This window comes from Cryptomeria japonica, chromosome 4 (genome assembly GCF_030272615.1).
Source record: "Cryptomeria japonica chromosome 4, Sugi_1.0, whole genome shotgun sequence".
Taxonomy (NCBI): domain Eukaryota; kingdom Viridiplantae; phylum Streptophyta; class Pinopsida; order Cupressales; family Cupressaceae; genus Cryptomeria; species Cryptomeria japonica.
This window is the reverse complement of record NC_081408.1, coordinates 457397999-457542177: the sequence shown is the minus strand read 5'-3', so window position 1 is coordinate 457542177 and position 144179 is coordinate 457397999. Positions and strand designations below refer to the sequence as shown.

At 36.2% G+C, this 144179-nt stretch overlaps 1 pseudogene; it reads left to right on the top strand.

Moving 5' to 3' along the window:
* The first annotated feature begins 50087 nt into the window (after positions 1-50087).
* Positions 50088-143837, top strand: LOC131875165 (uncharacterized; annotated as a pseudogene).
* Positions 143838-144179: the final 342 nt, after the last annotated feature.

Genomic DNA, 144179 nt, shown 5'->3' with positions numbered 1-144179 from the left:
GGCTAGGGTTTTATTCTTTTCTTATTTCATTTTGCAGGGCGGAGGCTACCATGGGAAGCGACGACGTGAAGGGAAGGTGGCCGAGCTCGAAGTGGGGGAAGAGTGGTGGTGCAGGGTTTACCTGACCACCACTATGTGAACACACAACGGCGGCGGTGCCGGGTGCCGCCCACTATGTGTTCACATAGTGGTGGCTGGGAACGCCACTGTGTGCCCACACAATGGCAGCCGCGGGGCCGTCCACTGTGTGACCACACAGTGGCAGCTGTGGGGGCCGTCCACTGTGCGTCCACATAGTGGAGGCCACGGGCGCCACTGTGTGTCTGCACAGTGGTTCGGCCCCTTCGGCCCTCTCCCCCCTGAAATAGCATTTTACTTGGTATAATTTTTATATTTTTTTTTTAAAAAAGTAAGACTTATTAAATAGATTGATTAAAATAATTTGTTTAAATCAATGCATTTTCTTTTCCTAAAAATTTGAATACCAAAGATTAGAGGTAGTCTATTTATCTGTAGATTAATTTTCTACAATTAAGTAATTAACAGAGTTAAGCAACTGTATAAATATGTTAATATTAAATAAATTAGATAAATCATTTAATTTCATATTTTAACTTTTGCAACAAGTATAATGACAGAATTAAATAAACTTAAAAACAACAACTATGTTTAGAGTAGAAAGTAAGGAAGTAATTCTTAGGAATAGACATATTATTTTATTTTTTTGTAGATTTATTTTCTGCAAATAACAAAGAAGAAATGACAGAGTTGAACATCTTTAGCAATTTCATTAATTTAGAGTCATTTAGTTAATTCTTAGAGATATACACGAGGAAATAATAAGAGCTTTTATTTTCAGAATAAACATGCATGCAAGCATTAAAATTTTAAGAATAGTGTAAACTGATATTCAACAGAATCTTTTCATTTATACAAATATTAAATTAACAGAAATAATGCAATTATTTAAGGCATTTTTAGAATCCAATATAGACATTATTACAAGAGGGTGAAATACCCAAACTAGTCCCTCATTCCTATTGAATGAGGACTTCAATTAAATTAGATACATCTTCTTTCCTAAATGGGTACAACATATAGTTTCCTTTTACATTTGTGCACTTATAATATCAATTACTCTGTTTCAAAATCTTTTTCTGCAAACAATTAAAACAGTAACTTCTACTTGTCCTTTTCTTTCCTTTCAACAACCTACAAATAAATCAATGCTATGACCACAGAGTGCTCACCTCCCAGCCTAGGCTAACTAGTATCCACCCCTGAGCTTGGAGAACCAATCCCTAGACAGGTAACACACATGCAAACTCAAATAAACAGGGGAAAACAACCACAATCACATTCCCAACCCAGGCTATACTGCACCACACAATGTGATATCTTTTCAAGGGTGGTAGTGGACCAAGTACCCTGAGGAGACTGCAAGTATGGTAAAACATATAGCCACCTCATGGTAAACCAAAAGATATAGCTACCTCATGGCAAACCAAATACATCAAGTGTAACAACCCCACATTCCTTATGCCCCCCAAGGCATTCATGCCTTATTTTTCCTCCTTATGACCTCCAATGCATAAATAAGCCATGCAACAAGGGTCACATAAAATCCCTTGTGATCACTCTCATAACGAGAGCCTCTCACTTGAGGGCTATCACTTCTACCACCCACAAGCCCATCCTCTCTCCCAAGAGTAGGAGGTCTTGTTTACTCTCCAAACACATGCATTGCATAAGTACAAAACACTAAGTAAATTTCCAAGAAATATATACACGAAAACCAATCTTTCTCACAGGCATTTTTCTATAAAAAAACAACATACAATAAGAAAACATTACAAGAAAAGTAGAACCAACCTTAAATTGCCCAAAGGTATGCTAGTTTTGTTGAGGATGAGTAGCCCAATTCCACAAGACTTCTCTTTCTACCCTTCACTAGAATTCTAAATCCCGAATCTATCTTTTTTTTCTCTCAAAATTATTTTGTCTCCAAAAATGGAGAGTGGGTGATTACCCCCAAAATCTCTCTTTCTTTCTTAAGAAGACACTAGTGTGAGTTCTCTCAAGTTTCTAAAACTGAAAAGGAAAGTAAGGTAAAATGGAAAAGGGAACTCTCATTCGAAAAGGAAGGTTCATAACTTAGTTCAAGTCTTCAAATTTCAATTTTCGCACAACCTTGAAAAGTCACTTTTTAGGGTGTCTAAAAGGTCACATGGGAGTAGAAACTTGCCTAAAATTACCCCTAACCCTTAGGTATACCTTATGGGCTTTAGGAAACCCTATTAAACTACCCCTAGGTGTCCATTTAACCCTTTTTTAACCCCTCTGAAGTTTATTTTCGGGTCAAACCTATGTTGACCATCCCAAAGATTCTTTATCCAAGGCATTTATGGAATCTCATTACATTAATTGAAAAAGGTATAGTTAAACAATTCCCTCCAAGAGACAAATTTAAAAACTCAAACATAAATCAACACATGTGTCAAGTGACACAAAGAAAATACTTTTACAAAATTGCACATGAAATCTTGTCTCTTGTTGGATTTAAATAAATCAAATAAATAACATTTAACACACATGCATCATCTACTATTACAAATAAAATATGAGACAAACGGGGTGTTGTCTCTCCAAATAGACAAACCCTGGTTTTACGAACATACATAGGTCTAGGTTTGGTTCTCCATAAAATTTCCATGGTCACATGGATATCTTTTCCTGCACCACTCAAATACACATTAGTAATTTCTGATAACCTTGTATAATATTAAACACATGAATTAGAATACACATCAAACACTTCTCATACAATTTACATTTGAACAATTCAATATATCTCATATCCAAATAAATCCACATAAGCAATTATCATAATTCTCCAAATTTTGGTCCACACATAAAACATATATCTTAATTCTATCCTCATAATAAAGCCCTACAAATCTAATAATGACATACATCATCTCCAATTTATCCTATTCTAGAATCATATAGAGTTCTATATCATAAAGCATATAAATGAAGCATCAACATTCATCAATGTTATCCAATCATGGAATCATATAAGTTCTACATCCAGACATAGCTGACATATGTTAAATCAAGATTATCCAATCAATGGATCTTTTAGGATTTCAAATTCATAACACATAAAAATGTACACCACAAGGTGCAATAACTCTATAACTTGGTTCAATTACTTTTCTCACCAATCTATTTGTCTAACACTGTCCATTCTATTGAATTATGAAGCATTTATTAATAAGGTCAAACAAGGTCAACTAAGTTAATCAAAGCTTGGTTTGGGGAAGGCCTTACATCCTCGTCCCCTAGAGTTCGACTTACTCCTAGAAGTCACATGAGTAGAATTACGAAGTAGGGACATAACATTTCCCACCATTTCAATGAGTTACTCAGAATCTTAACTTACCTACTAGAATGATGAAATACCAAAATCAACTTATTATTGAAGTTAACTTACTGTCTTCACAAGGTTAAATTCTTAGTATTTTTATTACATTTCCCTTCGATTCTTAGGTAGGTGTTTTACAATGTTCTATCTTTCAACAATTTACACTAATGCGCCCTCCAAATCATATCAATAACACACATCAACTCCCACAATCAAAGTTACACATATTGAATTTTCTAGGAGTCCTACTTTGTTTAGGATTCATTTTAAAACATGTTTGTCCTACTGTATTCTCGTCCAAGCATGTTAGTTAAGAAAATTGACATCATACTTAGCCAAAACGAATCTACTTATCCTACATCAAGGCACCTCATTAGGGTGTTATTATAATATTCACAAAACCGTCCTAGGTGCATAATTTCTTCCAACTTTCTTAGGTAACAAGGCATAATCAAATTTAGTTTCCTCAAATTTGCCCCTATATAGGGTAGTTTCATGCCACTAGGGTTTATAATGCTTTTATTAGGCTCCAAGGTTAAATTTTCATAGGGTGCATTATTCGCAATTCCCATACATTAAGGTACACAACAATCCCATTCTAAGGAAGTGATGGAAATTATTAATGCTTATTTTAGATATCATCCACGCAATCATCTCCATACACATGCCAAATTTACCAGTCAACAATCATTACTTTCGCAATTCATTAGGTCTAGGTTACACTATTGTTATAAAAAAAAAATTCTCTTTCAGATTACCCGCAATTAATTTTACTTAGGAGGATTTTCCTTCCTTTATCTTAATTTGATAAAACACATTCTTTGTTAATTGTTGTGCCTAATTTCACTCCTTGTGGTATTCTCCCTTGACACACTATCAGTGGTTCAACGAACATGTAAGATATTACACAAATCACATCACTAGGGCTAGCTATATCAACCATCAAAATGACCACTTGACACTTTACAAAAATACAAGTTACTTCTACCAAGTCCAATAAAAAGAAGAAAAATGCCGGCAATTGAAAAATATTAAAACTAGAAACATGGCAAATGCCATAGTTCATATAAAAAGAAACATAAATTTAGTGATCCTCTCTTCATAAACAAAATAAATAAAAAGAAAGTTCTAGCCCCAGTGTCACAATATACTTTTCAAAGAAAATCAAAATTAATGTTGAATCAAACTCGAAACAAGATGACCATTCTAGCCATGCTATAGGGAGTAACCGTAGCACATCACTCAAGATCACATGTCTTGAGAGTGTTAGGAAGTGATTATTAGACTCTTAAGGTTCTTAGATTCTTTATAATATTGATTTATGAAATAAATTATTATACACAAGAGATTACAATCGGTTAATAGATCAAGTTCCATTTTAACCTTCACATGCTTACTATTACCAGCAACACTTTCTGATATAAACCGCTATCTTTTTAGGGTTATTAACATCCATAATAATATCTAACAGGTGATTGCACTAACTCTACCATTCTCTGTCCATTCTTCTTGAGCTTCCATTACTTATCTTAATATGCTAAACCTTGATTCAATGATATGTGGCAGCTCAAGTATCGACACTTTCATGTCTTACACACTTGGTTGATAGTTCGGTACAAAATTGACACTTGTTTACTTAGAACCATCTAGGGTTTGTATAATGTAATCATATAATTTTACTAGGGACATCATTTGTTTTCTTAGCACCTTATGCCAGCTCCTTATATTTTCACCTCTAACATTCATTTGCCTTCATTAGGTAGGAGCTTGTTGCCAAATTACTAACACTTATGGTTAAGGGCCATTTGGGGTGGAATTATTGTCAAGTAAGATCGATAACGGTTGACAACAATTTTCTATCCACACATTTCATGACATATTTCAGACAACTTGGAGAGTGGGCTTATCCTCTCCTACTTTACTTATGCAACTATGAAATCAAGGGGGTGTGCACTCGAAAGTGACCAACACCCCTCCTTTTTATTAAAATTTAGTAAAAAGGGAAGTTATCTCGTTCCTTATTACTTATTTATATTTACTTACTAGCCCATTTCTGGCCTACCACATCCTTCGATCTCTTTGATCTAAACAAACCATCTTACCATCCTAATATCCAGTTACCCTATTATGGTATAACATAAGGATGTTCAACAATTACCAATGTCTTAAGACTCCCATAATTTCCAAATTCTTAGCTAACCACATAATTCGGCTCCTTATCAATGTTCTCCTAAAATATTTTATACTGCCAACTAATTCTCATCAAAACTTTAGTATTATATTATTGTTATACAATCCTTCCTTAAGCCATTCCCATCCGCATGTGGCTTCATCCATACTTAATGTTCTCGCATACTTTCACACTTGAGTGCCAAAATTGGCAAAACTTCTTCGATTGTGCCTAGTAGTTAAATTGTGTTACATGTTGTCTTGTACCTAGTGACTAACCATGATTGGGATGCACTTTTCTCCTTAGTTTCTAAATGAATATTAGTTACTCATTCATAGTTTATAAGATCCTAATACCTTTACACTCCTTGCACTTCAATGGAGATATTTGTACGATTCCCACATCAACTCTACTCTCTCTTTCATTATTTAATTTCTCCAAGATTATCTTCCCATAAAAGAACTAGTTGAGGTTTTACTTGCTTGTTTCCCCAATTATATAACCATGGATGAACTTAGGGTTTATTGTAATTACGTGTTTTCACCCAAGTAGTTCATGCCTCCTTTCTCCATATTTTACTCACCTATAGTATCACTAGGGTTTTCTGATCAAGGGGATTGCCATACATCAGTTTAGTTCTTACCTTCAGGGTTATCTAACTCTAGCTTCATTGTATTGCTACAAACATTGTCTAACAAATGCTCTTACTAAGAAATCTAGCATAACCACATTCTTTAAGGTTCTTAGTCATTAGGATAAGTTAATACTTCTATCTGAGATAAGAGTTCCTTTTAACTATTCTTCATTTATATCTTCTAAGGCGGCCTTGATCTTTTTAACCATCATAATTCTCACATAGCTTAAAATTTTAATTTGATCTATCTCGATTCTTATTTATCTTGTTTATGGTGCCTTCATCTAAGGTCTAACTATTTTGCTTGATTTGCCATGTCAGGAACATATCTTGATGGATGGCATTCCTTTAGTTACCATCAGAGGTATTTTATTGAGAGATTAACTCCTCATACTTGATTTGATTAGGGCAATTATTGCATTTGGGTTCTAATTGAATGGTAACCTTATAAGTACAAAAGATCTAATTTTCGTTATTAAACACTGAAAATACTTCATAATAATTTAAAATTTCACAGCCCTTTGGGTTTTTATTATGTCGTAAACCTTATGACTAATAAGTTCAAATCTTAGGGCTTTTAGTGACCCTTGGAACCCCTTGAATTGGATATAGGTTGATCTATTGATTTACAAGAATTTTCACTTATGTTTCACTTTGTTATTTCACAAGTTTTCCACCTAGGTGTTATACTTCAAGCCATAGTTTGGTTCCAACTAAGTTATGAATGTAGCCCATGTTCACCAGTGTATGAACCTAGGGCTCTGATACCAAAATGTCATGCCCAAACTTTTGGGCAATACACAAACATTTTTTTTTTTTTTTTTTTTTTAAACACTAAAAGTACATGCAACCACTACCTAAATAGTTGTGACAACTTAACAAGTTGTTCCAAACGAATTCTTGATTGAAATTAATTACTAACATAACAATTACGATAATTTCAATTATCAAGTGGAATGAATAAATTTTATAAGGAAAATATTAAATTCCCTCAATAGTCCTTTTCATATTAGTTGCACTTATTAGCACTTATTTAGGTCCAATTCTACTAAATAGACATTAATATTACCTATTATTTGGGTAGATTCAATTAAGGTGTCAATCATTATTATGATAATTAAATTATCAGATAAGAGTATCCACTTGGGTTAACAAGTTTCGCAAGACTTAGCCCCTTAGTTTTTTTTTATAGATAAATTATATTGCGCCATTACAATATTCTCTTAAATTAATTATTTTACTATATTGAATCATTCCGTTTAATTATAAAAATAAAACCATTTAGATCTCTAAAATGTAATTATATAATTTAAATCAAGTTGTTATATATTACTTTTTCCAAACATCATCTATTTAATATTTCGTATTCAATATTTACATTTGCTTTAAATTCGATCAATTAAACTTCCCAATTATATTTACCCAATTATGGTAAAAATAATGTTCTAGAAAAATACATTATTATTATTATTATTATTATTATTACTTATTTAAATTCCAACTAGCTTATGGAAACCCAAAAAAAATAGCTGACCAGATCCATTAAAAAAAATTCTCTTATAAGATTAACTCTAAAGGATGTTCAAAATTTATAATATCTATCGTATTTTTACAACTCCATATGTTTATATAAACCATATTTAAATTTAAAACACCCAATAAAACATTAAACCTACATTTTACCCTACTCATTCATATTTTAACTCCATATATATATATATATATATATATATATATATATATATATATATATATATATATATATATATAACAATTATGTTCTCATATCATAAATTAACCAAGAAAAAGAAACCCTAACTAAAATATATAATATAATAAGTCTTTTTACATTTTATAATCTCTTTTGTTTTATACTACCCTAGCCCTACATGGCTAGGGTTTTATTCTTTTCTTATTTCATTTTGCAGGGTAGAGGCTACCATGGGAAGCGACGACGTAAAGGGAAGGCGGTCGAGCTCGAAGTGGGGGAAGAGTGGTGGTGCGGGGTTTCCCTGGCCACCACTGTGTGAACACACAATGGTGGCGGCACCGGGTGCCGCCCACTATGTGTTCACATAGTGGTGGCCACGAATGCCACTGTGTGCCCACACAGTGGCGGCCGCAGGGCCGTCCACTATGCATCCACATAGTGGAGGCCGTGGGCGCCACTGTGTGTCCGCACGGTGGTTTGGCCCCTTCGGCCCTCTCCCCCGCGAAATAGCATTTTACTTGGTATAATTTTTTTATTTTTTATTTTTTAAAAAGAAAAACTTATTGAACAAATTGATTAAAATAATCTATTTAAATCAATGCATTTTTTTTTCCTAAAAATTTGAATACCAAAGATCAGAGGTAGTCTATTTATCTGTAGATTAATTTTCTGCAATTAAGTAATTAACAGAGTTAAGCAACTGTATAAATATGTTAATATTAAACAAATTAGATAAATCATTTAATTTCAAATTTTAACTTTTGCAACAAGTATAATGACAGAATTAAATAAACTTAAAAACAGCAACTATATTTAGAATAGAAAGTAAGGAAGTAAATCTTAGGAATAGACATGTTATTATTATTATTTTTTGTAGATTTATTTTCTACAAATAACAAAGAAGAAATGACAGAGTTGAACACCTTTAGCAATTTCATTAATTTAGAATCATTTAGTTAATTCTTAGAGATATACACGAGGAAATAATTAGAGCTTTTATTTTCAGAATAAACATGCATGCAAGCATTAAAATTTTAAGAACAGTGTAAACTGATATTCAACATAATCTTTTCATTTATGCAATATTAAATTAATAGAAATAATGCAATTATTTAAGGCATTTTTAGAATCCAATATAGACATTATTACAAGAGGGTGAAATACCCAAACTAGTCCCTCATTCCTATTGAATGAGGACTTCAATTAAATTAGATACATCTTCCTTCCTAAATGGGTACAACATATAGTTTCCTTTTACATTTGTGCACTTATAATATCAATTACTCTGTTTCCAAATCTTTTTCTGCAAACAATTAAAACAACAACTTCTACTTGTCCTTTTCTTTCCTTTCAACAACCTACAAATAAATCAATGCTATAACCATGGAGTGCTCACCTACCAGCCTAGGCTAACTAGTAGCCACCCCTGAGCTCGAAGAACCAAGCCCTAGACAGGTAACACACATGCAAACTCAAATAAACAAGGGAAAATAACCACAATTACATTCCCAACCCAGGCTACACTGCACCACACAATGTGGTGTCTTTTCAAGGGTGGTAGTGGACCAAGTACCCTGAGGAGACTGCAAGTATGGTAAAATATATAGCCACCTCATGGCAAACCAAAACATATAGCCACCTCATGGCAAACCAAATACATCAAGTGTAACAACCCCACATTCCTTATGCCCCCCAAGTCATTCATGCCTTATTTTCCCTCCTTATGACCCCCAATGCATAAATAAGCCATGCAACAAGGGTCACATAAAATCCCTTGTGATCACTCTCATAACGAGAGCCTCTCACTCGAGGGTTGTCACTTCTACCACCCATAAGCCCATCCTCTCTCCCAAGAGTAGGAGGTCTTGTTTACTCCTCAAACACATGCATTGCATAAGCACAAAACACTAAGTAAATTTCCAAGAAATATATACACGAAAACCAGTCTTTCTCACAGGCATTTTTCTATAAAAACAACATACAATAAGAAGACATTACAAGAAAAGTAGAACCAACCTTAAACTGCCCAAAGGTATGCTAGTTTTGTTGAGGATGAGTAGCCCAATTCCACAACACTTCTCTTTCTACCCTTTGCCAAAATTCTAAATCCCGAATCTATCTCTTTTTTCTCTCAAAATTATTTTGTCTTCAAAAGTGGAGAGTGGGTGATTACCCCCAAAATCTCTCTTTCTTGCTTAAGAAGACACTAGTGTGAGTTCTCTCAAGTTTCTAAAACTGAAAAGGAAAGTAAGGTAAAATGGAAAAGGGAACTCTCATTCGAAAAGGAAGGTTCATAACTTAGTTCAAGTCTTCAAATTTCAATTTTCGCACAACCTAGAAAATTCACTTTTTAGGGTGTCTAAAAGGTCACATGGGAGTAGAAACTTGCCTAAAATTACCCCTAACCCTTAGGTATACCTTATGGGCTTTAGAAAACCCTATTAAACTACCCCTAGGTGTCCATTTAACCCTTTTTTAACCCCTCTGAAGTTTATTTTCGGGTCAAACCTATGTTGACCATCCCAAAGATTCTCTACCCAAGGCATTTATGGAATCTCATTACATTAACTGAAAAAGCTATAGTTAAACAATTCCCTCTAAGAGACAAATTTAAAAACTCAAACATAAATCAACACATGTGTCAAGTGACACAAAGAAAATACTTTTACAAAATTGCACATGAAATCTTGTCTCTTGTTGGATTTAAATAAATCAAATAAATAACATTTAACACACATGCATCATCTACTATTACAAATAAAATATGAGACAAACGGGGTGTTGTCTCTCCAAATAGACAAACCCTGGTTTTACGAACATACATAGGTCTAGGTTTGGTTCTCCATAATATTTCCATGGTCACATGGATATCTTTTCCTGCGCCACTCAAATACACATTAGTAATTTCTGATAACCTCGTATAATATTAAACACATGAATTAGAATACACATCAAACACTTCGCATACAATTTACATTTGAACAATTCAATATATCTCATATCCAAATAAATCCACATAAGCAATTATCATAATTCTCCAAATTTTGGTCCACACATAAAACATACATCTTAATTCTATCCTCATAATAAAGTCCTGCAAATCCAATAATGACATACATCATCTCCAATTTATCCTATTCTAGAATCATATAGAGTTCTATATCATAAAGCATATAAATGAAGCATCAACATTCATCAATGTTATCCAATCATGGAATCATATAAGTTCTACATCCAAACATAGCTGACATATGTTAAATCAAGATTATCCAATCAATGGATCTTTTAGGATTTCAAATTCATAACACATCAAAATGTACACCACAAGGTGCAATAACTCTATAACTTGGTTCAATTACTTTTCTCACCAATCTATTTGTCTAACACTGTCCATTCTATTGAATTATGAAGCATTTATTAATAAGGTCAAACAAGGTCAACTAAGTTAATCAAAGCTTGGTTTGGGGAAGGCCTTACATCGAAACAGAAAGTGATTGAGTAGCTTGTGTTGGCTTTACCGGATTTCAATAAGGTATTTCAAGTGGAACAACAATAGGAGAAGTTTTGAGTCAAGAAGGGAGAGTAGTAGAATATTTCAGTGAGAAATTGAATGATTCCTAAAAGAGATATTCAGTGTATGATCAGGAATTTTATGCCATAGTTCAAGCCTTGAAGAAATGGAGACATTACTTGTTTCATAAGGAGTTTGTGTTGTATACAGATCATCAAGCTTTGCAATATTTGAATAGTCAGAGTAATTTGAATCAGAGACATATGAGATGAGTGGAATTCTTAAAGAGTTACACCTTTGTGTTGAAGCATAGAAGTAAGAAATCTAACAAAGTTGCTGATGCATTGAGTAGGAGAAGGAACTTGCTGACAAAGATGAGAGTGACAGTATTAGGTTTTGAAGATTTGAAGACCTTGTATGATGAAGACCAGGATTTTGCAGAACCTTGGAAAGCATGTAGAGAATCGGTTATGGTTGATAGAAGAAAATGGTTGGATTATTTCATTTAGGATGGGATTTTATTCAAAGGAGTTCAGTTATGCATACCTAAGAGTTCCATGAGAAAGAACCTAATCAAAAAGAAACATAGTGGAGGTTTAGCTGGACATTTTGGCATTGATAAAATAGTTGCATTGGTGAGTGAACAATACTTTTGGCCCCAGATTCATAAGGATGTTAAGAGATATGTGGTCATGTGCAAAAAGATGGTGGTCAGAAAAGTGGACACCACCCAAAAAAAACTTGGAAAAATAGGCAGCACGTACGCGGTTTTAAAATTTCAAATTCCTGCATACACGCTTAGGTTTGTTCTTCCCGAGCCTAGAAAAGGTAGCGCATACACGCTGCATTTAGGAAACTGAGTGTGTATGTGCTATGGCTAGGAAAATTAGCACGTACGTGCTGCTTATAGGAAAATGAGCATGTACGCGCTAATAATCCTAGTAAAATGGCATACGCGATGCCTGATAAAAAAAGTTTTTTAAAAAAACTGGGTCCTCATTTACTCGAAAGCACATTTTTTAGTTTGTTTTTTCCCATTTTCTAACCTAAACCGCGAACGGGGTGCTAAATTTGTCCTCCGGGCTATGGATCAAGGTTAGTTTTTGTTCATTTTTGTCTTTCTTTCTGGTTTATGCAATTTGTTTTACATTTTGAATTTAATTTCATTAATTTTGATTAGGTTTTTTCATTTTTTGTTTCAAAAACCAAATTCTTCTAATCCAGAACAAGAACAACCAAATGCACCTCCTGAAAACCCACAAGAACGACCAAATGCACCTCCTGAAAACACACAAGAACAACCCCCAATTCCTCCTTTTGACCGTACAGCCAAAACACGGGAAGAATTAATTAATCAGTTAGGACAAAATACATCCAAAATCAATAGACTGATTGTAAAATTGAAAACTTTTGAACTTGACCATCATCAATCCCTTGCCACTAACCTAGAAACATTAGCTAGTGGTGCCATAGATGTTTCCACGTAAATTTCCAAATGGAGAAGCTTTAGGGATAGGTGTCATCAATTCTATACCAATGGGCTATCATGCGATGGAGTTAAAAACAAAAACATTTCTAAACAACAAATATGTGCCCTTTTTGTTGACCCCAAAACTGGTCAGTCATTACCTCCTAATTCAAAGAGGTTTCACATACATTGGTGTACCAATGTGCAGATGAAGAATCTTTTTTGGCAGAGGTGGTGGATGGTCTTTGACGATCCACCTTGTAATAATTATGAGGTGCCATTATATTTTTTGAGAAAAATATATTGTGAGTTTGTGCTCAATGTGTGCCCAAATTATTTTGACATGAGAGAGTTTCATGGTAGAGGTGGTGGCTTTGCCCAAGATAGACCTAGAGCCTGTAGGTGATTAGTCATGGAGAGTCACCGCCCCCTAGCACCCAAACCCAAGGTGCATCAGGCTGTCCCATTAGAGCTGAAAGAGTCAATGGAGCTACAAACTCTTTAGGCAGCCACATCATTGACTGGTGCCATCATCCAGCATGGGACATCATTAGCACACCCTATTGTATTGGATGATGAGCCGTTAGACGGTGATAGAGAGCCCATCGAGCATATGTGTGTCAGTTGCTCGGGGATATGCTCAGGGATAGATGATGCAGCCAGTGCAGATGGATACTCATATCATCTATGTAGGATTTGCGGTTGTAGATGTCAGGTTCACACGGTTGAGGATGTCACGCTGACAGATGAGTTGATGGACATGGTGTTTGCCCATGAGCCACAGACATAGGTGTGTTGATTTGAATTCATAATATTTTATTTATCAGTCTCTTTAATTTTGTAATTACATAAATGAATTTTCATTTATACATCAATTTAAATTGAGACAAATAATATGCATTTCAGGATGTAGCAGCGGTATCGCATACACCTCCCCCAGTTACCATAGCTGCAACTTCAACACCCGAGGTATAAATTTTGTAACATGTTAAAATAGAATAGTACACTTTGAATTCAAAAAAATACAAGATATACTAACTATTTTTAATGCTTGGTCCAATTTCTGATTTGTAAGTATTGACAGGGGACAAAATGTCCCAGATTGATGACATCACGCTCTCAGCAATCGATTTTGGCCTACAAGGTTATACGGTGTGATATTTTGTACAACTCTTTTTATGTATTGTTTTGATGGAATATGCAAGTAATTTCATTTTAGATTTTTAAAATTATGTTTAATTTATTATCTGTACTAATATCTCATGTTAATTTTGTGTTTTTAGGGTACCCCCTCCGCATCTAGGGCTCGTCCTAAGAAAAAGAATTCCTCGAAGATGCCAAAACCTGTGAAGAAGGTAATTGAACACATTTTTAGTTGTACAATTGTTTGAAAATGTTGAAATCAAGTATTAGTTGGGGTTTGTAGATTGATTAGTGTTTTTTGTCTATTTTACATGTACAACGACCATTGAGCTTTGTGGATATGTTGAATGCACCCGATTCACCTGCAGATCAAGAGAGGGCAGAGGTATGTATCTCTACTTTATTTTCTTGATTTCATGATTATATGCACGCATACATGTGAACTTGTGATATATTATAATCTTATAATTTTTTCATACACGAAATATCCATACCTATTTCGTCAATGGCGAACCCTCCTCCTTGCACTGGAGAAGCATCTCAGGATCCGGTACACTTTTGTTTGATATGTAAAATTAATTGTTTTCAACTTTCAATACTTATCATTATATTAATTGTATTTAATCTTTGTACATTTTTTGTATAGGTAATAGCGTCAGTTTCTACATCGATGGTGAGCCATCCTCAGTCCATTGGAGAAGCATCTCAGGCATAGGTACATCATTGTTCTCTATATTATAGCTTTTAAGTGTTTTTGATATATTTATGTTAGTACATTGTATTAATTGTACATTTAATCTACAATAGACTCCTTTGTGGTATGGCCATAACGTGGATCAATTTATGTCTTCAAGAAAACTCCTAAGAGTGACAAGGAGAGGAGAGCAAAGACATTAGCTCCTGGATCAGCTGATGAGGTAATCTACATTTCAATTGCAAAGGAATTAAAGTTAAATGCATAGTTATGATGCTAATTGTGAACTATTTTCTACAAAAGAATTCTAACTTGGCTTTTGAATTGTGGTTTTGTAGCCATCTACAGAGCCGTGTACTGCGCCGAAGAGGCTTGATTTTGATGATCCACCAAAAGTTTAGGATCATATAGTGTTATTTTTGGTCATAGAATGACCAATACATGTAGATATATTCTACATTTTTATTGTATATCGATTTGGACATGGCATATGCCACATTTTTGTAATACTTGTATTGCCTTAGCAGACATGCCTTTTTTAATATATATAAATATTGATATTCGATCCAATAAATGTGTAATGAGTTTATTATTTTGTATTCATTGTATTTTGTGGTTGTCATTTTATAAATTTAAATGAATATTTGCATATGTAATCAATAATATGAATATAAACAACAAAAATATATGATATAAATCATTCCAATCGTGGAATATGATTTGATAAAATTTCTAAAATGTTGAGTTAACCCTACAAAACTCCTTGTATTCAGTTCATTATTGTGTATTCACTATATTTGGTGGCTGCCCTTTTATAAATTTAAATGAATATTTGCATATGTAATTAACAATATGAATATAAACAACAAAAATCGACAATATGAATTTAAACAACAATGTGTTTGGTGCGAGAGCACCCTCACGCTCGCAATGGTCAAATTTTGTTCCTCGTGTGCACAAACTGACATCACGAGCACATCCGAGTGGGTAGGTTTACGCTAGGCATGGCCCTGTCATGCATCCCAAAGCACCAAAACGTTGAGAGTCATACCCTACCGATGCAATCTCTCAAGTGCCCTGAGTCCAAAAAATTGTCAAAATTTGACGGACTGTTTCTTCCAATCCACGACACATACGGTTGATCTGTTTGATCCCGTGGGGTTATGTGAGGCTCCTCTACAATGGCCTATCTCAGTTTTTGACGAATCGGAGCCATTTTCAATTAGTAGCATTTTTTCTCCTGCTCAAAAAACCGTCTGTTGCTTGCAAGGAAAAGTTGCAAGATTGGCTAGAATTGATTTTGTTCCTCGTGTGCACAAATAGACGTCCCAAGCACGTCTGGATGGGCATGTTTACGCTAAGCATGCCCCTGTCATGCATCCCAAAGCACCAGAACATTGAGAGTCATACCCTACAGGTGAGATCTCTCAAGTGCCCTAAGTCCAAAAAATTGTCAAAATTTGACGGACTATTTCTTCCAATCCATGACACATACGATTGATCTATTTGATCCCGTGGGGTTGCGTGAGGCTCCTCTACAATGGCCTATCTTAGTTTTCGATGACTAGGAGCCATTTTCAATTAGTCGCATTTTTTTGCCTGCTCAAAAAACCATCAGTTGCTTGCAAGGAAAAGTTGCAAGATTGGCTAGAATTGATTATGTTCCTCGTGTGCATAAACCAACATCATGAGCGCATCCAGGTGGGCATTTTTATGCTAGGAATTCCCTTATCATGCATCCCAAAGCACCAAAATGTCGAGAGTCATACCCTACCGGTGAGATCTCTCAAGTGCCCTGAGTCCAAAAAATTATCAAAATTTGATGAACTGTTTCTTCCATTCCATGACACATATAGTTGATTTGTTTGATCTCGTGGGGTTGCATGAGGTTCCTCTACAATGGCCTATCTTAGTTTTCGATGACTCAAAGCCATTTTCAATTAGTAGCATTTTTTTGCCTGCTCAAAAAATCGTTAGTTGCTTGCAAGGAAAAGTTGCAAGATTGGCTAGAATTGATTATGTTCCTCGTGTGCACAAACCGACATCGCAAGCATGTTCGAGTGGGCGTGTTTATGCTAGGCATTCCCTTATCATGCATCCCAAAGCACCAGAACGTCGAGAGTCATGCCCTACCGGTGAGATCTCTCAAGTGCCCTGAGTCCAAAAAATTATCAAAATTTGACGGACTATTTCTTCCAATCCATGACACATACAGTCGATCTGTTTGATCTCATGGGATCACATGAGGCTCCTCTACAATGGCCTATCTTGGTTTTTGATGACTCGAAGTCATTTTCAATTAGTAGCATTTTTTCGCCTACTCAAAAAATCGTCAGTTGCTTGCAAGGAAAAGTTGCAAGATTGGCTAGAATTGATTCTGTTCCTCATGTGCACAAACTGACACCGCAAGCGCATCTAGGTGGGCATGTTTATGTGAGGCATGCCCCTTTCATGCATCCCAAAGCACCAGAACATCGAGAGTTATACCCTACCGGTGAGATCTCTCAAGTGCCCTGAGTCCAAAAAATTGTCAAAATTTGACAAATTGTTTCTTCCAATCCATGACACATACGGTCGATCTGTTTGATCTTGTGGGGTTGCATGAGGCTCCTCTACAATGGCCTATCTTTGTTTTCAATGACTCGAAGCCATTTTCAATTAGTAGCATTTTTTCGCTTGCTCAAAAAACTGTCAGTTGCTTGCAAGGAAAAGTTGCAAGATTGGCTAGAATTGATTATGTTCCTTGTGTGCACAAACCGACATCATGAGTGCATCCGAGTGGGAATTTTTACACTAGGCATGCCCCTATCATGCATCCCAAAGCACCAGAACACTGAGAGTCATACCCTACCAATGAGATCTCTCAAGTGCCCTGAGTCCAAAAAATTGTCAAAATTTGACGAACTGTTTCTTCCAATCCATGACACATACGATCGATCTGTTTGATCTCATGGGGTCATGTGAGGCTCCTCTATAATATCCTATCTTGGTTTTCAATGACTCGAAGCCATTTTCAATTAGTAGCATTTTTCGCCTACTCAATCGTTAGTTGCTTGCAAGGAAAAGTTGCAAGATTGGCTAGAATTGATTTTGTTCCTCGTGTGCACAAACTGACATCACGAGCGCATCCGAGTGTACATCCCAAAGCACCAAAAAATTGAGAGTCATACCCTACCGACGCAATGTAGAAGTTGCTTGACAACTTTTTTGACAACAATAACAATTTGTCTCAATCTATCACCCCTATGACCCGATAATGACTCAAATAATTATCCATGATTATACAAGAATCAAGAATTCTCATGATTGACCAGGGACACATCACATATACTCAAAACATAGTCACAAAACATTGACACACAAAATAGTCACAAAACATTGTCACACATTATTCAAAAATTTGCCTATAAATATGGTCAAATCAGCTCTTGGCTATTTGATTATACAAAAAATTGTCTTACAAATAATCTCATGGGCATTTATACAAAATTTGGCATTACAATATATGCGATTCATCTCATCGCCATTTTAATATACAAATCATCTCATGGGCTTTTATACAAAATTTGGCATTACAATATGTGCAATTCAGCTCATCGCCATTTTAATATACAAAATTTGGCATGTACATATGTACAAAACAGCTCATTGCCACGTAAATATACAAAATTATGCCCCTAAACATGTAAAAATCAGCTCATAGGCATTTATATATACAAAAAATGAATATAGAACAATTCGTCGACGATTTATACAAAATTCTCAAAATCATTCTACTCTGAACCATAGAATCAATCAAGTGAGCCTTCAGGATCGGCTCTAACCCATATTGTGTCAAGTATTGCCTCGTGGTCAGATTCACAAACTTTCCATAAAATCTTGTTATGAGGTCTACCACGATACTTCATCAAATGAATATTTGTTGAACAACAAGGTTAGAGAAATGAAGAATATGTCTATGTGTTTCAAAGTCCTCGAACAACCAAACATCATAATTCTTGATAGGGTATCTCTGAAGCCATGTTCCTATCACGACAATAGACCCTATTGGGTACTCAATACCCTCTCCGTCAATAATTGTGGTTGTCAATTTTCTTTTAGGCTCAACACAACGACACAAATAGTAATTTGTTCCTTCTTCATTGTTCTCTTTTGAAACAACTGCATACACATGACCTGCATTTTATAAAGTGTTAATTAATACCAAAAATAAAGTATGATGTACAACAAAATGAACCAAAAAGAATACTTGCAAAAAAATTAACTCAAAAAATCATCTGAATCCACTAGGTCGGATACATGGTCAAAATCCAATCCACTGATGTCTCCATCTAGCTCAATTGTAGTGCTTTGGGAATTTGATATGAATCAATGGGAACCAACGGTCTACAAGACCATTTGTCAACCCACTCTTCTGATTCACATTCTTCCCACAAACAATACATGCATGAAGAGAAAAAACATACCATCTGTCTCGTATAAATTACCAGTGAACTTGAATTTGAACTCATAAATGAGTGCATGTCACTCGATCCTGCAACTGCACAATAATCTAGATAGTTTTCAATGTTAGATTCAGTAATCAACCAAAAAAATCTATGAACCAATGACATACCTGGATTACCTAGACCCATCATAGACTTACACCATCACACAATTGTTTCTGCATCTACCAACTTAGCACCACCTTTGCACTTCAATTCTTCCCTGGCTAGGGCTCTTTTCACACATGCTCCTGCACCATCGTGCTCTCCCTTAACATGTCCAGCCTCAATGAAATTCCAAAAATGTTGTACACTACTTGTCACATGCATCCTTTTCAGCCAATAAAACATCCTTGCATTCTTGAATTGTGCGGTGCAATTATCTAACCATATTAAGTGTCGGTTGTATCGTATGTTCCTTTCCCTTAAACTATCATAGAAAACTTTAAAGAATCCTTGTACAAACTCTGATGAATGGGTATGATCATCACTTATATAGAAGTGATACCCTCTTACAACCTTTCTATTCTCCTCCGTGCTATCATCTGCATGCATGAATGCTATGTGTACAAAAATAGAAAATTGTGTAGCGTGATAATACATGGATTGCACTTTATTTTGAGGTTGTACTGTACAATTTTCAGTGAAATCAATGATAGAGACAATGGTGCCAAGAGGAAATGTGTCCTTACACAACTTGAATTTCTCATCTAACCATCGAGCTCTATGTGTATGCATTATGTACTCATAAACTAGTTTCTCTTGAAACATTTTCATAAATTGAGCTACACATATATCATTTTTCACTAGCTCACATCTCTTCAAATCTTTTCCATCTTTAACTCCATATGTGATTGTCTTGTATTTTCCAAAAGAAACTAGTTTCATACCAATTTCATGTGTTCTCTCCAAATGTATGCATCTTGGTAAACATTGCAAACCACCACATATATCACAAGAACCTTACAAACAAGGCATCTTATAATAAATGCAACCATCATGTCTATTACATAACACACTTGAAATAAATTCTCTTGCTGACTTAGGAGGTGCTTGTATATTGCATTCCTGTAAAACATCGTTAGTGTGGAAAGTAGAACAAATATGACAAAAAATATCATAATGCATGGAAAATTCAATATGCATCCTACAACAACATGTGGTGCGTACATGATTAATCTTAATATAAAAAGGTTTTGCCATTTCAAAAAATCTTTGAGAAATTTTTATTTGAGAAATTTTTTGAAGGAATCTTTCATAAAATTTAGTTTGAGTCATATCCAAATAGTGTTTCGCATGTGGCTCATGATTTTTAGACCCAATTCGCCTTCTAAGAACATCTCTTTGGTTGGGCGATACTCTTGTGTTGTCATGCCAAAAATTTTCAATTAATGTTTTTAGTGCATCTACAACAACCTTGTCTTTGCATGGTAGTCTACCCGAGAATGCCCAAAGAGAATTATTGTTAGGTTCCTCTATTTGTTCTCGCCTCTTTAATGCTTTACTTAATGTTGTTCTACTAACGTTCAATGACTTACTTTTTTTGCTTATCAAATGATCTTTTTTAATTTTCTTGCTCATTATGGTTGATGTAATGACACATCAAGTAGCATTAGAATCTTTACTACATGATTTTGAACCAATAGATTGATATGCATCAAATAGATTTCTAACAATAGTTCTTTCACTGTTACTTTCAGATGATCTTAGGCCTAGAATTTTCATTGTCTCTCTAAAATTCAAATTTTTAATCATTTGAACAATTAATTGACATCTTGCAGTTTGATTTAAGTTTTTAAAATAGTTTTTCCATATTCTTTTAACCATTCTCCTACAAGTTCATTCATTCATTTTATTGGGCATTGACTTCAATATATTCTCATCAATGTCAATTAGATACTTTGGTTTCCTACGAATGATTCTAGGAGGTGTTAACATTGGTGCATTATGTACATTCAATTCATCAAGTAGAGAAGGTGTAATATGTTCATCATTTAATTGATTATTCAATGTGGTATCTTCTTCAATTGTATTAGGTTCAAACAGTAAATTATCAAATGTTTCTTCTTCAATTGCATTAGGTTCAAATGGTAAATTATCAAATGTTTCTTCTTCAATTGCATTAGGTGCATTATATTCGTTTGGTAAATCGAATTGAGATGTTGAGGTTGACAAACCTTCTTCTCCCATTGTTCTTATGTCACACAATTTCTTCATACATTGCCTTTGTCTTTCCTTTTGAGCCTCTCGTTGTTCCATCGTTCCTCGCTTGTTCTTTCCCATTGTTGAGATCGGTTGACCTAAATAGAATCATATTACATATATATATAAAGAAAAGTTCAAAAATAAATAAATAACCATAAGTATGCATCTTATCACTATTTTTTGGAATCAACCTATTAAACTATCACAATTTAATCATTTGAAACCATGCAAAAACAAAAAACTAATAAAAACAACAATTCAATCATTTGAAATCATGCAAAAAACAAAAAAAATCACTTACTTTTAAGTATACAACAGTGATAGAAGTGTAGACACAGTTCCAGTGGGGCCTTCAACGACCTCAAAAACTTCTTTTGAGACCGTTGAGGCTATTGGGAAACTAAAACTATGTCTATAAACTGCGTACACGCTGCTAGGCCATAAAATGTTGGCAAGCCCAATGGTATTCTCGGCTGATAAGTAGCGTGTATGCACTACTAAGCCTAAAAATGTTATCCTAGGGTATCAAATAATGGGAATAGTACCCCGTACGTGCTACTAAGTCTTTAAAAAGTTATGGAAGGGGTATGGAGGAAGGGAGAGGGAGAGAGGGAGAGAAGAGGGGGGGGAAGGGAGAGAGAGGGAGAGGAGAGGGGAGAGGGAGAGAGAGGGAGAGGAGAGGAGAGAGGGAGAGAGAGGGAGAGAAGAGGGTGGGAAGGGAGAGAGAGGGGGAGGAGAGGAGAGAGGGAGAGAGAGGGAGAGAGAGGGAGAGAGAGGGAGAAAGTGAGAGAACATGGGGGGAAGGGAGAGGTAGAGGGAGGGAGAGAGGGAGAGAAGAGGGGGGGGAAGGGAGAGAGAGGGAGAGAGAGAGAGAGAGAGAGAGAGAGAGAGAGAGAGAGAGAGAGAGAGAGAGAGAGAGGTAGAGGGAGAGAGAGGGAGAGAGGGATAGGAGAGGGGAGAGGGGAGAGGGGGGAGAGAGAGAGAGAGAGAGAGAGGAGGGGGGTGGGAGAGGGAGAGATAGGGAGAGGAGAGGGGAGAGGGAGAGAGAGAGAAGAGGGGGGGTGGGAGAGGGAGAGAGAGGGAGAGGAGAGGGGAGAGGGAGAGAGAGGGAGAGAGGGAGAGGAGAGGGGAGAGGGAGAGAGAGGGAGAGGAAGGGAGAGAGGGAGAGAGGGAGAGAAGAGGGGGGAGGGAAGGTAGAGAAAGGGGAGGGAGGGAAGGAGTGAGAGGGAGAGAGAGAGAGAGAGAGAGAGAGAGAGAGAGAGAGAGGGAGAGGGAGAGGGAGAGAGAGAGAAGGAGGAGGAGAGAGAGAGAGGAGAGAGAGAGAGAGCGAGAGAGGAGAGGAGAGGGAGAGAGGGAGAGAGGGAGAGAGGGAGAGGAGAGGGGAGAGGGAGAGAAAGGAGGGAGGGAAGGTAGAGAGAGGGGAGAGAGGGAAGGAGAGAGGGAGAGGGGAGAGAGAGAGAGAGAGAGAGAGAGAGAGAGAGAGAGAGAGAGAGAGGAGAGGGAGGGAGGGAGAGGGACGAGGGAGAGCAAGGGAGAGGGAGAGCGAGGGAGAGGAGAGGGGAGAGGGAGAGAGAGGGAGAGAGGGAGAGGAGAGGGGAGAGGTAGAGAGAGGGAGAGGGGAGGGGAGAGAGAGAGGGAGAGAGAGAGAGAGAACATTGGGGGAAGGGAGAGGTAGAGGGAGGGAGAGAGGAGAGAAGAGGGGGGAGGGAAGGTAGAGAGAGGGAGAGGGAAGGATGGAGAGAGAGAGAGAGAGAGAGAGAGAGAGGAGAGGGAGAGGAGAGGGAGAGGGAGAGAGAGAGACGAGAGAGAGGAGGAGGGAGGGAGGAGGGGAGAGAGAGAGAGAGAGGGAGAGGGAGAGAGAGGAGAGAGAGAGAGAGAGAGAGAGAAGAGAGAGAGGGAGGGGAGAGGGAGAGAGGGAGAGAAGAGGAGAGAACATGGGGGGAAGGGAGAGGTAGAGGGAGGGAGAGAAGGGGAGAAGAAGGGAGAGGGAAGGTAGAGAACATGGGGGGAAGGGAGAGGTTGAGAGAGAGAGAGGGGTGGGAGAGGGAGAGAGAGGGAGGGGAGAGGGGAGAGGGGGAGAGAGGGAGAGAGGGAGAGAACATGGGGGGAAGGGAGAGTAGAGGGAGGGGAGAATACATGATAAAAATCAAAGAGGAAGGTGCAGATAAGAAATAAATTCACTTACTTCTATAGAAGTGTAGACACAGTTGCAGTGGGGTATGGAGGGAGAGAGAAGAGAAAGAGGGATGGGGTATGGAGAGAGAGAGAGAGAGAGAGAGAGAGAGAGACCTTTGTATGCATTTGAGAGGGAGAGACGATACACTTACATGTGTATATATATGTTTAATATATTATATGTATATAAACATATTATATATAAAATGTCATATTATACACATATTATATATTACATATATTATATGAATATACACATATTATACATAGAATATCATATTATACAATAGCGCGTACGCGCTTCTTACACTATAAATACCCCATATGCTTTGTTTAAACCATAAGTACCCCATACGCTCTTTTGACTTTTTAGGCTTGGAAATAGGCCTGGATGACAAAGCTATGGATTGGAAGTTTGATTTCCCTCCATTTCTCTCATTTTTGATGTGTTTTATTTTATCAACTTGGTTTATCGACTTTGTCATCATCAGGTTTACACTTCATAAAGTGGGTATTTCTAAAATTTCCACCATATTTTCACCCATCTTTTGAGCTTTCTAACCATATAATTTTTTTTCAATTTGAACAATAATAACATATTATAATTGAATTTCTTTTACTAGTGTCTCCATAGTTCTCACAGACATAGGTGCACCATTTTTTGAATAACTTTTGATATACGTATCCAAATTTTAAAAACTTTATATATTATTGTAGTGCACTTTATTCTTTACAATTTTAAAAAAAAAAAAATTGTATTTTTGATTTGTTTAGTGCAACTTATGCTTCGCGCACAAATAGGTACCGAATTTTTAGGATGTGCTCGATTGGAAAAATCATAAAAAAATAAATACTCAACAAAAAATTACAAAAAAATACACATCTTCTAGCGCTCACTCTTAACTATCTTTCTGCCAAAGGATTTGTCAAAATACTAAATCTAACTATGACTTTTTTGATGCGCACGTTAGACACTATGTTATATTTTTCAGAAAAAAAATAGGGTCAGTTTTTCGTGCGTGAAGGATTTGACCCCCTTAATCTTATCCAATTTTGAAAAAGTTTAGTAGTTTGGAAACTAGATTCAGAGTAATACAATATTTGTTCTTTGATTATCTTCATATCTTGAGTGGATGACTTTCAAATTTTGCCTCTAAGTTCAGGTTCACCTGATTTCAGAAAAAAAGTGTCCACTTATACCCCCCTTTTTGACCACCATCTTTGTGCACTTACCCATGTGCAGAGTTGTAGAGTTTGTCAAGTTGCAAAAGGTAATAGTCAAAATGTGGGATTATATAAACCTTTGACAATACCGGTAAGACCTTGGGAGGATATAAGCATGGATTTTGTACTTGGATTGCCTAAGACACCGAGAGGGAATGATTCTATATTTGTGGTAGTGGATAGATTTTCAAAGATGGCTCATTTCATACCTTGCAAGAAGACATCAGATGCATTGCATGTAGCAGGCCTATTTTTCAAGGAAGTGGTAAGATTGTATGGATTACCTAAGAGCATAGTTTCAGACAGAAACACTAAGTTTGTTGGCTATTTTTGGAGAACACTTTAGAAGAAGATGAAGACAATGTTGGTATTTTGATAATGTTTAAGTTGTGATTGTCATTGATGGACACACACTTATTTTATGTATGAGTTATTCTCCACCAGTAATATGTGTTGTGTTGTTCACACCGGTATTATATGCCATTGAATGTATAGTCTTTGTTCATAGAAGACTATCGGTGTTTTGCAAAAGATGCTTACCAATCAAATAATGACTGAAGACCTCAAGCGGTATGAAGACCTCAAGCGAATCAAGGACCCCTAGCAGCAGTTAAACTTTTTTATCAGAACACTATGTTCTAGTTTGCCAATCTCTGTTTATCGGTAATCCGTATACTGTGCTAAACCGGTATAATTGTAAAGTGTGATGAGTTATAATCCATCGACACTTTAGCGGTGTTTCTATGTCATGTTACCAAATATGTCTAGATGCACTGTACCTAGGAAATTGTAGTCTAATCTTATTGGACCGACATGAAATCAGATTCCTATATGAGGACATCATGTCTAGGGTTTTGTAGATTTAATATGTGCGAGTATTGTAGAGCAGATTAGGTCTATATGAAAAGGGTATCTCCATATAGAGATTGTGAGTGCAATGGTTAGAAGACTGAAGTAATGCTGCAATGCATTAACAGAGAACTATCAAGGATCTAATCAAGCATTCTATGCTACTTTCTAGATCATTCACTTGTTGATTACTAATCTCTTCGACAAGTCTGAAACCCTTAATCGGGTAGGCCCAACCAAGCATATTGTAAATCCTCTAACAAGGTGGTTCACAATTGTGGATCTAAAATCCTTTAACAGGGTAGTCTTTAACAAGACTTATCTTCTAATAGAGATCTGGATTCCTAATAGGATCTGTTCTGGTGAAGAACATTGTAAGGCCTTAACCGGTTTGACCTTAACCGATCTGGTTACTATTCTACAGATAGTTGACTTGTGAGTTTTACTCACTGTGGTTTTTCCCATTTGGGTTTCCATGTCAAAATATCTTGTGTTATGGTGATTGTGCTTCTATGGGTGAATGCTCTATTTGCTATTTGGCTTGTTTATGTTTTAACCAGTTTGTTGCTTAAACTACTACACCGGTCTGCTAAAAAATTGTTTAAGTATTTGGTTAAGTTTTTAGGCATACTAATTCACCCCCTCCTCTTAGTATTCATCAATTGGTATCAGAGCCAACCTTTCTATAATTCTAACCACTTGGAAGGAGATATGGGGGAATACAACATGAGGGAACTCACTTACCATCTGACTGAGTCTGAGAGAGCCTATGATGAACTCAAGATCAAGTATAAGCCTCTTTAGCCAAGAGAAGATAACTTGCTGAGCAATTGATGGAATTTACTGAAAACAACTCTTATGATGAAGTAGACATGGAGGCCCTAGTCAAAGAAGTGGAGAAACTAAATGAATCCAAAACTAACATAAGGATGGAGTTGGAAGGACTGACTATCAAGATGAGTCAGGAGCTAGAAAATAGAAGAAAAGCTAAAGATTTAGTGAAGGACAAGGAGCATGAGATCTCTAAGTTGAAACAAGAGATTGGTACCATCACCACTCATCTACAAGAGGGTAATGAAGAGAAAGAAGAAATACAAGTAGACTTCAATTCTTCTATCTCTCATAATGAAACCTTGATGAAAAATAATGATTCTCTTTCCAACAAACTTGCTGAGTCAAAGGAGATACTTGCAAAGTTCAACCAAAGTATTGCTAAATTGGAACAGAAGCTAGAATTAGTGAAGCCACCAAAGGATACCACCGGACTTGGTTTCTCTACATATGAGGAAGGTGAAACCTCTAGAGCAGAGAGTAATGCACCAAAAGAGCAACCGGTACCTAAGAACAACAACAAAAGCAAAGGTAAGCCAAAGTTTAAACCTGTATGCTTCAACTTTCATAAGGAAAGACATACTGTCAATGTATGTAGGAGCAAGGCTTACAATAATTTTCCTTACATGCAAAACAATGTGGCTAGAACTGGTAGATTTAATGGTCACTGTTATGCATGCAACAAGTTTGGGCATAGAGCTTTTGAGTGTAGGTCAGTTATGAATAACTCTGGAAGTTATGCACCAAGATCTAAAGGAGTTGTCCCGGAACCTCATATGAACCGGAACCCAAACCGGTATAGAACCTATCACCACTGGTCAAATGGTTATGGAGTGGCAAACAGTTGGAGAGAAACCTATTTGATTTGTTGTGGTAGCAATCACACTGCTGCAACATGTAGAAGGAAGAATGGAAATGTGAACACGGGACCATGGAGAACACTTGGTATGGTATGTATCATTGCAACAAACCAGGACACATTGCCAGAGCATGCAGACTAAGAAAGAATCCATCGAGAGACATACCAGTCAACCCAAAAGGGAAGATTGATATTGAAATTGTTCAGGCGGATATGGATAAAACTTGGAAAAAGAAATTTGAAGAGAAGCCACAAGATGTACCAGCTTCCGCACCCAGTGTGGAGACCCTTGAACTGACAAACTGAGCTTCAAAAAGCTTAGGGGGAACATATCGGTAACAATGTTGTGAACCCCCAGAGTATATCGATAAAGTGCCTTTATTAGTATTGGTTACCTATCGACTGACATAAGAAACAAAGTGGTAAAAGGAAAAGTTAGGGTTTGTGCCCTAACAGTGATGCATTTATTATGGTAGGTAGGAGCATATTTAAAAGTGACCTTCATCGTCATTTTTACTTACCTATTTTCAAAGGAGAATTTTTCTAGCTTGAGTAGAGAAAAAAGAGCGATTCATCTTGCATTTGAAAGAATTCAGGAAGATATCTTGCACAAGATTTTGCAGTCATTCAGAGTGGAGGTTAGAGTGGTAAAACAAGCTTTTGGAGAAGTTTGTTGCATTTGACATTGGTGTACCCTAGTTCGAAATCGGCGAACCCTAGTTTGGAATAAAAAGGTATTTTTTGTCGAATCACTCTCATTATTTGGAATTATCTAGATATGGCTTCTACATCTAAAATCCCTTCTATTTCTACCGAACGTGAGGAATCATCTGAGTTTCTTAGGAAGAAGGTGAAATATAATGCCCTATCTCAAATTCCCGCTAGAGTCATTGTCGAAGGGGATATTTTAGGGTATATTGATTGCAAACTGGAAGACCTAGGGTCTCTAGTGATTCACTCCCAGCTGAGTCTATTATGTGGAGATGATAAGAAGATTAAACCTGAGTAAAGCATAATCGAGAAGAAGAAATTTCACAATGCAGTATATTTTCTTGAGGAATTTACAGAAGAATACATTAGGATTATTCTAAGTAGGGTTCATGGTGACAAGATGTACCTTGAGAGAGCCCGTGATATTACACTAGAGGCAATTCATGTCGTGACCGGTTTCTGTAATGTTGGGGAAGTCCTCGTTCTTCGCAAGATCACCAAAACCAAAGTGACAGATCTCACCGGTTCTGTGAGCGACTAGCAGGAAATGACTATAAACACCATAAAAGATGATTTGGTGAAATATGTGTGCATGATAATTGGGTATAGAGTATTCTATGCTAGCAAAATGAATTGTGTTCCTACAGCTGCGGTGCATACCACTTATAGGATGATCAAGGAGAATGCAGAATGTGACTTGTGTACCTGCATGCAAAAACAACTCATGGAGAACCTGAAGTCCATCAAAGTGGACAAAACACTGAGGTTTAAGTTTGGTCAACTGCTTGTTGGTTTATTTTTCTATTTTCAAGGATATTTTCTAGGAGTTGGTGATGTTCAATGGTCAAGTGACCTACCAGTTTCCAGACAAATAAAGGAGAGTCTGCAAGTAGTGGGATCTGCGTATCCGGAGACTCTGAACATGTATTTTGATGAGTTCAGACTAAAGATGAACCAGAGAATGAGAATATCTGGTGATCTAGTTAAAAAATATGAAGATGATATCTGTTTTACAATCAAAATAGATCATTGCATAATGCAAGCGGTTGAGCCCAAAGAAGATGAAGTTGAGCCTATGGGCTATGAAGTGGTAAATGATATAATCATAGGGTATGCCTCTACCCTACTTGCTTCACCACTGGATCCAAAGAAAAAGAGGATCAGTACTTACTCTGAGAGGATCAAATCTATTGAAGTACCGAAGCAAAAAAAGAGGAAAGCAGTGCCATCGACATTGGCACCAGTTAGATTTGTTGCCAGTCCTAAAGTGACCAAGAGGTCACCGGCCAAAAAGAAATCGGAGGCTATTCTGCCAAAGGTATTTGAAAGGAAGAGAAAAACCAAGAATAACTCACTGGATTCAGAAGACACTAAACCAGAAGTAGAAATGAAGAAGAAAAGGCAATCAAGCAAGAAGATGAAGTCAACTGGTAATGTACTAGCAACCTCTACACCGGTAAGTATACAGGTTGCTTCTTAGCAGCCGATGACACATTTTCAAAGAATTATGAAGAACGCTAAAAGGAAAGTACTTGATGATTTAAAACTATTTTGATGATTTTAGCGATAGTGAAAAGGAAGAAGTAGAGCTAGAGGTCATTAAATATTTGTGTAAAAATGATCGATCTCCAACCAATATTAAGACTATTATTTCTAGTTCTTTATATGATTCTTTGGACAACAAATGGCGCAGTGTCATAGAAAAAGAACAAGCAATTAGGGAAGAAATTTTTGCCAATTATTTTCTTGATGCCTCTAATTCAGAATTATTTGAGATTCTTAATCAGTACAAAGGTACCTTTTTCTTAATGAGAAGACTTCAATTACTTGGAGGCAAAACCTCTAAAGTAGAAAAGGACACCCATTTGCGAGCTAAAGAAGCTATCAAAATGGAACAGGTAGCCGAAGCAAATCAACAGACTGAGCAAGAGCCTAACCTATCCACAACCAAACCGGATGAAATCTGAAGAGGAGAGAGTGGAGAAGTAAAAATATGAGAAAGCGGCAAAAGAGAAACAGGAAAAAGAGAAACTAGAAAAAGAAAAAGCAAGGAAGAAGAAACTAGTAAAAGATAAAGCGGAGAAAGAAAAACAAGAGAAAGAGAAAGTGGAGAAAGAAAGACAAGAGAAAGAGAGAGGAGAGAAGGAAGAAGAGAAGAAGATGGAATATGAGAAGAAGAAGGAAGAAGAGAAGAAAAAGGAAGAAGAGAAAAAGAGGGAAGAAGAGCGAAAGAAAGAAGAAGAGAAGAATAGAGTGGAAGAGGAGAAACAGAAAGCCGCCAAGGTAGCCCAAGAGAAAGAAGAAGAGGAGAAGAAAAGACAAGATGAGGTCAAGGCAAAGGAAGGAGGGTAGACTCCTAAGGCAACCAGAGATAAAGCTAAGCAGGTTGATCCCACTGGTCCCACTGATTTGACTCTTGCTTGTCTCTCTCAATCGGTTGATGAAAGTGAGCTACTAAGGAGAATTCAACTAGCTCATGTTAGATTGGAAGAACTACGGAAAAAGAAAGAATAGGATATAATTCAATTTGTTTTTGACACTCTTTCCAATCTAATCCTTGGTACTAACCTTCCTAGTATGGATTCCTTGTTGGCCAAGTTAAAACTTCTTTGCAGAGTAGTAGATGATCAAGTGCAATCTTTAGAAGATGTTGCCCAGGTTTCTGTAGAGAAAAAGCATGAAAAAGCTCTGAAAGTTTCATTAGTAAAACAAATAGATGTAGATAGAGAAAAACTGATTAAGCAGAAGGATGATATAAGTTTAGCTATGGGTGAAGGTAACCTACTCTTGAGCAAAATCTGCCAACCTCACCTATTTTGTGATGATGCTCTGAAACAGAAGAGTCAACTCCAATCAGAGTTACAGAAGTATATCGACAACTTCAAATTGCCATATGATTCATTCATAGTGTATGGATAGATTGTTCACACTCACCAGCATCAGATTGCAAAGATTAAATTAGAGATCTGCAAGCAGACTCAAGATCTGTAGGAGCTCCAGTTGCTTCTATTACGAAAATTCCAGGTTCTTTAGAAGTGCTTCCTGAACTTGGAGGCTACTACTGTAACACACGAGATGAGAACTATCGATGCAATGGAAGAATTATCCTTCCCGAAGAAGATCGAGAGTGAAATTGATTCCTCACTTCTTGATTCATGGTCTTCAGACATGAAGAATTTTTTGAAAAACTTTAAATCTCTGTTTGAGAAGTTTTACTCTTTATTGTCATGAACATATACTCTGTTGTTATGTTATGCAATATAACTTTGGTAAATTTTGGTGAAAAAAAGGGAGTGTTTGCATTACTTTGTCGTTATTGGCAAAGGGGGAAAAGTATTGAAAATTTCATGCACATACTTGTAATGTCTACAAAGGGAGTAGTGTATATGCTTAGGGGGAGTAATTTTGATTATGGCATCTGTTTTTGTTTTGTAAGCACTTAGATGTCAAAATTTTCCCAAGTGTTGCCATCAATCTCAAAGGGGGAGATTGTTGGTATTTTGATAATGTTTAAATTGTGATTGTCATTTATGGACACACACTTATTTTATGTATAAGTTATTCTCCACCGGTAATATGTGTTGTGTTGTTCACACCAGTATTATATGCTATTGAATGTATAGTCTTTGTTTATAAAAGAGTATCGGTGTTTTGCAGAAGATGCTTACCGGTCAAAGCATGACCAAAGACCTCAAGCAGTATGAAGACATCAAGTGGTATGAAGACCTCAAGCAGATCAAGGACCCCTAGCAGCAGTTAATCTTTTTGATCGAAACAATATGTTCCAGTTTACTAGTCTTTGTTTATCGGTAATCGGTATATTGTGCTAAACTGGTATAATTGTAAAGAGTGATGAGTTATCATCCACCAACACTTTAGCAGTGTTTCTACATCGTGTTACCAAATATGTCTAGATGCACTGTACCTAAGAAATTATAGTCTAATCTTATTGGACCAACATGAAATCATATTCCTATATGAGGACATCATGTCTAGGGTTTTGTAGAGTTGATATGTGCACATATTGTAGAGCAGATTAGGTCTATGCAAAAAGGGTATCTCACTACAGAGATTGTGAGTGCAAAGGTTAGAAGACTGATGTAATGCTGCAATACATTAAAAGAGAACTGTCAAGGATCTAATCAAGCATTTTGTGCTACTTTCTAGATCATTAACTTGTTGATTACTAATCTCTTCGACAAGTCTAAAACCCTTAACTAGGTAGGCCCAGCCAAGCCTATTGTAAATCCTCTAACAAGGTGGTTCATAGTTGTGGATCTGAAATCCTTTAACAGGGTATTCTTTAACAGGACTTATCTCCTAATAGAGATCTGGATTCCTAATAGGATCTGTTCTGGTGAAGAACATTGTAAGGCCTTAATCGGTCTGGTTACTATTCTACAAATAGTTCAGTTGTGAGGTTTACTCGCCGTGGTTTTTCCCATTTGGGTTTCCATGTCAAAATATCTTGTGTTATGGTGATTGTGCTTCTATGGGTGAATTCTCTATTTGCTATTTGGCTTGTTTATGTTTTAACAAGTTTTTTGTTTAAACTACTACATCGGTCTGCTAAAAAATTGTTTAAGAATTTGGTTAAGTTTTTAGGCATACTAATTCACCCCCCCTCTTAGTATTCATCAAGATGGATTTAAAGTTTAGTTCTACTTTTCATCCACAAACTAATGGATAAACAGAAGTAGTTAACCGGAGTTTGGGAAACTTGTTGAGATGTTTAGTGGGAGATAAAACCGGAAGTTGGGATTTGATCCTTGCACTAGTAGAGTTTTCCTATAACAATTCAGTGAATAGAAGTACCAAAAAAACACCTTTTGAGATTGTTACCAGAGTGCATCCTAGAGGAATAGAAAAATTGAGATACAAAAGCAGTGAAGACCGAAAGAGTTCAAAAGCAAAAGAATTTGCAGATCACATGGCAGCATTGCATATTTAGGTTAAACAACATTTGGAAGACATGAATAACAAATATAAGGAGAAGGCAGATGAGAAGAGGAGACATAAGGAATTTGAAGTTGGCAATGAAGTGATGGTATACTTGAGAAAAGAGAGATTCCCGGTTGGAACTTATAATAAGTTGCAGATAAAGAAGTTTGGACCTTGTAAGATTTTGAGAAAGTTTAGTTCTGGAAATGCATATGAAGTGGAGCTACCAGATAATCTAAGTATTTCACCTATATTCAACATTGCAGATCTTCATGAGTACCATGAACCAGAATTAACAGATGACAGTGTTGCAGACTTGGAGAAACAATTGCCCTAGAAGGAACCAGATCATATTGAAGAGATTTTGGAAAATAGGATTGGGCTTAGTACCCTAAACAGTTAGTACAAATAATATCTTGTAAAGTGGAAGAGCAAACCAGTTGAAGATTCATCTTGGATTTCTCAGGAAGAGATAGACCGCCTTGGTTTCCCTCTAGCCCTAGCAAAGTGAGAGGCTCACTTTTTCATTAATCCCAGATGTCTAATGCAGGAGCATCCTTGATTCAAAATAATCTTGCATCAACCAAAAACATTTTATTTTTTGTTTTATTTTCTATTTGTAATTTTTGTTTTCCTTTCTGTGTGTCTCATTTTTGGCTCACCAGATCCTATGGAGTTGGATTCTACTTGAATACTTGATCATCTTTCTTGCTTTCAAACTGCATCTCATTTGGATCACTTTTCGGCAAGATAGTGCTACCAGTTTCCATGTTAGTTTCTTGTTACCGGTTGTTCCTTTGTTACCAATTTCCTGAGACCTATTTTGGTGATCTATCAAAACCCATTCTAAAGCTTACAGAGCCTTGGACATTGATCTCGATGTTTCTTGGCGTGTGGCCAACCTTCTACGTTTCATCCTTTGGATTTTCTAGAGGAATCTCTTGGTAGAGGCCGACCTTGTTCATTTTGTACATTAGGTCTTATTCTTTAGGTTTTGATCCTTTTTGGGTCGACCGAATCCTTTGGATCGATATATATATATATATAATCATACATTAGAATGTAATCAATCAGATCAATAGAAGATTAATTAGGATCAATCATAGATAGACTATGCCTAGAAGATAGATCTTTTGATTCAAGGTCCTGGTGTGACCTATTCTACCAAGCCTGTGTGCCGGTATGTTGTAACCCAATTGTTATCGATTGGATGTAATCAAATTTCATGCAATAAAACTATCTTTTCTACATTTCCTCCATCATATATGTGTGTTTTCATTGTGTTTACTCTTGCTGATTAGTTTGGACTAATCTCCTTGAGGTCCCTCCTCACTGGTGACTGCTTCAGAATCAAACATGGGAACTTCTTTCCATACCTACTAATAAGAATGTCATTGGAAAGTGGGCATTCCATAATAAACTAAATGAAAGAGGAGAAGTTACAAAGAACAAAGCTAGGTTGGTGTGTAAAGGGTATTGTCAAGTAGAAGGCATTGATTTTGAGGATACTTATTCTCTGGTGGTTAGAATGGAGGTAATCAGAATGTTTATTGCATTTGTATCTTACAAGGAATTTGAGGTATATTAGATGGATGTCAAGACACATAGTGCCCCTCTTTAATTCACCCTTTATGATAGGATGTGCTAGATACTTATGGGTTTGTTTGTGTTATTAATATTCCCTGTTTCTTGTTTTGCTTGGTATATTGATATTCTATTTGGCATTAGTGGATTCATTATGATTACTATGATGGCATTGGTTCTATACTCTAGATTAATAATTGAAGTTAAGTTTAGGATCAACTTCATGATTATTCACTATTTAGGAAATAAGGTCCTTGATTATTGCTTATGATGATTTATCTTGTGCTAACCCTAATTTGGTGACTACATTAGATATGAATGATGATGTAATTTATTATGTTATGTCTTTGTTATGATGTCTTATTGTTGTGAATGTGAAGGGGACAATGTCACATCACTCGTAGTTGAGAAGGGTTTGATGTTGCAATTCTCTTTCACTTGCATGTGTATCTTATGTTCACACACACACACACACACACACATATGTGTGTGTGTTGTGTATAGAGGTTTGGTGTTAATCAGGATGCAAGTACTAGGCATCGACTTCACCTAGTCCCACAGGTATAAGCATGCCTTTAATCCCAATCATAGTTGATCGGAGGTGACATAGGGTCTTACCACATGCTCAACCTAGTCGATGTCCTAAGTGAGCTCCATTATTTAATCCTTGTCATCTTGTTAGGTATTATGTGATCATTAGTTGATATATTTTATTTGTTGATTTGAGGTTGTGGTGGTTCCTAAATATATTATGGTGCATAGCCTTGTGTGTGAGTAAATAATTATGATAACTCAATGATGAATGAATAGTACCAAACTGATACTGAGAGGGGGGGGTGAATCAGTACAGACAAAAACACAATCTTAAACCGGTTTGTCAGCAGACACTGTGCATTGACTAACAAACAGTAACACTGGTCTTTAAACAAAGTACAACCGGCAAAACTCAGAATAACTGCGACAAGCATAAATCGATTGACACTTATCTTCTCATACAATCTAACACTTCATTTCCATTTCAACCTAGTGCATGAACAGGTAATCTACCATCATAGATATATATATATATATAAACAACTAGATCAACATGATTCATCGCTTGACAGAAAACAACATAGCATCACACGAAGAAGACATCACATATGACACACATATTTTTCACGTGCAAACCCAACTAGGAAAAACCACGGTGGGGATGAATACCCACAAGCTTGTTTTTGAACTCTTTAGAAGTCCACTCTGTTAGGAGCCTTGTCCGGTTAAAGACTAATACAATAGGTTCTGTTAGGAACCGATCCTGTTAGGGATCACCTGGTTAAGAGATGGCTAGAATACCCAGTTAAGGGTTAAACCCTGTTAAAGGTTACCTTGTTAGAGGATTTCAAGAACTCAATGGTTTTGAGTCACCCTGTTAAAGGATTTACAACAAGCCAGTTAAAGCTACCCTATTAAGGGATTTTCCAACTGTTGAGGTGGTTAGAGATCAACAAGTATTACAATGATCTGGTAACAACACTCAATGCCAATGCAGATCCGCTTGAGCTCCTCTTCACCTTCTGCACTTACTCTATGCAGGAATGACTTCTCTCCTCTGGTCTGGCAAGAATCACATATCTCTTCTCTTGGATACATACACACAACTTTTGCCAACAACCTCAGAAAGAAACACAACATCAACCTTATAGGAAAACAGATAGGTCGATAGCATAAACCCTAAACCCTAAACCTGTTAGGTTAATGAATTCAAATGGTTCAATCCTGACCATTGAGCACACTGCATTAAATGCAACAGTCTTGATCCAATCTCAAGACATTCTCTATCATTCATTTTCCACTAATTTCTTGGCGGCTGATAACCCATCACATGTTATCACCGTTTACAGACTTCACACATTCTCGAGGTAGATAGGAACAATCTCCTTCATGCAAGATCCTTCACGCACACAAGGCTTATGTGGCAACATGATCTATTCTTCGTTACCATGATAACTCATCACAGAAAGTCACCGGTTGAGCCACACAGGCTTGAAGCACTTCAACTGAAAACCCTGAAGTTGAGACTACCAACTGGTAGTCATACAATGCTTCCATGTGCTGGTTCCCATAACCATATGCCGGTTCACCTTGAACAAACACACCACTTCACTTTGACACAAATGTCGGTTCACAGTGTTATACCAGTTCTCTTCTCTTCATCATATTGACATCAATGACAACACACAATGTCATTATGTCCTCATACCAATTCACATACTGCCAACAATCTCCCCCTTTGGTATTGATGGCAATATACAAAGATATCTCTTCGCTTCACATCTTCTCCCCCAATTTCTGCAGATATCTTCTCCACTTCACATCTTCTTCACTTCACATCTTCTCCCCCTTTGACAACAATGCCAAAGTGGAGGCACAAGCTTCCATGTTCCATTATGTTGCTCCCCTGAGGAGTAGCATCCTTCAACACATCAATCCAAAAAAAATTAACTATGCAATACCTAACTGATGTGGAGCATGTGCCTTTAGTTTATCTCCTGAAGGGGAAACACCCCTAATTCACCTCTTAAGTACATAAATGTAGCCTTTGGGAGAGGCTTGGTGAATATGTCTACTAACTGCTCCTGACTGGAAACATGTTCTAGTGCAATCTCTTTGTTATGAACCTTTTCCCTTAAGAAATGATACTTAAGCTCAAAGTGCTTGGTTCTAGAATGTAAAACCAAATTCTTGGAGATGTTAATTGCACTAGTATTGTCATAAAATATACTTACTGGTTCAAATACAAGAACTTTGAAGCCACTTAATACATGCTTCATCCAAATTGTCTGAGTGCAGTTCATGAAAGCTACAACATACTCTGCTTCCACTGTAGATTGAGAGATACAACTCTTCTTCTTACTCATCCATGAAACCAGTCTACCACCGAGAAAGAATGCACCACCGGTTGTGCTTTTCCGATCATGTACATTACCTGCCCAATCGACATCTATGTATACTTCCAAGTTGAAATCCTTGCTATATGCATACCACAATCCATAATCAACAGTTCCCTTCAGATACCTAAGAATCCGCTTGACTGCAACCAAGTGGGATTCTCTTGGGATTTTCTGGAACCTTGTAGTAATGCCAACTACATGTGCAATATCTGCTCTGGTATGCACTACATAATGAAACTTACCAATCATTGATCGGTATTCCTTCTCATCAACTAATGTCGAGTCATCCTCTTTGGATAGTTTAGAACCAGTCACCATCGGTGTATCAATCGGTTTGCTATCTCCCATGCCAAAGGTTTTCAACACCTCTTTGACATACTTAGACTGAGTGATAAAGATTCCATCTTTCATCTACTGGATAATCTCCCCTATGAGTGACATCTCAAACTCTTTCTTCATCTCATTTGCAAACTCATGACTCATCTTGTCATCTCCACCAAAGATAATGTCATCAACAAATACCTCACAGATTAGGATTTGATCTCCTTCAGACTTAAAGTAGATATTTCTATCTTCACTTGTTCTCTCAAATCCAATCTTCACAAGATGGGAATGCAGGTGTTCATACCATGCTCTAGGTGCCTGCTTTAGACCATATAGGGCTTTATGTAGCCTACACACCATGTCACTATCTTCAAATAGAGCAAGCCCATCTGATTGCTCTATATACACCTCCTCTTCAAGTACACCATTTACAAATGTATATTTTACATCCATTTGATATACTTTGAATCCTTTAAAATTTGCATATGCAAGAAGCATACGAACTCCTTCCAATCTGGCTACAGGAGCAAAGGTTTCTCCATAGTCTTCTCCTTCTTCTTGGGCATATCCTTTGCACACCAGTCTGGCTTTGTTCCTAATCACTGTGCCATCCTCATTTAGCTTATTTTTGAAAACCCATTTGGTACCAATGACATTTTTATGCTCCGATCTGGGTACCAAAGACCATGTACCATTTTTCTCTATCTGGTCAAGTTCCTCTTCCATTGCCTTGATCCAGTCTTCATCTTTATGTGCCTCTTTGAATGATTTAGGCTCAAATTTAGAGATCATACATGAGTTTTCTCTTACCTTTCTTCTTGTAAGGATTCCTGCATCCTTATCTCCTATGATCTTCTTAGGATCATGATTCAGCTTGACATATCGAGGAATGGTCTTGATAGATTCCTCGTTCTTTTCTTCTTCATCCTCATCTCCATCAGTATCAACATCTACATCTACCAGTGTAGGAACACTGTTACTGGTACTCGATTGACTACCAATCGGTTCCCAGAAGGTTACAACTGGTTCATTTATCACTTGCTCACTATCTGTTTCCTCAGTTTTCTCAGATGTTTCATCAACTCTTACATTGATGCTTTCCATAATTCTTTGAGTCTTATTATTGAAACACTTGAGAGCTTTTCTCTTTGTGGAATACCCTAGGAATATTCCCTCATCACATTTCACATCAAATTTTCTCAGGTGTTCACTCCTCTTGATGTAACATTTGCTACCAAACACTCTAAAGTAGCTAACCACAAGTGTCTTACCGGTCCAATACTCATAAGGAGTTTTATCCTTACCTTTCTTGATGAGTACCTGGTTCATTGTGTAGACTGCAGTACTCACTGCTTCTCTCCAAAAGGTGTGGGATACCTTTCCTTGAATCAACATAGTTCTAGTTGCTTCAACCACAGTTTGGTTATTCCTCTTTGCTAGGCCATTCTGTTGTGGAGTCTGGGGGGCAGACAGTTGCCTCTTGATGCCATGTTCTTCACAGTACTTGTTGAATTCATTGGAAGTGAATTCCTCTCCTTGATCAGTTCTCAGGCACTTGATCCTTTTACCACTTTCCTTCTCCACTAATGCTCTAAAAGCTTTGAACTTTACAAAAGCTTCAAACTTATCTTTCAAGAATGTGACCCACATCATTCTTGAGCAGTCATCAGTGAGAATCATGAAGTACCTATCACCCTGCACACTCCTAGTTTTCATAGGACCACACAAATCAGTATGCACAAGATCAAGCAAATTGTTAGCAGTGAAAGATTTACCTTTAAAGGTTGAGGAAGACATTTTCCCCAATTGACACTCTCTGCACAAGGTATTATCCAGTTTACGTAGCACCGGCAACCCTCTAACTACCTTGATCTTACAAGCCTTCACAATGTTATCAAAGTTCACATGGCAAAGTCTCCTATGCCATATCCAGCTATCATCAAATTTAGCCATAAGAAATGTACTTATATTTGCATTTAGTTGAAATAGGCTACCTTTGGTCTACATGCCGGTGGCCACCAATTCACCATTCTTTCCTTTGATTCTGCACACTCCATTCTTGAATTCCAGAGTGAGACCACTGTCATTCAGCTAGGAAACACTTAGAAGGTTGTGTCTGAGACCATCAACCCAATACACATTGTCAGCACTACTCTTTCCATTCAGAGAGATGGACCCTCTGCCTTTGACCATGCATGGTGCATCATTACCAAAGAAAACCACACCACCATCATACTCTTCCAAGGATAGAAACTTGCTCCGGTCACCAATCATATGGTGAGAACAGCCACTCTCAATAATCCACTCATTATAATTATCAAACTAGGAGACAAGAGCCTTCTTGTCTGACACATCTTCCTTGACAGCAACAAAAACAATATCTTCATTTTCTTCATCTTCTGATTCTTCGTCTGTGACACCTTCATCAACTACCACAAAACAGTTTCTCTGGTTTCCTCCTTTGAATTTCTTGAACCTTTCTGGTTTGTCCTTGTTGTCACCATTAGGATAGTTTACAGCAATATGTCCTATTTGGTTACAAGAAAAGCATTTCAAAGGAAGCTTACCTCTATATTTGCTAGTTCCCCTAGGAAATTTCCTAGCAAGAAGAGCTTCAAATGCCATCAAACTCTCCTCATCATCCATTTCTCTGCTTTGTCTTGGTTCACCACTAGTGCTAGCTTCTTTTCCTTTTTTGGATGGTACAATAGAAGCTTTAAAAGCTGATTCAGTCTTTTGAATACTATCATCAAAACTATTTAGCTCATAGGCTGTCAACTTTACAATGATGGAGTCCAGGGATACCTTAGTCTTGTCTATTGATCTCAGCTCCTGAATAGCAGCAACCCTTATTGCATAGACCAGTAATAAGGATCTCAAGACTTTGCTTACCATAGTGGAATCTTCCATTTTACCACCTGCACTCTTGATATCTCCAACAACGGTTTTGATTCTTATTCCATACTATTGAATGGTCTCACCTTCAACCATTCGCATGTCTTCAAACTTCCCTCTGAGGCTTTCTTCCTTAGCTTGTTTTACATGCTCATCGCCACGATAGATATTTTCAAGAGTATCCCATACCTCTTTAGGATTTACCTTATCTTGGATATCAATAAACTCAATGTCAGATAAACTACTAATTAGGGCTTCCATGACTTGCTCATTCTCCTGCATTTCTCTCTTTTGGTCATCGGTGAGAGTACCGGTAGGGACAATATAGGCATTCTCAACATAGCTCCAGTGTTGAGCACCCATGCTTCTGATGTATATCTTCATTCTGTCTTTCCATATACTGAAGTTTTCTCTGTTGAACTTTGGACCTTCCCTCTTCATCATTAGACTGGGATCTTTACCTCAAGCAGTTAAGCTTATAACACAGAGGACCTGGAGGATTCTCTGATACCAATTGATAACTCAATGATGAATGAATAGTACCAAACTGGTACTGAGAGGGGGGGGTGAATCAGTACAGACAAAAACACAATCTTAAACTATTTTGTCACCAGACATTGTGCATTGACAAACAAACAGTAACACCGGTCTTTAAACAGAGTACATCCAACAAAACTCAGAATAACTACGACAAGCATAAACCGGTTGACACTTATCTTCTCATACAATCTAACACTTCATTTTCATTTCACCCTAGTGCATGAACAGGTAATCTACCATCAAAGATATATATATAAACAACTAGATCAACATGATTAACCGCTTGACAGAAAACAACATAGCATCACATGAAGAAGACATCACATATGACACACATTTTTTCACATGGAAACCCAACTGGGAAAAACCACAGTGGGGATGAATACCCACAAGCTTTTTTTTGAACTCTTTAGAAGTCCACTCTGTTAGGAGCCTTGTCCGGTTAAAGACTGATACAATAGGTTCAGTTAGGAACTGATCCTGTTAGGGATCACCCGGTTAAGGGATGGCTAGAATACCCGGTTAAGGGTTAAACCCTGTTAAAGGTTACCTTGTTAGAGGATTTCAAGAACTCAATGGTTTTGAGTCACCCTGTTAAAGGATTTATAGTAAGCCAGTTAAAGCTACCCTGTTAAGGTATTTTCCAACTATTGAGGTGGTTAGAGATCAACAGGTATTACAATGATCTGGTAACAACACTCAATGCCAATGCAGATCCACTTTAGCTCCTCTTCACCTTCTACACTTACACTATGCAGGTATCACTTCTCTCCTCTAGTCTGGCAAGAATCACATATCTCTTCTCTTGGATACACACACACAACTTTTGCCAACAACCTCAGAAAGAAACACAACATCGACCTTATAGGAAAACAGATAGGTCGGTAGCATAAACCCTAAACCCTAAACCTATTAGGTTAAGGAATTCAAACAATTCAATCCTGACCATTGAGCACACTGCATTAAATGCAACAGTCTTGATCCAATCTCAAGACATTCTCTATCATTCATTTTCCACCGATTTCATGGCGGCTGATAACCCATCACACGTTATCACCGTTTATAGACTTCACACATTCCCAAGGTAGATAGGAACAATCTCCTTCATGCAAGATCCTTCATGCACACAAGGCCTATGTGGCAACACGATCTGTTCTTTGTCACCATGCTAACTCATCACACAAAGTCATCAGTTGAGCCACACAGGCTTGAAGCACTTCAATCAGAAACCCTGAAGTTCAGACTACCAACTGGTAGTCATACAACATTTCCATGTACCAGTTCCCATTACCATATGCCGGTACACCTTGAACAAACACACCGCTTCACTTTGGCACAAATGTCAATTCACAGTGTTATACCAGTTCTCTTCTCTTCATCATATTGACATCAATAACAACACACAATGTCATTATGTCCTCATACCGGTTCACATACTGCCAACAAATTATTCATGTGGAATACAACAAGTCTTATATTTTTGTATTATTATTATTTTGTGGATTATAGTATTTGACATTTATAATTATGCCTAGAGATTTATTCATTTATTTATTATATTCTATACGTTTGTGGGAGATATTATTGGTGATTGAGTTTAAATTATATTATTTAAATATTTATGGTTATATGTGAATTTAATTATTATTTTATTGGTTATTTAGAGTTGTGGAAATTAATTAATTGTTATATATAGCTCAATCATCCAAATTATTAAATGATGATAGCTATGATATATGTAAATAAATATATAATTATTGTGAGATTATTATAAATTAATGATTATTTGGTGGAATTATATTGGTTGAGTATTTATGCTTATTTGTGTCTTTATATCTTTATTGTTTATCCATTTATTTATTTATTGTTTATATATTTATTATTTATTGTTTTGAGCATTTAATTATTTGTTTATTGGTTATTTATTTATTTATTGATTGATTTGTTTGTTAATTTATTTATTATTTATTTGTTTGTTTGTTTATTATTTGTTTACTTACCCTTTTTATGATTGGTCTTTTTGGAGTTGTGTTTGGAGGTTAATATTATTTAATTTATTTTATCTCAATATTTGTGAAGGCTTGTTAAAATTATTTTTATTTTTATTATTTTGATTTTTGGGGTGTGAGGAGGTATGATGATTACGACTTTTGAAAATAAAAAGTGGGAGAAATGGTTTTTCCGAAGAGTTTTTTATTTTTTGAGAGTTTTGGATTTTGATTTTGGATATGGAAAGGGGATTTATGTGTATGTTTTGAGGATTTGAGTTGTTTTCCATTTGCATTTTTTTTTTATTGTTTATGTGTGGGAGGAGTTGTTGGATTGTGGATTTGTTGGTGTTTCAAATTGGCTGTGCATTTTTCCTTCAAGTTTCATTGTCCATTCTTCAAATTTCTAGGTCGATGGTCATGATCTTATTTTATACATTTTTTTTTAAAGGAAAGATTGTATTCTTTGTACTTGAAAAGATGTGTTTGTGCATTCTTGAGATTTTTGTGTTTTTCCCTTCTATGCACCTGGGATTGGATGAAAGGGCTTTTTGTTTTCTTTCCTTTGAAGGATGTGGTTGTGTTTGATACTCTTTATTTTATCCTTCTTTGTATCTATTGTTTGGGAGGATTTTATTGTTATTACCTTTGGAGGTTATGTTTGTGTTTGCATTGCTATGTTTTAAATAGTTTGAGTTACCAGAACTAAGAATTTTGGGTTCTTTCTTGTTGGATGAATTTTGAGAATGGAACTTAGTATTTTTCGATCTCTATTTTTTGTTTGTTATTTTATATAGATGGTTGCTAAATGTTATTTTCGGTATTATCCCTTAGTCATGTTTTTATTGCATATTTTTCTGAGTTGTTGATAATTTATTCTTTGTTTTTGAGTTGATATTTGTTATTTGTCAGGTATGCACTAAATCAGTTATTTTAGTGCTATTTTATTTGTCATTTGCGCTATCTTATTGGTTGAAGGTGCTACTTTGTTTGGAATTTGTGTTAATCTGGTTAACAGGTGCATTGAACTATATTATGTAGCACGAGGTTGGTTAACAAACACACCATTCTGTGTTAGTAAAGCGCAACACTATGTAGTATATGTGTTATTTTATGTTAAATTAATATGATATTTTGAGCCAAAAAAGCGCCATAAGATTTTGTATAGGTACTAGAGAAATGAGTAAATGTGCCATTTAATTTTGTGAAAGCATTGTTCTATTGTTTTGTCTTTGCTAGTTGATTTTCTAAGTCTGTGTCGAACCAAAATCTTGATTTTACGATTTTTATGATTCCCTGTAATGTTTTCCAATTTTTTTTTATTTTAGTTATGAGGATTTTCATATATGTTATATTATTGGCTTTGAGAAAAATTGAAATGCCTTGCAACGTATTGTTAGAATCATATTTTGGATGCATTATGTTATTGATATTATTAGTCTCATGATTATAATGTTGCATAAGATTATTGGAATATGGCTTTATGGATTCATAAGTTATTATGGTTTAGATTAGATATGGAACCTTCATAATGATGTATGATGTGATTCTTTAAGGTTCATTGTATTTATGTTTTACCCTAGGTTTAGGAACATGATAGGGGGAGTGGCTTCCAAGTGGGTGCTAAGGTCTAGAGAGGGACTACTAGAGATTCTCATTGGAAGTTTTTCAATAAGAAAGTGATAATCTTAATTAATTGATTTAGGATTTTGGGTAGCTTTCTCATTTAAACAAGATAAAATATTTTGTGGTACCTCACTCATGGCCTAGAGTGCTAGTTCAGGCTTAGGATGAGTTGAGAAGACCTTGTTGGCATGACTAAAATCCCTTGTCCTCTCAAAGGTTGAGTTGGTTCTACATGGGTATCACTTGGGTGTCAAGGTATAGAGAGAGACTCCTAGGGAAACCCTATCGATGGGCGTCAAGGTCTAAGGCCAGCAGTTAAACCCTTGTTGATGGCATGTGATGACACTCTTCCTTATATGTGTCCTACTACCTTAGCCTTGTTTTGATGGTAGTCTCTGGTGGTTTTGTTCTTTTTGGTTGATCCTTGATTTGTGCATTTTGGTTGTGGCTTATGTTGCTAGTCTTTAGTTGTTATTACCTATGTTTTAAGTCCTTGGATGTTAGGTGTTAGCCTAGGTTTAGAATGTGTGGGGCCTTATGTCATTCTCTAGAGAATGAGGGGTGGACATTTTTGGTTCCATATGGTTGGGTGGTTTGATGCCTTCTTCCCTTGGGATTTTCCTCACTGGATGTTCATGTACATGATGGGTATTACTTCTTTCCTTTAGTTTCTAGTGCTATGGATTTATGATGTGAATGTAATCTTTGTTATATGTAAAGATTCATCTATGATCTTGTAATTGTATATCATTAATGTGATCATTGTATCATGACATTCTATTTGTAATGGATGACATATATCTATTATGTATTCTATGTCCAAGAGATATTATGTAATATAATGATGTTTTCATATGAAAATTTTATGTGGAATTTATTGGTATTATGGATGTGGTGCATTGGTTTTGTCATTGATTTCAACACTTATCCTTCTGGAGATCTTTGATTATGTTGAACTTGCACCTTATGTTCATCGGCAAGTTCAGTTACTTATGTACAGTCACTAGTATTTGGTTCACCGATAGGTTATATTGTTCACCGGCACTGAGGATGACTTTGTATCATCTGGAGATCACTTGGTTATTTTAAAGACATGGTTTGGACACTTGGTTTTGATATTTTGGTTATTGGTCTAATCGGGATGACATATTTGTTGTTACCGACAAATTGGTCTAGGTTATGGACCGACATGCATTATCTACTCTAGATCAGCTCAACACATTATGGAGATGATTTAATCAATTGGATATTGTTGTAATTGTATTGAGCCGGCATGATGCATCACATATTGACTTGTTCTAATTGATTTTATTGTAATATTCTTAATTAGCCGACCTACACATTTGGTTTTAGGTTTTGGTATATATGTAAGATCTCATTTGTGAGATGATGTAATAAGGAGAAGAAAGATATATAACAGAGAGATGGTATATGGTTATGGTATTGTAACATGGTATGTGCAAATATTGAAGATCATATGAGTAGACCATAGAGAAGGTGATTATCAAAGCTTAATCGGTCCTGAATCCAACATTGGAGATGCTACTTTGAGCAGTACATTACCATTGGATTTAATCATCCAATTGTAGTCAATGTGACTCCTATTTTGTGATTGAGCAGTGAGATCTAGGAGGTTGGCCTCTCTGCATGTGCATACCCCATTTGTACACAAATACTAACTATAGTAGTATCATCTTATTGTGAGTAAGGTTTTCCATCATGGTTTTTCCCCTTATAGGGTTTCCACGTACAAATCTCTATGTTATGTGTTGTGGATGTTGTTTCTCTTTTTGTTTCATGCATTAAGTTTTACCTGTATTGATATTAATTGTTAATCTGTTAACCGACATTAAGTTTGGTTTACCGGTATTATGTATCAAGTTTGATTAAGTTATATTTGGGTTGAAATTAATAGACAATTGATTCACCCCCTGCCCCCCCTCTTATTTGCCTCCGGGTCCTAACAATTGGTATCAAAGGTAAGTCCTCTTTTTGCAGAAGTTTAACAACTTGAGGAGATTCTATGGCAACTAAATTTTTTAGGAAGGACAGTCTAAAACTTGATGGAACTAACAATGGTATATGGAATATAGGAATGGAGACACATCTGAATTACATTGGAAAAGACATATGGGATGTTACAAAGAATGGCTATGTTGGTCCTACACCGAATCAACCTAATCCACCAACATTGTGTAAGGATCAAGAGAATGATTGCAAAGAAAGAGAGGCACTCTTGAGCGCCTTGTCAGATCAGCAAATCATGGGATTATCATATTGATCTACTGCTAAAGCTATTTGGGCTAAATTAGAGACATTAAATGAAGGAGATACCACTGTCAAAATTCCAAAACTGGAATGCTTCCGGTTCAGGTATGAAAATTTGAAAATAGAAGAAGACAAAAGAATTTTTGCTTTTATGGAAAGGGTTAATGAAATTGTTTTGGGAATACAATACTGTGGAGGTTCCTTAAGTGAAGATGAAATTGTTTCTAAAGTTTAGATAGCATTGCCACTGGCATACACAATGAAAGTAGCTACTATTAATGAGTTGAGAACAATGCCTGATACATCAGTATCTAGAGATACCTTGGTTGGAAAACTTTCAGCATTTGAGCTTGAGGAATTTGGTCATGTTGCTACAATTAAGACAAATTTAGCTTTCAAAGAATCATCATCATTATCATCTGATAAATCTGATTGGAAAATACTTTATGCAAGAGAACTTGAAGATATCCAGAGGGAGAATGAATAACTAGAAGAACTTGAAGCACTATTTGCAAGGAAAATGCCTAAAGGTCCTATTGGAAGTAAGTATAGGTAAAGCACCATTTAAATGTTTTAACTGCAATAAACTTGGTCATATGGCTTCTAGATGTCCTAATAGACATGCTAGATTAAGAGAAGAAGCTAAAAGAACATATAAGCCTAACCCTGGATATCAGAGATACAGATTTAAGAAGAATACAGACAAATCATGTTACTATGTTGATGAAGGAGTTACTGATGATTCTAATGAAGAACCGGCAGACAATGGATGGGCTTTTGTTGCAATAACAGAAGATTGACCGACAACTATTGTTCCACTGGTAGAGAAGGCCCTGGTAGCTAAAATTGAAGAAAAGGATGAATGTATTATAGATTCAAGATGTTCACATCATATGACTGGTGATAAAAGTAAATTCTTATCTTTTTAGGAATACAATGGAGGTCTAGTAAGATTTGGGGATGACAAAGCTTGTTTGATCAGAGGAAAAGGAACTATATCTTTTGATGGTAAGCACAATACTGACAACATTTATTATATTGAAGGTTTGAAGCATATTCTTTTGAGTGTTGGTCAATTAGTTGAAAAAGGATTTTAGTTACAATTCAAGAATGGTAAATGCAAAATATGAATAGAACTAGTTTGGAGATTGCAACCGGTAATCAAACTAGAGGTAATATATTTCATTTGAATAACAGTGAAAAGACATGCTTGATTGCACATATTGATGAAAGTTGGTTATGGCATAAAAGACTCTGTCATGTGAATATTTTGATTGCATTATAAAGATTAGTTCATCTAAGGCAGTAAGGGATTTACCTAAGATTGTAAAACCTCTTAATCTGGTATGTAGGGAATGTCAAATGGGAAAGCAAGTTAGAACAACTTTTAAGAGTATTTCTAAGAAATCCAATAATGTTCTTGATTTAATTCATACTTACTTGTGTGGTCCGACAAGAACAAGAAGTCTACATGGAGATAGATACTTTATGCTAATCATTGATGATCATTCTAGAATGTGTTGGGTTACTTTTCTCAGGGAGAAATCAGAAGCTTTTGAGAAATTCAAAATATTCAAGGCAATGGTAGAGAATTAAACCGGTAAGAAAATCAAATGTTTAAGATCAAATCAAGGAAGTGAATTTACATCTAAGGAGTTCAATACATTTTGTGAAGTGAATGGAATTAGAAGACAACTATCTACACCCCGGACACCTCAACAAAATGGAGTTGTGGAAAGGAAGATCAAAACTATTCTGGATGCAGCTAGAAGCATGATATTAGAAGCAAATCTACCTCATGTGTACTGGAGAGAAGCAGTGAATACAATAGTTTACACTTTCAACAGAGTTCACATCAAAGGTGAAACTGGTAAGACACCTTATGAATTATGGTTTGGTAATATTACTACTCTTAAATATTTCAGAATATTTGGAAGAAAATGTTACATTAGGAGAGATGAGTATATTGGCAAATTTGATCCTAGAAGTTGTCATGCCCAAAATTTTGGGCATGAACGGGATAATTTTTTTTTTTTTAAATCACAACTTAATAACATTAAATTTGCTAAAATGAAATGCACTAGCATGTTTGTCTTAACTATGTGTGAGTTAACTCTAACCACTAACTCAAGTAAGTGATAATAGTTTAAATCAAATGCAGAACATTAAAAGAATTATTTATTATCTCATTGATTTTAACCAATAAATTAATATAGCCAATTAATTGATGTAGATAAAATTAATCTCCAATAACTATTAATTGTCTTTAGGAACTAATTAAATTAGTCCTAGCACTTAGTTCATAATGTCTATATTTTATTTTAACAATAATGAAAATGTGTTTAAACTAAATCGACTAAAGGGTCAATTAAATTCATAATGAATTTTGTCCTATAAAGTTTAATCTCAATAAAATACTATGTTTAGGTAGACAAAGAAAAATGTTCCCTTTAGTCAAATAACTACCAACAGAATAAATTTCCTAAATGATTAACTCCAATATAATTTAAAATTTAAGACTTCATATTTAATTGTTTATTTAACATATATAAATTATGAATGTTAAATAAACCAATTAAATTAAAGTCAAATTTATACAACCATCAATTAAAACTATATATATATATATATATATATTAAACACCTATATGTTTATATGTGAGGTTAATCCCCTTTTTTTTTAAAACATACATTATTAATAAATACCCATTTAACCTAACTAAAATGTTATAAAAAAGATCCCCTCTCAAACTATATTTATCCTCCAAATATTATCTTGCCCTAACCCTATTTTCGGGTTAGGGCTTAACTATGATTTTATCCTTTTATTTTATTTTTTTTGAAGTGTGTGTGTGTGTGTGTGTGATTGTGCAGGTTCAAGAGGCGGCAGCCATGGCGGATACAGCGGAGGAATGGAGGAGCGGAGGCGGTTTAGAACGGCGTCAAGCGGGGGCCTTCCCAAGCGCCACTGTGTATCCCCAGAGTAGTGGTTGGGCACCACCCACTGTGGGAATATACAGTGGCGGCCGAGCCCTTCCACTACGGTTACCCGTAGTGGGAGGCCTCGACTTCAACTATGGTTTCCCACAGTGGTGGCCTCTGTGCTATCCATTGTGTGGAGCCACAGTGGCGGCCCGAGCCGTCGTCTGCCCACTGTGCTAACACACAGTGGGTTCGGCCCTTTTTTCCCCGAAACCCTAGGTTTAAAAACAATGCTTTCCTCTATTTTTTTTGTTTATTATTTTTTTTATATATAAAATATATATATATACATATATTTTAAATATAAATAAATAAATATATATATATATATTTATTTATTTATTTATATACATATATTTTGGATACTCATTAGATTTAGGGCTAAATTTTCTTTTAAGCAAATTTATATTATTTTTTTTTCTTTTCAAAAAAAACAAAGAACAGATTATTAATAATCCTCAGATTTAAATCAAGGTCTTTTTTTTTTTGAAACTTTTTAAATAGATTAATTAAAGTATTCTGATTTAAATCCATGTATATTTTTTTTTACATTAAATACCACAAAATAGAGATAGCCTATTTAACTGTAGATTTAATTTCTGCAATAAATAAATAACAGAGTTAAATAAATATGAACAACAACTATATAGAATGTTATTATTTAAATTAAATAGACCATTTAATTCTAGATTTTAATTTCTGCAAATAAGTAAACGATAGAATTAAATAAATCTAAACATCAACTTTATTTTTAGACTAGAAAGCATTGAAATAAAACTTAGAGATAGTCATATTAATATTTTTTATTTGTTTTCTGCGAATAAATTAAAGAGAAAAATGACAGAATATATTAACATATATTCAACAACTACATAAATCTAGATTTATTTTAATTAAACTTAGAGATATGCATAAAGAAATAAACTTGAACATTTCTTTTCAAAGTAACATGCATGCAATCATTAAAATTTCAAGAATATTTAAAATACATTATAGTCAACCTTACAAATGGATCTCGCATTTCTATTAAATGAGAACCTTAAAAATAATACATACATTTCCTTTCGAAAATAGATACAACAAAGTTTCCCTTTACATTGTTGCAACTTAAAAACATAAATATTCCATTCCCAAATTTTTTTCTGTAAACAAATAAGTCCAGCAACTTCTACTTGTCCTTTTCTTTTCTTTTAACATCCTGCAAATAAATCAAAATGCTTTGACCATGGAGTGCTCACCTCCCAGCCTAGGCTTACTAGCAGCCACCCCCGAGCTTGGAGAACCAAGCCCTAGATAGGTTACACACATGCAAACACAACAAGCAGGGGAAAACAATCACAACAACATATTCCCAACCAAGGCTACACTGCACCACAAAATGTGATGTCTATTCGAGGGTGGTAGTGGACCAAATACCCTAAGGAGACTGCAAGACTGGTAGAACACAAAGCCACCTCATGGCAACCAAAGATATATCATAAGTATAATAACCCCACATCCTTATGCCCCCCCAAGGCATTCATACCATATTTCCCTCCTTATGACCCCCAAATGTATAAACAGGCCATGCAACAAGGGTCACAAATATATCCCTTGAGATCACTCTCAGAATGAGAGCCTCTCACTCGAGGGTTGTCAAACTTCTACCACCCACAAGACCATCCTCTCTCCCAAGAGTAGGAGGCCTTGGTTACTCCCAAAGCACAAAAAAATGCATGTAAGAAGTACAATATAGAACACAAAATAATTTTCACAAGGGAAAAATACAAGAAACTAGCCTTTTCATACAAGCAAATCTTTTCAACATAATATGCAACATGAAAACAATACAAAGAGAAGTTAAACCAACCTTCAACTATCCAAAGGAATGCTAGATCTAGTTGAGGATGAGCAACCCAATTCCACAATTCCTTGCTTCTCTACCCTTAGCCAATTTGCTATTCCAAATCTATTCTTCTTTTCAAAATTGCCTTGTCTCCAAAAATGGAGAGTGGGTGATTGCCTGCAAAATCTCTCATTCTTGCCTAAGAAGACCTCAGTCAGAGTTCTCAAAGGTTTCTAAAATTGAAAAAGGAAAAAGTCAGGAAAGATCAAAAGGGATCTCTCATCAAAAATGAAAGTTAACTAACCTAGATGATAACTTCTAAATTCAATTTTCGCTCACCTTAGGAAACCCACTTTTTAGAGTGACTAAATAGCCACATGGGAGTTGTCACATGCCTAAAATTACTCCTAACCCTTAGGTATACCTTATGGGCTTTAGGAAACGCCTTTAAACTACCCCTAGGAGTCCATTTAACCCCTTTTAAACCCATCTAAAGTTAACTTTCGGGTCAAACCTAAGTTGACCACCCCAAAGATTCTCTACCCAAGGAAAATATAGAACCACATTAAATTATTTGAAAAAGCTATGGTTAAACAACTCCCTTCAAGAGACAAGTCAAAATTCAAGACATAAATTAACACATGTGTCAAGTAACACAATAAAATACATTACAAAATTACACATGGAAATTGTCTCTTGTTGGATTTAAATAAATCAATAATAAAATTTAACACACATGCATCATTCACTACTACAAATAAAATACGATACATACGGGGTGTTGTCTCTCCAAATAGACAACCCCTATCTTTACGAACGTACATAGGTCTAGGTTTGGTTCTCCATAATATTTCCATGATCACATGGATAATTTTCCTGGGCATCTCAATTACACATTAGTACTTCCAAATAACATGATATAACATTTAAACACATGAATAAGAATACATGTCAAACACTCTGCATACAATTGATATTAAACAAAAATCAATATGTCTTGTATCAAAATAAATCCACATAAGCAATTATCATAATCCTCATAATTTTGATCCATACATAAACATGCATCATATTTCTATCATCATAGTAAAGTCTTGCAATTCCAATAATGACATACATCATCACAAAGTAATCCTATTCTAGAATCATATAGAGTTCTATGTCTATAATGCATAGAAATGAAGCATCAATATATATCAATGTTATCCAAATCATGAAATCATATAAGTTCCAAATCCATAATGTATAAAAATAAAGCAACCATAATAGTCTCAACATGAAAAATACTTAAATGCTAGGATGAGTCAGGGTAGGGCCTCACACCCTCCCCCTCTAGGCATGAACTTCCTCCTAGAGTTCATCAAAAAGATGAGGGTACTGTGATCTCATACGTGTTGCGTCTTCCCATGAAACCATAACCTCATTATAGCAATCCCACTAGACCCTAACCTGGTCCAGCTCTCGACCTTGAAGGGCCAGCGTCCAGCATGCCAAAATACGAATGGGCTCCAAAGCTAGCCGCCCATCCGACTCCACCTGCAAGGTATCCCATTCTAAAATATGAGACTCATCATAGATATACTTCCTCACATGAAACACATCGTGGATGCGTGATAGGCTAGGTGGCAATGCTAAATGATAGGCAACTAGTCCTATCCTCTCAAGGATCTCAAATGGTCCTACAAAGTGAGGTGCGAACTTAGAACCCTTTCCATAATGGATTGGACTCTTATGTGGTCACACTCTCAAAAAGACTCTGTCTCCAACCAAGTAGCTACGATCTATCCTCTTCACATCTGCATACTTCTTCTGTCTATCTTGTGCCTTTCTAAGATGCTGCCTAATCAAATCCACCTGTTGTTCCATATCACAAACTATCTCAGGACCAATAGCAACTCTGTCCTCTATGCGGTCCCAACTCAACGGTGTCCTACAAGGCCTTTCGTATAATGCCTGATAGGGTGGCATCCCCAAAGAAGTGTGATGCCCATTTTTATAGGCAAACTCCACTAAGGGAAGGTACTCTTCCCATCTGGTCTGATGATCCATGACGTACATGCGAAGCATATCCTCTAACACCTGGTTAACCCTCTCTTTCTGACCATCCATTTCCGGATGATAGGTTGTACTGAAGTTGAGCTTAGTGCCCATAGCTGCCTGTAATGCCTTCCAAAAGGAAGAAGTGAAGAGGGAATCCCTATTAGAAATAATCTTGCATGGAACGCCATGAAGTCTGACAATGTCTCACAAGAACACTTGTGCTACTGCTGGTGCTGTGAAGGTAGTCTGAACTAGTGAAAAGTGGGCCACTTTGGTCAACTTGTCAACTATCACCAAGATGGCATCATGGCGACGAGATGACATAGGAAGACCAATGATGAAATCCATGGATATAGTATCCCACTTCCACTCTGGTATAGCGTGAGACTGGAGCAGCCCACCTAGATGGTGGTGCTCCACCTTGACTCTCTGACACTCGAGGCATTGGGCTACTAACTCAGCAATGAGCTGCCACATTCCTGGCAAATGATATAACTATCTCAAGTTAGCATGCATCTTCTTAACTCTAGGATGTGCTATATAAGGAGCTCTATGAGCCTCCATGACAATGAACTCTTGCAAACCCCCGGAAGAAGGTACATAGATGTGCCCTCTATGGCGTAATAGTCCATCGGACTCCAAGGAATAATCCACATATTTTCCTTCTAGATTTTCCTGAGATCGTATCACCTGACAAACCTCTAAATACCATCCATCCTCTAGCAACTACTGCAATATCCGATCTCTCAAATCTATGCCCATAGATATGGTGTATACCTCATGACACCTCCTACTCAAAGCATCTGCAACTATGTTTTCTTTCCCTTTGATGTAGTGAACGTCAAAATCATACTCGCACAAGAACTCCATCCATCTCCTCTGACGTGCATTAAGGTTCGACTGAGTGAATATGTACTGAAGACTCTGATGGTCTGAATGAAGCTCAAAATGATGACCCAAAAGGAAGTGCCTCCACCTCAAAAGTGCATGCACTACTACTGTAAGCTCAAGGTCATGAGTAGGGTAGTTAAGCTCATGAGTTTTAAGTTTTCTAGACTCAAAAGCTATAGCCCTACCATCCTACATAAGGACCGCTCCTAAACCCTCTAGGGAAGCATCTGTGCAAACCATGAAGTCAGCTGAGGGATCTGGTACTACAAGGATAGGTGCACTAGTAAGTGCCTTCTTGAGTTCCTAAAAGGCCCTCTCGCACTTCTTTGTCCACTCAAATTTCTTCCCTTTACGTTGAAGAGAAGTAATGGGATGTGCGACTCTAAAGAATCCCTCAACAAAGCATCGGTAATAACCTGCTAAGCCCATGAAGCTCCTGACCTCTGTCACACTGGTTGGCACTGGCCAATCCATAATAGCTCTGATCTTTGATCGGTCTACTAAGATCCCATCACCGAAAATAATGTGCCCAAGGTACTTGACCTCAGAACAAAAGAAAGCACACTTCGACAAACTTCCATACAACTGATTGTCCCTCAAACACTGCAAAACCTGTCTCAGGTGCTCCTCATGCTCCTCCTCATTCTGAGAATATATCAATATGTCATCGAGGAACACAATCACAAAACAGTCAAGTAATGTGTGGAATACCCCATTCATGAGGCTCATGAAAATAGCTGGAGCATTTGTAAGACCAAATGGAACCATGGTGAACTCATAGTGGCCATATCTAGTGCGAAATGTGGTCTTGTGGATATCAATTTCCACTATCCTCAACTGATGGTATCCTGACTTCAGATCAATTTTGGAAAATACTTTGGCACCTTGAAGTTGGTCGAATAAATCATCGATCCTAGGCAAGGGATATCAGTTCTTGATGGTTACTTTGTTCAACTGACGATAATCCATGCATAATCGAAGAGATCTATCCTTCTTCTTCATGAAGATGACTGGTGCACCCCACGGGGATATGCTAGGATGTATGTGACCATTCTCTAGGAGTTCCTCAAGCTGCATCTTGAGCTCATCAAGCTCATTTATGGTCATCCTATAAGGTGCTCTTGAAACAGGCTTAGCTCCTAGTACAAGGTCTATATGAAAGTCAATCTCTCTATGAGGTGGCATTCCAGGTAGCTCTGAGGGAAACACGTCTGAGTATCCCTTAAGGATATGATGGTCATTAATTGATGTTTCCTTTTCATCCTCTTCCACTCTATCATTGATGGTGATGGCAAATAACTAACATCCCTTTCACATGCTCTGCTTAAGCTGCATTGTGGAAATCATACGAAGAGACATGAGTCTCTGAATCCCTATGATTACTATGGGTGAACCTTGATCATCCTCACACTCCATTTCTTTCCGACGGAAATCCATCTTGGCTCTATGGGCATAAAGCCAATCCATGCCAAGTATGATGCCATATAATCCAAGTGGTGTAACTCTAAGGTCTACTAAGGTGGTGGTATTGCCAATCTGAAGCTCACATGCCCTAACCTCTGATTCCATTGACACTCTAGCCCCTAAAGCTAACTCCACTTCCCAACTGACACCTTGTCTAGTTGCCACTAGCCCGCAATGCTTCACAACCAATAAAGATATAAAGGAGTCAGTAGCTCCTAAATCAAATAATATAGATATTGTTAGGTCCCAGAGACAACTGAGAGGGGGGGGGGTGAATCAGTTGTCAACTAAATTCAAACCAAAAACAACTTAACCAACTTAATTCTTAATACCGATAAACTAGTTAAGTATGTTGTTAGACAGTTTTCACAGTTAATTGCTATACCAATAAAGATTAGTGCATGAAACATAAACACAAAGTCATCCACAACACATAACACCAATATTTGTACGTGGAAACCCTGTAAGGGGAAAAACCATCATGGAAAACCTTACCCACAATCAGATGATACTACTGCAGATAGTAAGTGTACATAAATGGGGTCTGCACATGCAGAAAAGCCAAGTGCCTAAAGCTCACTGCTCAATCACAAAATGGGAGTCACACTAACTACAATTGGATGGTTAAATCCAATAAGAATGTACTGCTCAAAATAGCATCTTCATATGCTGGATTCAGTACCAGTGTAATGTTGATATGCTTCCACAAAAACCTAGCTTCACCTTCAAATGATGTCTGCATGTATTGCACTGCTTAATCTCACATATACCTTCACACAATTCTTTTTCGCATTCCACACTTGATCTTACAAATAAGATCTTACATTTATACCATAAACCTAAGACCAATTTTAGTAGGTCGGCTCTACAAGATATTACAATAAAAACATTTTATAAACAATATAATATCCGATGCAATAACCAATTGAACATGTCAGCTTAATGCATTTACAACAATAATTAATCATCTCCATAGCATGCCATGCTGATCTGGAAAAGATAAACCTGTCGGTGTAACCCTGGATAACTCTGGACCTATTTGCCGATAAAAGAAAATATGCAAATATGAATATACAAATGATTAATTCATTAAGATAAGATGTCCACTCGATGTCTTCGATATTACCAAGTGTCTTCCATATCATTCTAAGTGTTGGTGATCATTATATCCTACTGATGAACCATATACCAGTAACTGTGCAATAGTTACTTGCTTGCCGGTGAATGTTGTTTGGTATTGGTGGCAACACAAGATGGAAAAACCATCAAAGTTCCAAAACAGAAATGCCAAATACCAAAAACCAACAATCTCCAAAAAGATCATAACCAGAAATCAAAATACATACAAAGAGTATGAGTCTCTCCCAAACAACAATCTCTCCCCCTGGGAGCAACATGTGTTATCCAAAGTTTTTCAATACCAATCTCTCCTCAAAAGATAATGTGTTTTTCCATAGATATCTCTCCCCCTTTGAAATCAAATGCCAAAGTTACAACAAAACTAAGTTCATATACAAAATACCAATCAATTCAATATACCAACTACTCCCCCTGAGAAGTAGCTTCCTCATCAAGGACCAGAATAAAAGATTTGTTTGTTAATTCTGTCGGTTGATGACAATCATCAACTTCCTAGGTCTCTACTAGTGGTGGTAGGACTCCAAGCTGATCTTTGATATATTCAAAAGTCTCCTTGGGAAAAGGTTTTGTAAAGATATCTCCAAGTTGTTCCTTAGTATTCACATAAACTAGTTTTATCTCCTTTTCTTCAACTTTTTCCCTTAGAAAATTCAGTTTGATAGAAACATATTTTGTTTTAGAATGTAGTACTAGATTCTTAGATATATCAATTGTTGTAGTGTTATCACAATATATAGTAATAGGTTCCTTGCATTTTACCTTTATGTCTTTCAACATTTGCTTAAGCCATAGTCCCTGTGTACAGTTGGTTGCTGCTGCAACATAATCTGATTCTGTTGTTGATAAAGATGTACAACTTTGTTTCTTACTCAACCAAGAAACTAATCTGTTTCCAAGAAAGAATGCTCCGCTGGTGGTGCTTTTCCTATCATCCACATCTCCTGCCCAATTTGTATCTGTGTATGCACATAGATCAAAATTTTCATCTCTATGATAACATAATCCAAGATTTATAGTCCCTTGTAAGTACCAGAAAATCCTTTTTACTGCTGATTCATGATTTTCTCTAGGATTACTTTGAAATCTTGAAACAATACAGACTACATTCATAATATCAGGTCTGGTTTGTGTCAAGTACAATAAACCTCCTATCATAGATTTGTATCTAGTTGGATTAACAGGTATAGATTCATCCCTTTGAGATAATTTGTCATTTGTAGTCATAGGTGTGCTTACCCATTTAGAGTTCTCCATCCCAAATTTCTTTAGTAACTCTTTTAGTAATATGGTTGCCCCCTACTATTTTGAGGGATTAGTGCCCCCTACTATTCTATGTATGGGCGATTGTTTCCCACCCTACATCCCGGCCGGGTGGGGGGGGAACTATCACCCTGTAGGGTGGGGGGTATAGGGTCCAGATATCATTCCATTGCTTGCTACCCATGCCCATACCATAGCCCCTCCTCTACTCCCCATGATGGTGGTGAGGATCAAGAATATACCTTTGTCAGTCTGTGAAATCTACAATCCTAAAAAGAATTTTATTTCTCCAATCATAGACATTTCAAATTCTTGTTGCATTTTAATAGAAAATTCCTTACATAATCCATCTTCTCCTCCAAAGATTATATCATCAACAAATACTTCTATAATCAAGATGTCATCATTAGTTATTTTGTAATATAAATTGTTGTCTGCATTTCCTTTAGTAAAAACAATCTTTAAAAGATACTTATCCAATCTTGCATACCAAGCTCTTGGAGCTTGTTTTAATCCATATAGAGCTTTTCTTAACCTACATACCATATCATTGTCATCTGTCAAAGAAAATCCATCAGGTTGTTCAATATAGACTTCCTCTTCAAGATCTCCATTCAAAAATGCACATTTAATATCCATTTGATAAACTTTGTAGTTCTTGTGTGTTGCAAAAACCAAAAATAATTTGACTACCTCAATTCTAGCTACCTGTGCAAAAGTTTCATTGTAATCAACTCCTTCTTTCTGAGAATATCCCTTACACACTAGTTTTGCTTTATTTCTGACAACCCTACCATCTTCATTAAGTTTGTTTCTGAATACTCATTTGGTTCCAATTACATTTTTATCTTTAGGCCGGGGAACTAATGTCCAAGTGTTATTTTTCTCAATTTGTTCTAATTCTTCTTCCATAGCTTTAATCCAAAATTTGTCTTCACATGCCTCATTAACACATGATGGTTCAATTTGAGAAATAAGACATACCTCTTCATTTTCCAATCTTCCTCTTGTCATAACTCCTTTAAATTTGTTTCCAATTATCTGATCTTCTGAATGATTCAGTCTTACATATTGGGGTGTCTTTGTTTGTTGTTATTCTTCAATTACTGTGGAATCCTCAAATGGTACTGGGGTAGCTGGATCTTCATTTTGTACCGGTGGATTCAGTGTAGGTTCATTTCTCAAAATTTATGTTGCCAGTTCAGAGTCTATATACCTTGAAGTTCCTCTGAATTGTTCATCAATCTTTACATTTGTACTCTCAACAATTTTCTGCAATCTTTTGTTAAAACATCTATATGCCTTTCTCTTAGATGAATAACCAAGAAATATTCCTTCATCACTTCTAGGATCAAATTTTCCAATATACTCATCTCTTTTGATATAACATTTGCTTCCAAAGATTCTGAAATACTTAAGAGTAGGAGTATTACCAAACCATAGTTCATGAGGGGTCTTACCGGTTTCACCTTTGATGTGAACTTTGTTGAATGTATAGACCGTTGTACTAACTGCTTCTCTCCAATATACATGTGGTAAATTTGCTTATGATAACATACGTCTTGCTGCATACAAGATAGTTTTATTTTTCCTTTCAACAACTCCATTCTATTGTGGTGTCCGAGGTACTGATAGTTGTCTTCTGATTCTATTCACTTCACAGAATGTATTAAATTCCTTAGATGTGAATTCTCCTCCTTGATCTGATCTTAAACATTTGATTTTCTTACCTGTTTCATTTACAACCATTGCTTTGAACAGTTTGAACTTTCCAAGTGCTTCTGATTTTTCTCTAAGAAAAGTAACCCAACACATTCTAGAATAGTCATCAATGATTAGCATAAAATATCTATCACCTTGTAAGCTTTTAGTTCTAGCTGGACCACATAAATCAGTGTGAATCAAATGAAGAGCATTATTGGATTTTTCTGGAATACTTTTGAAACTAGCTCTAACTTGTTTTCCAAATTGACATTCCTTACATATTGTATTTTGAGGTTTGACAATTTTAGGTAAATCTCTAACTGCCTTAGTAATGCTGATCTTTACCATGCAATCAAAGTTTACATGACAGAGTCTCTTATGCCATAACCAACTTTCATCTATATGTGCAATCAAGCATGTCTTTTCATTTTTATTCAAAAGAAAGATATTACCTCTAGTCTGATTACCGGTTGCAATTTTCAAACCAGTTCTATTCATGATTTTGCATTTTACATTCTTAAATTGTAACTGAAATCCTTTCTCAACTAATTTACAAACACTTAAAAGATTATGCTTTAATCCTTCAACATAGTAGACATTGTCAGTGTTATGCTTACCATCAAGAGATGTTGTACCCTTACCTTTGATTGAACAAGCTTTGTCATCTCCAAATCTCACTAAGCCTCTATTGTATTCTTGAAAGTTCAAGAATTTACCTTTGTCTCTTGTCATATGATGTGAGCATCCTAAGTCAATGATCCATTCATCCTTTACTTCAACTTTAGCTGCTAGGGCTTGTTCTACCGGTTGAGCAGTAGGTGTCGGTTGATCTTCTATTATAGAAACAAAAACCCATCCATTATCTATCAGATCCTCATCAAAATCATCAGTCACACTTTCATCAACAATGTAACAAGATTTGTCTTAATTCTTCTTAAATCTGTATCTCTGATATTCAAGGTTAGGCTCGTATGTTCTTCTATCTTCTTCTCTTAGTCTAGCATGTCTATTAGGGCATCTCAAAGCCATATGACCAATCTTATTGCAGTTAAAACATTTAAAGGGTGCTTTACCTTCATACTTACTTCCAACTAGACCTTTAGGCATTTTCCTTGCAAATAGTGCTTCAATTTTTTCAAGTTCTCTTGCATAAAAGGTTTTCCAAACAGATTTGTTAAATGATGGAGCAGATGATGTTGATGTTTTAAAGGCTAAATCTGTCTTAATAGTAGCAATAGGACCAAATTCCTCAATTTCAAAAGTTGAAAGTTTTCCAATCAGTGTATCCCTAGTTAATGATGTATTAGGCATTGTTCTCAACTCATTTATAGCAGTAACCTTCATTTTATATGCCGGTGGCAATCCTCTTAAAAATTTTGAAACAATTTCATCCTCACTTAAGGTTCCTCCAGAATATTTAATACCCAAAACAATTTCATTTACTCTTTCCATAAAAGATGAAATCCTTTCATCTTCTTCCATTTTCAAATGTTCATACCTGACCCGGAAGCTTTCAAGTTTTGCAATTTTGACTGTGGAATCTCCTTCATTCAGTGTTTCCAAATGATCCCAAATCGCTTTAGCAGTAGACCTATCTGATAGTCCCATGATTTGTTGATCTGATAATGCACTCAAAAGTGCTTCTCTTGCTTTGCAATCATTTTCTTCATCTTTAGTCAAGTTAGCTGGACTGCGCTGACCTGGTATAGTAGAAGTATAACCATTCTTTGTAACATCCCAGATGTCCTTTCCAATGCAATTTAGATGTGTCTCCATTCTGATCTTCCATATGCCATAGTTGGTTCCATCAAGTTTAGGACTGTCCTTCCTAAAATAGTTAGTAGACATTGGATCTCCTCAAGCTGTTAAACTTTTGCAAAAGAGGACTAAGCTCTGAAACCAATTGTTAGGTCCCAGAGACAACTGAGAGGTGGGGGGGGGGGGGTGAATCAGTTGTCAACTAAATTCAAACCAAAAATAACTTAACCAACTTAATGCTTAATATCAATAAACCAGTTAAGTATGTTGGTAGATAGTTTTAACAGTTAATTGTTATACCGGTAAAGATCAGTGCATGAAACATAAACACAAAGTCATCCACAACACATAACACCAATATTTGTATGTGGATACCCTGTAAGGGGAAAAACCACGGTGGGAAACCTTACCCACAATCAGATGATACTACTGCAGATAGTAAGTGTACATAAATGGGGTCTACACATGCAGAAAGGCCAAGCACCTAGAGCTCACTACTCAATCACAAAATGGGAGTCACACTGACTACAATTGGATGGTTAGATCCAATAAGAATGTACTACTCAAAATAGCATCTTCATATGCTAGATTCAGTACCAGTGTAATGCTGATATGCTTCCACAAAAACCTAGCTTCACCTTCAAATGATGTATGCATGTATTGCACTTCTTAATCTTGCATATACCTTCACACAATTCTTTTTCGCATTCCACACTTGATCTTACAAATAAGATCTTACATTTATACCATAACCTAAGACCAATTTTAGTAGGTCGACACTATAAGATATTACAATAAAAATATTTTACAAACAATATAATATCCGATGCAATAACCGATTGAACATGTCGACTTAATGCACTTACAACAATAATTAATCATGTCCATAGTGTGCCATGTTGATCTGGAAAAGATAAACCTACTAGTGTAACCCTTGATAACTCTAGACCTATTTGTCGGTAAAAGAAAATATGCAAATATGAATATACCAATGATTAATTCATTAAGGTAAGATGTCCACTCGATGTCTTCGATATTACCTAGTGTCCTCCATATCATTCCAAGTGTCGGTGATCATAATTTCATGCCAGTGAATCATATACCAGTAACTGTGCAATAGTTACTTGCTTGCCAGTGAATGCTACTAGTGTTGACATCAATGACAAAACCATACCAAAATACCAACAGATACATTGTTACCTCTGATCATACCTGCAGCCTCAATGACTGTGGCCTAGTGCTCTGCCTAGCGGTTGTCAACTGCTACAAAGACTCTATGGGACCTGCCCATATCTCCAACTGTAGGCTCTGATGCTGCCATCCTCTGATTCCCTGCCATCTGACCCTGAGGACACTCTCTCGCCATGTGCCCCATGGCTCCACATGTGAAACAAGCACCACGTGCCTGAAAATAGACGCCCTGAGGCCTAGAGAAAGATTGTCCCCTTTGTCCTGCTAGAACCACTCTACCCACCCCTGGAGGACTGTTGAGTCCTCACAGGAGGTGTGTAAGGAACCTGAGATCGCTGATCTCACCTCTGACCCTGAGACTGCCACTGCCTGGGCTTTGTGCCCTGCTAACTCTACGGAGGCCTTTGCCTCTGGTTCTGTTGTGACTGTTGTAGAGGAGGGGGTTTGGAGAACCCCTATGTGTTTCTGTTATTTCCCTTCTAATGGGGTTTCTGAAATCCATATGTCTCGGGTGTAGGGTTTCAATTTTGGAACCAATCCCTCGTATCCTATGGCCTAAACTGAATCTCCTCTGCTATCAAAGCCTTCTCCACAACAACCCGAAGGCTCTCTGGAGTGGACATCCTCACCGGTCCTACTATGCCAGCATTCAGCCCTTTGATAAAATGATTGACGAGAAGCTTCTCATCTTTTAGGTAGTCCACGTATGGCAAGAGCTCGAAGAACTTGCTCTTGTACTGGGTCATTAAGAGACCCTTCTGCTGGAGGTCAAGGAACTCATCTATCCTACACTGTCTGTAATGCTCTAACAAGTACCTCTCCTTGAACCTCTCTGTAAAAATCTCCCATGTGAGAGTATCAGCAACTAAACCACACTTGTATTCCTCCTGTCTCCACCATGTGGAGGTCATTGCTCTCAATAGGTAGACTGCTACATGTGCCTTTAGATTTCTCGCGTAAGAGCGCAATGCAAAGCACCTATCAAGGTTCAATAGCCAAGCCTCAACTTCTACCCCATCGGTAGATCCCCCAAAAGATGGTGGCTAGAGGCGCATAACCACTCTGATCAGATACCCTAGATCCCGACGTGATCTCTAATAATACACTGGCTCTACCACTAGAGGTTGTGTTGGTAGGTGAATAGACTCGGGCTCATGCCCAGCCTGACTCTCTATGGGATTAGGAGGTGGACTCCTACTCTATTCCCTATCTGCCAATCTATGGCTCCCTGAGTTCTAATTTTCAACATGATGATCCTCTGCGGGAAACCTATCCTGAACTATTCCTATCAGGTTTTGGAGTGCTTCTAAGATGTTTCAGTTTGGGTCAACTGGTTGTTCGGGAGGAGCCTCTAGGTTCACTTTCGGAACCGATTCCTCCCTATCTACCTCTTCGCGTGCTATGTGTACACGCCTAGGACCCCTTCCGTGCTTGTGAGCTTTTCGCGTAGTCGGAGGCGTCCTTATGAGAAAATAAAATAAAATAAATTAAATAACTAATTTTTAGGAAAAATATTTAATTAATTAAATTTAAATATCATAGAAAATTAATATAATTAAATTAATTAAATAATTAAAGCAAAACGTAATGGAGAAAGGTTCCTAGTGTGGGAAACCTTGCTCTGATACCAAAATGTCATGCCGAAACTTTTGGGCACGAACGGGATAATTTTTTTTTTTAAATCACAACTTAATAACATTAAATTTGCTAAAATGAAATGCACTAGCATGTTTGTCTTAACTATGTGTGAGTTAACTCTAACCACTAACTGAAGTAAGTGATAATAGTTTAAATCAAATGCAAAACATTAAAAGAATTATTTATTCTCATCGATTTTAATCAATAAATTAATTTAGCCAATTAATTGACGTAGATAAAATTAATCTTCAATAACTATTAATTGTCTTTAGGAACTAATTAAATTAGTCCTAGCACTTAGTTCATAATGTCTATATCTTATTTTAACAATAATGAAAATGTCTTTAAACTAAATCGACTAAAGGGCCAATTAAATTCATAATGAATTTTGTCCTATAAAGTTAATCTCAATAAAATACTATGTTTAGGTGGACAAAGAAAAATGTTCCCTTTAGTCAAATAACTACCAACAAAATAAATTTCCTAAATGATTAACTCTAATATAATTTAAAATTTAAGACTTCATATTTAATTGTTTATTTAACATATATAAATTATGAATGTTAAATAAACTAATTAAATTAAAGTCAAATTTATACAACCATCGATTAAAACTATATATATATATATATATATATATATATATATATATATATATATATATATATATATATATATATATATATATATATATATATATATATATTAAACACCTATATGTTTATATGTGAGGTTAATCCCCTTTTTTTTAAAACATGCATTATTAACAAATACCCATTTAACCTAACTAAAATGTTATAAAAAAGATCCCTCTCAAACTCTATTTCTCCTCCAAACATTATCTTGCCCTAACCCTATTTTCGGGTTAGGGCTTAACTATGATTTTATCCTTTTATTATTTATTTTTTGATGTGTGTGTGTGTGTGTGTGTGATTGTGCAGGTTCAAGAGGCAGGGGCCATGGCGGATACGGCAGATGAGTGGAGGAGTGGAGGCGGTTTAGAAGGGCGTCGGGTGGGGGCCTTCTCGGGTGCCACTGGGTATCCCCACAGTGGTGGCTGGGTGCCGCCCACTGTGGGAATACACAGTGGCGGTCGGGCCCTTCCATTGCAGTTACCCGCAGTGGGAGGCCCTAACCTCCACTGTGGTTTCCCACAGTGGTGGCCTCCGTGTCGTCCATTGTGTGGAGCCACAGTGGCGGCCCGAGCCGCCGCCGGCCCACTATGCTAACACACAGTGGGTTCGGCCCTTTTTTCCCCGAAACCCTAGGTTTAAAAAAAAATACTTTCCTCTATTTTTTTTGTTTATTATTTTTTTATATAAAAAATATAATTTTATATATAGAGAGAGAGAGAGAGAGATATATATACTTTAAAATAAATATAAATAAATATATATATATATATATATATATATATATTTATTTATTTATATACATATATTTTGAATACTCATTAGATTTAGGGCTAAATTTTTTTTTAAGCAAATTTATATTATTATTTTTTTCTTTTCAAAAAAAACATAGAACAGATTATTAATAATCCTCAGATTTAAATCAAGGTCTTTTTTTTTTTTTAAACTTTTTAAACAGATTGATTAAAGTATTCTGATTTAAATCCGTGTATATTTTTTTTTTACATTAAATACCACAAAACAGAGATAGCCTATTTAACTGTAGATTTAATTTCTGTAATAAATAAATAACAGAGTTAAATAAATATGAAAAACAACTATATAGATATGTTATTATTTAAATTAAATAGACTATTTAATTCTAGATTTTAATTTCTGCAAATAAGTAAATGATAGAATTAAATAAATCTAAATAGCAACTTTATTTTTAGACTAGAAAGCATTGAAATAAAACTTAGAGATAGTCATATTAATTTTTTTGATTTGTTTTCTGCGAATAAATTAAAGGGAAAAATGACAGAATTTATTAACATATATTCAGCAACTACATAAATCTAGATTTATTTTAATTAAACTTAGAGATATGCATAAAGAAATAAACTTGAACATTTGTTTTCAAAGTAACATGCATGCAATCATTAAAACTTCAAGAACAATACAAAACGTAAACTTCACATGAATAATTCATTTTGCAACCAAATAATACTTAATAAAAGCAATGCATTTCCTTAAAGTATATTTAAAACACATTATAGTCAACCTTACAAATGGATCTCTCATTTCTATTAAATGAGGACCTTAAAAATAATAGATACATTTCCTTTCGAAAATAGATACAAAAAAGTTTCCCTTTACATTGCTGCAACTTAAAAACATAAATATTCCATTCCCAAATCTTTTTCTGTAAACAAATAAGTCCAGCAACTTCTACTTTTCCTTTTCTTTTCTTTCAACAACCTGTAAATAAATCAAAATGCTTTGACCATGGAGTGCTCACCTCCTAGCCTAGGCTTACTAAAAGCCACCCCCAAGCTTGGAGAACCAAGCCCTAGACAAGTTACACACATGCAAACACAACAAGCAGGGGAAAACAATCACACCAACATATTCCCAACCAAGGCTACATTGCACCACAAAATGTGATGTCTATTCGAGGGTGGTAGTGGACCAAATACCCTGAGGAGACTGCAAGACTAGTAGAACACAAAGCCACCTCATGGCAACCAAAGATATATCATAAGTATAATAACCCCACATCCTTATGCCCCCCCAAGGCATTCATACCATATTTCCCTCCTTATGACCCCCAAATGTATAAACAGGCCATGCAGCAAGGATCACAAATATATCCCTTGAGATCACTCTCAGAACGAGAGCCTCTCACTCGAGGGCTGTCAAACTTCTACCACCCACAAGACCATCCTCTCTCCCAAGAGTAGGAGGCCTTGGTTACTCCCAAAGCACAGAAAAATGCATATAAGAAGTACAATATAGAACACAAAATAATTTTCACAAGGGAAAAATACAAGAAACTAGCCTTTTCATACAAGCAAATCTTTTCAACATAATATGCAACATGAAAACAATACAAAAAGAAGTTAAACCAACCTTCAACTGCCCAAAGGAATGCTAGATCTAGTTGAGGATGAGCAGCCCAATTCCACAATTCCTTGCTACTCTACCCTTAGCCAAGTTCCTATTCCAAATCTATTCTTCTTTTCAAAATTGCCTTGTCTCCAAAAATGGAGAGTGGGTGATTACCTCCAAAATATCTCATTCTTGCCTAAGAAAACCTCAGTCAGAGTTCTCACAGGATTCTAAAATTGAAAAAGGAAAAAGTCAAGAAAAGATCAAAAGGGATCTCTCATCAAAAAGGAAAGTTAACTAACCTAGATGATGCCTTCTAAATTCAATTTTTCGCTCACCTTAGGAAACCCACTTTTTAGGGTGACTAAACAGCCACATGGGAGTTGTCACATGCCTAAAATTACTCCTAACCCTTAGGTATACCTTATGGGCTTTAGGAAACACCTTTAAACTACCCCTAGGAGTCCATTTAACCCCTTTTAAACCCATTTAAGGTAACTTTCGGGTCAAACCTAAGTTGACCACCCCAAAGATTCTCTACCCAAGGAAAATATAGAACCACATTAAATTATTTGAAAAAGCTATGGTTAAACAACTCCCTTCAAGAGACAAGTCAAAATTCAAGACATAAATTAACACGTGTCAAGTGACACAATAAAATACATTACAAAATTACACATAGAAATTGTCTCTTGTTGGATTTAAATAAATCGATAATAAAATTTAACACATGCATCATTCACTATTACAAATAAAATATGATACATACGGGGTGTTGTCTCTTCAAATAGACAACCCCTAGCTTTACAAACGTACATAGGTCTAGGTTTGGTTCTACATAATATTTCCATCGTCACATGGATAATTTTCCTACGCATCTCAATTACACATTAGTACTTACAAATAACCTAATATAACATTTAAACACATGAATAAGAATACACGTCAAACACTCTGCATACAATTGATATTAAACAAAAATCAATATGTCTTGTATCAAAATAAATCAACATAAGCAATTATCATAATCCTCATAATTTTGATCCATACATAAACATGCATCATATTTCTATCATCATAGTAAAGTCCTGCAATTCCAATAATGACATACATCATCACAAAGTAATCCTATTCTAGAATCATAAAGAGTTCTATGTCTATAATGCATAGAAATGAAGCATCAATATATATCAATGTTATCCAAATCATGAAATATGAAATCATATAAGTTATAAATCTATAATGTATAAAAATAAAGCAACCATAATAGTCTCAACATGGAAAATACTGAAATGCTAGGATGAGTCGGGGTAGGGCCTCGTAGAAGTGATGAAGGAATATTTCTTGGTTATTCATCTAAGAGCAAAGCATATAGATGTTTTAATAAAAGATTGCAAAAAATCATTGAGAGTGCAAATGTGAAGATAGATGAACACTTTAGAGGAAATTAAAGGTCTATGGATTCTGAACCATTAGTTGAGATGATCACAAATGAGCCTATACAGAGTGCACCAATACAGAATGTTGATCCAGTCACATTGGCATCATCAGAGAATTCCACAGTGACTGAAGAACAACAACAAGTAAACACACCCAGGTATGTAAGACTGGATCACTCTGAAAGTTAGATAATTGGGAATAAGTATCAAGGAGTTATGACAAGAGGAAGATTGGAAAATGAAGAGGTATGTTTAATTTCTCAAATTGAACCAGCATCTGTTATTGAGGCATGTGAAGATAAACATTGGATTAAAGCAATGGAAGATCAATTAAAACAAATTGAAAAGAACAATACTTGGACATTGGTTCCTTGGCCTAAAAATAAAAATGTAATTGGAACTAAATGGGTATTTAGAATAAACTTAATGAAGATGGTAAGGTAATTGGAAACAAAGAAAGATTAGTGTGTAAAGGATATTCATAGAAAGAGGGAATTGATTACAATGAAACCTTTGTACCAGTAGCTATAATTGAGGTAGTCAGATTATTTCTTGCATTTGCAACACACAAGAACTATAAAGTATATCAAATGGATGTAAAATGTGCATTTTTGAATGGTGATCTTGAAGAGGAAGTTTACATTGAGCAACCTGATGGATTTTCATTGACAAATGATAAAGATATGGTTTGCAGATTAAGGAAAGCTTTATATGGATTGAAGCAAGCTCCTCGAGCTTGGTATGCTAGATTGGACAAATATCTTTTGAAGCTTGGATACACTAAAGGTAATGCTAACAACAATCTATATTACAAAGTGACTAATGATGACATCTTGGTTATTGAATTTTTTAATGATGATATAATATTTGGAGGAGAAGATGGATTGTGTAAAGACTTTTCTAATAAAATGTAGGAAGAATTTGAAATGTTTATGATTGGGGAGATAAAATTCTTTTTAGGATTGCAGATTTCACAGACTGATAAAGGTATATTCATATGTCAAAAAAAGTACCTAAAGGAACTACTGAAGAAATTTGGTATGGAAACCTCTAAATTGGTAAGCACTCCTATGACTACAACTGATAAAATGTCATTGAGGATGATTCAGCTCCTGTTAATCTGACAAGATACAAATCTATGATTGGAGGTTTACTATATTTAATACAAACAAGACCTGATATAATGAATATAGTACGTATGTTTCAAGATTTTAGAGTAATCCTGGAGAAAATCATGAATCAGCAAGGATTTTCCGGTATCTACAAGCCACAACAAATCTTGGTTTGTGGTACCTAAAGATGAAAATTTTGATTTATGTGCATACACTGATGCTAATTGGGCACGATATATAGATGATAGAAAGAGAACCACTGATAGGGCATTCTTTCTTGGTAGCAGATTGATTTCATGGTTGAGAAAGAAACAGAGTTGTACATCATTATCAACAACAGAATCAGAATATGTTGCAACAACAACTAATTGTACTCAGGTATTATGGATTAAGCAAATGTTGAAGGACATAAAGGTAAAATGCAAAGAACCTATAATCATTTATTGTGATAATTCAGCAGCAATTGATATATCTAAGAATCCGGTATTTCACTCTAAACCTAAACATGTTTCTATCAAATATAATTTTTTGAAAGAGAATGTTGAAGCAAAAGAAGTGAGATTGGTTTATGTGCATACTAAAGAGAAGATTGTAGATATCTTTACTAAGACTTTGCCTAAGGAAACTTTTGAATATCTCAGAGAGCAGCTTGGGGTTATACCCTCACTGGTAGAGACTTAGACAGTTGATATTTGACATCAAACCGACAGAATTAACAGAGAAACTTTTTTCTAGCTTTGATGGAGGAGAGCTACATCTCAAGGGGAGTAGTTGGAGTAGTTGGTTGTAATTGGATATTATGTTTTTTGTATCTGGTATTTGTAATTCTTTGGCATTTGATGTCAAAGGGGGAGATATATCTATGGAAAAAAAATCATTATCCTTTGGGGAGAGATTTTTCATTAGGGGAGAGATATATACTCTCTACATTTGATTTCTGGTATTGGTATATTCTGGAGATTGTTGGTTTTTATTTTTTTTGGCATTGTGCTTTGGCACTTAGATGTTTTTCCATCTTGTGTTGCCATCAATGCCAAAGGGGGAGATTGTTGGTATTATGGATGTGTTGTATTGGTTTTGTCATTGATGTCAACACTTATCTACACTTATCCTTCTAGAGATCTTTGATTATGATGAACTGGCACATTATGTTCACCGGCAAGTTCGATGACTTATGTACAGTCACCGATATTTGGTTCACCGGTAGGTTATATTGTTCACCGACACTGAGGATGACTTGTTATCATCTGGAGATCAATTGGTTATGTCAAAGACATGGTTTGGACACTTGGTTTTGGTATTTTGGTTATTGGTCTAATCAGGATGACATATTTGTTGTTACCAGCAAATTGGTCTACGTTATGGACCGACATGCATTATCTATTCCAGATCAACACGACACGTTATGGAGATGATTTAATCAATTGGATATTGTTGTAATTGTATTGAGATGACATGATGCATCATATCTTGACTTGTTGTAATTGATTTTATTGTAATATTCTTAATTAGCCGACCTACACATTTGGTCTTAGGTTTTGGTATATATGTAAGATCTCATTTGTGAGATGATGTAATAAGGAGAAGGAAGATATAGAAAAGAGAGATGGTATATTGTTATGGTATTGTAACATAGTATGTGTGAATATTGAAGATCATATGAGCAGACCATAGAGAAGGTGATTATCAAAGCTTAATCGGTACTGAATCTAGCATTGGAGATGCTACTTTGAGCAGTACATTATCATTGGATTTAATCATCCAATTGTAGTTAGTGTGACTCCTATTTTGTGATTAAGCAATGAACTCTAGGCGGTTGGCCTCTCTGTATGTGCAGACCCCATTTGTACACACATACCATCCACAGTAGTATCATCTGTTTGTGGGTAAGGTTTCCCACCGTGGTTTTTCCCCTTACAAAGTTTCCACGTACAAATCTCTATGTTATGTGTTGTGGATGTTGTTTCTCTTTTTGTTTCATGCATTAAGTTTCACTTGTATTGATATTAATTGTTAATTTGTTAACCGACATTAAGTTTGATTTACCGGTATTATGTATCAAGTTTGATTAAGTTATATTTGGGTTGAAATTAATAGACAACTGATTCACCCCCCCCCACCCCCCCTTTCACGGTTGCCTCCAGGTCCTAACGGAATTGGTGCTGACTATTTTATTATAGGGTTGGATAGTTTCTATCATGTTGAAAGTTTTTAATAACATAAGAACAAATGGACATTGATGAACTAAAATGAATGTAGTAACCTAGTAATGTTGGATAAGTTATATCTCATGATTAAAATTCTATAGTTTAAATGGTAATCTTTTCTATGTTGTGGGCAATAGTTTAAGTAGGAAATATCTCATGTATCTTTTTGTTGTTTCTTTATTAGTAATGACATTGGGAAAATCTAGAGGATGTAAGTTGGATGGATGAGACTATTTCTATTTGTACTTTATTGTTATGTAATCAAATAAGTTTAATGTATGGAATTTCTTAAAGAATAATGTGATGATGCATCTTTAATTCCACTTGTGCCCTTAAGATGATGTGATTCTTTAGTTAAGTTTAATGTCATTTATCTTTATTTAAATTTTTTTTATCTCTATTATGTTTAGATAGGTTGTTAGTTGGTTTTATTCTCTAGGGTTTCTTGGAGTGCATTACAAGGCGTCCTTCTTGAATGGGGATCTAGAAGAAGAATTCTATATAGATTAACCTGATAGATTTTAATTGGTAGATAATCCAAGCATGGTGTGAAGATTGAAAAAAGCCATGGTATGGTCTTAAACAAGCCCCTAGGGCTTGGTATGCTAGGTTGGACAAGTACTACAACAAGGATTCAAGAAAGGTACAATAGATAGCAATCTTTATTTCAACATTGATAATGACAAATTGTTGATAGTTTTTGTATATGTTGATGATATTATCTTTGGTGGAGATGATGGTGTATGTAAGAGATTTGTAGATAAATGGAAAAAGAATTTGTGATGTCAATGATCAAGGTGATATATCTTTCTTTGTTAGACTTCAAGTTATTCAGTTAGATGATGGAATCTTCATTTCTAAGGTAAAACATATTTAGGAGATGTTGAAAAAGTTTGGAATGGAGAATTATAAATAAGTTCATTTAAGTAAATATGATGAATTTCTAGGAGTTGATCAAACTCTTTATAGGTCTACGATTGGAAGACTATTATATTTTACTGCTTCTAAACTTAATATCATATATGTAGTATATTTGCTTTTTATATATTAAGCTAATCCTAAGCAATCTCATGATAAGGTTATGAAAACTATATTTAGATATTTAAAAATGACTCTAGATTATGACCTATTGTACAAAAGAATGATGTTTTTTCTTTGAAGGCTTATGCTGATGCTGATTGGGATGGATGTTGCGATGACAAATGAAGTACTAGTGGAATTGATTTTTTTTGGAGAAAAATTGGTTTCTTACTTTTGTAAGAAGATTCAGTTTCTTTATCAATAATAGAGGAAGAGTACATTGTTGTAGCATCCTGTTGCACTCAAGTGATGTGGATGAAGAAAATATTGAAAGATATTAATGTGATGTATGATGAGATCATTCCTATTATGTGTGACAATAAAAGTGCTATAAAAATTTCAAATAATTTGGTGATGCATTCTTGAACTAAACACATTTCTATCAGATATCATTTTTTGAGAGATCAAGTTGTAGAGAAGGAAGTCACATTGGAGTATGTGCCTACAAAAGAATATGTTGTAGATATATTCACTAAGGAACTTTAAAAGGATACTTTTGAGTATCTTAGGTAGAAGTTAGGTGTTATTCCCCCTCCTTCTAACTAGATGAATAAGTTCATGCATCTATCTAGAGGGACAAATTCAAAGAATATTCTTTGTATCCTTGATTGATATGGTTGTTTCTCTTAGGGAGAGAAAGTAGTTGGTTAGTTGTTATTGAAATAAGGGAAGAGAGTGTAGAAGAATATGTATGCACAATTAGGTGAAGACATGTGCCCTTTGTCCTAGATGTCAAAGGGCGAGAAATACTAGATAATTTCTATGTAGGAGAGATATTGCTAAATGTCATCTATTCGAAAAAGAGGGAAAGATAGTGTATACTATTATACTAGAGAGATGATAGTGAAAAGGGGAGAGAATGCTGAAATGAGAGGAGATAACATTACATTATGTAATAACTGGTAAGTGTTGTCATGAATGAAAACGGGGATATTCACTAATACATTTGGACTAGATTTCTGACTGAGGTTTCCGACGGAGAAGGTATATTGTGGCCAAATTAGATTTTTTTTTTTTTAAATGCTCGCATTCGTCATAATTCCGATGAAAATTTCCCATTTGGTTTCGATGAAGAAGGCATTAGCAATGAGAATTTTATTTTTTCCAAAAAAGTGCTTGATTTCATCGTAATTCCGATGACAACGGCCATTACTTAAAAAAAAGAAGAGGGGACTTCATTTGTATTGCAAATTTCCCGCGTAGGCATTCATGGCGACTTCAACCCCCAAGAACATCAAACTCATGTCGAAGGCATTTGTGGCATTTCTTGCAATCCCGTGCAGGAGGTAGATTCAAATTGCCCTAGTTTTTAATTTCATGTTAAAAAAAATATACATGTGGTGGTTAATTGCCCTAGTTTAATCTCGTAAAACCATAGAACTATGATTGAGGAGTGAGCGTTCAATTTTGTAGCAGCAATCCCTTCCTCCCATATACGCGTGTGTTGATTGTTCAAATGAGATCACATCTCTTTGCGACATTGTATTAAACAATTCACGAGCCTTGTCCATGTTTCCACATTTTGCATTCATGTCAAGCAGGGCATTTGCAAGTACAACACCTAACAAAATTCCTCTATCCGTTATGCTTTGATGGATGTCCATACCCTATTCCAAAGCTCCCATTTTTGCACAGGCAGGGAGGATGCTAGCAAAGGTTGTGGAATTTGGCTTTATGCCTTCCAATTTCATTTGCTTGAAAGTGTCTAAAGCCTTTTTGACAAATCTATTTTGTGCATATCCAGCAATTGTTGAAGTCCATGAGACAACATTTCTTTCAGGCATTATATCAAACAATTCACGTGCCTTGTCTATGCTTCCACATTTTGCATACATGTCTACCAGGGCAGTTGCAACTATAACATCTGACAAAATTCCTCTATCCTTTATGCTTCGATGAATGTCCATACCATGTTCTAAATCTCCCATTTTGGCACAGGCAGGGAGGATAGTAGCAATGGTCGTGGAATTTGGCTTTACACCTACCGATTGCATTTGATTGAAAGTTTCTAAAGCCTTCTCAACAAATCCATTTTGTGCATATCTGACAATCATTGCAGTCCAAGAAACCACATTTCTTTAAGGCAATTTGTCAAACAGTTCCCGTGCCTTGTCTATGCTTCCACATTTTGCATACATGCTAACAGAGCAGTTGCAACTACATCTGACAAAATTCCTCTATCTTTTATGCTTTGATGGATGTCCATACCCTATTCTAAAGCTCCCATTTTGGCACAGGCTGGGAGTACATTGGCAAATGTAACTAAATAAATGCAATGATCAGCTCCAAAGACATCAAACCACTACTAACAAAACTGAGAGTCTAAAATATGATAGGGAATAGTGTGAGCTGTCTTGAAATAAAATATTTTATTTTCAATTTCAACTAAAACATAATTACTCAGTTATTTAATGTTATTAATAAGTGTTTAATTTATGAAAGAGATAAATGGTTGGCCACAAGTACATGAGTTACTAAATGCACACAAATAAGTGAATTTGATATTCAAAACTATCTACAATGAATTCAATTCTTGTCCATTAGTCATTTATGTTTGCAATAAGCATCTTTCTTTGTTTTTCTTAATCTTTATTCATAGTTATGTGCATATTTCACATTCTATAATTAGGATATCAATTGCTATGCCTAAACACTAGCATGATGTTTGTGTTGTGGTATAGATGCGTGGAAACATAATTATGGGATTGTTATATTATAGAGATCATAAATATAGATATCACATATTAGTTCTAGCTCTTCTTGGATTGAGTCTAAAGTTGACATGCAATCATAAAGCCATTATTAGTAGATCTATCCATTTCTAGTAAAGACAATCAAGAAAGTCAATTTGATATTGAGAGTTTCTTATCTGTTTACCTATTGATCATTATTAAGCCATAATATTTAGGTCTATTTATCTCTCTTGCAAAACCTCTGTAAGTGTCCTAGATTGTCCCTACTACTCACTCTTCAATGAAATAGTGGAGTTCTAAAGATTTGTTGCACAAGATGGTGTTGAACGTATCAACAAGGCTAGCATGGAAGGCATGTTCAAGCTTCCACTTGTACAACTTACAACAAATGATTTGTTGATAGAAGAAATTCTTGAAATAGGGATACAATCAAAAGACAAGTAAGTACATACAAACCTCCTCAGTTGAAAGTAAAATCTATGTATAAAAAGAGTACATTGAATCCCAATCCATAAACACAATAGAGATACTGATGGAGACTTAATTGGATGTACGCACCAGAGTTGTTAGAGTATGCTAAGCTATTACATAATGTTTCCTAAAGCTACATTAGTATTTTACCCAAATCATTATCTACCAAAACTAACTATAGTAATCCTTTTGAGGATTCATTTCATGGTGCTAGATCTTCATTTAGTTCCACTTCTTGTTGGAGAAAAAGAACAATTATTTCTTGAGGTAGATGAATATCTCATCAACAAAGGACAAGACCCTTTCTAGAATATAACAAATTCTACTCCAACAAAAGATCATGGGATCTTCACTAGAGATATGGAATAAGAGATAGGTTTCTATTGCTGCATTAAAAGCATTGGCATGTTCTTCATTTATTGATGTAAAATCTCTGTGATGCCACCACAACCAACAAAGGTGTAAAAAGTTGTTTGCAATGCATGGATTTTTAGGATTGTCCTTTGAGAAAATAGAATTAAAGTATGGAAGCAGTATCTACCAGCTCCTGAGGGAATCTTGATGAAAAATAACTATAAAATATTTGGGCGAGCTTATATGCAAAAACTTATGCTTATTGATGGGTTTATGTACAGAAATAAGCACAAATTAAGTGGTAAAGGGGCTTTTGGAAACAAGAGGGACAGAGAGGCAATGGAAGTGAAAACTTCTGGTGTTGTGTCTGCTCCATCTCAGAATGGGAATGGCGAAGGTGTTATAATAGGAGCTAAGAAGGGTGTTGGAAGAAGCAGGCGTGTTTACATTCCCCCATTTAAGCTAGCTCAAATGATGAAAGATGTGGAAGACAAGAGTAGTGTGGAATACCAGTGCATGGCATGGGATGCCCTTCGGAAGAGTATTAATGGGTTAGTAAACAAGGTAAATCATCTAACATCAAGAACATCATTCCAGAGTTGTTTGCAGAGAATCTCATCTGTGGGAGGGGTCTATTTTGTAGGTCTTGTATGAAATCCCAAATGGCATCCCCTAGATTTATAGATGTTTTTGTTGCATTGGTTGCTATGGTAAATACAAAATTTCCTGAAGTTGGCAATCTACTTTTGCGAAGAATTATTTTGCAGCTTAAGAGGGCATACAAACACAATGACAAACACATGTTGATAGCAGGAGCCAAATTCATAGCTCATTTAGTGAATCAAGAAGTTGCACATGAGATCATTGCCTTGGAACTTCTCACCCTTTTACTAGAGAACCCCACAGATGATAGTGTAGAGGTTGGTGTTGGGTTCATGAAAGAATGTGGTTCTTTGTTGCAAGACCTTTCACCCAAAGGTCTCTATGGGATTTTTGAAAGATTTTAAGGTATTCTCCATGAGGGGGAAATTGACAAACGAGTATAGTTTTTAATCAAAGGCCTTTTTACATTTTGCAAAGCTAAATTTGAGGGTCATCTAGTTATGCATCCAGATCAGTTAACACATGAAGTTTTCCTAGAAGATGAACTTGATCAAGAAGCTAGTTTGGATGTTTTCAAGCCAGATCCCGATTTCTTAGAGCATGAGGCAACCTATGAAAAATTGAAGAAATATATCCTTGGAGATGCTTCTTCAGATGAAGCAGAAGGGGAGAATGATTCAAGTGATGATTCGAATGATGATGATGATGATGATGATGATGATGATGATGATGATGATGATGATGATGATGATGATGATGAGGAAGGTGAGGAAGAGGAAGATGAGGAAGCACTGAGAATATAGGATGAGACAGAGACAAACTTGGTCAATTTAAGACGTACAATTTATTTGCCAATCATGTCAAGTGTTGATTTTGAGGAAGCTGGTCATAAGCTACTAAAGATCAAGCTTGAACCTGGTCAAGAGAGAACATACCTTCATTATTATGGTCTTCTTGGGCAAAGATTTTGTATGATGAATAAAATTTATGAGGAATTTTTTGATAAGTGTTTTGTACAACAGTATTCCATGATACACAAATTGGAAACAAATAAACTACATAATGTTGCAAAGCTTTTTGCCCACTTACTTGGCACATATTCTCTTCCATGGCATTGTCTTGCTTATATACGTGAGACAGAGGAAGATACTACTTCCTCTTCCCATATTTTTATAAAGATTCTCTTGCAGGAGCTGGCAGAGCAACTTGGTATATTGTTGCTTAATGAAAGGTTGAACGATCCAACAATGCAGGAGTCTTTTGATTCAATTTCTCCAAAGGACAATCCCAAAAATTCACGGTTTGCTATCAATTTCTTTACTTCTATTGGTCTTGGTGGTATCACTAAGAGTTTGCATGAGTATTTGAAGAATATGCCAAGGCTTTTAATGCAGCAGCAAAAGTCTATTCCTGAGTCAGATTAATCTACCTCTAATGATGATTCTTCTAGTTCATCAGGTTCGTCAAATTCTGAGAGTGAAACTGACAATGAGAGCAGTAAGGAGTCACCAAGAAAGAAAAATAATTCAAAGCATGACAATGAGTATGAAAAAACAAGAAGAAATAAAAGGGCAGGGGCATCTAACTCGAAGGATGGAAGTGACAACGAAAAAATCAGAAGGAAAAAGAAAAGGAATTAAAAATCTTTCTAGTCAGTTATTCAAGGCTCCAGTAGACACCGTTTTCCTAGACTGTGACAAACAAAAGAATCACTCCCAAGTGCTTTGGTTTTATAACAAATGATTATAAGATGCTACAATGTTGTCTTATGTATTTTAATAGCCACGGGTTTTAGAGTTATCTACTTGACAGGTAATGGATAAACAATGTTAGGAGGAGAAAATATTGAAGGCCAAGTGCAGATTGTGATAATACTAGATCAATGAATCCTGTTATTTATTGAGTATTTCTTGTTTTCCATGTTGTGTGATGTACCATAAGCAAACTAGAAATCTAAATTCAATAAGATGCTTTGTTCAATGATGATAATTTCTATTTTCTTGCCTATGAAGAAATACCATGTCAGACAATATCAACGAACAACAAAATAAGGAGACAATTGCTAGACTGTGGTCTAACTTGAAAAGAAAAGGTGATGGAAAATGTTATTGTTCATGCAAAATTTGTAAGGGGTTAAAGACTAGAAGACTTCTAATCAAAACAACAAAGAAACATTGTAGGCTACATGGTCACATTGAAGGTGGACATGATTATCATCCATTGGTAAGTTTCTCATTATATCATTTTGACAATTTATATACATAATAAATCACATGATGATGAGATCATGATCACGGTTTATTTATGTTAATCAATTTTATATAGCTCGAGCACCCCAAAGCACATGGTATGGATCAACATAACCCTGAGAATATGGTTTTCAAAGTGGACAAACATGGAGGTGTGAATATCGAAGCTGAAAATAATGATCCCATGGAAGATGATGATCATGAGCCAGAAAACACAATTGAAGATGATGGTACAAATACATTGATCCATGACTCATTTAGTACTCGCGTAGTTGATCATGATGATGAAGATGACCTTGATGTTGTTCATGATGTCCCTCTACTTGAGAAGGCATCTGAGGCCCTTTACAAAGGCTCACAAGCAACTCTTCTCTCTGATGTATTGTTGTTGGTGAACTTGATGGTTATGAATGGTTTATCCAACATAACAATGTCACGTATGTTAAGGTATATCATATATGTCATAATAAACTATGAATCATGTTGTACCATTAATATTCTTTATTATAACAAATTATATTTTTTCACTGTAGATTGATAGGTGAGTTTTTGTTACCACCATCAAATATTCTACCTCGCTCATACCGAGAATTATCTGCCATTATGAAAGATATTGGAATGGAGTATCAAGCAATAGATGCTTGTCCCAATGATCATATTATATATCACAAAAAACATGAATTTCAAACTGAATGCCCTGAATGTCATATTAGTAGATATCGAACAGATCAAATAACAAAAAGGGTTCCTCGCAAGGTTCTTTGCTATATTCCCATTATTCCACATATGCAACGATTATTCAAGTGCACTAGCTTGGCACAATTTATGGATTACCATGCATGAAATAGAAGTCAAGATGACATTATTCGAATGCCTGCGGATGGTTCAGCATTTATGGACATAGAGGAAAAGTGGCCACACTTTAAAGAAGAACCTCGTAATCCCAGGCTTTCATTGGCAGCGGACGGTGTCAATCCATTTGGAGAGATGAGATCTGTTTACTCAGTGTGGCTTGTTTTTGTTATCAACAATAACATTCCTCCATGGATGTCAATAAAGAGGGAGCACATAATTTTGGCAATGATTGTTCCAGGTATTTTATCATTTAAATATAGTCGTCTAAATTTAATTATAAATATTGTAGTAAAATTGTCATAATAATTATGTAATGTTTTTGTTCATTCGATTAGGTAAGTACCAAGTTAAAGATATGAATGTATATATCAAGCCACTTATCGACGAGTTGCTAGAGTTATGGAATGGTGTCACTATGTATGACGTCTCTAGACCAATAGGACAAAGATTATTTCAATTCCATGCGTTGCTTCTATGGACAATACACGATGCCCCGGGGCTAACACATTTTTGTGCTATGTTATAGTGTTTAAGTTGTGCATGAACATTATAATTCAAAAAATTATCATATTTAATCCAATTATACATTATCTTGTAGGTCTTCAAACAAAGGGAAAATTTGCATGTCCTGTTTGTGGTCCAAAGATGAAATCTCGCCATTCAAAAAGTTTAGGAAAGCAGGTGCTTGATGAGTATAGGCACTTTCTCCACAAAAGTCATGTCAAAATACTAAAAAACATCTTTTCAATGGGAAAGAAGAGAATACATCAAATCCATGAAGAATGACACCTCACCCATGGAAGTTGGAATATAATAGAATTAATCATCAAGGTAATGCCATTCCATCTATTGGTTTGTCATAAAACATCTTTTCTATTTTGTTTTGTTTACTAATGATGTGATTAATTATCATGAAGGTTGTGAAGGCATAAATGACCACCTTCCTAAGGGAATAAAAATTTATCCCCGACAATTTAGTAGGCTGCCCTACTACGAGCAGTTATAAATTGTTCATTTGTTCGATAGTATGCATATTGGAAAGAATATAACAAAGACAGTATGGAAAATATTGGATGGAAGGCGTGACAAAGAAAAAATTGTCAAAATATGTAGTGACATTCAGGATTCCAATCATGCAATGATAAATGTCATTCAATCATATAGCCATGGAGACTAGATTAATATAAGTGAGCTTCCTTGGTTATTAACGGACCAGCAAAGAAATGCTATAAAAGAAGTCATATGAAAAATTTGATTTCCCACAGGATTTGCTGCGAACATAAACAATCTCATATCAAAGAAAAGTGAATTTGGGTCAAGGATGAAAACACATGATTGGCATACGGTGTCATTAAGCTAATTCATGTTCTTGTGTTTTTAGTATGTATATAAGTACTGCATGTACGTGTACTTTTCATTATGTTACAAAAAAATGAAAAGATAATTTTATAATTGTTGCAGTACGTTCTACCTCTATCTCTCCTAGACGACTTCAACAATAATGTCAAGCAAGTCATATATTATCTTGGAAAATAGATGAGGTAAGTAGTGATATTTGTTTAGTTCATTGTATAGATGTTATATTTGCGATTTGTTTTACTTCTTATGTAATATATTTTTTTGCGTCATGAATACCTTGTAGGTGGTTGTCATGTAAAGAAATCCATAAAGACGATATAAAATATTGGAAGAGAAAAATTCCTCATTTAATATGTGAAATGAAAAAGTGTCTACCTCCAGCTTTTTTCAATGCACAAGAACACTACCTCATACACCAAGTTGAGGAGATTGAATTGTGTGGACCTGTACACACTAGGTCAATGTGGATGGTTGAGAGGCACTTGAAATTTTTTGTCCGAGGAGATGCACATGAGGATGTGCCAGAGGCGACTACTACTGATAACATACCATCATTTCTTGGATCTTCTTGTATTGCTAGTACGAGAACGTTGCAGGCCACATTGGTGGTGAGCAATGAAGAAATGCTTCCCTTAAAGATACAAAAGGTTCCAGGTACTTTAAAATTATTATTATCTATACTCTAATTGTAATTTACTTTATGATCACTCATTTTGGACTAATGATCCCATGAATTTTTTGCAGGCAATGATATTTTCTATAAACATTTTAGTGATATTGCATTGCAGATATTTGGCCCCACCATACGTAAAAGGTGGTACATCATATGTGAACTAACCCTTATCCACTTTTGATTTCATATCATTGCTAGAATAGTTTTCCTTTGATCCATTTTTTGAAGTGTAATAAATGTAGCTTCAGTTCATTTCTGAATCTAACAGGTTTGTTTTTGCTTTAAAAGGTGGAATGACCAAGAAAAAAGGTTAAAAGATGAATTGACAAACCAAATGGTTGAGTGGTTTGGAAATGACACCTTTGACAAAACCAAGCTCCTTGAAAAAGATGGCACATATCTAAAGTATGTGAGGGACCAACACAGGACCCATTTGGAGAGGAACCTAAAGTATGAGCATTCCCCCATGATTCCAGAGAGGGAGTGGAAGGACCTGATTTTGGATGCCAAGGAGAGAATTGAAAGGAAAAAAGGAAATACACCACTAGACACCAGAAGAAGGTACGAGATACTATTAAGAATGTAATTATGTACTAATTAATTACTCTTTATATTTATATAATCTAACATATTTCAAACTTTTTATAGACTGAGTGACACATCAAAGGCAACCAAGGCAAGGCAAGAAAAGCATGGGCAACACAAACTTAGCTCTAGTGGTTACATGAAACTTGCTACACGAATTGTAAGTATCTCATGTAAACAAAATATTGCACCAAAATATTAATAAATTGCCGATTTTTTTTTATCAAACAATGCAAGTAAAATTCATGGTACCAAGGAAAAATGCAGGGCTTTGAATTCAATAGAGCACCCCTAAAAGATGACAAGAGAATTGCCTACCAGCAAGGCTATTCAGCCATGGCTGATCGGCTATGAGAATTGAGTGGGCATACACAACATTCGAGTGCATCCATCACACAGGTAAATATGCTAAATGGAAGTTGTTTCAAATTGAATACTTTACCAATAATCTAATTGATGTTGAGTTCCAACATAAAGTGACTATATTTATTTTAAATAAGCAAGCAATGATAATAATGTGCATTTCATTGGAATGCAACCTGCTAATTGTGAAACACCACTTGCACATGAAGGTCTGGATGTGCATCCCAGTAGTGGAGGTATTCATATGCTATTCAAATTTATTTATTTATCTATTAATACAATTAAACATCTTAATTTGTAATTAGAGTAGTAATTAATGTAACCTTTTTTTTTAATATTTTAGAGCATGTAGTCGGTGGTGAGCAAGTGGAGCATGATTTGGGTACACAACCTCAAGAACGTGATGTTCCCCACTCAGGTAAAGAGGATCACTGTTATTGCTTTAAACAAATATAATTTCAATTGGTGTTCAACATTAATGTAACCTTTAGTATTTTAACTCCAAATGATCTAGAGGGTGTTCAACATGTTGAGGTTGAGGCTACACAAAATGATGTGGCCCCATCAAGTAAAGAGCACAACAATTATGTTCTCTAAATTAATGAAATACTTGTAACAATAATTTTTTTTTTTTTGAATTTAACCCATTTCTTTGTTATTGTAGAGGACCCCCCTTCGCTTCATTGTCCTCATCCTCAGTATAGGACTAGGCATACATTAAGATCACGAGCAGTTGGCGGAACATCTACAGAGGGGGGAAATGATGAAGAAACCGATGTTCCACTTAGCCTTTTCATAGCTTCAAAGAAAAAACAAAGAAAGAAATGATTGTAATCTAACTTATTTGATAATGACTAATTTTTATGTGTTAGTGAATGTAATTATGTGCTAATTAATGGTTATGGATGATATGTGTTAATTAATATTGATGAATGTTACGTGTTAATTAATGTTAATCAATGTTATGTGTTAATGAACGTTATGTGATATTAATGAATGAATGCTATATTTTATTAATGGTAGAAAGAATTAATGAATGAATGTTATAAGATGTTAATGGGGAATTTGGAGTGACGTTAGGTGGGGGGAGGGGCCAAATGAGCTTCCACCTTCACGTGGTTGGCCCTGTTAAGTAGAGAATATTATACTATTCTCAAAACCAAGCGAAGCTCAACAAGGTAACACACTTTTCAATATTTCATTATGTTGCATAGTTAATCTTATTGAATAATGTATATTGAATCTTAATTGCAGGGTCCAACAGAGCCAACACGAACAAAAACACCACAAGTTGCTGGGTATAATGAACTCCCATATTGTCTTGTTTGTACACGAACAATATGAGTTTCTTCTAGTGTTGATATCCAAGGTAGGACTGCAAAAGTTATGAATATGCCTCATCCTTGTAAGTTTTTTTATTACTTGTAAGTAATGAATATGCCTCATCCTTGTAAGTTTTTTTATTACTTGTAAGTCATGAATATTGCTCTTTAGTTGATTAAAATTAAATGAAAATCTTTAATGAATACACAAAACTATATACATATGCAAGCGCACCATGGTTGAGATGGTTTAACTCCCTAGTCTCACTCTACGACTAAGCTCATGCCATATCTAAATCAAAGACATCTCAAATACATGGTCGGTGGAAAGCTGCAAAATGCCATTTTCATACATAAGCAAGACATACACAATTGGGCACAATCACCAAGAGAATGGTAAAAAGTGTGTTTGGGATTGTATCATGGATGCTTTTAAGGATTGTATCATGGATGCAAAAAATCTCTTCATTAATCCTTGACTCATGATTGCTATAATACTTCTTTAGACTTCTCATGTCATTTGTTGCACTTCTTCACTATTTTGGATTGAGTTTCAACTATGAATTTTCCTTGACTTATGACTGTACCTAGCTTTGTCCTATCTTTGTAAGCTTCCTCTTTGAATTGTGGTTCTAGCTTTGATAATACCTTTTTAATGTTGCACTATTTGTAAGGAGGACAACTCTTAATGCATGTTGCAAATTGTGTTCTAGTGACTGAGACTAACCTAATGCATCTCATAATGGCATAAATTGCCAGGATGGAGATATAGCAGATGAGTTCAAGATTGTTGTTGTAGAAATTATTCGATTTTTGTGCTTGAAATTTATGTATATACACTATTTATAGTCTACTCTATATTTCATACTCAACTACTCCTATTGCTTTAAAATGAAATGTGAACTGATGAATTGTATTCTATAGATGACCAGTGCCTTTCTTCGTTGTTTGGGCTACAGAGTCTTTATATTTCTTTAGGACTTATTGTGTAAACTTATGAGACAATTTTTAAACCCACCACCTCTCGATGAGTCTGTCAGTTACTGTTTCTTATGAGCTCTACTTCAATGTCTATATTGTAAACCGCTTGAATGAATTTAAACCTAGCTTTTAAGAGACCATCCAAGGAAGAAATACCAGGAACAATTCCAATTCACTAGTAAATATTTTTGATCCAAATCTATAATATGAAACACAAAATTTCACTGGAAGAACACGAATAACCTTATCTCCTTTAGATAATATCATAAACAACTACCTGTAGGAAATGCAATAATCCACAACATAAACACAAAGGAAAATGATTGATTCTATTATGTATATTTGCCAAAATAGTACAATGGTAAGCCTGAGGCTATAATCTATTCCTTCTCTAATTCTCTTTCATGTTACAAAATCTCCCCCCTTTATACGAGAGTATACATTATTACCAAGCGTTGTGGCTTTTTGGCATATAACTGGTAACCAACATTTTTTGTTTAACAAACTAGAAGATAAACAAATTGAGTATTGTCGTCTCCTCACTGATACCTATCTGGTATCCATCGGTCCCCTTTTATGTCGAAGAAACCCTGGGCTTCGATGACTTCCTTTAGTTTTCCATCGAAATGCTTTTTCCATCGATATCACTATGCTCCTTCGATGAATGGGTCTGTTGTCTCACCGAAGCCCCTTTTATCCTCTCTTTGTCATCTTCCACCAATAAAGTTGTATCGAAGACATGCCTTTTAGTCTCCTTGAAACTCATATTCTCATCAAAATCTTTTTGTTGTCCATCAGGTTTCATGTCGAAGAAACTTTGGACTTCAGTGACTTCTTTTGTCCTCCCATCGAAACTCATATCCTTATCGATATCATTCATCGATGTAAACTACTTCTGTTTTATCGATATCACTTTTTCGATGAGAATGCTTCTTTCGATGAATCTTCTTTATCTTGCATCGATGATATTGTTTCTTCGAAAGCCTTTTCTCATCGATGGGGGCCACCTCTTCTTTCTTCGATACCTTTTGTCAGTGGGACCATCTCTTTCAGTGAGTCTTTTTGCACCGATAGTGCTATATCCTCGAAGACCTTTTCTTTTCGATGAGAACCATCTCCACTTTCCTCGATATCTTTTATCGATGGAGTTACTATCTTCGATGAGTCCTGTCTAAAGTTGATCGGCGTTTTCTTTCTTCAATGCCCCTTTTATATCGATGAGACATCGCTAGGTCTCATCGATACTGTTTGAATCTTAGATACTTTGATAGAATGCTTTTAGACTTGTTTGATAACTTATGAGTTATTACGGTATCAATGAAAATGATGATTTCTTCTAAAGAGAGATGGATTCTATAATTTAATTTCTCAAATCAAGATATTTTACTTAATTCAGATTTGATGCTCAACAGAATGACTGCACTATCACCAATCTATCTTGAAGATTTGAATACTCTTTAGATTATGATTATGACTGTCATGATATTTCATGAGACTGCTCTATCCCCATATGAAACCCTTTGTTCCCACAAATCAATGCTTTGAACTTGACTGCAACTTTATAGTGATCACTGTCTTTGTATGGTAAGCTTGCTACTTTCTCAACTTTTGATATATTGGAGGCTCCTAGGATGGTTTCTATCTTATAGTCACAATACCTTGCTATAATTTGTAGCTATTCTATGTTTATTTTTTTTCCACTCTTAACTCATAGTTCAACCGAATATGGTTCATCTTGGAATCAATGCACATCAGTTATAATGAGATTATAACCAGTCTCCATGGTTGTAAGACCTGAAGAAGGATTCTTGTCATCAATTAGATGCATACTTTTGGGAATATAGAAAGACAAAAAAAAATATTAGAACCGTATTTTTTGTTAAGTCATAATATGATGTGTTAATTTACCTAAATAAGGGAACCAATGTTGTATTAGGTTTAATTCAATGATGACAGTTGAAGCTTGTTAGAGATAGGGGATTTGTAGCAGTTGGCTTGTTAGGTTATGTCACAATCCCATGAAGGTCCTTGTAAACCGTTAATGTCAGTAGACATGAGACTGTTATGTAACGAATTGGATCAGCTAAACCTAGAAGTTTTGTAACCATTGAATCAACTGACTCAAGTGTATGTTAATTATCTTATGATGGTCATTTATGATCGTTATTCTTAGTAGACATTAAGCAATTCGCTAGATAGTTGGTTAGTAAACCAGTGAGTTAGTTGGCTCAAGTGTATGCTATTTATCATATGATGGTCGTTAATAACCATTATTGTTAGTACACATTAAGTAGATGGCTTGTTTAGATGGTTGGTAACTAGTGAGTTTGTTGAGCTCAAGAATTGGATGTACAAGTCGAGAAAGGGAGGTGAACACTAACAACGCATTGGTGCTTGCAATGTTAAAACCTTGGCCAATATGGTGATGCTTTATCTAAGTGATGAAACTGGCCATTTGAATTCCTTTCTCATATTGATTAGCTTAATAATATTTGTTCAAATTTTTTTATCGTTAAAAGATTACCTTCCTTTTAGATAAATTAGTTAGATTCTTATTATGTTGAAGAACATTTAGTTAGTTTTCTCCTTCAACTTAAGTAGTTATGTTTTAATTTAAAATGCTCAATTTTTTATCTTAATATAGATCACAATTTATTTTCTTTAAGTATAGAATTAATGAAATATTACATATGGTATCAAAGAAACCAAGTTCAACATTGAACCTCAGGATTTCCACCTATAAACTAAACTATATACATATGTAGGCACACCATGGTTGAGATAATATGCAGGCACACTATATACAAAACTATATTCGCAAGTAAATCTTTTATTCAAATCCACAATATGAAACACAGAGTTTTACTAGAAGAACACAAGTAACCTTATCTTCTTTAGATAATATCACAAGCAACTGCCTATAGAAAGATGCAATAATCCATAACATATACAAAAAGGAAAGATGACTGATTATATTATGTATGTTCGCAAAATGGTACAATAGTAAGCCTGAGGCTATATTCTACTTCTCTAATGATCCTTATTGTTACAAAAGTTTCCTCATTTATATGAGGGTATACATTGTCACCAAGCATCGTGGCTTTTCAGCACATAACTATTAATTAGCACTTTTGTTAACAAACTGGAAGATAAAAAAGTTCAACATTCCTATGTGTTGAATGTACTTATCATCTTTATACATTAGAACATCATTGTTTAGTGTCCTCGTGTTGCTTTCTGTCTGGAAATGATTGGATGGAATATGGTTAACACAAAGTGACAATTCTTTGTCTCGATCCAACTCTGGTATTGCTCGATTCTTCTCATCAATGAACTCTTGTTTCCACTATTCAAACAATACTAACTCACCATTACTGTAAAAAGAGGGCACCCTAGGGGTATTCCCATTGTCCAGCCTCTGAAGCTCTTTCCTTAATTGATTTGCCAATTCATCATGGGACTTCAAGTAAGCCTCGGCTTCAATTTTCTCACCTGGATTAATCAGACTATTTTCATTCATCATGTCTTCCAACTGAGACCTGAGCCTTTCATGCTCCTTCAAAGCTTTGACTATTCTAGTGTATGTTTTCCAATAGATTTCTGCAACTTGCATCATACTTTTGAACCTATGTTCAATGATCTCTAGAATCAACTTATCCATCTTTTTCTGTACCTTTTCTACTTGCCAAGATGTCTTTTCGGCCCTGTTCCTCCAATACATAGCATCTGTCAAGGCATCCATGGCATCTCTGTCAACACCATATGTCATCCCTATTTGACTGGTACTTGTATCAATCTGAAGCAATCTTGCTTGCAGCCTTTGTTTTTCTTCATCGATTTTCTCATATAGGCTTTTGTATGTAGAATTTTCTCGGACCAGAAACTCTATCTGATCTTGGTTTAGTTTAGCGACATCCAAATTTAGTTTGGCAGTTGTTCTAGGGTCAGTCTTTCCAACCTGCTACACCATCAAATGTCCAAAAGCTTCTTCTATATCAACCAATATAGGTCTTTTATCTTTCTGATAGATAGCCCATTGTAGAAGAGCCTTCTGATCTGGATCATATCCTGATCCTCTAAAGAGTTTATCAATCTCTTTTGGCATCATTTTCTTACTTGGGTCCTATTTCTTGAGGAATCCATCAAACAACAAGGCAGAGTTCATCTCCCATCCAGAGTATAATAGCACACCAGCTTCCTTAAGAAACTATCTTCCCTTCTCAAGTGTCATTTCTCTCATCACAAGATCCATCTCCTCTTGTAACTTTTGAAGCTGCTTCTCTTCTTCACTATTTCTCATGTTATTCCTAATTTGAGATCCTTTATGTTGATAGAGGAATGCGGTGAACTCCTTGGAAGCAATAAAGTCACTATCAGCAATGAAATCCTCATGCTCCAGGAATCTAATGTTAGCCACTTCTCAGAAATTTAGTTGTCTTGTTGCCAAGTCTATTGGTGTATCCTCTGCATAACCAGGGGGTAATCCTCTCAAGGAGTGAATGGAATGATGCCAGATGTGGAAGCAGGAGACATATGAGCCAAAGGCTCTGTATTCCTAATAGGATCAATGTAATCCCTAAAAACATGAGGGGGGACTCCCTTAAGTATTTCCAATTCATGCTCCATAAGTTTGTTAGCCAACTCCAAGGGGTCTTCAATCTTTTGTAGCACATTCTCATCCATTTTCCTTCTAAAAAGCTTCCATTTAAAAGCCTGCATTGCTTTCTCAAACTTTATTCGCTTCACTCTAGCCTCTTCTCTACCAATGTTCTTAATGAGGTCATCCGGTAGGTAAGATTTATTCTCTCTAGCCTTCAGCTTTTGTGATGACTGGGATATCCTTATGTATCCTTCAGGATCAAAATTGGGCCTTGGACCCCCCATAGCCATGCCATAATAATCCAATTTTGTTAATAGCAAGCCATAACTCTTTGAAATTTTCACAATAAAATCTGAAAATACTAACAACCCAGGTACAATTGATTGTTTCCCATGGCTTGTCAGATGTTTTGTACTAACTATTGACAGTTGCCTCACAATTTCCAAACAAGCCACTCTATTAGGGACTGTAAGTGGTAGTAAGTATGGTCTCCCTTCGAACCTGTATACCCTGACTTGTGTGCAGTTTGAAAAACAATACCAATCTCCCCAATTGTGTTTAATTGAGGGATCTTCAGCAAAATCTTTTGGTCTTAGGAATCTTTGAACCTCTGGTGCAAGGGCATGATCGCATGGGCATCCCAACAGTCTATATAATGTCTTGACAAAGAACTCCTCAAAATGCCAATATTGATTATTCACATATCTCTGGTCCCATGAAGAAGCCCATAGTTGCACTGGTTTTCTCATCCCAGCATTGTCATATGTCCTGACACATAACTCTTCTAGCCATAACCCTTCATCTTGGCCCACATACAATAGCATATGCATAAGTAAGGAATAATGCTTGAAATGAACATTGATGACATCCCCCTTTAACTTTTCTAACCCATGATTCAAAACCTCAACCAAATAAGCAGAAAAATCAAAGAAGCGGGGGTCCTTAGACTGCAAATCAGCACAAATGACCATGGCTGCAATATCCATCAAAGGATGGGCTTTTATCCCTAGCACTTGGGTAACACAGTAATAGGTATACTTGAAATATGGATGGAAAGAGTTGACATCATAGGGAGCTTTGTCATCCTGACCTAGTGGCACTAAGGACCCTGCATTCCTAGGTCTATGTATAGGGAGTCTCCACGTTTTGTAAATGTGCTCTAGGTTAAAATATTCACTTGTTAACTTCTTGAGGTCAATCAATTCTTCAAATCCCCAATCCAACTCGAACACGGTGTCAATAACCTCCTTTCTGATTGCAAGAATTGGGTCACCCATGTAGTTATATATGGTCCTAGTTTAGGGTCATGATTGTTTGTCAATGCCTTCATGAGCTCCACATTCACGAATACATTAGCCACAACTAACCTTCCTAAGTTCAATCCCCATAAATTGTTGATAGGTTGAGGGGCAACTCTTCTATTGTACCCATATATGAATAATTCATAACCTCTCAATTATGTCCATGTCTCCAAGATCCTCAAACTGGTCCTCTAGGCCTTCCTCATCAGCTCTAATCTTCTTGGACCTCAAACTAGATGATGGGCACTGGTCAATCAGGTCCTAGGCCAAAGAATGCCCTTCCCTTTTCTATCTTTTAGGTTTTTCTTCTGCAGCGATAGGTTCTTTTCCCTTTCTGGTCTTATTAGTTTTAGATGATGATTCCATTTCAATTTTAAAAAGAGGTCTGTGTGTAAACAACCTGCTTGGAATTACTAAGCTTTATGTATGAATTCGCCCAATTCCTGCTTTCATTTCGTTGCTTGTGAATTCCTTAATGTTGTGTCCTTTGATGTTGATCCACTACTTATGGTGTATTTAATCAGTTAGTAATGGCCATTTTGGACAACAGTCACTCGGGCACACATTCGAATTTAATGGTGATGTGACCTTTCATGGGATTTGTTTCTGATTTTCATGGCAATCAATAATCATTTCAATGAGGATATGTCTTTCGATCATTTGTTTCTTTAGTCCATCGATCTCTTTGTTTCTATCGACAATACTTTTGTTTCGAATATTACTTCGATCAAGTATTTTTTCCCTTCATCGAAATACTGTATTCAGTCTGTATGGTTGTCTCCTCATCGAAACATATCTGATATCCATCGGGTTTTATGTCGAAGAAACCTTGGGCTTTAGTGTCCTCCTTTATTTTTCCATCGAAATACTTCTTTCATCAATATCACTATGCCCCGTCGATGAATGAGTCTATTATCTCACCGAAGCTTTTCTTTATTTTCCCTTATCGTTCTTCACCGATAAAGTTACATCAGCAAAACCATGCATATCGAGAACATGCCTTTTAACCTCCTCAAAACCTATATCCTCATCGATATCTTTTATTGATGTAGCTTCCTTTTATCTGATTGATATTATTCTTTCGATGAAAACACTCCTTTCAGTGGGTCCTTTTTATGTCGCATCAATAGTATTATTTCCTCGAGAACTTTTCCCGTCGACGAAGACCCTCTTTGCTTTCTTCGATATCTTTTGTCGATGAAGTTATTAGCTTCGGTGAGTCCTTTCTGGAATTGATCGATGTTTCCTTCCTTTGATGGCTCTTTTATATCAATGAGACATCACTGGGTCTCATCGATACCTTTTATCGATGTAGCTTTCTTTTGTTTGATCGATATTATTCTTTCAATGAAAACGCTCCTTTCGGTGGGTCCTTTTTATGTTGCACCGATAGTATTATTTCCTTGAGAACTTTTCCCATCGATGAAGACCCTCTCTGCTTTCTTTGATATCTTTTCTCAATGAAGTTATTATCTTCGGTGAGTCCTTTCTACAATTCATCGGTGTCTCCTTCCTTCAATGGCTCTTTTATATCGATGAGACATCACTAGGTCTCATTGATATCTTTTATTGATGTAGCTTCCTTTTGTCTGATCGATATTATTCTTTCGATGAAAATGCATAATCAGTGATAATAATTATCTTCGGTGATAATATATATTTTTTTTTGATAAAAATTATCATCGTCGGAATTATGACAAATACCATGCTTTCGACCAACGACTTCTTTGACCGTTGGCAGAGTCCATTGGTTGTTGAATTTCCGATGGGCATGGCATCATCAACCAATCCAACGCCGAGTTTCCGACAATGGATTTTGTCGACACTCCGACAAAAATTCATTACAAATCTGACAAACGACTGTCAGAAATCAGCTCCGAATGTACTAGTGATTGTTGGTAATATGTGTTGTCATTGATGTCAACTTGATGTCTAGCAATACATGTTTTCTTTAATTGTTGATAATTATTGTTTTTTAATTGATGACATGGTGATGGTTGGATAGAGATCATTACATTTGTTAGAGAAGTAAGGATGAAGTTGTATGTTTTCATTGATCATGTTTCTAGTATGATGATTACTTGTGTATAGGGAGATTGTTGAAATTTGTTGTCACTAATATAGAGTACAAATGGTTGATGGTTGAAATTAATTTATGATGGGGATGTCCACCTCCTTAGTGTTTGATTTCCACATTCACTTTGGTGAATGATGTCTACTCTATCATATATTAAAACATGATGATGATGATAACATATTAAGATGAGGATTAGATGCTCTAAGAAGAGGAATATTGAGATGCAGATTAGAAGCATGGTAATAGAATAAAGATGTTTATGATGTTACAAAATGATGGTTAAATTCATTATTTGCACCTGAGTGAGAAAATGATGTTTCTAGGATATTCTACTCCTTGGAAGTATGTTCTAGGAATGTATGTCGAAGAAAAGTTGGAAGAATGCTTCACAATCCTCTACATTTGATGATTTGGTCTTGTAGATTTGAACATAATGTGTATGCTCTTAGAACATTGAACTCCTATATTTTTAGGTCCCTGATGTTGTAGTTGATGTGGTTGGTAATTACAATTTTCTAACAATCTAATTCTTTTATATAATTGGTTTGGAGAATGCTCTATATTTATTTTTGTTGATTGTTTAGGTGTTGCAGCTTGGAGGAAATGCTTAAAATATTTGTGTTGTGTCTCAATTAAATTTTTAGATGATGATGTTGTCTGCAAGGAGGGATAATGGTGTTATGTTCATGATTGTGTCTTTTGGCCTTCTAAAATGATGTTATTTATTTAAGTTATGTTGTGATAGTATGTTTTTGATACTATAGTGGAAAAAAATGTATTTGGTAATATTTTTGAACGTTCAAGAAATGTGTTTGCATTCTTTGCATGATGCTAGAAGATTTATTTTTTGTTGCATTGTGTCTGGTATTTGTGTTTCAAGGTAATTGCTCTAGTTTGGCTAACTTCTCCTACTTGTGGTGTATCCTTGGGTATCTCTTTTTTTTTTTAAGTTTTTGTTATATTGTATTTGGGTCCCACTTTGGTGTGTGGGGAATATTGAGTTAATTCATTTAGAAGATATGTTTTTGGGTTGACTAGTAATGTGCTACATGTTTTATCTACACATTACCTTGTTGTCGACTTTGGAGGATGTGTGCTAGCATGTGAACTATTTGAGATAGCTTAGAAATATGTGATATGATGCTTTTAGGACCTCTATATCTCCTAGATTGGACTGCCTTCACCACAATTGTATTTTGGTCATCAACTTGATAGGACTTATGTTTGTCCCTTGGTCTAACTAATCTAATTGATGTTTGCAATAAAGAGGATGGTATATATAGAAGATCAAATTAGTGTTGATGGTATGGATGAGTGTGATCGACTTACATGATCATATCATTTGTAGAGTCAGTGATGCAAAATTGAGGTAGAAGAAGTGTGTGGTGATTGTTTTGAAGTTGGTCACTTAAGATAGCAATTCAAGGGAATCTTCATGCTTGGAGATTGTTGGAGATAGTTTTACTAAAGGCCTATTCATCTTGATTCATATTTGTTGCACACGCCTTAGGATTGAGAAGGGGGTAAATTAGTCTAGACATAATACTTAAATTTTACTAATTACAAAACTCTCGACCCTTATTCTTATTTGTATAAATGAAAGATATAATAGTTCTACACCATGTACAAGAGTGTTGAACACACCACAAGACTGAGAGGGGGGGTAGATTGCTCTAGACCTCAAAATACTTTTTTTCTTATCCTTGAAACTTTAAACCAAAATTAACTTAATTACCATAATTATGAAACATGACAACACAACATAAAAAACACAAGAACACCAAATTTATGTGGAAAACCCTAAACAAGGAAAAACCACAATGAGAATCACACTCACAATATGAATAACTAATTACAATGTTTTAGAATCAAGGCCAAGGATATCACAACACTTGATAGGACTTTCAAGAATAAGGCACACAATCTTAGGGAAAGATACAAAGGACTTGCACAACTAATACTCATTGTCTCAAGGAAAGATACAAATTATTGCACAAACTGCCAAAAGGAACTCACCTTCTTCTAGTAGGTACATGGAATAGATAAAATAAAATGAATAAGATCTCTTGATCATTAAATTTTCCTTGAACCATTGTGTCAAGCGATCAATATCATGGCAAACACATCTAAAATCAACCATTGTCTTAGGACATTATCACACTGAAGATACCATCAAACAAACTTTTGCATCAAATCTACTTGCATATCATTCACATCCACTTCACGTAAATTCACACACATTACATTCCTTAATTCATGCATCCATACATTTATATATACAAGATCATTCATTAAAATCCTCAACTAAGTCATCCATAGATAAAATATATAAATTTACATAAATTAGGACATTCAGACCAATAATACCAAATGGGGTCTACTCTAGGAGATAGAGAGAATCCAAAACGTCACAAATCATCTTTATAAAACACTTCCAATGAACTACATATGCTGACATATCCTTCAAAGTTTGTATCAAACAAAATATGTAGATAAACAATAAAGCATGTTAATCAGTTGTCTTAAAAATATCCTCCAATGCAAAATAGACACAACATGGTGATACCCATAACAATATCCAAAGTTAACCTCAAATGTATATTTGGACCAAAATAACATTAGCCAAATAGGATACACCACCTCAATTAGCTATAAAACAAACCAACTGACAACACTAAGCACAAAGAAACATAACTTCTCATACTAATCAAACCAACACTAGAAAATTGAACTAGAACATTGCACAAACCAAATGAACATGTCCTTCAAGTTGCAGCACTTGAATCCACATGTCAAATAACTACCAAGCATTTTCTGAACTAATTCTAATAGACACCTCACTATCAAAAATAAAAATAACCAACTTTGTCATCTAAGTAGCAGAGGACCTGAAAACCTAATTGTTCAATATATACAGATCATAAACATTATATCTTGAACCACAATCCCTAATATTCATAAAATGGAGGAAGGCAAACCATTCATCCACTAGGACATTAAATACTATTTCCTACATATAAGTATCGTTTCCTGCATATTGAAATTGCTACTAAACTAGCCTTCCAGACACCTCAACATTAGAACACTCACTTCTAGACCATCTACAATACATAGTGACATCAATGAGAACTCCAAATAGGTTGACATCAATGACAACACAACTCAACAAATAAAATTTTCAACGTTCTCCCTCTTTTGCCATTTATTGCAACACTTATACCACCAATGACAAACAACACTTTCTACCTCTCTTGTCTCCTTTGACATCACGGACAAAGGGAACACTAGAGCAAACAACAGTTACTTTATTTAACTCTCTCCCCCTTTCCAATTACTGCAACACTCCATCTACAATCCACTTTCCTGCAACCACACACCAAAATACTCCCATTGAGAGCAACACAACAATTTCTACCTCTCTCTCCACAACTCTCTTCTGGACCATCTACAACACATAGTGACATCAATGAGAATACCAAATAGGTTGACATCAATGACAACACAACTCAAAAAATCAAATTTTTAGAGTTCTCCCCCTTTTTTTATTAATTGCAACACTTTCTACCTCTCTCCTCCCCTTTGACATCAAGAACAAAGATCACACTACAAAAAACAACAATTACTTTACTAAACTCTCTCCCCATTTTTTATTACTACAACACTCCATATAAAATCCACTTTTCTGTAAACACACCACACTGCTTCCCCTAAGAGCAACAACACAACACTTTCTACCTCTCTCTCCCAACATTATCTCTCTCCCCCTTTGATATCAAGGACAAAGGACACACTACAACATTTTTTTTCACTTTACTAAACTCTCCCCCCTATTTGATTATTACAACATTCCATTTGCAATCCACTTTCTTGTAACCACACACCATACTTCTCCTCTTGAGAGAAACAATTGCATCAATCCAACAAACAAAAGATAAACTTTGAATCTCCTCTTACAAAAATTCATCACCTAAATGCATCTAGTTTGAAGAAGGGGGAAACATATTCCAATATAACTTTCTTATCTACAACTTTCACTCTTAAGAAATGATACCAGATTGAAATGTGTTTAATCCTTGAATGCGTCATTGGATTATTTGAAATATTAATTACATTTGTATTATCACACATAATAGAAATTTTCTCATCATAATTCACCTTGATATCATTAGGAGTTTTATTCCTCCACATAACTTGAGTACAAAAAGATGTTGTTGCAATGCATTCTACCTCTACAGTAGATATTGAAATTGAATCTTGTTTCTTACTCAAACAAGAGACCAACCTATCTCCCAATAAAATTGCACCATCACTTGTACTTCTCCTTCCATCAACACATCCAACCTAATCAACATTTGTATATGATTTCAAACTGAAATCATCATCCTTCTTATAACATAACTCACAATTGAGAGTTCCTTTCAAATATTTTAATACCCTTTTTACAACTTGATCATGAGACTTCTTAGGATTATCTTGATATCTAGCAACCAAGTACACAACATTCATAATATTTTATCTTGAAGCAGTCAAATAGAACAATCCTTCAATCATAGACCTATAATATTTTTTATCAATATCTAAAGATACATCATCCTTGATATCTTACAACCAATAGCCATAGGGATTGCAATTGGTTTAGAATTATCCATCTCAAACTTCTTCAACATCTCCTTAATATACTTAGTCTGAGAAATGAAAATGCCCTTTCCTGATTGTATAACTTGAAGACCAAGGAAATATGAAAGCTCACCCATCATAAACATCTCAAATTCCTTTTGCATCTCTTCTGCAAAATTCTTACATACATTATCATCTCCTCCAAATATGTTGTCATCAATATAGACAGCAAAAATCCACAAGTTATCACCTTTAACCTTGAAATAATGATTTCTATTTGTAGTACCTTTTCTGAAATTTTGTTGCAACAAACACCTATCCAACCTTCCATACCAAACTCTAGGAGCTTGCTTGAGTCCATAAAGGGCCTTCTTGAGTCTACAAACCATATCTAGATCTTTTGACAACTTGAACTCATCTGATTGTTGAATGTATACTTCTTTTTGAAGTTATCTCTTCAAGTATACAAATTTGACATCCATCTAACATACCTTAAAGTTCTTATATGTAGAAAGTACAAGAAATATCCTTATAGCCTCCACTCTTTCTACCAGAAAAAATGTCTCCTCAAAATCTATGCCTTCAACTTTTGAATAACCCTTGCACACTAATTATCTTGCCTTGTTCCTTGTGAGCTTTCAATATTCATTAGCTTGTTCTGGAACACCCACTTAGTTCCTATCACATTCTTATCCACCAATCTAGGTACCAATTCCCATGTCTATTTCTTCTCTTTCTATTTTAGCTCCTCTTCCATTAACTTTATTTAAATTTCATCCTTTATTTCATATGCATAGGTCTTTTCCTCCACCCGAGATAGGAAACAATAATTTTCTTGTTCACTAGTTTCTGCAAGTCTTCTTGTTTGAAATCCTTTGATCTTCTCTCCAACTATCTCTTCCTTTGAATGATCTTCTTACACATACTTTCCTAGTGTCTTAGGTGCATATTTGAGTTCCTTTTCTTCTACACTTGTATTATCTTTATCTTCCATAGTATCCTTCTCTTCTACATCCACTCAAACTGTAGTGCCTCTCCCTAAGCCATTTAGTTCTTTTGTACAACAATAGATCTCTTTGTTATAACTTAGTCTTATTAATGTTGATTTGATGGTATTTTATGATATACTAACCCTAATCCATGATGTGAAATCGATTATAATATTGTTTGATTGTTTGCGAGTGTCTTTTACTGTCTTCGTGATACGAATGATGACACATCACTCATTGTGAGCAGGATATGTCATTGTGATTCTCTATCACTTTCCTGTATGATATATTGTATATGTTCTATTGTGGATTTGTGGATGCAGGATTTGAAGGTACCAGATATCAACTCCACCTGGCTTCACATGTCTAAGTGTGACTTATCCCAATGGCAAGTTGATCAAAGATCACATAAAAACTCAATATACACTCTAGGTTTAAGATTGATTACCCTTTTCAGTCTTTGTGTGAGTTATTGTTCAGTGTCGAGTGATTTCTTGAGTTTCCCTTTGTTATCTTGCGTGGTGTATTGTGTTTATTGTTTGATTTAATTATTATTAATTAATTAATTCACTTATATAGTTTATGTTGGCCATCTGGTAGAATTGATTATGTGCTGCACTAATGTTTTGTCATTGATGCCAATACTATCTATTTTGATACTTTACTGACACCCTTCTGGTCCTAGTAGGTTGAGTGTTTTCTGGTTAACTTGGATTTGGCATGATCCAGTAGGCTTCAATATAGTCTGGTGATGGAATCAACTTGTTCATGATACTTATACTCATATTTGGTTAGTTGGTTTTGGTCTGGAAATCAGTTGATATCTTGTTTGCTTAGAAGATTGGTTTTCTGGTTCTGGCGAGGGTTTCATCGGCAGAGCTTTTGGTGGAGATCTTTGATGGATTACATAAGTGGTGTTGGTGCAACTTCCGGTGGAGTTTCAGGATGCTATTTTTGATCATGTTTGAGACTTGGCTGATGGAGATCATTGTTGTGGCGTGTGGACCTATACTTGGTCCCAGTTGATCTAGGTTATGGACCAGCTTTAATGTAACATATGGATAGGACCTATTAATGTATTTTTGGGATGTCTTATGTGTTGATATTATTTGTTTGGTCTAAGGATGACATGGTTTGTAATTATGTGATTGGTTTATTGTCTGGTGGCGGCCTAATCATTTATGGTCAAGGGTTTGTATATATGAATGAAAGATCTCATTGTAGATCATCATGATTATTGTTAGAGGTCATGGTCAAGGAATGTAATGTTCGAATAATGTAATATCATTCAAGAAGAGGAGTTGGTCGATCATTGGGTTTATGTAAGAGGATTTAGTCCTCTGACATTGAGCTTAATCGAAACTGTACTCAGGCATAGGAGATGCTAACTATTGCAGTTCAACACTTCTCTGGATTGTAGTATGGATTTCTATGTAGTCAATGAGGCACCTTTTATGATGAGCAATGTGCTCTAGGTTGTTGGACTTCCTACAAGTGGAGGCCCCTCAATTGTAATTTACATACTTACTGCAGAAGTATTATCTGACTGTGGGTAGGCTTCCCACCATGGTTTTTCCCTTTACCGGGTTTTCCACGTACAAATCTTGGTGTCATGTGAATGGTATTTATTATGTGATTATTGTTTATGCTTAATTGGTTTATCTGCTATTTCAGTATTAATGTTTTGGGTTCCGGTATTAAAGTTTAAATTGCTAATGGTTTCAGTAATCTGTGACAACTAATTCACCCCCTCTCTCAATTGTCTTCCAGTTATTTGAACTGTCTAACAATTGGTATCAGAGCTTTGGTCCTCTCTGCAGAAAGCTTAACCACTTGAAGAAGATCCTATGACGACTAACAGTTCAAGTTCATCCAGTTCTTCCAGAGCTATCTTTCAAAGAGATATTCTGAGGCTTGATGGAACAAATTACACAGTATGGAAGATTCAGATGGAGACTCATCTGAGATGTCTTGGCAAGGAAATTTGGGAGATCACATAGAATGGTGTCACACCCTATAATCCATGATCTGGCAATCCTCCTCTGACAAAATTGGACAAGGAGCTTGAGAATGATTTTAGAGCAAGAGATGCCCTCTTGTGTGCACTTTCTAATCAACAAATAATGGGATTAACTGACAAATCATCTGGAAAGGCTATATGGGATAAGTTGGAGACTCTTAATAAAGGTGACCCTATAGTAAAATTTACTAAACTTGATGGTTACCGAGTGAGATATGAAAACCTAAAGATGGTAGAAGATGAAAGGATTACTGCATTCATGGAAAGGGTTAATGAGATTGTTATGGGAATTCAATGTTGTGGTGGAACTCTGAGCGAAGATGAAATTGTTTCTAAAGTCCTGAGAACCCTACCACCGACTTACAAAATGAAGGCTACTGCTATTAATAAGTTGAGAACAATAGCCAATACATCTGTCAACATAGATATTCTGGTTGGGAAACTATTTGTTTTTTAGCTTGAAGAATTTAGACTGTTTGGAGTTGTGAAGTTTGAACCTACTTTTCATGCATCTACATCTACAACTAGTAAGCAAGACTAGAAAACTTTGTATGAAAAAGAATTGGAAGATATGAAGAGAGGAGATGATGAGTTTTAGTAACTTGAAGCACTATTTGCTACAAGAGTACCTAAAGGACCGGTAGGAAATAAGTATGAAGGAAAAACACCTTTTAAATGTTTTGCATCTAATAAGATTGGTCATTTTGCATCTAGATGTCCAGAAAGGAATTCAAGATTTGAAGAAAGAGTTAGAAGATCATTTAAGCCTAACCCTGGATATCAGAACAAGTATAAGTACAAGAAAAAAAAGACAAATCATGCTACATAGTAGATGAGGAAGGCATTACTAATTCAGATGATGAACCGACAGAAGACTCTGCTAGTGGATCAAACAATGGGAAGGAATGGGTATTCCTAGCTATCAAGGAAGATGATCCGACACTGGAAGAGAATGTACCTGAAGAGAAAACACTTGCTGCTAAAATTGAAGACAAGGATGAATAGGTAATTGACAGTGGTTCCTCACATCATATGACTGGAGATAAAGGGAAGTTTTTGTCTTTACAAGAATTTGATGGTGGTCTAGTTAGATTTGGAGATGACAAGGCATGTATGATCAAAGGAAAAGGAACTATATCACTGGATGGTAAGAACAATACTGACAATGTTTATTAAGTTGAAGGTTTGAGGCATAATCTTTTGAGTGTAGGTCAATTAGTAGATAAGGGATTTCAATTATAGTTCAAGGATGTGAAATGCAAAATCATTAACAGATCTGGCTTGGAGATTGCAACAGGCACATAGACAAAAGGTAATATATTTCATTTCAACTCTGGTGAAAAGACATGTTTGATTACATAGATTGATGAGAGTTGATTATGGCATAAAAGACTGTGTCATGTGAATTTTGATTGCATTGTGAAGATCAGTTCAACTAAGGAAGTTAGGGATATACCTAAGATTATGAAGCCTTATAATTTGGTATGTAAAGAATGTCAAATGGGTAAACAAGTCAGAACCTGTTTTAGGAGTATACAAGATAAATCAAATGATGTTCTTGATCTTATTCATACTGATTTGTGTGGCCCTACTAGAGTTAAAAGTTTTTCAAGGTGATAGATATTTCATGCTAATCATTGATGATTATTCTAGAATGTGTGGGTTACTTTTCTGAAAGAAAAATCTGAAGAATTTGAAAAGTTTAAAATCTTTAAGGCTAAAGTGGAAACTGAGACAGGATTGAAGATTAAATGTTTGAGATCAGATCATTGTGGAGAATTCACATCAGGTGAATTTAACAACTTTTGTGACAAGCATGTTATAAGAAGACAATTTTCTGCTCTCCGAATACCTCAGCAGAATGGAGTTGTGGAAAGGAAGAACATAACTATCTTGGATGCTTCTAGAACAATAATGATGGAAGCTAGTCTACCTCATATCTAGTGGAGAAAAGCAATGAGAACAACAGTTTATACATTCAATAGAGTACATATCAAAGGAGAAACCGGTAAGACACCTTATGAATTATGGTTTGGCAATACACCTACAGTTAAGTATTTCAGAATTTTTGGTAGTAAATGTTATATCAAGAGAGATGATATTATTGGGAAATATGATCCTAGATGTGATGAAGGCATATTTCTTGGTTATTCTAATGAAAGAAAAGCATATAGATGTTACAACAAGAGATTGCAGAGAATTGTGGAGAGTGCTAATGTCAAAGTAGATGAGATGAACAAAAGTCAAATCAGAGTTTATGAGAAGGAACCGGCAGTGGAAATGATTATATCTAAACTGTAGCACTTTTACCAGAACAAAGATTTGAACCAGTTACTCCAACAGTATCAGAGAATTCTATAGTAACTGAAGAATAGGGAAGAGGAACAAAAAGTCAGAAGACTCCTAGGTATGCGATATTGAATCATTTAGAAGATCAAATCATTGGGGATAAGAGAAATGGAGTGATGACTAGAAAAAGACTGACAACTAATGATGTTTAATTTCACAAGTTGAACCGGTATCAGTAATTGAGGCATGTAAAGATGAATATTGGTTGAAATCTATGGAAGAAGAATTAGATCAGATTGAGAAAAATAACCCATGGACCTTGGTTCCCTGGCCTAAAAATAAAAATGTTATTGGAACTAAATGGGTTTTTAGGAAAAAATTGAATGAAGATGGTCAATTTATAAGGAATAAGGCTAGATTGGTTTGTAAAGGATATTCTCAGAAGGAAGGAATTGATTATGAAGAGACTTTTGCACCTGTAGCTAGGATTGAAGCTATAAGATTATTTCTTTCCTATGCTTCTTATAAAAACTATGAGGTTTATCAAATGGATGTTAAATGTGCATTTTTGAATAGGGATCTTGATGAGGAAGTTTATATTGAGCAACTTGATGGTTTTTCACTATCAGATGATATAGATATGGTTTGAAGGTTAAGGAAAGCTTTATATGGATTGAAACAAGCACCTAGAGCTTGGTATGCAAGGTTGGATAAATATCTTTTGAAGCTTGGTTTTACTAAGGGCAGTGCTCATAGTAATTTATATTATAAGATCGTTGATGAGTATATACTGATTATTGAAGTATTTGTTGATGACATTATTTTTGGAGGTGAAGATAAGTTATGCATAGAATTTTATAAAAATATGGAGAAAGAATTTGAGATGTCTATGATTGGTGAGATGAAATTTTTCTTAGGTTTGCAGATTACTTAGACTGACAAAGGTATTTTCATCTATAAAACTAAATATGCTAAGGAATTGTTGAAGAAATTTGGTATGGGAGATTCTATATCAGTAAGTACTCCTATGGTTACAAGTGAGAAATTGACAAGAAAAGATGTTTCTACACCAGTAAATCCTACAAGATACAAATCTATGATTGGAGGTCTGCTTTATTTGACTTAGACTAGGCCTGACATTATGATTGTTATTTGTATTGTTTCAAGATTTTAGAGTGATCCTATAGAAAATCATGAGATGGTGGTGAAAAGGATTTTTAGATACTTGCAAGGTACATTAGAATATGGCTTGTGGTACCCTAAGGATGATAACTTTACTTTAAGTGCATATACAGATGCTAATTGGGTTGGAGATGTTGATGACCGGAAAAGCACTTTCAGTGGAGGTTTCTTTCTTGAAAAGAAGTTGGTTTTATGGATTAGCAAGAAACAATCATGTACTTGTTTATCTACTATTGAAGTTGAGTATGTTGTTGCTGCTACTAACTGTAAACAAGTTTATGGATGAAGCAAATGTTGAAGGATATAAAGGTGGATTGTGATGCACTGGTAGTTATTCACTGTGATAACTCTGCTTCTATTGATATATCAAAGAATTTGGTATTTCATTCTAAAACAAAGCACATATATATCAAGTATAACTTTTTGAAGGAGAAGGTGGAAGAAAATGAAGTTAGATTGGTTTATGTGAACACTAAAGAGTAGATTGTGGATATTTTCACTAAACCTTTGTCCAAGGAATCATTTGAGTACCTAAGAGACAGATTGGGAGTTTCTGCCCCTCTGGTAGAGACTTGATTGATGTGGTTTGGCATCAGTATGACATGCACTATCATAGGCTATTCATTATGACATTGATGTGGGATGCTACTACTCAGGGGGATTAGTCAACTTTTTGATTCAGAGGCTTATGTTTTTGCTTTGATATTTTTGTTAGATTTCTGGCATTGATGTCAAAGGGGGAGAGATATTGATGTGAAAAAGGAAAATAAATTCAGAGCTTTACAAAGATATTATTCCCGGGGGGATTTTGAGCTGTATGTAGTAGATTGTTAGCTATCTTCCATTGGGGGAAACTTGTTTGGGATTTCTTGGTACTTAGATGTTTTTCACATCTAGTGTTGCCATTTGATGGAATTGATTATGTGTTTCATTGATGTTTTGTCATTGGTGCCAACACTAGTTGTTTTGATGCTTTACTGGCACCCTTCTAGTCCCGGTAGGTTGAATGTTTTCTGGTTAACTTGGATCTGACATGATCCGGTAGGCTTCAGTATAGTCTAGTGATAGAATCATCTTGTTCATGATACTTATACTCATATTTAGTCAGTTGGTTTTGGTCTGGAAATCGGTTGATATCCTGCTTGCTTAGAAGATTGGTTTTTTGGTTTCGGCAGGGGTTTCACCGGCAAAGCTTTTGGTGGAGAGCTTTGATGGATTGCATAAGTGGTATTGGTGCAGCTTCTGGTGGAGTTTTAGGATGTTGTTGTTGATCATGTTCAAGACTTGGCTAATGGAGATCATTGTTGTGGTGTGTGGACCTATACTTGGTTCTGATTGATCTAGGTTATGGACCGACTTTAATGTAACGACCTATTAATTTATTGATGGGATGTCTTATGTGTTGATATTATTTTTTGGTCTAAGGCCGACATGGTTTGTAATTATGTAATTGATTTATTGTTTGGTGGCCAAACTAATCATTTATGGTCAAAAGTTTGTATATATGGATGTACGACCTCATTGTAGATCATCATGGTTATTGTTAGAGGTCATGGTAAAGGAATGTAATGTGCGAATAATGTAATATCATTCAGAGGAGTTGGTTGATCATTGGAGATCGAATTGGGTTTATGTAAAAGGATTTAGTCCTCTGACATTGAGCTTAACCAAAAATATACTCAGGCATAGGAGATGCTATCTATTGTAGTTCAACACTTCTTCAGATTGTAGTCTGGAATTCTATGTAGTCAATGAGGCTCCTTTTGTGATGAGAAGTGCGCTCTAGGCTATTAACCTTCCTGCAAGTGCAGGCCCCTCAATTGTAATTCACATATATATTGCAGAAGTATTATCTGACTATGGGTAGGCTTCCCACCGTGGTTTTTCACTTTACTGGGTTTTCCATGTACAAATCTTGATGCCATGTGGATGGTATTTATTCGGTGATTATTGTTTATGCTTAATTGGTTTATCTTCTATTCTAGTATTAATGTTTTGGGTTCCGGTATTAAAGTTTAAATTGCTAATGGTTATGGTAATCTGTGACAACTGATTCAACACCCCCCCCCTCTCTCAGTTGTCTTTCGGTTATTTGGACTGTCTAACAGTTTAATAATGTTAAATTAAATTAATAGACTTATATAGTTTTTAATAAAATAAATATATATAGTTGGTAATAATAAGATAAATAATTACTTGAGAAGGAGTAATATTGGATACACGATTTTATATCATATTATTAATTGGGAATTAGTACTATCATCTAGTAAGAAAAGGCTTTATTATTAATTAGAGTATTTATTTATATAAATAACCTTTGATTTATTATTGTGGCTTTAATTTATTATAGCCTTGGTTTATTTATTTATTTATTTATTGGGGTTTATATTTAATAGGTGATTTTATATTATTGATTTATGATCATTGGATAAATATTATCTATTAATTTGGGTACTTGTTTATACACCCTTGGCTATTTTGTTGATGGGCTTTTATAGTTAATTGTGCCCATGAGTATTGTTATTATTTATGTTTTTTACACTTTGAGGTAATTAATATATTCTTTCTACTTACCCTCTTATTCTATTGGCTGAATTATTGGGTAAGTTAATTAAATAATATCTTATTATTTTTACGTTGGTTTTTGAGATGGGTTGCTTAAATATTATTCTACTTACCCTTTCGTGTGATTGGTTGAGTTATTGGGTAAGTAAATTAACAATTATTTTATTTATTTCTACCTTGGATTTTGTTATGGGTTGGTAAGAAATATTATTTTTGCTATTATTTTTATTGGTCGACATATTCTATGGTTTTGACCTGGTTTTCTATTTAATTGCTTTCTTGAGATTTCATAAGGGGTTGGCTAGGGAAGTGTTTTTCTGCAAATTGGATCTGGATTACTTGGAGAAGTTTGGATTGTCGGCTTGTTGGTTCTTCTTTAGCAAATTAATCTTTTCACTTTCAGATTTCACTTGGTCAAAGGATTTCTTGCTTATGTATTTTTCAGATTTGAAAAGATTGTCTAATCTGTGTATTCTTGGGACCTTGGGGAAAAATAATTCATTTATATAATTTTCATAGTTTATATAATTTGATTTAAGACATTATTCTATAGTTAAACTATAGCTGGGAAGGGGATTTACTACTGTCTGATTCTTTCTGAGTTTTATTTTCACGGATGTCATGCCGACCGTTTTTGAGAAATCTTTTACTATGGCTTATGGTTTGGCATTTTGTTTATATCATTTGAATCCTATGAGCTGGGCACCTCTTTTGAGCCTTCATTTGTGAATTTTAGTTACTTGTATGATTTTGTTCTATTCCTGTAAGTTTATTGTTTCCATTTGAGTTTTCTAAGTGTTTGCGCTAAAACCATATATACACTATTTCATTATGTATATGCATTGTGTAATTTGTCAAATGTGTTGTTATGTGCTACATATGTGTTGTAGAAAGATTCAAATGCGTTCAAATATTGTGAATGCACCATAGGTTTTGATGAATGTGACATAGGTCTTGGTATATGCATTGCAGGACTCAACAGATGCGTTGTACATTTAGGTATATCTGCTAACCTATGAAACAAATGCACAAATTTGATAATTTTGCCCTTCTGAGTCAATTGTTTGAACCTTTGAGTTTTCAGTTTGGATTTTTGGGTTCTCAGTTTGTCTTGGGTAACTGTCTAGAGGTCGTGTTATGCTTATTGAGTACTCTTGGATGTCTGGAGTAATATTTTGATGAGTTATTTGATCATTTGTATTTTTGCAAGAGGAGAAGTACCTTGCTATGTTAATGGTTTATTTCTTTATGATGTTGTGTGGTCTATGTGACTTATGTGATATATGTTGTTGGCTCCTTATGCATTGATGATAATTTATCTTGGTTAGCGAGACTGTGTTTTGTGAGCCTTCTTGTTTTGATTTCATGTGTTTTTGAGGCCTAGGTGCATGATTAGGGGGAGTGATCTTCCGTAAGTCTGTCGAGGTCATGAGGAATAGACTGCTAGGATACTTGAGTAATAGAGTCGAGGTCTAGAGTGTTTGGATAGCTCATTGGAAGTTTTCCATTGTAATTGATAAGTGATAACATAATAATTAAAATTAGGTGGGTTGGGTAGAGTAACTCATCTAAGCAAGATAAGAAATGTGTTTTATAATACCCATCTCATGGATCAGAGACTGGAGTGAGGTGGTAGATCTAGTAACTAGGTAAACCGTACTACCTCAATTTCCTCAAAGGTTGAGATGGTTTTGCATGTGTATCCTATGTGGTAGCATGTGATGACAATCTTTCCCTACATTTTTGGTCCTAGTTCCTTATGTCTTGTTGTTGAGACACCTCTAGAGGTTTCTTGGTTGTTTGGTATGTTTTCCTTGGGTTGTGTTAGTGTCATTTCCTCTTTGGTTGTTAGGTGTCAACTTATATCTAGAGTGTGTGTGGGATCTTGTGTCATCTCCTAGCACGAGGGGTGGTTCCTTTGGTTCCACATGGTCGGGTGGCTGGTGCCTTTCTTCCATTGGGATGTTCTTCAGTGGATGCTTTTCATGGATGCTTTGCATGGATGTGGATATCTTATCTCTTCAACTTGTGGATGGATATTCATATCAGCTTATTGATCATGATTCATTAGACATGTATATGTAATTATATTTGAGAGCTATCCTCATTGTTTTAAAAGACATTGTATTCATGTATCTAGTAGATGTTATTAGGGATAATGATGTATCATGTGTATCTTGAGAATAATTCATTAATTGGAAATATTGATATTGGGATATGGATGTGTACCTTGTATTTAGATGTTATAATTAGGTTATATTACTATGGTTTAATAATGTGGTAATTGGTATTGAAATGGATAATTGATGTTAAAAGAAATTAATAGTTGTGATTAGGAACATTTGGTATTGGTGCTTTAAAATGAACCTAATGGGGTTAATTTGTAATTGCATTATTAAAGAATGCATTTAGGATAGATAGATTAGAAATGATCTTTCATATGTTCATGGAAGGAATAACTGATAATATGAGCAATATGTATTGGATTAGTTGTAATTATGATATTTTTGCTTATGGTTAGTGATGCTCTGTTAAATGGACAAGGTTAGCAAATGACAAACAACACAAGACACACAAGAAAATCGTTAGTGTTAGTCAATCAAAAACTAATCTGAACAGGCATATCAAAAGAGATACTAAAAACATGAAAGCATATTTAACTAAAGAAGCAAATATGATGAGGCATCTCCAAATACCTCCTAACATACTCTTAGCTTTTTCTCCTTTGTTCCTCTCCTCTCCAAGTTCCAAAATAGTGTAGCTCTCAGCAGCTTTTTGCACTATGGATGCTTATGGAGGATTGAGATTGAAATATTGCTCTAAATGTAAATAAAGAAGCAAATATTAAGCTATTGATACTAAAATGATTTATTTTAACCAAAATGACAATATATGAGTTTGCTATGCTAAATGCTCTCTCAAAATGTCTATAGGTTAAATGCATACAAGTTTTTCAGGATCTGGATTATGAAGAAATGGGCTCTATTTATAGGAAAAATGGAGCAATGGATGGTTGAGATTGAGCAATCTCAACAAGGGTCAGGATTGAATGATTTCAAATCCATGTGATGGCTTTCAACCCAATCCCAGGATGACAAGTGTCAATGTGAGATAGGTTGAGAGGAGAGGGAATAAGCATTAAATGCTTGACATGACTTTGGAAGTTAAAGTCAAGGTTGGTTGAATGAATAAACTCTTTATTCAAAGAATAAAGCTTTTATCCAATGGATAAATTCTTGTGCAAATGTGAAATGGATGAATATGGTCAAAACAATAAATGTTTGGGGGGACAAGTTTGAAATAACCATAAATAGTTATGTAAGAGCCATAAATGGTCATGTAAGAGCCATTAGTGGTCTTGGAAGACTTTGGGGGTTAATTTATTGAACACACAAAGCATTAAATGCTTTTTAAAGACTTTAGAGTCTTGAGAAGTGACTCCATTTTGCTTAGGAATGTGACAATAATTAGAGGATGGATTAGGCTAATTAGGAAGGGGTTAGAAGAATCTAGAAGGGGATTAGATTTTGCAAGTGGATTTGGTGGGTGAGGGAAAATAGAAATTTATTAAAATAAAAATTCATTTATTTCAATAAATGTGTGCAAGTTGCATTTGTAGGAAAATGCAAGTGGGGGGGGATAATGATTTAAATAAATATTTTTATTTAATTTATTTAAAAGAGGAATAGGGGGATTTAATTAAATAAATAGATTTTATTTATTTAATTGATTTGAATTTGGTTTAATGAATTAATTAAAATAAATTGAATAATTTATTTAATTAATAGAAGAATGTTTGAAGATGAATTAATTAAATATTAATTTAATTAATTGATGGCTAGTGGATTTTTAATCAAATAAATGGTGAATATTTATTTAATTAAGTTGGACAGATTTGTGTGACTACATTTGCCCCTCTTTGAGACGGTGCGGTTTATCACGTCATTTCAAATAAAGAAAAAATGGTGTGAATAAATGCCACATAAAATGTAAATTTAATGGGTGGTATGCCCCCTCAAGAGATGGGCCGCAAAATTTTGAAAAATCGGGTGATCTCTCGAAAAAGAGTGAAAATTGGCAGGGTGGTAGAAGAGAAGGAATTAGCCATACGGGTGAAAAATAGAAGAAAACAGGGGGAAAATGGAGAAATGGGGGGCTCAGGAAGTTCACGGGGACCACGGCGGTGAGCGGAGAGAAGGTACGATGATGGCGAAGGGTATAAATGGGGTGAAAGGGGTGAAAATAGGATCATTTGTGACCGCGACCAATGTGAAACTAGAGCCCTGAGAGTGACATTTTGGAGGAGCGAGCAACAGTCAGGATGCCGATACCAATTGCAGAGTACAGATTTGAGCGAGTCCGACAATTCCAATGCCCAGACGACTACAGACCAGTGGTACACAAATTCAAAATTTTAATTTTTATGCATTTTTGATACGTTTTTAGCTGAGTCCAAGTCAAGTCGGAGCAAGAGCGCTGGAACTACGGTTTTGGCGCTTTTGCTTCATGAATTAGCACTACTGTGTCGCAATGGCGCTATTGCCCCATTGTTTGAGCGCTTTTGTTTTGGTGTAGCACTATTGTATGCAAGTTTAGGCGCTATTGATGAATAAACGCTATTGAGGGCTTGTTTGAGCGCTATTGAACTTTATTAGCGCTACTGTGTAGTTGTTTTAGCGCATTTGTAGTTTGAGCGTTGTTGGATAGCTGATTGAGCGCTTTTGTTAGGGTTGTAGCGCTATTGTTGGGAAACTAGCGCTTTTGTTTTAGGATAAAGAGATGCCCCAGTTTGGATGAAGAAAAATCTCTCGATGCCAATGATGGATGGATGGCGATGTGAAGTGGGAGTTGTTTTGAACCATAGTAGTCTGATGAGACTTAGGTCATTTGTTAGGATAAATGCCCGTTGAAGTTTAGGTGGTCATGATTGCTTACCTGTTGAGACCCGAAGATACTTGATCAAAGTATTTGTTGATAGTCTAGGTTTAAACTTTAAAAAGTTTGAAGATAAAACAACTGATGGTGATTGATGAATGTCCATGTGCAGGAGGAGCTAGGTGTGTTGCAGTTACGCGAGTGACATCCTGCGACACAGGGGTTGCAGGATCAATTGACAGAGTCAGAGATTGATTTCATTGCCGCGATGGGACTATATGAGGTGATACACATGCCCGTGATTCGTATGAATCACGAATTGATCACAGCATTAACAAAACGGTGGCACAACGAGATGTGCACCTTCCATCTGGCACAGGGGGAGATGACAGTGACCCTAGAGGATGTGTGGTGCATCCTACGGATTCTGATTCAGGGAGAGCTAGTCACATATGATAGATCCTGGGGGACTCTTGCAGTGTAGAGGATTTTTTATGAGGATGTTTTCATTAATGATGGCTCCATTGCCTGGGAGGAGATAGCGGCATTATATGAGCCTCTTCCAGCAGTTTTATCAGGTATTGTGGGAGGACTTCTTTGTCCAGACAAGCGATCACATGGTCTAGCCGTGGGGTGGAGACAGGTTATCGAGATGATGATGACCGAGGGGACCCGATTTGCGTGGGGGTCGTCCATGCTGGTGCACCTATACCAGGAGCTCCATGAGGTGGTTTACCGGGAGAGGGGTTCCTTAGTAGTGGGCATGACGCTGCTGCATATTTAGGCTTGGGAGCACCTACCAGTGACTCGACCGGTGAGTCTGAGATTCCGGGCAGTAGACCAGCCGTACATGTTCATGTATAGCGATATGATGAGTCAGCCCCACCTGGGGAAGTTAGAGTGGTGGCGGCGAGCATTAGATGATCTGGATGCAGTTATATGGCGACCATACTTAGAGTGTGAGCCATGGGATGACGATGCCGAGGCACTGTCGTATGTGTTTGTGACTCGATTCCTCATTGGGAGGACCTCATACCATGTGGAGAGACAAGTGCCCAAGAGAGTGATGAGGCAGTTTGGACAGCAGCAAGGACTGCCCAGTGGATCAGGAGAGTATGCTCGAGTTATTCAGGAGAGGTACACATAGGGGCCAGTGCTACCATATGATCAGGCACTGGCAGAGTTCCAGACACTGCAGGCAAGACCGTGGGACATACGATCGAGGGTTGTGGATGCAGGTGTTACAGATGAGTACACGCAGTACTGAGCAGCGCACTTGATCTTATGGATATCTGATCCAATAGAGCCGATCCTAGATTTTGAGGATGAGAGGGGACGGAGACGGAGGAGGGCAGGAGGTCGAGGACCGAGGGCAGGGGGAGGAGGTGGAGGAGGAGGAGGTGGAAGAGGAGGAATAATTAATTAAGAAGGAGTAATATTGGATAAATGATTTTATATCACATTATTAATTTGGAATTAATATTATCATTTAGTAAGAAAAGGCTTTATTATTAATAAGAGTATTTATTTATATAAATAGCCTTTGATTTATTATTGTGACCCCACGTGCTGAACAGTGGACTGGATGCACTACGCTGTTTACTGGATGCGCTAAACAGTGAATTGAACGCGCTAATTCATTTTCCCACGTGCCTGCAAAAGTAGTTAGTTTCAAAAATCGATTTGATATTTGGAGTCGGGCCCCACAGTGGGCGCCAGAAATGTATGCAGGAAAAGCGGGTCGATAGAACTCAATATGTGAAAATATTGCTAAATACTAGTCCACACACACACACAGGACTTCTTGGTGCAAGCTATGGAGTAATGAAGTATTACTCAACTTCCCAAGGTTGGTCCCATGGTTCTCTATCTTACAATGTCCCTCAAACCACTATTTTTGCTCTCAGATCACTAAGCAAAATGGTTTAGGGATGGCAAATGCAAGAACGAGGGATGCTTTTGATAGATTTTAGAATGAAAGGTATGTTAAGCTATGTATGATTCTAGAAATGCAATAAACTAGATGATAAGATGACAAGGTTAGTATGAGTACTATCCTAACATGATATATTTAGTCTATGATTGAGCTAAATGATAAAGAAAATATTCTAAACATGCATATTTAGACTAATTCCTGATTTAAAAGAGGTAAAATGATGAACATAAAAATGATATATGAAAGCTTGAATGTATTTGAGCATAAGTGTGATACTACAAATTTGGAGGATGATCTAAAATGGAGGAATGAGAGCTCTATTTATAGCAAAAATAGGGCAATGGATGGTTAGGATTGAAAGAGTTGATCAAGGGTTGAGTTTGAAAGTTGGGGATCCATGTTTGCAATTTGCACCAATGAAATGGTGACAAGTGTCAACATAGGGTTGGGTTGAGAGAAGGGGTTGGAGGCATTAAATGCCTGAGAAAACCTTATGGTTATCTAGAGATAAGGGTTAAGCTTAAGTTAGGCTTACCCATTGGATTAAGAGTTAATCCAAGGATAAACCCTTGTGCAAATGATTAAGAGATAATCATGGTCAAAGCATTAAAGGCTTGATGAGACCCTTGGGTTGGATGAAGGTTAAGTTAGGCAAAAAGTCTCTAACCATGTAAGAGGGTTGAATTAACCATTAATGGTTTGGGAGACTTTGAAAAATTAAGTGGTTGAAGGCTTGAAGCCTTTAATGGTTATCAAAGACTTTGAGGATTTGAGAAGTGACCTCCCCTTGCTTAGAGATGTGACAAAGCTTAGAAGATGGGTTATGCTAATTAGAAGCGATTAGAAGAGTCTAGAAGGGATTAGAAAGGGGTTTCGGAAGGCAAGTGGGAGATGTAGGATTTTGCAAGTGGATGGAGGGATAATAGGATTTAATTGAAATAAAGTTAATTTAATTCAATTTGGTTGCAATTTGGAGAAATTAAATAAATTAAATTTATCCAATTTAGGATAACTATTTAATTAAATTTGAATTTAATTAAAAGTGGATAGGGGGAATTTAATTGAATAAAATGATTTATTCATTAAATGGGTATAGTGAATTTAATTTAAATAGATTGAATAATTTACTTAATTAAATAGAGGAATATGGGTAATTTAATTAAATTGGATTTAATTAAATAGAGAAATGAACATAAAATATTCATTTAGGAATATGGTCATTTTTATGCGTCTACATTTTGCCCCTCTTTGAAGTGACGTGTGTGCACATGTTATTTCAAAGAAAATGATGTGTCAGATATGATGTCAAAATTTGATTGATATGATGTTGTGGATATGAAAAATTGATTTGATATGAAAAGTCGATATGATGCTGTGGATATGAAAAATTGATTTGATATAAAAAAATCGATATGATGCCCCAGATATGAAGAATTGTTTTGATATGAAAAGTTGATATGAGACTAATGTCAATATGAAATTGATATGAAATTGATGTCGATATTCGATATGATAATGCCCCCTCGAGAGATCGTTCGTGCACACAAGGCATGAATGATCTCTCGAAAGAAGAAGAATGTTGTTTGAAAGATAGAAGAGTAAATAGTGATGGCATGCATGGGTTTGATAAGATTGATTGGATTGATTGGAATGAGAGAAAGTCTGGTTTCAGGTATGACACCTCCTATATAAGACATGGATGATCGAGCATCTAGTTTCAGGAATGATACCGCCTGTATAAGACATGGATGATCGAGTGTCTGGTTTCAGGAACGATACTGCCTGTATAAGACATGGATGATCGAGCGTCTGGTTTCAAGAATGATACTGCCTGTATAGGACATGGATGATCGAGTGTCTAGTTTCAGGAACGATATATCCTGTATAAGACCGATCAAAACACCTGGTTTCAGGAACAATATATCTTGTATAAGAGCTGATCAAAACATCTGGTTTCAGGAACGATATATCCTGTATAAGAGCTGATCAAAACATCTGGTTTCAGGAACGATATATCCTGTATAAGAGTTGATCAAAATATCTGGTTTCAGTAACGATATATCCTGTATAAGAGCTGATCAAAACATCTGGTTTCAGGAAAGATGCATCCTGTATGAGACATGATAGAAGATAGTTTGGAAGAATGATAGAAGATAGTTTGGAAGAATGATGAAGATAGTTTAGAATAATGATAGAAGATAGGTTGGAAGAATGATAGAAGATAGGTTAGAAGAATGATAGAGATATGAAAGTGAAGAAAGATTCCATGATGATGTGATAGATATGCATGCGGGGGATGCAATGATGAATGATGAATGATATGTGTATGCGGGAAAAGTGGGCGAATAAAACTAAATATGTGAAAATATGTTAGAATACTAGTCCACACACACACACAGGACTTCTTGATGCAAGCTATGGAGTAACGTAGTATTACTCAGCTTCCCAAGGAGGGTCCCATGGTTCTCTATCTCACAATGTCCCTCAAACCAACGTTTTTGCTCTCAGATCATTGAGCAAAATGGTTTAGGGATGGCAAATATGAGAACGAGAGAGATTTTTAATTAATTTTAGTATGAAATGGATGCTAAGCTATGTATGATGCTAAAATGCAACAAACTAGATGATAAGATGACAAGATTAGTATGAATACTATCTTAGCATACTATATTTAGTCTATAATTGAACTAAAATGATAAAGAAAGTAATCTAAACATACATATTAGTCTAATTTATGATCAAAAAGAGGCTAAATGAGCATATATGAAATGAAAGCTTGAAATGATTTGAGCATAAGTGTGATGCTTCAAATTTGAAAGATGATTGTTTTGAATAGAGGAATGAGAGCTCTATTTATAGCATAAACAGGGCAATGGATGGTCAAGATTGAATAGTTTAATCAAGGGCCAGGTTTGAAAGTTGGGGATCCATGTGCACAATTTGCACCAATGAAATGGTGACAAGTGTCAACATAGGGTTGGGTTGAGAGAAGAGGTTGGAGGCATTAAAGGCCTGAGAAGACCTCATGGTTATCTAAAGGCTAAGGGTCAAGTCTAAGTTAGGCTTACCCACTGGATTTAAGAGTTAATCCAAGGATAAACCTTTGTGCAAATGATTAAGAGATAATCATGGTCAAAGCATTAATGACCTGATGAGACCCTTGGGTTGGATAAAGGTTGAGTCAAAACAAATGTTTTAACCATGTGGGAAGGTTTGAATTAACCATTAATGGTTATTGGAGACTTTGGGGATTAAGTGGTTGAAGATTGGAAGCCTTTAATGGTTTTCAAAGACTTTAAGGGTTTTAGTGGTTGAAGGTTGAAAACCTTCAATGGTTATCCAAGACTTTGGGTCATTTGAGAAGTGACCTCCCTTTGCTTAGGGATGTGACAAAGTTTAGAGGAGGGTTAGGCTAATTAGAAGCGATTAGAAGATTCTAGAAGGGATTAGGAAGGGGTTTGGGATTTTGCAAGTGGATGGGGGGATAATAGGATTTAATTGAATTGAATGATTTTCATTTAATTTGATTGTATTTGGAGAAATTAAATAAATTAGATTTATTCAATTTAGGATAACTATTTAATTAAATTTGAATTTAATTAAAAGTGGATAGGGGGATTTAATTGAATGATTTATTCATTAAATGGATATAGTGAATTTTATTTAAATAAATTGAGTAATTTATTTAATAAAATAGAAGAATGTGGATAATTTAATTAAATTGGATTTAATCAAATAGAAAAATGAACCTAAAATATTCATTTAGGAATATGGTCATTTTTATACGTCTACATTTTGCCCCTCTTTGAAGTGACGTGTGTGCACATGTTATTTCAAAGAAAATGATGCCTTATCATGATTTTATGATCAAATGTAGTTTTTGTTGTGTCGCTCTTTTAATTTTCCAGTCGTGTCCCAGATTTGATGTGATGCCCCAGATTTGATATTTGATGTGATGCCCCCTCGGGAGATAAATCAATATTTTTTTGGAAAATTTTTGAGTTAAATTGATGAAGTTCGTATGATGTGTAGGATTTCGTGCGTGTAGAAAGTGTGTAAATTGATTCATCTCCCGATAAATTACAAATGTTTTGGTATAGGGAAGACCGTGACCATATTACAGGCCCAGTTAGCTAACCCTAATTTTATTTTCCTCCTATAAAAGGGGAAAAGGGCTTGATTTAAAGTCATTTGTGCTTGTTGACTTTTGAAGAAAGATAATTTGCTCTGGAGAGAAAATGCCTATTCCCTATCACAGACACCGTTTTGAGCGCGTTCGGAGGTACCAGAGACCAGTAGCGCGTGGACCACCAGTAAGTCAACCCTTTTGACCCCTTTTTTATTTTTCATTTTGTCATTTTTAGCTGTGTTTTGACTTTTAAAGTTCGGACAAATCGTTTTAGCGCGTCTAGGGTTTAATTTAGCGCATACGAAGTGTAGAGTAGCGCGTAGAAGTCAATTTAGGGGTTGCGTCCGAAATTATTTTTATAGCGCACAGGCCACTAATGTTAGCGCGTATACGTAGAATAGTGCAGGTATTGCGTTTAGTAGCGCGTAGGAGGAACAGGGTAGCGCGTAGGACTAACCTAGCACATAAGAGTCGCAGAAGTTCGCATGGAACAAGAGGTTTAGCGCGTAGGTATAACCTAGCGCATAGGGCTGAAAGGGTAGCGCTTAGGAAGATTAGATTAGCGCGTAGGACTGACCTAACGCATAGGATGAAAAGGGGAGCACTTGGGGAGGGTAGATTAGCGCGTAGACATAGTCTAGCATAGGTGAGATTGGGTAGCGCAATAGAGGAAAAGAGTAGCGCGTAGACATAATCTAGCGCATAGGGAAAATTAGATAGCGCAGAGGAAGAAAAGGATAGCGCTTAGATATAATCTAGTGCATAGGGCAGATAAGCTAGCGCGTAGGACAAGCAGTCTAGCACGTGGGATTGTTTTATCGTTTTGGACGTCTGTTTTAGCGCATCCATGAAAAATTTGTAGTTTTTGGCCGATTTTGAAAAGTTATGTTTTTGCGTGCCTGTCGTGTTTTTGATGCATTTATCCAAGATGAGTATTTGTATAACTTGTTTTGATGTGCAATTTTCCAAGTGATGTATAGATATCAAGCTGTTTGTGTTGATCAGAACATGATTATTTGCATTATCTATTTCGAGTTCAATGTGTGTAAAAGCCTGAGTTGTTTTACAAGCCGATATGGGTTGGAAACTTGAGTTGTTTTACAAGTTTTGATATGGGTGGGAAACTTGAGTTATTTTACAAGTTTATGTGATTGTGGTACTTGAGTTGTTTTACAAGTTTTGATATGGTTTTTGAGAACTTGAGTTGTTTTACAAGTTGATATGAAATGATAGGATTTTGAACTTTGATTGTAGATGAGCAAATTTGTTTCATGTTTTTGATGTAAGTTTGATTTTGATATCTTTGTGTTGATGTGAAAACTGATATTGGATATGTTTTGTTTGTTGACAGGAGCGTTTGGGTATTGTGCAGTCGAGGGAGAGATTCCCGAGACCATGGACGTTGATACCACGTCTGTCACAGGCAGACTTAGATATTATTGAGAGATGCGGATTGACCTCGCTTCTGGATATGCCTCGGTTCACTGTGAACCGGGGACTGTTGACAGCATTGGCAGAGAGGTGGCATAGCGACATGAACACCTTTCATTTTGCCACTGGAGAGATGACTGTGACACCAGAGGACTGCTATCGTATTCTGTGCATTCCTGTGGTAGGGGCACTGCTACCCTACGAGTAGACAGAGGAGGGCGGCACAGAGGCACTGCGCCATATATTTCATGATGAGAGTGTCTGTGGCTATGAGATCCCTTGGCAGGAGTTTTTGGATCTGGATTATGCACCGCTACCATCTGTATTGGCAGGATTCATTGGAGGATTCCTTTGTCCTGATCGCAGGTCAAAGGGATTTTCAGTAGGATGGGGGCTGGTCTTGGAGCAGATGGTGACATAGGGGCGGAGATTTGCATGGGGGTCAGCGATGTTGGCCCATCTTTTCAGGAGCCTGCATGAGGTAGTATACCTCGGTTATGGGAGTTTATCAGCAGGTGTTACCCTATTACAGGTATGGTGCTGGGAGCACATCCCAGTAGCGAGGCCATTGGCAGACAGAGATAGGCCCGTAGGCACAGCATACGCCTATGGATATAGAGGCCTAGTTGTCCAGCATAAGCTAGGCAAACTAGAGCATTGGAGGAGAGTTTTTGATGACATAGATACGATCATTTGGAGACCGTATACAGGTTGTGAGGTGTGGGTAGAGGATGGGATAGAGATGTCGTTCGTTTTTATGACAAGGTATCTGATTGGGAGGACTCCGTTCCTCATTGAGCAATTTGTGGTTACCCGAGTTTTGCGGCAGTTCGGGAGGCAGCAGGGGATTCCACAGGGGGCGTGCTTGTATGCACGGCGGCAGCAGGATGTGGCCGATTGGGGGCCGACTATTGACAGTGTTATGGCCATAGAGGAGTTTACAGGGTTAGCTGGACAGGTCTGGGACTATGCCCCAGAGATACAGGATGTCGGAATGACAGAGGAGTTCGCTTGTTTGTTTACTGCGCTGGCAGTGGCGAGGATCTCAGATCCCGAGGAGATGAGGCCAGCATTTGATTCGGATGGAGAGGAGGGGGGAGATGATGGAGATGACGGAGACGATGGAGATGATGGAGGAGGTAGAGGAGCCAAGGGGAGGCAGGGTGGCAGAGGTGTGCAGCGGGCGGTACGGCAGGGTAGGATTGAGAGGGGGAGAGGAGGTTTGGCCATTGGAGCCGGGAGAGAGGGGGGAGTGACAGAGGTTTTGGCGGCGGTGGGGGATGAGGAGGAGATGGTGAGACCAGCTCAGAGGAGGAGGATAGATATACTCCCACCTCCAGTACCGAGGACAGGGCGAGTGGGAGGGGTTCCTCCAGCACAGGGACCATTGCGGGTTCGAGTGCCGAGTCATGTAGAGGACGCACAGATCCGAACCCTACAGATTACTGTGCAGCAGCTGTAGGCACAGATTTTGACCTATCAGCGGCAGATTTCACAGTTGACCGTTGAGAGAGATACGGAGATAGAGCGGCGGGGTCGAGCGGAGGAGGCCTTGGCGAGTGTACAGAGAGCAGCGACGGGTGGTCCATTGAGAGACACCCTGAAAGAGCTGACATGGAGAGTACAGGAGGTCGAGTATTATAGGCGTCATTATGAGGATGCAGTACCCAAAGAGAAACGTGTAGCGAGTTTTGCACAGTCGAGATCGAGTCGATCTCGAACTGCTGGGACACGATCTGAGAGCCAAGGAGTGACGGGGCCAGCGAGACAGGACCCGCCTGCAGATCCGAGGGCGAGTGTATCTGGAGCTAGGTAGGATCCTCCTGGAGATCCAGGGGCAAGTGCATCTGGAGCTAGACCATCTCCATCAGGGGATAGTCACACTTGAGAGACATAGTCTCTATTGTATTTTGAGCAGTGTATTCTTTGTACTGGACACATTTTTGACACATTTTGTAGATTTTGACCATTTTTTGAGAGATATATATACAGAGCACCATTTTTTATCGACGTAATATTTTTTATGGCTGAATGTTTATGTGTACCACTTCCTTTTATATGATGATGTAATGTTTTCATATATGATGCAATGTGTGATGCAGGATGTATGTTTTTATGTGTTGTGAGATGTATCTTGAAAATAAGATGTATGATTTAATAAGCTACTATATGTAAAATGATGTAAAAATGATATGATGTGCGACTAATTTATAAAATGATATGCAACTAATTGTAAAATGATATGCAACTACATGTAAAATGATATGCAACTAATTATTTTTGGAGTATCTCTCATTCTGTATTTGCCATTCGATATAACCATTTATTTGCTTTCTTTGTAAATATCATCATGGAGCATTTATTGATTTTTGGATATGTTGAAAATTTATACAAGCATAATGGTATAATTAAACCATAATGACCTGAGTAAAATTTACATGATAGTTAATTTTGCAAGATAGCACAAGCGTCAAGGTATAATTGAACCAGGACGACCTGAGGGCGTATTGCGTAAACATACAAGATTAAATCATTTATATGCGTGAAATGGAATCAGGCCTTCAGTGATATGGATCACGTCTCGAGGCAAATATTCACATAGTACAAGTGATCACCTCTCAGACAAAAGACTAAGAAAATTTTGGAAGTTCCTTATGATCTCTGGCTTTTGAAGCTTTTGATGAGATAAGGAGAAGATTCCAAAAAAGTTCAAAATGCAAAATAATCAAGACTTTAATGTGATAATGCAACATTGAGTACTTCAGAAAATCATCCATCCTTGAGATTTTTGTGTATTGTTTGTGTTTTGGTTGTTTGTGATGAAGCGTAGTTGTGTTTGTTGGATGTCCTGTGTCTGAGTTTTGCAATAGTTGGAATATCTTGAATGTTTGCAAGTGTTTGAATAGTTTAATGCCCCTAGATGAGTGTTCTTCTGGATATGATTATGTACAGTGATTTCCAAGCCATGGTGGAATGTGGTAGATGAATAACTCAGGATAGTGACTACGCTAAGTATGTCCTGGATAGATATATGCTAAGTGTCGGGTGATGGCCGAGAGTGTTTTGACGGATAAAATGGCATGGATATAGATAAAGGAGTCGGTCTTTCACAAGGGCGCCTGTTTACCAGGTTTTCACCATTTGTTTTTATTGTACTTTGTATTTTTGCTTTTTCTAGATTTTTTTGATTTTTTTGTTTGTTTTTGGCTTTTTCCGTGCACTAGGCTACCTTAAGTATAGTACTTCTTCAGATGAATGTTGTTAGTTGGATCATCGAGCACATCTCCTTCAGAATTTGTTAGCTAATAGGCACCTGATCCATAGACTAAAATGATGACATAGGGACCCAACCAGTTAGGTTCAAATTTTCCTTTCTTTTCTCTATCTTGCTGGTTTCTTGGATTTTCTTTTAGGACTAGATCACCAACCTTGAAATTACGAGGAATGACCTTATGATTGTAGCTCCTGCACATGCGTTGCTGATATGCTTTGAGATGAGTATAAGCATGTTGGCATCTTTCATCTAATAGTTCCAGTTCTTGCAGTCGGTTAACTCAATACTCCTCATCTGGGATCAAACCTTTCAAAGAGACTCTAAGAGATGGAATTTCTACCTCCAAGGGTAAAATAGCCTCTGATCCATACACCAATGAATATGGTGTTGCTCCTGTAGGTGTGCGAATGCTGGTCCTGTAGGCCCAAAGTGCCGGATTGAGTTGTACGTGCCAATCTTTGCCTGCATTATTTACTGTTTTCTTGAGGATTTTTAGGATTGTTTTGTTAGATGCTTCTGCTTGACCATTTCCTTGTGGATAGTATGGTGTAGAAAACCGATGTTGGATTTTGAATTTTTCACATAGTTCCTGTACATCTTGGTTTTTGAAAGGTCATCCATTATCTGTGACGATTGACCTTGGAATACCATATCTACAGATCAGATAATTTAGGATAAAAGAGGCAATTTGTTTCCCAGTCACTGTGGTCATGGGAACTGCTTCAATCCATTTGGTAAAGTATTCAGTTGCAGTTATAATGAACTTGTGTCCATTTGAAGATGAAGGATGTATTTTGCCAACTAGGTCCAGTCCCCATTGACAAAAGGGCCATGATGTTGTAAAGGGCTGCAGTTCCTGTGCTGGTGCATGTATCAGATTGCCATGGATCTGGCATTTAGGACATTTTTTGGCAAAGTGATATGAATCTTTCTCCATTGTAGGCCAGTAGTATCCCATCCGTAGAAGTTTTTTAGCAAGAGTAGTGCCACTTGAATGTGTGCCACAAATACCTTCGTGAAGCTCGTGTAAAGCGGAATCGGAATCATTACGATCAAGGCAACGAAGAAGAGTACCATCAAGAGCTCGACGATATAGAGTATCAGCGGTAAGGGTGTAACGGGCCGCTTGTCGAATAAAGTTACGTTTTTGGTTACGGGATTGGTCAATGGGTAAGATATTATGCTTGAGGTAGTCATATATCGGTCCATATAGCGGAGAATCGGAACCAGTCAAGGCATAGATAACATGGGATTCGGAGTGGTCATAGGCGGGGGAGAACAGTTGCTCTACCAGGAACTCATAACAACTTTGTTGCTCCAGAATTTGCAGTAGTGAAGCGATTGTAGCCATTGCATCGGCTGCTTTGTTGTTCAACCTTGGTATTTGCTCAAAGGTGATGTGCACAAAATACTGTTTAAAGTCATCCACCATTCGTTTGTAAGGTAGTAGCTTGTCATCCTTTGTCTGATAGTTGTTATTAATTTGATTAATGACCAGTTGTGAGTCTCCATAGACTTTTAACTCTATGATTTTCCATTCGACGGCCATTTTGATGCCGATGACCAGTGCTTCATATTCAGCCACATTATTTGTGCATGGAAACATAAGTCTGTATGATTTTGGCATAGTGTGTCCTTCAGGAGTGATGAACAGAATGCTGGCACCTGAACCATGTTGAGTATAGGATCTGTCAAAGTATAGGGTCCATTGTTTAGTAGAAAGAGCGAGTACATCCGTGTCTAGAAATTCAACCTCCATGGTTTGTTTGCCTGGTAGCGGTGCTTCGGCCAATTGATCTGCAATTGCTTGTCCTTTGATGGCTCGTCTTTCTGTGTATTGGATGTCGAATTCACTGAGAATCATGACCCATTTAGCCAATCGGCCTGTAAGAGCGGCTTTGCTGAGTAGATATTTGAGAGGATCAATTTTTGCAACTAGCTTTATGGTGTGTGCTAGCATGTAATGTCAGAATTTTTGAGATGCAAAGACTACTATTAGGCAAGCCTTTTCAATAAATGTATAGTTGAGCTCATAGCCATTCAATGTCCTACTAAAGTAGTATATGGCACGTTCCTTTCCTTGTTGATCTTCTTGTGCCAATAGTGCCCCCAGTGAAATATCTGTTGTTGAGATATATAGAATAAGTGACTTTCCTGCAATTGGTGGTACTAGAACTGGTGGATTCATCAGGTACTGTTTAATTTGGTAAAAAGATTCTTCACACTTAGCCTCCCATTTGAAGGGTACATTTTTGTGTAGCAAATGGTTAAATGGTAGACTTTTATCTGCTAGTTGAGCGATGAATCGCCGGATTGATTGAAGTCGTCCTTGGAGAGATCGAAGTTGACTGATATTCTTTGGTGGTGGCATATCCATGATGGCTTGTACCTTTGCTGGATCAACTTCAATACCTTTAGCTGAGATGATGTAACCTAGTAACTTGCCTAATGTAACCCCGAAGACACACTTCTTAGGGTTGAGTCGGACTTGGAATTTTTGCAACCGATCAAAGATCTTTGTTAGGATGCCAAGATGTTCAGCTCTGGTGAAAGATTTTGCTAGTAAATCATCCACATAGTCTTCCATAAATGTGTGCATCATATCATGGAATATGGTCGTCATTGCTCTTTGATAAGTGGCTCCAGCATTCTTTAAGCCAAAAGGCATAACATTCCAATAGTATGTTCCCCAAGGACAGGTGAATGATGTTTTGTCTTGATCTTCAGGAGCTATTTTGATTTGATTATAGCCTAAGAAACCGTCCATTAAGGAGAGCATTGCATGGCCTGCTGTGAGATCTACAATTATATCAATACTTGGCAGAGGAAAGTCATCCTTTGGGCAAGCTTTATTGACATCTCTGAAATCAGTACATATTCCGATACTACCATCTAGTTTTGATACTGGAACAATGTTAGAAATCCATTCTGCATAGTCAATAGGTCGGATGAATCCGACATCTAATAATTTCTTTAATTCTGTTTTGACCATGAGTGCCACCTGTGGATTCATCTTTCGTAGCTTTTGCTTGACTGGCTTGACTCCTGCAAAGATGGACAAGTGATGCATGATTAGGTGTGGATCTATTCCGGGCATGTCAGCATATGACCAGGCAAAGTTAACTTGTTGTCCTTTAAAGAAGATGATGAATGCCGATCTTTCCTCCTCTGTCAAAGATTCTACAAGGTGAATGTTTCTAGCTGCTTCGGTGGTACCAATGTTGATTGATTGAGTGGGCTCAATCAATATGGGTGATCGTTCATGAAAATGTTCAGGAAGAGTGTCAAGTCTCCCATCGTTAGGTGCCTTAAAAAGGTTTTCACCCTCAGATGCGTCCTTTATTTTTACTTTTTTGTGATCTATAGCTGCCATTTACTGGTTTTCAGCATTAGATTCATTATTTGATTTATTTTTGCGAATGAGAGACTTGGCACTCCTTGAAGAACAAGCATCGTTATTCGTTTCACTGGTAGAGCTTGTTTCGGGATTGACGGTGCATAAGTAATGGATAATAGATTCATCATCTGGAAAAATTGGGATATCATGAGTCTCAGGTTCATTCCAGTCGATGAGATCAGGGAAGACAAGCTGTAAGGAATCATTGGGTGGATCAAGTTCGGCTACCGTAAGTGTTAGGATAGAGTTTTCATCGTGCTAGGTTTTTGGTTCAAAGAAATTTAGGATTGCGTCGAGGTCCTCGATGGTATCATCTTCCACATAGATTTGTTCATAATGTTTATGTTCACTTTCCGGAGCGTCATAGATATGTTGTGGTCCAAATTCAAGAGGTCTATCCTCTACGTTATGTTCTTCCTGAGAAAGGGATATAGAATCAGTATCATCCAGGATATCAGTAGTAGCATTGGAGCAGGTACCCCATTCATATTCATTGGAATCTGTTTCATAGGCATCATCCCAGATTCTATCTGTTTTGTAAACAGGGGTGTTGTACGGAGAAAACAAATCTTTGATGATGGATACTATTTTGATATTTTGTGTTGATTCTGTATCAGACCCATCTTCTACTTGCTGGATTTGTTCATAAACTGTGCTTCTTCGGAGAGTAATAACGGTATTTGAAGATGTCCTGATTTGTTCTTGAGATATTGGTGTTTGAATATGAGCTACTGCTGCAGATAGGGCCTTCTTATGACTTAGAAGTTTTTCCTGATGTATCTTCTGATCTTGATGTTCTCGTGCTTTGCGGATTGTTTCTGCTGATTCAAAAAGTGCTTCCTGTCAGGAGTCTTCTTTGTACTTCTTCTTTTCCTTCCATTGAGGTTTGATAGGTAGGTGAGGCGGCCGCTTTAATAGGAACGTGAGTTTAGAGCCCAATCCTGCTTTGTTTCTGCTAGGTTGTGAAGGAAGATTGATAGGTTCAGTAACTCCCTCTTTGCGTTTGCCAATAGGTCCTTTACCGTGATATCCCATTTGCTTCATGATTAAGTAGCCTTTTCCATACATGTGTGTTGGTAGCACAATGTCCAGAGCAGCTGCTCTATGATTTTCTTCTTCATCTTTGTATAACCAGCTAAGAATATCCTTGCCTTCTGATTCATGTGCTAGAGTACCTAATTGGATGAAAGTACCATCAAATTTAGTGATGGGCTGACTAGCCAGTTGTGTTGATGTAGTAGGCAAACCATGCGATCTAGGTGAGGTGGGCAATTTTGCCAAACATAAAGGTTCCAAAGAGTATTCTCCCATGCCTTGGTCTTTGATTTGCGTTTTCTGCTTGAAGTCTCCCCATAAGGAGTTGGATTTTGCTGTTGGTGGATCAGATGTTGAAGACCGCTGCTTTTCTCTATTATGAGGAACCAAACTGTCCTGGGCTGCCCTCATTGCATTGCAATGTTGAAATGGATTATGATCAGCAGATATGGAGATTTCCTCTCCATCATAAGGAAACTTGACACACTGGTGATATGTAGAAGGTACTACTTGCATTTCATGTATCCAGGGTCGGCCTAATAAGATATTGTAGGTGAGATCAATATCTAAGACTTGGCATATAGTATCCTTTTGCACTGGTCCTACCTGAATAGGCAATATCACTGTTCCTTTAGAGGACCGTTCCTCATCATCATATGCTTTTATGGTAATCCTTTTACAAGGATCAATAGATTCTTCTGAGAAGCCTAGTGCACGGATAAGCTTTAAAGTACATATATTAAGTCCGGCTCCTCCATCTATTAAGACTCTTTTGACATGGTGTTTGTAAACAATGACTTCAATATGTAGAGGAGTATTATGCGGATGACTCAATGAAGTATTATCATGCTCTGAGAAGGTGATTTTATGAGATTCTGTCATGTGGGCAACCATGGCTTGAAATCTGTCTGTATCCAGATTTTGAGGTACATTTGTTTCCAATAATGCTTGCTCCAATATGTCTTTGTGCTTGGATGATAGTTTTAATAATTCCAGGATAGAAATCTGAGCTGGAGTCTTGAGTAGTTGGTTAACCAAGTCATATTGGTTTTTAGGTGTGGTAGTTGTAGGTGCAGTATGTCCCTTTAAGACATATTTCTGAGTGCGGGTTGTTACATTGACAGATTCATGATCACGCTAATCTCGAATGGTGATGACATTTACTTGATGATCTTCAGCTGATATATGATTGATAGTGTTATCGTAAATGTGATTAATACGAGCTCCGCATGTATCATTTGAAGTTGATGCTCCATCTTTGTTGTAATTTGGGAGAGGATTTTTGAAGGTGTCGTCATCATTATTTGTTTTGAGACCATCTACCGTTAAGTCACCTCGATCGATCATGTCCTGGATTATGTGTTTCAATATCATACACTCGTTTGTTCTATGACCCTTGTTGCGATGGAAATCACAATAGTGTGAATCATTCCACCAAGGTGGTTTGACTGGGGGTTCATAATTGTTGAGTGGTGGTAAAGAAAGAACCTTGTTTGCCAAAAGTTCTCTGAACGCGGATTCTAGTGATTGTCCCAGTGGTGTGAAGATACGCTTTTGGAAATTGTTTGTATTGTTGCGTGGATTATTGTTAGGTCCTGGATTCATGTTTTTGCCTCGATTATCGTTGGTGTTGTTGGTGTTGATTTGTCCTTGATCAGTGTTTTGCACATACGTATTAGTACTGGGAGTAGCATTTTTAGCATCTTTCGTGGTCTGAGGATTTCCAGATAATGCAAGGACTGGTTGTTTCGATTTAGGATCATGTGGTTCATTGTTGCTTTCATTTTTGTTTCGAGTCCAAAATCTAGATTTGTCAAAGTTGGTGTTGTTTTGGTTATTGTAGTTTGATGAGTTCGTTCCTTCTTTGTAGAACTTGAGTGTTCCCTTTTTGACACAAGCTTCCTCTACTTGGATGCCATTTTCGATCAATTTGTCAAAAGATGGTATGCATTGAAGTTTGAGTCTGTAACTCATTTCACCATTCAAGTTATCAATGAAGATTTCCATTTTCTCTTTTTCAGGAATATCTCGAGGATATCTTGATACCATGCGTCGCCAACGTTGAAGGAATAACATGAATGTTTCATTGTTCTTTTGTTTGGTGTTGCAAATATCTAGCATGGTTATGGCATGTTGGATGTTGTAAGAATAATGGGTGATGAATTTGTTAACCAATTCATCAAATGATCTAACAGGTGGTGTAATCTTGGATAACCATTCCATTGTTTGTCCTCCCAGACTTCTTGGGAATAACCTCATCAGATAAGTGTCATTATGAGCAAATTCAAGACTCATAGTACAAAATTCTCGAACATGATCTCGAGGATCACCTTTCCCATCATATTTATCAAATTTGGGAATGTCTGAGTTTGGAGGAAAAGGTATCATGTTTAAGCTTTGGTCAAATGGATAAGGACAGATTTCGTTTATAGAGTACCGCACTGTTGTCCCTTGTTGCATATCATGCATTTGTCTTTGCAACATTTGCATTTGTTGAGTAAGAGCAACCAAGGGCGCATTATCTTGCCGAGGGAAGAGTTCTTCCCTTGCATTTGTTCTCAACTGAAAAGGTGTAGTAAATGGTATGTGTTGTTCTGGGGTTTCGAACGCGGGTACTCGCATTTATGGTATATGTTGCTCTGGAATATGTTGTTCAGGTATGTGAGTTTCTTCTTCTCGTTGTCGTTCTTGATATGTATATTGTTGAGACCCAGTTTGAAAGACATTTGCGTCGAAATCTTCAGGAAGTTTGATGCCTTTGCTTGTAAGCATGAGTAGATATTTTTCTTTGTCATTTTCCATGAGCTTTTCGACAAGTTTTTGGAAGGAAGGATTTTCTTGACATTCTTGGAGAAGTGCGTCAGTAATTTCAGGTTCTTCTATGGGTGGAATTTCAAAAGGATTTGATAATCTGCGATTCATACTTGATTCTACGGGTGTCTCGCTTTGTTTGTTTCGTTGAGAGCGAGTGATAGGCATTTCAATAGAAGCTTTCAGTGATGAAAGGTACAAAGTCCTCATTGATGTTTTTCTCTGGTGTTGGTGGTTCTGGTCGAGATGTGTTATATGTGATGCACTCGTCGGGTAGGAATGCTGGATTGATCTTTCCTCCGCGGTTTATCTTTTGATTAAAAGCAGATTTTTGACAGTATGCTCTTGTTTTCAGGGGTTCTTTGTCAAATTCGCTGGATTTGTTTTGGATATAACGTTTGATGTGATGAAGAAATACCCGATGGGATTTGAAGAGTTGATGATTGATGTATAAAAAATTATTTCTTTTGATGAATTTGGAAAAGCTAGGTTGTTGTTTCTTCAACGTGATGTTACGATAGAGGTTCTTTCTTCTCAGAATGAGGGGATTAGTCATGCATGAGTGATCAATGATTTCCTTTGATTTGTTTGGATTTAGTTGATTCTTTTTTTGAAAATTTCAAATCTTACTCTATCAAAGTGAAGGCTGCCCCTTCACGACAAAGTGTGTCAAATGATATGGATAAAAGCTTCCCGATCTGGAAACTAGATTTTGACAATTTAGAAAAATTTTAGACAAGTGTTTGTGAGATAAAATCCGTAAGATGTTAAAGGATTTGATTGATACTAATGATGAAAATATTCTGGATTATGATAGGAAAGACGTCCTCTATTGCTCGATTCGTTTTCAGATTCTGACAACTTTGTTTGACACAAATTTGACTTGAGAAATAGTTTTAATGATTTGTTTTTGTCACTCTGGTTTGATAAAAGATGTGTTTTGATGAAAAACTGTTTTCAAAATATTTTCAAAATTTTCAAAATTTTCGGTTTTTTCAACTCTCTGTTTTTCTACCCTTTTTTACGCGCTAAAGCAGAGGTTTGATGCGCTACCTAATTTTCCTGATGCGCTAAAATGTTTCTCACACGCGCTAGTCTGCCCCCGGTTATGCGCTAAAGTTTTGATTCTGGAAAAAATTTGTTCTTTGACAGTGAAAGATGTACGCGCTACACTGTGCCTCCTACGCGCTATCTGTTTTGGTTAATGCGCTAAAGTAGGCTTCCTACGCGCTAAGATGTTTGCTTCACGCGCTAAGACAGGCTTTTTGAATTTTGCTGTGAAGTTTGTTTGGAAAATAACGCGCTACACTGTGCCTCCTACGCGCTATCTGTTTTGGTTAATGCACTAAAGTAGGCTTCCTACGCGCTAAGATGTTTGCTTCACGCACTAAGACAGGCTTTTTGAATTTTGCTGTGAAGTTTGTTTGGAAAACAATGCGCTACACTGTGCCTCCTACGCGCTATCTGTTTTGGTTAATGCACTAACTTTGGTTACCTACGCACTAATCTTTTCCTGATACGCGCTAGAATCTGTTTTGCACGCGCTAAAGGATTATTCTCTGTTTTGCTTTGCAGTTGAAACGCTACTGTTTTTGTTGTACGCGCTATTTTGCTCTATGGATGTGCTAAAATAACTGTTTTACGCGCTAAGATGTTGCTCTTACGCGCTAAACTACCCTGATTTTTCCTTTTTGATGTTTTTGTGAGGATTTTGATTTTTGTTGAGAGAATTTTTAAGTGTGATGGATGATTTTCTGAAATACAAAATGTAAGCACGACACACAAAGTACAATCATTTCACTTAATCTAACATAAAGTGTATGTTCTGTCGAGGATGTGTTCAAATCCCCAATGTTTTAACAGGTTGGATACAAGATAAACACTTCAGAAAGACTCTTTATTCAAGGGTCATAAGTAACATCATAGCCCACTAGTCTCGATACTCCGTCAGCTCAAACAGCCGTGTCACCCCCTAGAGGGTGCCCGTTTTTTTGCCTTTTGCCAGAAGTTAACCCAAAGTGAATTGCTTCACACTTGAGTAGTTATCTTGGGAGATATATGGTGAGTAATCTTGGGGGCGGATTCTTCCCCACCCTTGCACTATGATGTTACAAATGTTTGGATACTGACTCAGTTCAAAGTTTCTAATGCTAAGGTTCTTAATCAGGCTTCCTGTTTGGCCGTCAGTGATAAACTCCCTCAGGAGGCTTCCCAACCTTTAGAACAAAGGCTTTACGTATCTCGAGGATACTGGGGGAAGGCTAATCACTGCGCGCAACCATTGAAAAGGACTTTCGTCACTTTTCACATTTGATTATAGTGGGTTGGAATTCTTGGCGTCAAAGTCGTTCCCCACTTAGGTTGTTCCCTTCACACCGGCCATAAACGGCTTTAAGAGTTGATTGCAACTCCTCGGGAAGGCAGGCCTGCTAAAGGTTTTAACTGCTTGAAATACTGAAAGCATAAGAGTGGTTTGGCTTTTTGATCACCCAGTTAAGGGGAGAGCATATACCTTCCACTTTCGAGACAAGGCAAATAAGTTTGTTATTTTTAAACTCCAAGACAATAATTTGTTAACTTTTATTTGGAGATGTTGCTCTAAAAAGCATGGTGTTCTTTTTAATCCTTCATAGCAATAATTGTCTAATCTATGGAAAATAAATCGTCAACAAAGCAAATTCGATTTTGGAGGTCAACAAAAGAAAAATGTTTTTGCTGTAAAAGCAAACTTCCTCACTTTACCTGCAAGAAATTGTTAAAATCCTGCAAATAAACAGAACGAAAAGACGGTTAGTTTGTTTCGGGGGACTTCCACAAGTCTAAAATTTTGAAATCGGTTACAAAAAATCTTTTTGTTTGTTTTGTTTGTGATGCGCTACAGAATAAACTGTACGCGCTACAATACTCGTCGGATGCGCTACAATACTCGTCAGATGCGCTACAGTTTCTTCTCCATGCGCTATTCTGTTGCCCTGATGCGCTACTCTGTCTGTCGCATGCGCTAATTCTGTGTTTTGATTTTTTCCATGATCCGTTATACAGGAAAAATTTGAATCTTATGCGCTAACTGTTGGTTTCAACGTGCTTTAATACGTATGGAAAGCGCTAAAAGGTCGGGTGGATGCGCTAATCTGTTAGGTCAATGCGCTAATCTGTGTTTCGCCGGCGTCGACACCTACAGGAAAATTTGTCAAATATGTGTTATGCGCTGAGGAACAATGTTCACGCGCTAAGACATAAAGCACATGCACTAAACAGTAGGCTAGAAGCGCTAAACTGTTGGGCGGATGCGCTAAAGTGTCTTTTCGACGCGCTAATTCTGGTTTCTCGCGTACCTGCAAAAGTCATCAAATTCAAAAAATGATGTGTTATTGGGGTTTGAGCCCCACGGTGGGCACCAGAAATGTATGCGGGAAAAGTGGGCGAATAAAACTAAATATGTGAAAATATGTTAGAATACTAGTCCACACACACACACAGGACTTCTTGATGCAGGCTATGGAGTAACGTAGTATTACTCAGCTTCCCAAGGAGGGTCCCATGGTTCTCTATCTCACAATGTCCCTCAAACCAACATTTTTGCTCTCAGATCATTGAGCAAAATGGTTTAGGGATGGCAAATATGAGAACGAGAGAGATTTTTAATTGATTTTAGTATGAAATGGATGCTAAGCTATGTATGATGCTAAAATGCAATAAACTAGATGATAAGATGACAAGATTAGTATGAATACTATCTTAGCATACTATATTTAGTCTATAATTGAACTAAAATGATAAAGAAAGTAATCTAAACATACATATTAGTCTAATTTATGATCAAAAAGAGGCTAAATGAGCATATATGAAATGAAAGCTTGAAATGATTTGAGCATAAGTGTGATGCTTCAAATTTGAAAGATGATTGTTTTGAATAGAGGAATGAGAGCTCTATTTATAGCATAAACAGGGCAATGGATGGTCAAGATTGAATAGTTTAATCAAGGGCCAGGTTTGAAAGTTGGGGATCCATGTGCACAATTTGCACCAATGAAATGGTGACAAGTGTCAACATAGGGTTGGGTTGAGAGAAGAGGTTGGAGGCATTAAAGGCCTGAGAAGACCTCATGGTTATCTAAAGGCTAAGGGTCAAGTCTAAGTTAGGCTTACCCACTGGATTTAAGAGTTAATCCAAGGATAAACCTTTGTGCAAATGATTAAGAGATAATCATGGTCAAAGCATTAATGACCTGATGAGACCCTTGGGTTGGATAGAGGTTGAGTCAAAACAAATGTTTTAACCATGTGGGAAGGTTTGAATTAACCATTAATGGTTATTGGAGACTTTGGGGATTAAGTGGTTGAAGATTGGAAGCCTTTAATGGTTTTCAAAGACTTTAAGGGTTTTAGTGGTTGAAGGTTGAAAACCTTCAATGGTTATCCAAGACTTTGGGTCATTTGAGAAGTGACCTCCCTTTGCTTAGGGATGTGACAAAGTTTAGAGGAGGGTTAGGCTAATTAGAAGCGATTAGAAGATTCTAGAAGGGATTAGGAAGGGGTTTGGGATTTTGCAAGTGGATGGGGGGATAATAGGATTTAATTGAATTAAATGATTTTCATTTAATTTGATTGTATTTGGAGAAATTAAATAAATTAGATTTATTCAATTTAGGATAACTATTTAATTAAATTTGAATTTAATTAAAAGTGGATAGGGGGATTTAATTGAATGATTTATTCATTAAATGGATATAGTGAATTTTATTTAAATAAATTGAGTAATTTATTTAATAAAATAGAAGAGTGTGGATAATTTAATTAAATTGGATTTAATCAAATAGAAAAATGAACCTAAAATATTCATTTAGGAATATGGTCATTTTTATACGTCTACAATATGGATTATGTTTCGATCTGAGATTTTATAAGGATGATTTGATGCTTAGATAATAATGCTCTTGATTTTGATTATGTTGTGAATGTATGATTGATGATAAGAAAAATGTGATGATGCGTTGCTTTGATTTATGAGATGTGAGATGTATCTTGAAAATGAGATGTATGATAATGATAATGATGTGAAAATAAATGAAAGATTAAAATGATATGCAACTTAATGCAAGATTAAGATGATAATGATGTGCAGCTAATGCAAAGCTTAATATGCATTCTCATTCTCAATGTTGTCATCTATTGTGATCACAGTGTCAGTGCTTCCTTTGTTTTCATCATCGAGCCTTGATTTGTTGAAAGTTGATACAAGCATCATGGTATAATTGAACCATAATGACCTGAGTATAGCTTACATGGATTTTGATATTGCAAGATGACACAAGCATCGAGGTATAATTGAACCAAGATGACCTGAGTGTTGCTTGCGTAAATAGACAAGAGTTAACCTTTATCTCATACAAATCCGAAATGTCCTCAGCGATATGCCACCTGATTGCTTTGTAGGACAAATTTGCATGATAAAAGACTTCACTCATAGATAGAAGACAAATAAAACATCACATTCCTTCCTTGCTTCTCTAGTCATAAGACATCCTTGAGTCACTTAGGAGATATGATAAGCAAAAATTAACAACCATAAGTAAGCATGCATGCTATTTGGAATGTATTCTTGTCAATTAAAACATCTTGCAAATAGATTTTTGTTTAGTTGAAATCAGTTCAAGTCTATGATGTTTAGCCTTCTCGCATTGTCATTTGGCATTTGTTGGTTGTTTTTATCCTTGTTGTCTTGCTATGTTTTTGGTCTGATGTTGAAAATCTTGAAGGCGAAATGCCCATAGCGAGGTTAGGATTTTGCCCCTTGTTGTTGATACTACTTTGATATGGATATGTACACTGATCACCTAGCCATGGTGGGATATTATTTGGATAATTAATTTAGATAAATCAAGGACAGTGACTACGCTAAGTATGTCCAAGATTGATAAGCATTTTGTGAATTTTTAGTGATGCCTCAGATGGGTGGATATGATATGTACAATATGATTTGTGAAACATGTATTTCCATCAATTGATAAAGATAAGGCTAACTAGAACAAAATCCAATAGTCATACTGATTGATGTCATTGTTATGATTTGGTTGATGATTGATAAGAATGTTTGGTTTCAAAGAGTGAGTGCCCCGTATAAGACTGATCTGTCTGGTTTCGAGTGTACCTATCCTTGTATAAGACATGTTGATGTTGATGTTGATAGATGGATTGATTATCAAGACTTGATGATTGATAGGAATGTCTAGTTTCAAAGAGTGAGTACCCCATATAAGACCGATCTGTCTGGTTTTGAGTATACCTATCCCTGTATAAGACATGTTTGATGTTGATGTTGATTTCGAGTAATGAATTGATTAACAAGACATGTGATAAGTTTGATTGCAAACTTTGAGAGTTTTCCTATTGTTGATCTGATTTGATGGATGGTCCATGTGTTCATGCTTTGATTTTTTTTATTTTGTTGATTTTTAGTTTTTGGATATTTTGAGTTTTTTTAGTTTTTGGATATTTTGAGTTTTTTGAGTTTTTGGATATTTTGATTTTTTTGAGTTTTTGGATATTTTGATTTTTTTTTGAGTTTTTGTATTAGAAGAAAGATGTATTTGGTTGCCCCAATGTATATCAAGACAAGGAATGGATGAATGGATGATTGAACCATTGAGGTGGAAATAGATTTGTTGTCCATAGTTTTGATCAAGATCAAGGATGAAAAAGGGGATATGGATAGAGATAGGATATAGATAGCACTGGATGATGGAAGCAATGAATAGATAGGATATATAGATATGAATTAGAGTGAAGCAAGATTGTAGAAAGAATTGGATGATAGAAGAAATGAATAGATAGGATAAGGGATATGGATTAGAGTGAAGCAAGATTGTAGAAATAATTGGATGATAGAAGATATGAATAGATAGGATAAGGGATATGGATTAGAGTGAAGCAAGATTGTAGAAAGAATTGGATGATAGAAGAAATGAATAGATAGGATAAGGGATATGGATTAGAGGACATGGGAGATATGGTAGGAAGAATAGAGTGGATGAACTTTTCCCTCCAATCATAGAGGTTTCCATTTGCAAAGAGGTGATATGTAAGATTGTCACAACATTTAGCATCATCTGAATAAGTGTTCTCAAACTTTTCAAAGATAGAGACCCAACCCACACTATGAACCTCTAGAAAATTCAACTAAACATTTCTAGCAACTAGGAAGTAGACTCAAAAGGGAAGAAGAATCCCAAACTGGATCAAGGTACTTAATCTTTGATTACCCATGTGTGTGCAAGTGGGTTCATTCTGCCTCATATGATCATTGTAATCTTCAAAATCCAGCATGGCTAGCTACATGAGTTATCTTGACTTCAAAAGCATCCTGGATAGAGCCTCATTGCCAGCGAGCGTCCATAGCCCCGATGAGGTTATCGTTGTAATCTCACAAATATTGCTCCATTGCCAGCCAGGCGTCCATAGCCCCGATGGAGTTACTTGCCTGTTCCCATAGCCAATCATTTTGATATTGCATTTCATTGCTTTTTGCTTTTCTTGATATTCATTTTCTTGCTCATGCTTTTGATATTTCTTTTTTTTCTTTATTTTTCTTGCATTGGCTTGTAAGTGATGAAACTTACATGGGTCTGATAATTACAGTGGCGCTAAAGCAAGATTTTAGATTTTTCACTAGCCATGTCTTCAATTTAAGAGATCACAATGATTTAGAGCAATCGATTAAGTGTATGAGATATAGTAATCAAAAGATGTTAGTACCAAGATACGATAAGTGGTTCTTTTCTAGATTGAGTGTGTATCCCAACCAAGAGAAAATGTTAAAGAGGAACAACCTCGGATTCTGAAGCATTTCATGAATAGATATCTAGGAAAAGGACTGAACATGAGATTTGAGCATGGGCAAGTATGTGACAAAATGACACAAATTCCTATTTCCTAGATGAAGGATTTATGCAAAGGATTGAATGAAAGGGATGGAAGGATAGAAAAGAGGTGTTGGATAACAGATAAAATGTTTGAAGATTTGTGCAAGGATAGATAGAAATGTTTTCAAGATGAGTGTTGGTACTTGAGAAGTGATGAAGAGATGGAGGAAAATTGAATTTTGGAACAGAAGGACCCTAAATAGATAGAGAAAATGATAGAAGAATAGTTTTGGAAAGATGTTTAGATAGAGGGTTGAAAGAAGTTCAAAGATGTGTTCCTTTGTTGATCTTTCTTATGGATCATTTGAGGTGATGGATTGGTGGATGGAGAGAGGTAAGGACCCAAGATGGATGAAAGGGATGGAGAGTTTGATTGTGGAATGAAAGGACCTAAGATAGATTTAGAAGAAGAAGAGTTTGACTTTGGAATGAACGGACCTAAAATAGATTTGGAGGATGAAGAGATTGACTTTGGAATGAAAGGACCTAAGATAGATTTGGAGGATGAAGATATTCCTTGATCTTGATCTTGACTTGGAGTAGGATCATTTGAGTTTGTGCTTTCCTCTTGATTTGGAATTAGATTAGTGGAGGAGATGGAAGGGATATCATGCTCTTGCTTAGGAGATGGATGTTGAATGGGACTCTGCTCTTGAGATGAAAGGGGATCATCATGGATGGAATACCAAAATTTTAGGGGATCATCATAAGATTCTTGATAGGTGGGATCTTGATCGAAAATGGGATTAGATTGGAGAGCCATGATATCTTGATCTTGATTTATGTTAGGACTCATTTCCTTTGATTGAGTTTCCTTTTTCTCGGTTTGATGATGAATGGTCATATGAATGATCAAAGTTGATGTTTTTGATAGGTTGATGTAGAGAAATTTACTCCTTTTGGTAAGGGTCTTAGGACTAGGTTGTCTCTTCTTTAACTTAGTTTTGTGATGAAGACTTGTTCGTCTCAAAATATGAGGAGTGGTCATACACAAATGATCAATGGTTTACTTCGATGTTTGGATTGAGATACTTTGTTTGAAAACTTAAGTCTACTTTTATCAAATGAAGGTTTAGATGCCCCCTCACAACAAAGTGTGTCAAATGATATGGATAAAGTCTCCCGATATGGAAACTTGATTTGACAACTTAAGGTTTAAACTTGGTATGTTATTTGATAGAATCCTTTAGATGATGGACCTTTTGATCAAGGTGATGATAATACCTGGTTTTGATAGGATAAAGTCTTATCTTTAGCTAGTTTTGGATTTGACAACTTTTGTTCTAAGACTGACTTGTTTGATTTGGAAATGATTTCTCTGGTGTTTTGATTTGATTTCTTGTGATTGCGTTTGATATTGGACCTGAAAGGATACTCAAGAAGTTTGAAAACTTTTTCTAGAAAGGCTTGTTTTTCTCTCTGGTTTTTTGAGTTTTGACCATGCACTAAGCCAGAGACTAGATGCACTAAAACAAATTCTCAACGCGCTAGAGAAAAGACTCCATGCGCTACACTGCCCGCTGATACACGCTAATTGGTTTATCTTTCTTTTGTCTTGGTTCAAAAATCTCATACGCTAATATGGGTCACCAATGCGCTAACTGTTAAACCCTACGCGCTAAAGTTTGGCTTCCACGCGCTAAGCTGATGCTTCAACGCACTAAACTATTTTCAAAACATGCTACTTGAAACTGCTAGAATTGGATATCTATGAAGTGCTAATGTTAAGACTTAATGTGCTAAGGTGAAGGTCTAATGCGCTAAAAGATGGTCCCCACGCACTAAGAAGTTGCTCTCACGCGCTAAACTGCCCTGATATATTTTGACTTGGTTGTTTTTCTGTGATTTTTGGAATTTTTAATACTTGTGATTTTGATGAATGATTTCTTTTTGGATACTCAAGCTTACTAAGTCGAATAGATAAAATCTTGATTACTTGGTTTGGTATTGTAATGCCCCGTCAGGAACCCTAAAGGAAAACATCATAATCTATGCAACTAAGGGTGAAATAATTTTTTATTTTTTTTATCAAGTGCATGAATTAAACCTTAGCACATCTAATAACATAGCGGAAGTCTAACACCTGAATTTCCTAAGGGTTACCAATGAATATTACTTCGTAAATTAAATATTTAAGATAAAATTTCCACAATGAAAGAATTTAAAATACTTCAAGCAATCATATATTATATATACAAAAGAATTAAGTAATTGAAATAACATACATTACATTGTTTCTTTGCTTTCAATATTCGAAAATACATGTTTTCAAAAAACGAAATTACATCATGAGCTAAAATGTTACAAAATGAAATTTACATAAAGTTTCTTTTCAAAACCTCTAGTTTTCAACTGAATAATGGTTAGGAACAAGAGCTGGTACATGAATCACAAACCAAGAACGTCAGCAAAGTCCTTCCTCGCCTGAAGATACGTACCAGTACATCCGATGGGAAGTGACACTACCACCCGACCATGTGATTCTGAAAGGGAACCACCCCACCGTGTTGGAGATAGTAGATAACCCTCAAACAAGCAAAATGAAACAAGAACGAAAGGACTACAAGACTCCACTTACAATCATGTGACCCAACTCATAAAACACTAGTGACTCTAAGGAGAAAGTGTCATCGCATGTCTTACGGTGGATACCATGGTACAACCTCCATAGGTCCCGGCCCCCATCCTGGGTTATCTTGGTAACCTCTCCCGAACCTCCGATTCCAACTAAGACTCATGCGGACCTTACCAATCCTCTCACGAAGACAAGGTGGTAAGTTTGCCATTCCAGGCCTTCTCACTACATTATGAGTCCTGTACTAGCACTCACCTATGTGCGAGGCACATTGTTTTATTTAACTTTTATTCTACCCTTCCCTAGTCATTTATTAGATTTTCACTTTCTTAACCAACTTCCAACGGGTTATCCTATCACCACTTTGGGCACGGCCCCTGCTCGAAAGCCACTCTCTCTCTTAAGACACTACAGGTTAGTTCTATCTATAGAACTCTATGGCGACATAGACAACCATACCCAATTCTGACCTACGTCGGATGAAAGATACATAATTACTAACCTAAGGTTGACCATTACGAACAACTCACAGTGGCTCATTTCCTTAAGGTTATACATCTAAATAACTAGCCAAAACACAGTACACAAGACATACTGACAACATGACTTAATGTACTTAGTTGCGACCACCATATAAACAAGGTAATCTTACATACCAATACCTATCACAAAATTAACTTGCAATACGAATATACGTTGTCAAGACACGAGGAACAATATGGTCGGTATATCACAGAATTTTACACTTATTAACATGTTTAAGAGTTCAATTACTCTTGTTAACTACTATAGGTACGCCACCTCAATAATTTCCATTTATACCATAGACTAAGATTAAAATAGATATATTTATTTCATCAAGGAAGTCTTACATAATATATTTCTCCATAGAATAATGTCTTTATTTTTATTTTTATTTTATTTTATTTTTACACTAGAGTGTTACATCATTCTTCCAGAAAAAAAGAAGAAGTGCACTCGTCAGACTCTACATGATCTAAAGGAGTATATCCTTTATATTTGCTTTCACTCAGGGGAAAGTACCCCACAGACTCATTATCACTTAAGGGGGTATACCCCTCTGACGAGTCAGAACTTATAACTATCAGCTTTTCTGGCGAGCACTCTAGCTTGGGTTCTTTCCCTTTTCCAATAGTAACTTCTTTAGTTGGACTCTGAGTAGGACCTTTTTCTATCTCTTTGCTCTCTTCAGGAGTTGGGTTCTCTTCAGGAGCTAGGTTGTCCTCCACAACAGGCTTGACAGGTGTCAAAGAATCTTTCTTGACTTTCAAGTAGTGAGCATAACCTGCTACAAATTTGTGAGCTGTCTGTTTGACTCGTACCATCTCTATAACGTATCAATAGTAAACTATTACTTCCTAGACTCTCCTAGAGCTACGTCTAATAAATCTTAATAACTAGGTTTTGAACGCAACCATACATTTCTTCCATATAATAACAAGTGTGCAATTTGAACTTAAACACTATTCCACTTCTATAGTCATAACGTAATCACAACTTCTATTATATGATTTTATTTAACAATCTCTAACAATAAATAAAACATAACCATAACTATTTCATAAGCAAGACAATAAACACGACATATAACAGAGATTGTAAATATTAATGATCGTAAACTAAGAAATTCCTGACCTATTTGAAATGTTGATCAATATGCAAGACCTTAATGCCCTCTCGCCGATAAATGCGCCTTGCTTGCGATCCTTTTCACCAATACTTTCCAACTCTATAAAAAAAAAAACAACTCTCTTGATACTATCAAAACAATATCCTCTCTAAACAACTCTCTTGATACTATCAAAACAATATCCTCTCTAACTCTATTCTTCTTTCTACAATCCACCGTCCTTCCTTGGATGCCAAAAATGACTTGTCCCCCTTCCTCTCTACTCCCACCCCTATTTATACTAAAAATCACCTATCGCTTCTCCTAAAACTGGGGCTTAGTAATAGTTATTAACTAAAAGTCTTTTACCTCCAACTCTTCTTGTTCCTCCACGTAAGGAGTCCATCTCCAGTTAACTATAGTTCTTTGCGCTCCTTGATCGTGGTTATAACAATTATCGGCTGGGTGGAGAGATCGGTTCATTACATCAAACACTTATGTGTTTGCAATCAGCGAATTGTGTGTTTAATCTGCCAGGTCTTGAGTCAACTGAGGTTTATGTTTCAGTCTTCACCTTACGTGCCAATCTATTCCCCTCCTCAATCGGCCAATCTGCAGTTAGATGCAATGAACTGCAGCTCGTGGAAGAGTTTGGACGTGGAGAAGTGGTTGTTACGTGGAATAGCCCTCGTTTTCTACTTGCTATGTGGAGCATGCTTTATCGAAAGGCAGGAGGGTCGACTAAATAAACCGGTTTCCCTGCCATTACACCGTGGTTTGTGAGGAATTTATGCCAAGTCGACCAGCTACAGTGGCTCGACTATCGGCTTGACTATCAACTCTTCTAACAGTTGTTATCTAAGAGGAACCGTCACCCTTAGTAGCATTAACGTTAAGGTTAACATAACCGATAATATATTTATATTAAACTTTTATATTTTAATCAAAGAATTAAATTCTAATTTGGTATTCTATAGTATCAATATCTTATAATATATGATAACTAAAAACCCACCACCTTTTGAATATATACCTTTAACACGCAACTTAATCATATTTGCTATTATTATTTTAAAGTTTTAAATTTATTT